The sequence below is a fragment of the Lissotriton helveticus genome, chromosome 4_1 (assembly GCF_964261635.1).
Source record: "Lissotriton helveticus chromosome 4_1, aLisHel1.1, whole genome shotgun sequence".
NCBI lineage: Eukaryota > Metazoa > Chordata > Amphibia > Caudata > Salamandridae > Lissotriton > Lissotriton helveticus.
In genome coordinates this window covers 22,174,716-22,318,894 of record NC_136063.1, presented here as the reverse complement: position 1 = coordinate 22,318,894, position 144,179 = coordinate 22,174,716, and positions in this window count along the sequence as shown.

The window sequence follows — 144,179 nt, the reverse complement described above, 5'->3', positions numbered from 1 at the left end:
GTGGGCTGCAGAGATAGAGAAGGGCCCCAGCTACTGGAGTCACAGGTGAGAGTAGCCCTTACCCTGTGCACGGACCCGGTCTCAGGTGGCTTGATTTTGGTGGAATAGCCATGGCTCTGCAGGGAACCCGAGCTGCGTAGGTCATAAAGGAACTGGAAGGGGTATAGAAGAGCCAACCTCGAGCCATGTGTTTGGATGAACAGTCAGGATTGTGGGGGTTGTGAAGCTGATAGCTGTCCCTGAAATGAAAGGTCAGCCACATCAGCTGTTTGTAAACATTACAGCCTCACTTCCTTCACTTTAAGGGTCAGCTACCAGGTCGTCGCTAAGTGGAGCCCAGGTACCCGTGGAAGCAGCCCAGCTAGGATTGGGTGCGGTTTGTGGTTCCTGGTAGCTTGAAGCTCATTGGGCATCAATATCAATGCAATGAGGTCAGGCCGGCTGTGCAGGACATTGCCACAACCTGAAAAAAGCAATGAATAAATGATGGAAAGAATGTCAATGAATTCTGTTGGACTTGGCCCTTCTGGCAGGTTCAACCCTGAACTTTTTGATTTTTATATGTGACCTGGGGATGGTGATTCTTGGTTTCTGCGCACTTTCACTGTGTCCCAGTGGAAAGTGTGTGCGCACTCTGAGTGTGTGTGGTGATATAGACCCGCCCTCCCAGAGGAATGCATGAGGAATGTATGTGTCCCTGGTTGTTCCTGATGCGTGGGGTGTGCAGGCTCGAGTCTGGAATGTACGGACTCGTGTGATTGAATGCTGTGCAATGATGCGTGCAACATGTTTGTGTCTAATATGGAAGTGCAACTTCTAGAAGTGTGCCTGTCTGTGCAGTAAATGTGGTTGCTTGTGATTGGCTGGAGCTGGCTGGTGTGCCAGGCTCCATGAGTCATGATGAGTGTTGAGATTAGCATGTGTGATGTGAGGGAGTGGTGCACCTGGGACCTAAATAGGGCTGGGCTTTCCCCACACAATGCTGGCTGCCCCCCCTGTGGTGCGTCTAATGTCCCTAGCCTGGCCAGTGAAAGGAAAGGGTGGTTGAGTACATCACAGTGCTCCAAAACTAGCTGCGACTGTTTTTCCCCCACCCTGCACAAAAGGAATTCACTGTATAAAAAGGGGCTGTGTCCCCTTACAAAATGTTCTTGTTTCTGACTGGAATCTACCAGGGGCATACTGCTGCTTGGGGCCAGGGGAAGGCTTGTCTCTCTGGGCCCTGCCCAGCGCCTGGATTGCTGAAGGACTTCTTTTGGACCTGGGGGGACTGGAGGACTTTTTCTTTGGTAGGAGCTGCCTGCTCCCCTTTCCCCACCCCAGGATTCCTTCTTAACCCAGGAGGACCTGGTTGCTGGGGCCCTGGTTGCTTGTAGAGAAGTGTGGCTCAATGGTTAGAGCGGCAGACCCTGATGCAGTAGTCTGGCTGCGACCAGGGTTCAATTCCCGCCTCGGCGGGTCTCGGGCTCAATTTCCTCGGACCTGATAATTTTCGCCTCAGTGCCTATTCTAATTCTGAGTCACACTCTGCACCTCTGGGCAATAGCTTGCTTAATCTCTACAACGGCCCCAACAATGCTGAGGATGCCTGACTTCACCTTGGGGTTGCCCAGGAGTGGGCTCCTCACAGTGAAAGGCCAGGAAGGATTCCTCTGCGGTATTCGTACAAGCGCCGAGATGCCTACGGGTAGTCATGAGCTTTACAAGTGCGTAATCATTTCATTTCATTTCATCAGGGGGAATCCCTGAGGGCCCTGGTGCTGTCTGAGCCCCCACGCCTTGAGGGTGCTTTATTTCTCATTACTGGGCAGAGCGCTGTAGTTTTCCCGAGGAGGGAAGCGCTCCTGCCCTTTCTTTGCCCCCGAGCGCGCACGTGCCACCCTGCGTCTTTATTCGCATATATTTATTTATATACGGGTGCCCACCCCATTTATCTGCCCCCTTAGCAAGTGCCCACCTCGCTTTTACATTTATAGTATGCCTCGAGGGTGCCAACCCCTCGTTATGCCCCCGGGAAAGATGCCGCCACCGCGGCGAAACAGGAAGTCAGGCAGCCGGTGCCTGAAGCGGGGCGGGACTTCTGCTTGCCGACAGGAAGTCCCGCTCACCGCCCTGGAGTGCGTATTTTTGTTTTTCACTTCCCCCAGCCTGCGGGAAGCCATATCTGCTTTGCTCGTCTCCAGTGCCAAGAGGGAGACCAGAGACGCTGCCCGCCGCCCGCAGAAAGGAGCCGAGGTATTGCGGGGCTCCCGTGTCCTGGAGGGAGCCCCGGCCGAAGAGCTCCACGGTGGCAGCTGACTAAGGAGAGCCCCGGGTCCCAGGAGGGGGCCCGGGTAAAGGAGAGCAGGCGGCCGTGGCCGCCCATGGCAGAGCGGGGCTCCCCGGAGTCGAGGAAACGTCCTGCATCTGCCCCGTGACCCGCGAGAGAGCCGGTAAGTTAGACGGCTGTGGGGGGGGGGACTCCTTGCGTGTGTTCTTGCCCGTGGGCTCCAGCAGTCTGCGCAGTCTTTGTTCCTAAGGGCTAGTGAAGCAAAGCTACGCGAAGATGTTATTGCACTACGCGAGCTACGCGTAGCTTCGCGATCATGTGTATTTACTTGTCCCGCCCGTTCGAGATGGGTTTTTCCTCTTCGGGAGCGCGTTGTGTGTGTTCGGGCGCAGTTTGCATGCTCGGGGGACAGTATATCGTGAACTTACCCGTGCGGTCACCTATGGGCGCTGCCATCTTGTATTCCAAAATTGTCCCGCTCGCTTGCGATGCCTTCTTTCCTATTCCGGGTCGCATATAGCGTGTTCGCGATGCGCATGTCACGTTTTGGAACGCAATTTAATTGTTTGTGACGATTAGGGCATGATCGCTGGGAAATATCGCGTGAACTTACCCACGCGATTGCGATTGGCACAGCCATCTTGTTTTTCACTCTATGCTATGGTTCTGGGTCTAGTTTTCTATCCACCCTCAATCTTTGTAATCCTTAGTTTTATACACTGTTTTTCTGACTTTTTTTATTTATCACCTATCTCTTTCTGTCCCTAAGTTTAGATTTTGCATTTTATTTCTACTTTTAATGTGTTTTTTTACTTTTCTACTTTTTATATTACTTCTTTCTGTATGCTCCTACTTCTTCCCCTTAAGTTTATTTTTTCCCTCTAACTTTTCTTTTCCCCATCCTACACACCCCAGAACCATGGCCAAGGGTAGCAGCACCACCGGCTCCAAGGGCGAGGTGCCTGCATCCAAGAGCCACCTGCCTTGCAGCAGAATGCACCCTGCAGGAGTGCAGGCCCGGCAGCTTTTTGGCAAGGCGGAGACGCCCTTGTTTTTTTTTATCTAGTGCCACCTCCCCTTGACCTTGACCTTGGCTGCAGGCGGCAGGCCAGGCTACAGGTACCCTATCCTGGAGTGTCACCGTTGGTGGGAGAAGGAGAGCCGGGCAGTGTTTCACTGCTCAGGGGTTCGGCGCACCCATAACCAGCTGGCCCACTGGTGGTCAGACATCCTGGACTGGGAGCAGGACCTGTTGAACCTGCTAGGTGTCAAAAACTTTGGGTTTGGTGAGTAGCTAATATATAGTAGTATAAGTATTGTGTATACTTTTGTGACACAGGTGCTCGACGCTACTCTTACTTGTTTGCAACTTTGCACTAGCTTAGGCTGATTAATGTAAGTGTTTACTTTAGAGAACTGAAGTTAGGTAATACAATTGCTAGAGTGACTCTAATCCTTTCATTGTCCTCCTGTGAAAATAGTGGTGGATGGATACTAGGTTTACTTAGTATTAGTTCATAATTGTTTTACGGTCTGCGTGACACCTCCTCTGTCACTGAATGCTGCTTACCCAGTCCTCCGTAGAACCTTTTGTAGTTTGTTTAGTGAGTGATAGATAGATTTAGCAGTGTCAGTCAGTAGCAGAACAACATCAGATGCAACCAACCAACAATTTGGTGTATGCACAAATTTATGCATGTGTTCTCCATCTCATCTATGCATTTTTTAAGGCAAAAAAAAATGGAAATGCCCGTCTGGAATAGGTGGTCTAGGTCAGGTGGTACTTAGGCTTTGTTAGTATTCTGGAATCAGAATTATTATGGAACATTGGATTAATGTTCATAAATAAGTAGGTCCTAGAATCCTGCAAGCCAGTAGTCGATCTGATTAGATAGGTCAATTTTATTGCAATTGTTGTTTCCTAAAATGTTTTTTGAGCGTTTTTAAATGATTTATTAGTTTCACAGCACTCATTAATGTTTGTCTCTTTCTTTATTATATCTTACATGATCAGCACCACCTAGGGGCAAGAAGACAGAGTCAGAGTCAGCGGGACAACCACCAGATGACCGCTCCTCTACCGAGGGGCCTGCTGCTGACCCCAGTAAGTCCACCAGTGGTTAATATTAACAATTATATTTCCCTAACTTTTACTGCACCTTAATTTTTCCAAACTATTAATTATGGTTCCACTTCCTAATTCGATTTTTTACAAAAGCTTCTTTGACCTTGACTATCTGTTTCCAAATGTTAGTTATCCCTGCCTCTAAGTTCCTTCTAACTGCCTCTGCTATGACTCTCTGTACTACTACTATTAGTCTGTCTAAAGCTAAGCTTGCCCAGTTGGCCACTATTTTTTTAAGGTTTTCTTTTGAATAAACTCAGATTGACCAATAGCGCTAGCCACTGGGTCCTGTCCTTTGGGTTGTTCTCTTTAATCTTGAGGCTTTGACAATTCCCACCAACAAAATGCCCAACCAGATATTTGACTAGTAGTTTTGTTAGGATAGTACATACTACTACTGTTGTGGGGATTCTACACAGCCACATACAGAACTATGCACAAGAAAATAGGATGTTGGTGATGGGAGGTTGGACCTTACTTACACCTCAGTCAGAACCCACAATCCCATGACCGACTAGCGATAGTGTATCACTAGGTCACGAACCCCCACACGAAGATACCCTAAGATTACACAACCCAGAACATAACACCCTTTCGCTCACTCACTACACGCAAGTACACCCCACCACACCAAATAGCACAGAGTCTATGTGTAAGTTCAAAAGGTTTATTTATTTTCAAATAACAAGCTCTGTACGTTCTATGAAATTACTACAGCTAGTTCCAACAGCAAAATGCATGAGATTAAAACAGTAATCATTTGTTACAACTGCATGATAGAAGACAAAAGATCTGTGTGAATTCTGGGAGACTCCTCACTGTAGAACGTAGAAATATTGGTTACATGCATCATAAGCTCTGCAAATCTCTGGTTTGTAGAAGGGCATCTTCTGCCTATTGTGAGAAAAATGGTGCAAGTTAGACAGTATAATGCAATTATGCAAGCATTTCACAGTCATGCCAAAAAGTGTAACATGTTATGGCTAAGCAATACAGACTAACCGAACTCCATAAAAAAAGAGTGGCTTGTGTTTTGACCTCTTCACTTGTATGCAACACTCATGTGGCCTCATGAATATAAAATGGTTACATGGCTCAGGCTAACTTCCCAACTAGAGATGACCCTAGGGAGCATAACACTACTAATGTCTGTCTACTGACTATACTCTAGTACTTGATTTGGACTAGTGAGGATGTATGTTGTACATGTTGTACTATTAACTGTTTTTCCTATCTTCCAAGTGAAAACAAATAAAATAGGGGGAAGTGTACAGGCATCAAAAAATCGGTTATTTTTTTTTCTAGGCTCACTACCATTACCAACCACCAGGGCCGGCAGGGCCAGCAGCGATGGCGATGCGGACATTCCGGAGGGGCAGCAGATGATGCAGCACCTACAGGAGCTACAGGGGGTAGCCAGCAGCAGTGGCGGGCGGTGGTAATTGGGATGGGCCCACTGACGCAGAGGTGCTGCCCCCAGCTTGCCCCTGGACACCGCTGCTGCAGGCGTAATTTTTGGTTTCCCAAAAAAGGTGTTGGGGGAACACCAGACTTACATGTCACTTCCTTCTTCTGTTCCTTCTTCTCAGCAACTTTCTCTGGTACCTGCTTTCTTTGGGCCCATCTTCTTCAGATTTCAGCAGCACTCAGTTGCACAAGTTGCAGAGGTTTCTGTTCAGGTCACACCACATGTCAAGTACAGCAGCAGAACGGCTGTCTGGCTGTACAACGGGCGATGATGACAGACACCTCATCCTCAGTCTTTTGTGCACCTAAAAGCAAAAAAGCCAGAAGAACATCAGTTGAACGTTGCACTTTAATTTTAATTATTACTAGTGTACTGTGTACACTCAGGAAGAGTAAGAATAGCAAAAAACAAAATTATAAATGTAGTGGATCCTGTTTGGCCTGTGTGTCGCATCATCCTCCCTATGGGTGGGGGTGTCAATATAGTCTGCCACACTGACCCCTATGGGTGGGTGAGGCATTATTGATAGGTAACATGACATAAATGGGTGGGGTGGCATCAGTGATAGAACACATTACATGTATGGGTGGGTTGGCATCAGTAATAGAGCACATGACACATATGGGTGGGGTGGCATCAGTGATAGGTAACATGCCCCTATGGGTGGGGTGGCAGTGGGGTTGGGTAACATGCCACGGCATCAGGGATAGGTAACATGCCCCTATGGGTGGGGTGGCAGTGGGGGTGGGTATCATGCCCCTATGAGTGGGGTGGCTTCAGTGATAGGTAACATGCCCCTATGGGTAGTGTGGCATCTGTGATAGGTAACATGCCCCTATGGGAGGGGTGGCACCAGTGATAGAGCACATGACACACATGGGTGGGGTGGCATCAGTGATAGGGTTTGCGTCCATGGCATTATCATGGCAGAATACCTTAGGGGCAATTGTGCTCCTAGTGAGCTAATCGTAAATAATGCCCCTCGCCTCTTCCTTGATAACAAGGATTTTTGTAGGGACTGGTATCTCATCGCGTGGAAGTGTACGCGAGATTGGTTAGTGTTGATCATCAAAACTGCCAAAAAAACAGCTGATGAAATATTGATCGAAATTCAAACTCTAGAGGGCAAGATTAGGACAACTCTGTCTGGCAAGATGTTTAGTAAAGGACAGGAAGAAGGAAATAAAGCTAGTAAAGAACTTAGGGACTCTATCCTGTTCAATAAACTTGAAAAATTCAAGAAAGATTTGGCCAAGTTCTCTGCTGAGACAATATATCCGTACACGAGTGACAACTACGTACCTGCGCCTTTTAACAACAACGGCCGGACAGGGGGATTGACATATGGTACGTCAAATTCTGATGAGACATCTACTGACTCTGACTCCTCGAATCAAGGCAGTAACAAGGGTGGCGCTAGAGGGGGAGGTAACAATAGGAGAAACTGGAGGGGTCACAATCCCTACTATAGCCAACCTCCTATCCCTCCGTGGTGGCAACCATCACCCTGGGGTCCACCTACTTTTCCTCCGTCAGGTCCTTTTGGACCACAACAACCATACCCTGACTTTAACCAACAGCCTTTTTTAGGACAGGGTTTTGGACGTCCGAGAGGCCGACGGAGAACCCAACAACAAGGCCAAGTCCGTTGGAATCTTGCGCCAGCAACAATGGACTTGAGAAACGGCAAGAAGATCCCTCAGGAACAGGCAGGAACGTCAGCCTCGTGATAAATCTGAGTAAACACGTTCTCACGCATACTGAAGAACTGGTCCTTAATAAAGGACTTGGTTTTGTGAAAACCAACAAGGGTGATCCGTTTCTGATACAAACAGAAATGGGAAAATTATTCAGTAAAATCAGGCTCCATTACCTGTTTGCTAACAGATCGGCTGGTGTACAGAGGGAAGATATAGAGAATACTGGTCTTAAGAGACCTTCTACCTTTAATCCTAGCACTACTGGGTTACCAGCCAAAGTACTGACCTTCGAGGAGGCAGTAGATTATGATCTGAGACAGCTGTACCGTCAACCTAATAACTACTTTGTTAACCTGTCCAAAGAAGAACAGGAGGCAGTGACGACTCTGGCTAATCTGGAGTCGGTGATAATCAAACCAGCTGACAAAGGCGGGGCGACTGTATTAATGGATGTGGAATCATATCGTGAGGAATGTATGCGCCAACTAAATGATACAAGGGCCTACCGTAAACTGGACAGTGATCCTACAGATAGGCTGACCACGGTTATTGGCCATATTGTTGTGGAAGCCTTAGCTGAAGGGTGGATCACCCAAAAGGAATCCCAATACCTATGTACTGCCAATCCTAAAATGCCGTACTTTTATATACTACCAAAAGTACACAAGACACAACGCCCCCCACCTGGTAGACCTATTATATCGGGTATTGGTTCACTGCTGGAACCTTTATCTACTTTTGTAGATTTTTTCCTGCAGCCCATAGTGCGGGAGACGCCTACTTTCCTTAAGGACACTAAGGATGTCCTAAGGATCCTTCCAGATATTGAATTCAACGAAGACCTTGACCTCTTGGTGTCATTTGATGTGGGGAGTCTTTACACATCAATCCCACAAACCGAGACCTTAGAGGCTATTGAAGTTCTTTTGACCAATAGAGATCTTAATTCCATCACTCCGGTCAGATTTATTATGACTCTGGCCACGGTTGCCATGACTGAGAATTTCTTCCAACACGAGGAATCGATCTATTTACAAGTTAGCGGGACGAGCATGGGAAGTGTTTTTGCCCCGAGTCTCGCTAACTTGTATGTTCATACATTCGAACAAACACACGTACTCGCAGACACCAACCCCCATCTCCAGTGTCTGCGAGTATGGAAAAGATATATAGACGACATCCTGGTCGTGTGGCGTGGCACGGTGGATGAACTTCATCAGTTTCACACATGGTTGAACGAAAGGAATCATTTTCTTAAATTCACCATTGATTTTGACAAACACCAATTATCATTTCTAGATTTATTGATCTCTGCATCGGGAGGGGGCCTACAATCTGAGTTATACCGGAAAACAATGGCAAGGAATTCCTTGTTAAATTATGAGAGTTTCCACCCCATAGCACTGAGGGATAATTTGCCCTTCGGGCAATTCCTCCGTATTCAGAGGAATTGTTCCACCAAATCTGCTTTCCAAGAACATTCCCAAGCCCTTGAAAGGAATTTACTAGACAAAAAATACCCCAAACGTCTAATCAAACATGCAAAGAAAAGGGCTGCTAACAATAACAGGGAATGTCTTTTAGAAGTGACCCCACCCAAAATCCAACAGGAGAGAATCACTTGTGTAAATACATACAGCACACTTTCCAACAAGATTCAAAAAATTGTCAAAAAACATTGGAAGATTCTCAATACAGGTACAGACTCAATACCCTCTCCTCTGTTTGCCTTCAAGAGAGGCCAAAACTTGAGGGATCAGCTGGTCCACACCAGACCCAAAACGGAGATCCCCCGGGCGGTTGGTACTCTATGAGACTTGCCCGCAGTTACTGGACACCATCCCTGTGGTAACTGCGCGGCTTGCCCCCAAACAACCAAAATACTCACCATAGATTTAGGCACTGACAGATCATGGCAACTCAGACGGTTTACGAACTGCAACAGTTCCAACTTGATTTATTTGATTACATGCCCTTGTAAATTGAACTACGTGGGGATGACCACCAGAAAAATTAAATTGAGAATTTCTGAGCACAAAAGTTCGATTCGCTGTTGCAAACAAGCAAAGAAACTGACGAATCACTTTTTGCAAGTAGGTCACCAACCCTCTGATATATTTTGGACGGTACTGGATCAACCATGGATCCCTCCTTCCATAACTGACACTTCTAAATTCCTGTTCAAATGTGAACAAAAATGGGTCTATAGACTTCAGAGCGATAAATGTGGGTTGAACGAAGACATCCCATGGATGTCGCTCTGATGCCTGGTATGATTGTCAATACTGTCTTTAAAATATAATCCTTCTGGATCATCACACTTTAAATAGCGTGTTTGCAATAAGTGGCTTTGCCGTTATGATTGTGATTGCCAATACTGTTCTCACAATATAATTGGCCAATTCATTTTGAGGATTACATAAAGTTACATACATGATACATAGTGTGTCTGTAATAATTTGAATTGCCGATATCGTGGGCTACTGACAATAAGGTTGAGCATTTAGAATATTAGATAATCCATCCCCATGCTGTAGGTCTTACAAATCCTGCTGTACGTTCATGTATCTGAGCGGGGATTCGAACCGTTTTTCCCGATGCGTTGGCTACGAGAACTACACTTCCCGACAGCCACAGTGCGTCTAGACGCGATTACACGCCGGGCACGTTGACCGCGCTCAACGCCCAACGCGGAAGCAGGATATGCATTTATCTCCCTCTGGTGCACCGAGTCGGTTCCTCCCCACGATAAAGCTTTGAGGGACGACCGGTGTACCGACGGAGAGGTAGGCTTGACTTGGAATACAGACCGTGTGTTTCGGGTTGTTTGTGGTTTTGGTTTTCGAGTTACGCGACAAAGTGAAAACAATACATCCCCATAAGTGGTGAATGTAACGAAGCAGCGTTCTTAGAATCAACAGGAGAATGCAGCGCGGCTATGGGCGTATGATAAGACTAGTTAGATGAGGAATGATTTCAGGTGTACATATACACTATCTCTTTTGTCGTTTTCTTTGCAGTGCGGTGCACCCACTACCTGAGCTCGTGCCAGGTGAGGTGGGGTTTTTCCTTCCCAGCGAGTGGGTGAGTGAATTTAAAGCTTGCAAATTTACAAATTTGTGATTTGTGACAAACAGTGGTCAATATTTCTTTATGACCTGTGGAATAAATGATGTAATAACATTATAATGAAGGCACAAATGTGCATGTTATTGATTATATTTTGCTTTTTCTTCATGTACCCTTATATATATTTTCTTCTTGTGTTCAGGACGGGAAGACGATTACACACACACCATTCAGGTGATATGGTTTATTTTTAACCGAGCAGTAGCACTAATGGTCCTGAGGAAGCAGCAGGAGACCTTTAGGCTCCAGTTGACTGCAGAAACATGTCGACCTTACATCTCTTTTTAGTGGTCATTTGTTATACTACTAATTTGCACTGTTTGTATTGATTTAGGAGTGTGAGGGTGCATATAAAAGTTTTTTCCCTGATCACGACCTAATTTTACAGCCTTTTCTCTTTTCTTTTTTCACTCCACACATTTTTCAAGCACTGCTACTCAGTTCCCCACTAGGCACGCCATTTTTCACATCTGTAAAATTGTTTTGGGATACTCCGGGCCTGGTATATTATCTGCCGAGTCAGGTGTGGTTTCCCTTTACTGTGATACGTACAAGAGATCCCAGATGATGAAGGGCGGTCTCGATGGTGGACTGATGGGAACTCGTTTTAATTGATAAACTTTTCCCTTTCTTCTTCTTTGTGTATTTGGGTACATGATTAGTTTGGCTTTATATTTGTGGACTCACTGCTAATTGAGGTTGGTGTCATTTCTAATCAGGGGGTTTAGCAGTCAGGGTCTTGAAAACATACCCCTGGGACCTCCTTTTTGTGTTTTGTTATCAGTGATAGGTAACATGTCCGTATAGGTGGGGTGGCATCAGTGATAGGTAACATGCCCCTATGGGTTGGGTGGCATCAGTGATAAGTAACATGTCCCTATGTGTGGGGTGGCATCAGTGATGGAGCACAAGACACATATGGGTGGGGTGGCATCAGTGATAGGTAACATGCCTCTATGGGTGGGGTGACATCAGTGATACCTAACATGCCCCTATGGGTGGGGTGGTATCAGGGATAGGTAAAATTCCTCTATGGGTGGGGTAGCAGTGGGGGCGGGTAACATGCCCCTATGGGTGGGGTGGCATCAGTGATAGAGCACATGACACCTATGGGTGGGGTGGCATCAGTGATAGGTAACATGCCCCTATAGGTGGGGTGGCATCAGTGATAGGTAACATGCCTCTATGGGTGGGGTGGCATCAGTGATAGGTAACATGCCTCTATGGGTGGGGTGACATCAGTGATACCTAACATGCCCCTATGGGTGGGGTGGTATCAGGGATAGGTAACATACCCCTATGGGTGGGGTGTCAGTGGGGGTTGGTAACATGCCCCTATGGGTGGGGTGGTATTAGTGATAGGTAACATGCCCCTATGGGTGGGGTGGCATCAGTGATAGGTAACATGCCCCTATCAGTGGGGTGGCATCAGTGATAGGTAACATGCCCCTATGGGTGGGGTATATATATATATATAAAAGAAGGAGTTTGGCCCGAAGGGACGAGAAACAGGCAGGGCCCTATAAATGCAAACAAACAAAAAGTTGGCCTAATCTCTACTTTTTCTAAGCGTGTAGAATTTACGCTCATTAGCCAAACACATTTCTTTATGTTGTACCTCTATTTTATTTATACCTTTTTCATTAATCTTATTTTTCTTTTTTCATTAGGCTGTTTTGTATGTAAAGGAAAAAATAGTGCAAAATGTACATATATTCCAAAAATTATTTCAATAAATATACATTCAAATATGTAAAACTAACTGTACATATTACATCACAGTATACACAATTATATACAACAAACACAATAAAACCATTTATTACCTTGGGGTGGGGTGGCATCAGTGATAGGTAACATGCCCCTATGGGTGGGGTGGCAATGGGGGTGGGTAACATGCCCCTATGGGTGGGGTGGCAGTGGGGGTGGGTAACATGCCCCTATGGGTGGGGTGGCATCAGTGATAGGTAACATGCCCCTATGGGTGGAGTGGCATCAGTGATAGGTAACATGCCCCTATGGGTGGGGCGGCAGTGGGGGTGGGTAACATGCCCCTATGGGTGTGGTGGCAGTGGGGGTGGGTACCATGCCCCTATGGGTGAGGTGGCAGTGGGGGTAGGTAACATGCCCCTATGGGTGGGGTAGCAGATGGGGTCAGTAACATACCCCTATTAGTGGCGTGGCAGTAGTGGTAGCCATGGGTTCCCTGAGGAGGCGTGGTACTGGTAGACAGGGTGTGGACCCTCTGGTTTTGTATGTAGGGTGGGTGTCTGACTTACCGTCTGTGCCGCCTGCGCCTGTTCCTGATCCGGTCATATATGTACAGGACTGGTACGACCTGCGCAATTGGATTCATATTCTGTCTCGATCCGTTGCTAGGTGCTCTGTTCCGAATAAGTGGAAGGGGTTAATGGCGTGAATCGGAGTTGATATGCAGCTCTTCCGGGTGCTGCGACGTCCTGTACGTGGCGAGCCGTCCAGAACGTAGGAATAGGAACTGCGCATCGTACTTGAACGGACGGAAGTAGCAGTGTTTATGTTGCTGTGCGGCGCGGATTGGGTGTTTCTGGGTCAGTCTCGGACGGAAATTGATAATGGAGTCGGAGCGTGCGGATCGGTCGGGAACTTGGCACTTTTCCGCATCGTACTTCCTTGCCCTAACTGTCCCGCTCCTGGTACAGTTCGGCCGTAAGGTAAGGCTACTAAAACATCTCGGAGGGCTGACCGACCGAGATTGGAATCGGCCTCCAAATGTATACCTCAGAACACTAAACCAAGAGGCAAAAACCAACAATGCTGTTGAAAGTTGGCTAAATGCCTTCCAAGCAACAATAGGACGAGGTCCACCTACACTACACAAACTACTACACTCCCTCGAAAAAGAACAGAGCTACCAGCAGCTCAGAATGGAGCAATCTGTAACACAAATCAGGCCTAAACTATCCAAACAAAGTAAACACATGTTTGAATACTTACAACATCAATTAAGACTATAACCAACAATAAGAGGCCTAGCATAATTAAAAATAATTCCCAAAAGCCTGTAAATTATCAATCTAGTTTAAAATATATAATACTTTTCTGTGAACATAATTAAAATCCATACAAATTTTTTTATATTTTCAAAAAAATTATTAATTTGTTTAATATGTTTGTATTAGAAGAATAAATATATATATAGACATTTTAATTGGATATATGAAAATGTTAACAACAATAGCACTAACTCTCTTAGCATTTCTCTCCCACAATAAATACTTAAATTACCTTACCATTTCGGTAGCTGTAGAGAGAAAATCCCAAATCTTGTAAAATATTTCAGGTATCTCATAATCCAAATAGGACGAAAAAGTACCCCAATAAAATGAAAAAAAATACAACTGTTCCTAAAGTAATCCTCCATTCGTAAATCCACCAACCATAAACCATGAAAAACCCGAAAAAAGTGTTTTGAAAAAAGAAATGCTCCATGAAAACCCAAAAATTAAGGAATTGTTAAATAATTACTAGTTACTTAACTAAATCTCCATTTCCCTAATTAAAAAAACACAATCTTCTTGTACCCACCACTTCTATCAACCAAAACCTGTAAAAAACACAAACATACCCACCCTCACAAGTATACACATAATACACAATATAAAACTATTACAAACATTATACATACCATTTTCTTCAAACATATTTTAACATATTTTACGTTTTCTAAACCAGGCCTCAAAAAATAACGATTTATAAATCGCTAAAACCTAACTTACACACAAAAAAAAACACAAATCCAAAAACCTAACACACACTAACTACAACCTAACTACCTTCAAATTTAATTATAAATATAGTTAAAATAAAGAGAAGTAATTTTATCTTCCTCGACACAACGCAGCTCCCAACCAAGTGCTTGTCCCTTTCGATATACCCAAAATAAACGCTAGTGGATACAAAATACAAGCCCCAAATAAATGTGGCAGCTTTTAACATATAAAATAAATGCCTTTTGCTAAATAAAATTGTATTACATTATATATAAATTACTAAAATGGTTAATTAAAATACTGCAATTTATAACTTATATGTTTAAATGTACTTTGTTCCAACATTGCACAGTTATGATAATACATATTATTAAACATATAATATGTGTTATTATATTTTTTTATATTTATAAATTATATACAACATTTATTAAAAAACAGAATATTTTTATTCAATTTTTAAAACAATTCAACAGTACAAAAAATTATAAAAATTAAACCATGTAATAATGAATAATGTTAATATTTTACATATTAATGATATTAATTAAAATGTATTAATATTTGTTTCAAAAAGGTTACAAAGTGCAAAATGAAAAATGTATGAAAAAAAGTGAAAACTGTAAAATTATTAAAAAGTAATGTAACTAAATAACACATTTTTAGAATACAAAATTGAAATGAACAGCTCTTGTTAATAATTATATTATTTTCTCTAAAGCTTCTGTACACATGTAAAATGACATTATTTGATGTTACAAAGTTTACATATCTGTATTTCAAAAATGTACCAATGTTAAAAGTTTTAAAAATATACATATGATTTTGTATTGAAATGTTTTGATGTTATATTATATATAATTAATAAAAGAAATATTTTTGTTGATCACAAAATCATTTACAATAAATAAACATCAATAAAAAATAAAATGTCTATTTTTTGTGTATCATTTTATTAATCTTGTATTTAATGTTAAAAATAATATTTTAATTAACTATACGTTATTCAATATTTTTTATTAACTACATATATAAAGTTTTTTTCATTTCATAGTTAAAACACATTAGTATTACAAACTATATTAATTACATACTATTCCCACTCCACTTAGCATTTAATCTGGGTAGGTGCTGGACAAGAAAACTTAATGAATGTACTATTCCCACTCCAGTTAGAATTACCTCAGGGTAAGTGCTGGAAACTAAACTTAATTAATTTACTATTCCCACTCCAGTTAGCATTAATTCAGGATAGGTGGTGGACACTAAACTTAAATAATTTACTGTTCCCACTCTACTTAGCATTTAATTAGGGTAGGTGTTGGACACTAAACTTAAATAATGTACTCTTCCCACTCCAGTTACCATTAATTCAGGGTAGGTACTGGACACTAAACTTAATTAGTTTACTATTCCCACTCCAGTTAGAATTAAGTCATATGAAGGATTGGATCAGGCAATTCTTGGAAACTAACCATAATTCGACTTCACCATCATTTGTTTGGGATGCTCTAAAAGCAGGGTTTAGGGGTGAGACGTTAAGCTATGGGCTACATAAACAGAGACAACTTAGAGATGAGGTTTGAGATTTCAATGGGAGGCTTAGGTTGGCAGAGGTAGAATTGATGCAAAAGATTGCAATGGGAGGGGATACTGTCCAGTCACAAGAAGAGGAAGCTCGATGTAAAGCCAGAAGGTCTAAAGAGGTGGTACAAAGAATTCTAAGGATGAAGAATATACAAGGTAATATAGTGGAAACCACACAGGAAATACTCGAAACATTTCATTTTTTTCACAAAGCGTTATATACAGAGGATAATCAGGGAGAAGAGTATATGGATACATTTTTCATATACATTGAGTGTGTTAAATTGGGACAAATGGAGGCACAGACTTTAGATGTACCTATTACAATGGAAGAATTATAAGTGGTAATAAATAATCTTAATATTGGCAAAGCACCAGGTCCAGACAAGTTACCTCTTGAAGTATATAAAACATTCTTTCAGGAATTAAAAGTTGAATTACTGAAAACCCTGCAACAAGCACAGATGGGGGTAGTTCCCCCATCACGGGAAGAAGCAAACATCATTGTTTTTAGAAAGAAGGATAAACCACCAGAGCTCCCAGGGTCATAGTGGCCAATCTCTTTACTAAATGCAGATGGGAAGATATATGCAAAAATTCTGCCTACTCACATGGCTAATGTTATCACCCCACTGGTATCTCTAAGACAACATGGGTTTATACACATCAGGGGGATGGTAATTCAAATCAATAGGGTAATAGGATTGCTAATGTACAGGGCACCACCTTAGGGTTAGTTTTATTAGACGCTGAGAAAGCTTTCGACTGTGTGTCGTGGAGCTTTCTCTGGGGGACAGTGCAATCTATGGGGGTTGACCCTGGCTTTCTTCAAGCAATTCAAGCTGTATATAAGACCCCTAAAGCTTGAATCTGCATCAGCCAGTTAGAGTCGGCACCAGTGTACATAACAAGAGGCACGAGGCAGGGCTGCCTGTGCTCTCCATTGTTATTTACTTTATATATAAATCCATTCTTAACCATGTTATAAGGCAACCCAAGAATCAAAGGGGTTGAATGTTGATCGGAACAACTGTGAGTGTTAGCATATTCAGACGATGTGGCGGTGGTAACATCAGACCCGGCTTCAGCAGTCCCGTAGATAGAGCTAATAGCTCTGGGTATAAGCTTAATGCATCCAAAACACAAATATTATGTACTAACCAGATCGGTGTCCAAGACCCCAGAGTGAGTGATGAAGTTAGTTATTTGGGGATTAAAATCAGGATTTGCTTGGATGAATTGGTTAAAATTAATTGGAATGCTATCCATATGAGTGTTAAGAAGCAACTTGATAAAATGGAATGTTTACACCTCACCATGGTTGAGAGATGTAATGTCTTAAAAATGGTAAGTTTTATATTTCTTTAGGTCCGTTCCATTATCTAAGGGACAGCTAGAGCAATTACAATCATGTTGTATGAGATTTTGATGGGCCCAAGGGAAATCGCGAAGGGCAATGAATCTTATGTCCTTAACTAAAGAGAAAGGGGAATGGGCGGTTTCTGACTTTACATTTTACTACCATACATGTATCTTGCAAAACATTAGGATATGCTCACCGGTGAAGACATTACTAACACCGCAGAGGACCCCTCCATATATCAGATGGTACTAGGGGCAGAAGTAAGTAGTTGTCTGTTTAAAAAATTGGACTATAACTATTTTAAGAGGACGCGCTTTAAGGTAGCAATTGTTTCCTACAAGGTTTGTAGAGCGGTGCGGAAAAAGCTACAAATTGAGGGGGTTTGTTTCTATACTCCAATAAACACACCCATCTTACTTCCTGCTGTCTTCATGGACAGAGTAGCTCAGTTAATGAAGGACAAGGGAATTACATCTATAGGTAAATTATATAAGGATGGAGATCTGCTCTCCTTTCCGCCTAAGGGAATTCTTTAAATTTCTACAGATGAGGGACTTCCTGTTGAAAAAACAAAGGGCAATAGAGCCATGCTTATTAGTTGTGGCTGTCAGACGGAAACAACGCGTGGGGGTAATTTATAGGTGTCTATTGGATACGCAGAGAGACGACTTGGAAACCCAAAACATAAGATGGAGAAACAGACTGGGAGAGCAGGAAATACATATAGAACAAATCAATTGTTATGGCAGGGAGAACTTTAATATCAGCCAATTTAAGAACACAGCATTTTAAAACTATCTTTGATTTATACCATACCCCTGTGAAGATGATGAAATAGGGGGACCCAATGATGTTTTAGATGTGGGGCAGATGGGGCTGATATTATGCATATTTTTTACATGTAGGAAATTGACTCAACTCCATGACCATATTGAGAAGTTTCTCTCGGAAATTACGGGAGCTAAAATTAATATTTCACCGTCTGTTATGTTAATAAGTGTTAGATTTGGAGGTCTCTAGTTGGCACAGGTAGGTACTTGTGACAAATAGGGACCCTTGCCTCTAGTCAGGGTAAAGGGTATACAATCCTAAAATAACCCCTGCTCACCCCTTTGGTAGCTTGGCACAAGCAGACAGGCTTATGTCAGAGGCAGTGTGTAAAGCATTTGTGATGCCATACAATAACCCAGTGACAACACTACAGATGGACACCACACAGTTATATATTAAAAATAAGTATTCTTTATATAGACTTAGCACAAGACCACAAACGTCAAAAATCCACAATACTATACTTAAGATGGTAGTTTTACCTTAGTTCAGTTCAGTTCTTAAGATGCAACACTTTAAGTCAATGTACCTTATGATGCGGGACGCTTCCACAACAAGCAATGTTGCGGTAAAGGAAATGCGGCAAAGTTCCAGTGCAAAGATAGCAGCAGCGATGGTGACACACTTCCTCTTTGTTGCGAGACACTTTTCTCGATGCGGTGCAATACGACAGCTACAGCGCCGACATTCAAAATGCGACGGCAGCAGCAGGGACGGCGACGCGCTTCTTCCTCGTGAGTCACACTTCAGCTTCTTGCGACATGCAGTCCCCCAAAACAGCAGCAGGCACTTCCAAAGAACTCTGGGGAGCTGGGGGTTGAAGGCTGTTGTCCCTGAGACTTCTGCAGGAGGCAAGCTCTGTTCCAAGCCCTTGGAGATCCTTCACAAGTTGAAAACAAAGCACACAAAGTTCTTTCGCCTTTCTTTGGCAGTCAAGCAACCTCTGCAGGCCGATCCCCCAAGCAGCACTTCAGCTTAGGGGTAGTCTCTCCTCAGTTTCTTCAGATTCCTCTCCTTAACAAATGTTTCTTCTTGTAGTCCAAAAGTGATCTAATTTTAATTATTTATTTAAAGAGTTTTATATAGCGCTGGCTAGACCCGGAGGTATCAGAGCGCTTTACATGAGAATCAACAATGTAACATAAAAAGTTTAACAATTACACAATAAATTCCAAAAAATAGGCAATACAATTAGGAGAGGAGAGAAAGGAGAGAGAAAAGTAGGGGAGGTGAGAAAGGGAGGAAAAGGGAAGAGACAATACAGAGAGACGGATAGAAGTCTGCCTAAAGACCGACTGGGTAGGTGAAGACCAATGAGGGAATCCACGGCCCATCTCACCTATAGCTAAACCAGGTAGCTCCATCGAGCATCAGACAAAAAAAGTTCAGTCTCAGTACATTGAGAGAGGGGAGAAGGCGAGACATAAATAGAGGGAGGATGCGGGAGGAGACAACAGGAGGGACGGTAGGAAGTGAAACAATGTGGTTTAACAGTATAACAGAAAAAGATCAACAATTACACAATACATTAAACAATCAGCAACACAGTAGGAGAGGAGAGAAAGGAGAGAGAAAAGAAGTGGGGGGTAGGTGAGGTGAGAATGTGAGGGTAAGGGAAGAGACAACCGTAGAGACGAGAGGAAGTCTGTCTAAAGACCGACTGGGTAGGTGACGACCAAGGAGGGAATCCACGGTCCATCTCCCCTATAGCTAAACCAGGTAGCTCCATCGGGCATCAGACAAAGAAGTTCGGTCTCAGGTGTCTGGGGAAGAGGTTCGCAGAAAAACAGGATGGGAGGGAGATTCGGCAAAAAGACGAAGGAAAGTCTGCCCAAAGACCGGCTGGGTAGGTGACGGTCGAGGGGGAAGTCCCAAAACCCATCTCCTCTATAGCTATCAGGTAGCTCCACCGGGCTTTGGCCAAATAGCTAGGTTTCTTGGGATCAGGCTCCATATATATATACCCCAAAATCCTTTGTACTCTGAGGGCAGAGGGGCCTTTGCCCAGTCCAAACCAGTTTGGGAGCACTCTGTTTACATGACTCCTTCTTTCCTTTCACAGTGCAGAGCAGAAACATCCCACAGGAGGTGGAGCCAGCATTGTGGAGGGAAAGCACAGCCTTGGAGCACTTTGTTAACATAATTCCTTCTCTTCTTTCACTGTGCAGGGCAGAGGCATCAGATGTACCACAAGGGGTGGAGCCCACACTGTGGGGGGCAGCACTGTCCTATTCAGGTCCCAGGTGCAATTCCTCCCTCCCATCTAGATACAGATCTCTCTTTTTACCACTGGCTGGACCGACCTTGTCTCCTGGAATCCCCCAGCCCTGTCACTCAAACTCCTGATAAGGAATACACAACCTAGGAGAGGCAGTCCTGGATAGTTAGACAAGAAAATACCTACTTTCTAAAAGTGGTATTTTCTAACACAGAATGTTAAAACCAACTTCACTAAAAGATATATTTTATCATTTTAGGCATACTAAACTCGAATTTCTACCATGTTCCCTGAGTCAGTTAGGATTATAAGATGTAATAGGATGTAATAATTTAACTGACCATTCTTGCCTATGGAGAACAGGTAGCATTGCAATAGTCAAAAATGAAAATGCCTGTAATTCACTATTAGGACATGCCACACACACCAGGGTATGTCCTACCTTATACGTAAATATACCCTGCCCTTGGACCTACCATAGGGGTGTCTGATATGAAGAAAAGGGATGGTTTAGGAACTGGCAAGTGGGTGCACTTGCCCAGTCAGCATGACAGTACCAGACTGCACACAGGCTCTGCAATGGCAGACCTTAGACACATTTTACAGACTGCGTCTATGGGTGGCACAACCAGTGCTGCAAGCCCACTAGCAGCATTTGGATTTACAAGCTCTGTGCACACTCAGTGCACTTTACTAGGGTCTCGCCAGTAAACCAAGAAGCCAATCATGGAATCATCAATCTGTACATCAATCATAGGGAGAGCATATGCACTTTAGCACTGGTCAGCAGTAATAAAGTGCCCAGAGTCATAAAACCAAAAAAAAAAGGTCAGACAAAATACAGGAGGAAGGAAAAAAGTTCTGGAATGACCCTGCAAAAAGGGCCAAGTCCAACAATGGGTATAGGGGAGGGGGTTTGAGGGACGGACAATCAGTTTTTGATTTCAGATACCTAATTTTCAAAGCAGTGGTGGTATCCCGTCTTTGCATAGCCTCCTTATGGCTTCAAAAAGAGGTCCTGACCTTTGAAATCTGGAAAGCTAGATTCTTTGTAATTTTCAATCTTGAGCATAGTTTATATGCTTTGAAGGGGGTATAGAAACATAAACTTGGATTGTCAATCCGGTGTCCAATTATTAAGCACATGAAGGAATAATTTTAAATTAATGTTGTTCTGATTTTTTTAATTTTTTACATTTGTTTTATTCAATTTCGTGTATGCCCCTTGTACATGTAAGGAATTTTTTGTAAGGAAATGTATGTTAACCTTTGTAGGAATAATTGGATCTTCACTTACCTCATCTGAAATCTATATTATATGTATGCTTTTGAAATTTGAGATTGCAAAAAAAAAAAGTCAGGATAGGTACTGGAAACTATACTTAATTAATTTACTATTTCCACTTCAGTTAGCATTAATTCAGGATAGGTGTTGGACACTAAAGTTAAATGATTTACTATTCCCACTCCAGTGAGTATTGATTCAGTGAGGGTGCTGGACACTAAACTTAAATAATTTATTATTCCCACTCCAGTTAGTATTAGATCAGGGTAGGTGCTGTACACTGAACTTAATTAATTTACTATTCCCACCCCAGTTAGCATTAATTCAGGGTAAGTGCTGGACACTAAACTTAATTAATTTACTATTCTTACTCCAGTTTCCATTAATTCTTGGTAGGTGCTGGACACTAAACTTAATTAATTTACTATTCCCACTCCAATTAGTATTAATTTAGGGTAGGTGCTGGACACTAAACATAATTATTTCACTATACCCACTCTAATTACTATGAAGTCAAATAAGTTGCCAGACACAAAACATATAACATTTTCTTTTCCGAATACAAAAAATATATATCTCTAACAATGCTCTACATTAAAATTTAAATATTTAATAATTCCTATAATAATTTAGTACACTATGGGGTTGATTCCGATCTCGCTGGGACAGCCCTCCCAGAACTGTCCTGAGCGTTACCTTCCGACCAACTCATACTGGAAGTTGGTCTATCCGGATGAGGAAGTACGATGCGCAAATGTGTCCAAATCCTGAGCGACACATATGCTCCAAAGCCAGCAACATTTTCCATACGAGTCGGATTCATAAACGCTGAAATGGAGTCATCCAGAAGCTTTTTCACATCACTTTCTGGCTGGTCAGGTCTCCACTTACAGCATGTCATAGCATCCGGAACAGCAGTCTTGCTCTGCTCACAACACGATCCACGGCTATGAGACGAACCAAAGCTCCACACCCACAACATGATCCTATGAGCAACGCCTACGAGACAAACCAACCATGTATCCGAACGCAAATGTCATCCCTGTAATGTATGTCTATGACCAAATCAACAACAGGAATTAACGCCTACTCTACAGATGGTAAGTTTGACACCCATAGGGGGTGGATAGCTATTACTACCAGCAGATCCAACCTATAGGGGGGTCGATGGCTATCACTGCCAGCATTGTCCAGCCCATAGGGGGGGTGGATGGCTATCACTGCCAGCATTGTCCAGCCCATAGGGGGGTGGATGGCTATCACTGCCAGCATTGTCCAGCCCAAAGGGTGTTGATGGTTGGCTATCACTGCCAGCAGTCTCAACCTATAGAGGGGTGGATGGTTATCACTGCCAGCATTACTGAACCCATAGGGGGAGGATGGCCATAATTGCCAGCAGTCCCAGCCTATAGAGTTGTGGAGGGCTATCACTGTCAGCATTGTCCATCCAATAAGGGTGGTGGATAGCCGAATACTCACTCACCACTATCATGGAAAGAGTGTCAATTGTGTGTAAAATGCCAGCCACAGTGACACTGAAAGGGAAAACGTAATTCAACTCACATCACAGTTGTGACCCGAAGGTAATTGCATGATTCAAACCCCCAGCATTGTCATGAACGTGGTAATAGGAAACAACCCCCTCTCACTGCACTGAAAAAAAAGTGAGTCTGGGGTTCATCCCCCATGACAGGACTAATATTGAAATGGGGTTACCCCCTCACTGCACTGACCAAAATTTGAGGCTAATGTTTGAACCCCCCTATGTCCGGAGTAATGTAGAAATGGGGTTAACCACCCTCATTGCACTGACCAAAATGTCAGTGTGGAGTTCATCCCCCCTCCCCACGTCAGGATTAATGTGGAGATGGGGTTAACCCGCCTTACTGCAGTGAGCAAAAGATGACTGTGGTGTTCCAAATACCAGGATGTGCAAACAATTGGGTATGAATCCTGGCTCCAAAAACACAATCAATGTAGTGAGTAAGTAGTGGTTGTGTGGCACACGACCATAGATATGTTGAGGAAAACTTTGTTGTGCCTACAAAAACACACTCAGCTATGTGCAGACAAGCATCACCCATGATGGCTGACAATGCCTCAAATATATAATAGGACAATGTAATAAGTGACCATCCTGATGCCTAAAAACATATGTTCACTAACAGACACACATACAAAGGAATCACACAGAGACAGCAGCAATTAGGTGAAAACATACCATACTTTGGCATCCACGGTAAACAGTAATCATGAGGAATGAGCAGACAGACGATGTAGGAGTCCCAGAGCCAGTAGATATAAAAACTCTAACCAACATCCATTCAATGCCCCACAAAACACATGTCAATACATCTGTGCAGATGCACTAACACAACCATCCAGACACACACTGCCAAACATACACAACATGCGTGTGTGCGTCTAAGTGTCCCCCTGTGCTACAACAACACACATGATGGGGGGCTGAACAACAATGAGACATGTGCATTTTCTGTACATTATTGAAGTATCACATAAATTGGGTACCCTTTTGTGGGCAACATGGAATTGTCAGATACTCATGTTCACAACAGGCACATGTGCAACAAACTAGAAGGGACATCCAACAGCACACCAAGAACCAGAGCCATCCCAGCAGTACACTCAAGGACACTACATTGTGGTGACAGTAGCCTCTATGATGACCTGTATGTGAGGCTCAATTTTGGATGTTGCCCATACTGTGGAGTATATTCACCTGTGCCCACTGTGTCATGTGCATCAACAGCTCAACTACCATCACACATACACAACCACAACTCACTGGGCATGGCCTGTAATATGTGGCTACAATGTAGGGAGTGGCCTAGCCATCACTCACTCACACTTGGCCTGTATCAATACCACAGACCATGAGCGACACCTATGTGCATCAGCTTACCCCACATTGACTGTCATCATAGCACATGCTCCCGCAAGAATCTCAGTTGTGGTGGTAGGATCTAATGTGTACAAACATATTACACATGACCACTCACCAAGTCTTCTCAATGTTGGTTAAACTGCATAGTATGAGGTACATGTGTATGACATGAAATTTATCTGACAAATTGTGACTGCTGTCACTGTCCCAGACTAAAGAAAACCCTAGGAGAGCCAGTCACACACACATACAAGTAACAACCTCACAGAAACATACAACATCATGAAAACAAGCTTATGTTGGAAACACAAATATGATTTGGGGAATCGTTCCGATGTCACATGTGCCTGTGGCCACAGTGCAGGCTCCTACATCAACCAGATCCAGGGATGACACCCTAATGACAAGTAAATTCACATGTATCCACATCCCAGAAACACAAAGGCAAAGATGTAGAAAAACACTGGACAACACAGCAAGCATCACAATCAGGGACATCTGCAGGGAACACAGGCTGAGTAGACAATGGGAAAGGAACACACATTTTCAGACACACAGAACACACACCATGTGCTCAGGCAATGTCAAGGAATAACAAACTGCAATGAGGTGACTACACCCATGTGTAAGGACAGCTGTTTCTTTCTTTCAAAAACTTTTATTCGATTAACATTTAGTGAATCATAAAAAGTACATCATAAAATTCCAATGAATTGTTTAAAACACGGTATTATAATACAAATAAAAACTAAGTGTGGTTTAAAAACGTTTGATAAAAAAACGATTTACAAATTGATTCAAATAAACATAGATTCAAGGAGACTATAACCCAGTTTTGCAGCGTATTTTCAAACATGATTTTAAGAAAAGGGCTACACATTTGGCTACATGTTGTGAGTCTAGCAGCTGAAGTGCCAGATAAGCTGGCCGACAGGTTCTCAACCCCATTAATCGAAGAAGTGGGATAATCCAGCGCTTGGGAGGTTGCTCATAATAGCGACAGAACAAAGTTAGGTGGATGGTCGATTGAGATATCACACGGACATTTTGTCAGGTCATGAGACCAATTTAGCTCTTTGGGGAAGGTAACAAGGCGGGAAAAGGAATTAAAACGAAACCTAGTTAGAACAAATTTTTCGTGGTTAGAAAGGAAGAATGTTAAATAAGGCTGGATACCAGGGGAGGTTTGGACCATTAAGATCTGCACATTTGTTGGCTTAGATACTTCATGAGAGAGGCGTAAATCTCTCAGATGGTTTAAACAGAGATTTTTCAAAGCGCTTCTGCTAATATCATATGTTGAAGAGGGCTCAGTGAAGTAAGAAGTGCAGTTCAAATCCTTTAAAAAGTTGGAAACGTACAATAACCAAGGTATTTTTTTCCAGCACGCCAAGGATAAGCAATCAGATATTAAAGAACGGGTTAAATGGCATTGGGGTTTGTTCCAAATACGGTGCCCTAAAAGAATCGTCTGACATCTGATGTTGTCAGTTAGATAATCGATACCTAGCTCGATGTGGCAACCGTATATTGGAGCACTTTGGGGAAGTGCCAGTATGTATTTTAAAAACCCATTTTGGACCTTTTGTAAATCGTCTGCGGGAGCGTAGCCCCAGACGCCAGCGCCATAGGTTGCTACGCTATGACATTTTGCGTGATATATTTTGAGCAACTCATTTGGGTCTGGTTTACCCAGTTTTCTTGAAAAGGAAACAAGAGCTGAAGTTTCTCTCTGGTAGAGCAATTTTTTGCTTGCCACTGCTTGTTTCCACGATAACTGGTCGTCCATTAGAATGCCTAAATAAGGATATTCCCTGGCACGTTCCAGTCTAACTTGTTCTATGAAAACGGGTTTGGGGTTCTTTGCCTTAGGACCAATGTGCATGACAAAGGTTTTACTTTTGTTAACTTTTAACCCCAAAGAGAGCATGAACTGACAATATTTGTCTAATTGTTTTTGCAGCTGGATTAGTGTCCTTGCTAAAATGACGGAGTCATCCGCATAAAGTAAAGCGGGAATGGGGCGATGGTTGATGGATGGAAGGTCCTGGCTCCTTACTAACATGGCCGATTCCAGCCCGTTGGTATAAATGTTAAACAGGAAAGGTGCCAGGACACAGCCCTGTCTGACTCCCTTGTTTACTGAGAATGAGGGCGATAGTTCACCGCCAATCCCATATCTCACACACGTTGTAGCGTCGGAGTAAAGCTCACGAAGGAATATAATGAGAGGAGGATCTACCCCTAGTTCGCTAAGAATGGACCACAGCCTGGAGTGTATCACGCAGTCGAACGCTGCGCTAAGGTCGACGTACACTGAGTATAAATTGCCTCCTTTAGCCCCGACATACTTGCCTATCAAGAGGGTTAAGTTTAATGCCTGTTCAACAGTGCCAAGTCCCTCCTGGAATCCATACTGGAGGTCGGTCAAGACGTTGTTCTCCGACGCCCAGTCTTGGAGACGTTCCAGGATCAGTCGTCCTGCAAACAGCTGTTTCAAACGTTCACCTTGCAGGGCTGTGTTATGTCCAAACAAAATATGGATATTGAAGGAACAATTACAACACACTGAAAGCTTTGGTCAAGTCAGCCTGTGTACCGGAGTGTCCCTTTAGTCATCTGCACATACTCAAACACATGTATAGCAAGTTTAACTGATGACACAGGTGACTTGTTCATCATCCATGCTTTTAAATGCATGTCCAGTGGAGCCGGGCCCAGTTAGAAAGAAGTAAAATATGCACAAATTTCAGCACAACATATATGCAAAGGATGTTTCAGTCCCTGTGCAAACCTATTGGGATAATGACCCTTGACCCTGATTTCAGGCAATTCACTCCCCCATGTGCACAGCACCACCTATGTGCCCGTGTCCCCTGTTCTTTGCCACCATGGTAGGATCGAGGCCCCTGTGCCTCAGCTGTATTTCTGCTATCACTGTTGTCTTTCCTTGGTAAATTGCTGTTGTTGCCTCTTTTTGTGCCCCTGGTTTGTATTGTGATTCCTGTTCACTGTAGTGTTACCTAATATTTGGTGTTATTTTTCCTTGCTTCTGTGCCTTGGTCTCACCCGTTTTTTCCCCCGCTGCTGCATTACTGCGGACCCGCCTCCTGCTCGTCCCATTCGTTGGCCCACTCCCATCTCCCAGCTGCTCCTCCCTCCCACGTCCCCTTATAATGGGGTCTGCACCTGGACTGCACCCAGCGTCAGACCCCCTGGCCCCTGCTAACACCACAACACCCAACACCGCTACGATGCCAGCACCCTCCACACACTCAAAACAGAACAATCACACACCTGCTTCCTGGCCGCCCGAAGCGCACCCAAGGACCATTCTCCTGCTGGAGCTGCAGCTTCCTCAGCCCTGAAACCACCAAATCGTTCACTGAGAAAGGACGCAACCATCTCAGATGCATCTTACTCAACACATGCTCTGCATGCAAGCACTCCATCAAACTCTGGGACCTACTCGACTTCACCTCTCCAGGTGTCGCCTTCCTGATGGAGACCGGGATGAACCCCTTCTAGGCACCCAACATCCCAATAGCCATCTCTGATGCCTTCAAGATCACCTGCAGGGACCGCACTAACGGAACAGGAGGAGGAATCACCATCGTCCACAGGAACACCCTCAGAGTCTCGACCAGCACAGACAACACCCTCAGCACTGCCAAACACCTGCACTTCCAGATCCACAAACCACCCTCAGAGGAAGCCTCGTCTACAGACGATCCAGACCCCTGTCAGAGGTCAACGACTCCATCGCCGACTTTGTCAGCATGCGCGCCTTTGCCTCCACAGATACACATTAAACCCTCTCCTCCTGCCACTAAGTCACCTTCATCAAACATAAGTCTGAAGCACTCCCTCTTTTGACTGGTGTAAGTTTTTGGTTCTATTTATCCGGTTTAGCGTGCATGCACTCGAGTGTGCTCTGCTCCTTTTGCACACTTATACTATCCATGCTGAGACAATATGAATGGGTGAGCACAGCTTAAAGGGAGGAGTTAGCTCGACACGTGGATAATGCATTTAGGTTTCGTAGGTGGGTGGGTCACGCAGCTTTAAAAAGGGCAGTTGGAAGGTGGACGGGTAATAAGAAGGTTAATACGGCACGAGTCATGGAGCAGGTCGACATCAGGCACGAGTGTAAATAGAACACGCAAAAGAGCTTGTCGGGTAGGAATGTGAGCGGGAGAGAGTTAAAGTTTGTGTGTCTTTATGTAGCATCGGGATTACAGCCAAGCACGGGTTTTAATCAGGGGGAAGTTTGAGAAAGGGTTTTTTGACTATTTAGGTTGCAGTTCAAGATTATTTCAGAGGATGCACTTTAAAGGGTAGTTTTGTTATGTCCATAAGGTTTTAGAAAACAAACACGGAATATGGTGCGAGTTAGAAAGTATTAGTGGAGTGAATAACTGTTTAGCGACTATGGTGTGGGGAGGAGATTCAAACTACAATGTCAATACATGTTGTAAGTGTAACAATAACAGTAATGGAAACATGTGAATTTTTTACCGTAGATACCCCTGATGAAGCGTAAAGCGAAATGCATTGGGTTGATGTAATGCTTACATAATTGGAGGATTCGAAACTCATCACGTGCTCATGTTTAAGCCTGGATTGGCAATCATGATGTATTCAAAATGCAGAAGTATTTATGAATTTCGTATCCCTGGCGTGACAATGAACTTTGGATAAAATTTGGAAATAAAATGGATTACAAATGTGAAAACTATGGTGAAAGTGAATCATTTGGAACACTAAGTGTATACAGCTGTGCAACTCGTTCATGCCCAGCACGGAGCGGGCTATTGTCTCAGCATGGACTAAGTCACCTTCAGCCACACCACCGAACTCCACTGGACCGATAACCGCTGCATCCACTTCACCTTCCAGAAACCCACCATGCACCACCGCACTCAACAGATCCCCTGAAGCAAAGTCACCAAAGACCAGTTGAACACCACCCTCGCCCGAAGCCCACCTATCGACCCCACCGACACCGCCGCCCACAACCTCAGGCGGTGGATCAATGACTGCGCCAACACTCTCGCCCCAATCAAGAAACCCTCCAACAGATGCACCAACAAGAAAGCCAGCTGGTTCACCGGGGACCTCCAGGCCTCCAAGCAAACCTTTCAAAAATGAGAGGAGAAATGGCACCGTGACTAGACACCGGACAGCTATGCAGCCCAAAAGAACGCCAGCCGCAGACACCATCACCTCATAAAATTGGCCTAAAGGGCCTCCTTCAAGGACCACCTAGACAACAATGCACACAACAGAAAAGAGCTCTTCACCTTTGTGAAGGACCTCTCCAACCCCAGTTCCAACACCAACGACATCCCACCATCGCAAGACCTGTGCGACTCCCTTGCCACCTTCTTCCATCGCAAGATCCAAGACATGCACGACAGCTCAACAACTGGACTGCCCTGATAGCCACTGAGACCTCTGGCCCCATGGCCACCACCCACATCGATCCCCTGCTCACCTGGACTAACATAAATGAAAACAACACCATCCAAATCATGAACACCATCCACCCTGGCTCTCCGTCAGACCCATGCCCACACCACATCTTCAACAAAGCCAGTGCCACCATCACACCCCATCTCCGCAGGGCCATCAACATCTCCTTCAAGAACGCGACCTTCCCGGAGAGCTGGAAGCACACCGAGATCAACATCTTACTCAAAAAACCCAAAAAGACCTCAAGAACATCTGTCCCATCTCCCTACTTCCGTTCCCGGCGAAGGTCATCGAGAAGACCGTCAACAGACAACTGACCCGCTATCTCGAGAAGAACAGCATCCTAGACCTGTCCCAGTCCGGGTTCTGCAGCAACCACAGTACTGAAACTGCCTTCATCGATGCCACCGATGACATCAGGCCACTGGTGGGCAACAGCGAGACCGTTGCCCACATCCTCCTGGACCTTTCATCCACCTTCGACACCGTATGCCACCGCACCCTACGCACCCGTCTCCACAATGCAGGGATGCAAGACAAGGCTCTTGAATGGACCACCTCCTTCCTCTCTGGCAGAACGCAGAGCATCCACCTCTCCCTTTCCGATCTGAAGCCACCAAGATCATCTGCATCGCACCCCAAGGATCATCCCTCAGCCCGACATTGTTCAGACTGCCCTCCCAATTTGAGTAATAACATAATGTATCGAGGGCAATTTATAGATGATGTGTTGCTCATCTGGAATGGTGAAAACACATCTCTAATGGATTTTATCTGTTATCTTAACAACAATGATTACAACCTAACTCTTACACACAACTTTGACAAACCTAGCATCGACTTTTTGGATGTTACCTTGTTTGTCCAGAATGGGGTTCTTGAAACGAAATTATTTAGCAAATACACAGCTTGCAATGCAGTCCTGCATGCTACCAGTGTACATCCTGAGACACAGATCCAGGCCATTCCCTTTGGAGAAATGACCCGAATCAGAAGAAACTGTAGCACTAAACAAGATTTCTCCTCTGAGTTAATCAACCTCACTGATCGGTTTAAGAAAAGAGGCTATAAAGCTGAAACATTGATGAAAGCTACAACAAGACGGACTGATCTCCTCAAGATAAATGAGGGAAAGAAAAGGAGACCTACTAACAAACGTATAACTGTAATCACACCATATCACTCACACAGCAATGAGGTCTACCGTACTTTACAGAAACATTGGCACCTACTCAAATTGGATCGGGATCTGGATCCATACATTAAAAACAAACCACAACTTACTTCCAGGAGAGGGCGTACATTAAGGAACATGCTAAGCTCCACGCCTAATGCCCCTATGGTGGAATCAATAAAGACTTGGTAGCCTGCAAAGCCAAAATGATTTTTCAAATGCACCATGTGCAGTGTTTGTCAATTTACCCTCAACAAAACGACCGGTTTCTGCTACAACACAAAACAGGTACACCATGTACAACAGTTCATAAACTGCAATACCAAGTATGTAGTTTATTGCATAGTGTGCCAATGCAACAGCATCCACACAGGCAGCACAATAAGACCTCCCAAAAAGCGCATCCAAGAGCATGTGAGAGCTATAAGTAATAACAATCCCAACTACCCATTAGCTGTTCACTACAATGCTGAACATAAGCTGTCTGAAATACTCTGCATCAAATTTCATGGTATTGCTGTACTAGGAGACGATCCTCGAGGGGTGACAAGACATGTGCACTAAGGAAACTTGAAGCACAGTGGCTTATTAGATTACGATTGGTTGACCAAGGACTAAATACAGATAGAGAAATGCGTGTTTTTCTACTTGAGCAACACTCTAGGGTCTCATGTTGACCATCATTCTTACCTATTTCTGTATATTATGCTGATGCCATAGGTATTGCTCCTTCAACACAAAGATTATTGGATAAAACAACACATCCTTTATTTTTATTATGACCCAGTGTATATTGGAAAGGCCATCTTCATTTAGGGACATCAGGACAATACCTTGTTCTTTTGCAATTTGATGAAATGCATGCATCTAGAAGTCATTGGAATATTACAAACCTATGTGATATGTTTTGCTTATGTGAATTTGCATATATCCCAGGGACTTTTTCACCATATACAAATGGGTAATTATATGATTGTGCTGACTTTTGTAGTTTTAACATTTTTGGATAACACACGATGTATAGTAAGATTGGATGCCAGCTATGTTTCAACATGATAATTATTTGTTGGGATATGGAGCTCTAGTTACATGCTCCCTTAGTTGCTATGTTTTAGGCGATTGAATCAATTGTAACAGACTTGTGTTGATATATAGACAATATTATTTGTCTGTGCTATGTAAACTACACAACAATTAGATTACAATCTACATCATAATTCTCTTGTTGTAGCGATGTGTGTACTGTTTGTATATAATATCAACATTTGACAACATTTTTTTTTGCAGTTCTATCCTGTCTCCCTAATCTTGCTCATACCGATCTACTAACTTTAAAGGTAACAGCTAATAAAATTCCTCTATCTCTAACCTAATCCCATTATCATCTATCATTGTTTTGTAACTGGAGGATAACTGGCAATGGTTGTATGACATGTTCTGTGAACCTCTTACATTTGATATGCACTGTAGGCAACTTTTATTGTCCTATTTAATATTTCAGTGTTACTACTATATCTCTCTAGTACCTTTTATTTGTAACGTGGGAATTTTCTTGTAATCACAAGTATTGAGAGCTGCACAACATAAGCTGTCTATACCTTCGAAATGTCAGCATCTGAATAGGGCGGGTCCACTATAATATGGACCGCCATTGATTTCTGTAAATGTTTAAATTTTTCTTAACTCCATGTGACTCTGCATGGTACGACATTGCTTTACCAAGCATGGTTTTATGTATGTTTTACGATAGGTTTTACCTGTCTCAGTATTTATACTTGAAGAGTCTAGATCATCTTAATATGGCGGACCTATTACATTGTGGGCCGTCATCTATGTCAATCAATCAATCAATCAATCAATCATTGTATTTCTAAAGAACGCTACATACCCGGGAGGGTCTCAAGGCACTGGGGGGAGAGGGGGCCGCTACTGGTCGAAGAGCCAGGTCTTGAGGAGTCTTCTGAAGGCCAGCAGGTCCTGAGTATGTCATAGGCTGGTGTGGAGGGCGTTCCAGGTCTTGGCGGTGAGGTAGGAGAATGATATGCCACTGGCAGTGGTCTTCTGGATACGGGGGACTGTGGCGAGAGCGAGGTTGGCTGAGCGGAGGCTTCGGGGGGTGTGGGAGCTGAGCCGGTTGTTGAGGTATGTTGGTCCGGTGTTGTGTAGTGCTTTGTGCGCGTTGATGAGGAGCTTGAAGGTGATCCTCTTGTTGACAGGGAGCCAGTGCAGGCTTCGCAGGTGGGTTGTGATGTTGCTGCGTCAGGGGACGTAGAGGATCAGTCGTGCCGAGGTGTTTTGGATTCGTTGTAGTCGTCTCAGGAGCTTGGTTGTTGTTCCCGAGTAGAGGGCGTTCCCGTAGTCGAGTCTGCTGGTGACGAGGGCCTGGGTGACGGTTTTTATCGTGTCGGGAGGGATCCATTTGAAGATTCTGCGGAGCATTCGGAGGGTGTTGAAGCAGGATGCGGAGACGGTGTTGACTTGCCTGGTCATGGAGAGGGTGGAGTCGAGGATGACCCCCAGGTTGCGAGCGTGTTCTGTGGGTTCCGAGGCTGTGCCTAGCGATGTGGGCCACCATGTTTCGTCCCAGGCTGATGGGGTGGGTCCGAGGATGAGGACCTCCGTCTTGTCTGAATTCAGCTTCAGTCTGCTGTCCTTCATCGAGTCGGCTATGCCTTCATTCCTCTGTGGAGGTTGGCTTTGGCGGTGTGGGGGTCTTTGGTGAGGGATATGATCAGCTGGGTGTCGTCTGCGTAGGAGATGATGTTGAGGTTGTGTTGTTGTGCGACGTGGGCAAGCGGTGCCATGTAGATGTTGAACAGCGTTGGGCTGAGTGAGGATCCCTGTGGTCGCCGCAGATGATCTCTGTGGTTTCGGAGCGGAAGGGTGGGAGGCGGACGCTCTGGGTTCTGCCGGAGAGGAAGGAAGTGGTCCAGGCCAGGGCCTTCTCTTGGATTCCGGCGTCTTGGAGGCGTGCTGATAGGGTGCGGTGGCAGACTGTGTCAAAGGCTGCTGATAGGTCCAGGAGGATGAGGACGGCTGTTTCTCCTTTGTCCATCAGGATCCTGATGTCATCAGTGGTGGCGATGAGGGCGCTCTCGGTGCTGTGGTTGCTGCAGAAACCGGATTGGGAAGGGTCCAGGATGTTGCTGTCTTCGAGGTAACGGGTTAGCTGTTTGTTGGCGATCTTCTCTGTCACATTTGCCGGTAACGGGAGCAGGGAGATGGGCCGGAAGTTCTTGAGGTCCTTGGGGTCCGCCTTGGGCTTCTTCAGAAGGGCGTTGATCTCGGTGTGCTTCCAGCTTTCCGGGAAGGTTGCTGTCTCGAAGGAACTGTTGCTTGCTTTCCGGAGGTGGGGCGCGATGGTTGTGCTGGCTTTGTTGAATTCGTGGTGAGAGCAGGGGCCGGATGGGGATCCGGAGTGGATGGAGTTCATGGTTTTGATGATGTCTTCATCGCTGATGTTGGACCAGGCGGGCAGGCGACTGGTGTGGGTGGTGGTCGCAGGGGTGGTGGACTCGGTGGTGGGTACGGGGTTGTCGGAGTTGAAGCTGTCATGGATGTCAGTGATCTTGCGGTGAAAGAAGGTGGCCAGGGAGTCGCACAGGTCCTGTGATGGTGGGATGTCGTTGGTGTTGGAGCTGGGGTTGGAAAGTTCTTTCACGATGCTGAAGAGCTCTTTGGTGTTGTGTGTGTTGTTGTCTAGGCGGTCCTTGAAGGCGGTCCTTTTGGCGATCCTGATGAGTTGGTGGTGTCTGAGGGTGGCGCTGTTGTGGACTGTGTGGCTGTCTGGTATTCGGTCGTGGAGTCATTTCTTTTCCAGCTTCCGAGTGGTGCTCTTGGAGATCCGGATGTGTTCGGTGAACCAGGCGGCTTTCTTGTTGGTGTGGTTGGTTGTGGAGGTCTTGAGAGGGGCGAGGGTGTTGGTGCAGTCGTTGATCCACTGTTTGAGGTTGGTCGCGGTGGTGTCGGGGTCGGTGGGGTCAGCTGGTGGTTTCAGGGTGAGGGTGGTAGTCAGTTGGTCCTTGGTGGCCTTGCCCCAGCAGCGGCATGTCAGCTGTTGGGTGCGGTGGTGTGTGGTGTGTTTCCTGAAGGTGAAGTGGACGCATCTGTGGTCGGTCCAGGGGGGTTCGGTGGTGTGGTTGAAGGAGACGTGTGGGTTTGTGGAGAAGATGGGGTCTAGCGTGTGTCCAACGACGTGGGTGTTTGTCGTCACAAGCTGTTTGAGTCTGAGGTTGTCGAGGTTGTCGATCAGGGCGGTGGAGTTTGTGTTGTTGTTGTTCTCGAGGTGGAAGTTCAGGTCCCCGAGGAGGATGTAGTCTGTGGACTCAAGGGCGTGGGTGCTGACGAGATCGGCGATGGTGTCGCTGAACTGTGGTCGTGGTCCTGGTGGTATGTAGATGAGTGTTAATCTGAGGGTGGTGTAGGGGTTGGTGTGGATCTGGAAGTGCATGTGCTCGGCGGTCGTGAGGGTGTCGTCGGTGTTGGTCAAGACACTGAGGGTTTCCTTGTGGATGATGGCGATTCCCCCTCCAACTCCGTTGGTGCGGTCTCTGCTGGAGATCTTGTAGCCCTGTGGGATGGCTATGGCGATGTCTGGTGCTGAGGTGGCGTGCAGCCAGGTCTCCATTAGGAAGGCGACGTCGGGGGCAGTGGAGTCAAGGAGGTCCCAGAGTTCGATGGCGTGCTTGCGAGTGGATCGGGTGTTGTGGAGGATGCAGGGGAGGTGGTTGGGTTCTCTGGTTGGTGGTTTGGTTGGCTGGATGCGGGTGAATCTGCAGTTCCGGCAGGTGAAGGGCCCTTGGGTGCGCTTTGGGGTGGCCCGATAGCAGGGGTGGGCATGTCCGGTGTTGAGTGCGTGGAGGATGCTGGAGTCGTAGTGCAGTCTGGCGTTGCGGGGGGTACGGGGTCCAGGGGTTCTGGGGCTGGGCGCGGTCCAGGCGCAGACAGTCGCAGCCGGGCTTGCCTTTGGCACGCCTTTGCTGCGCGTGTCTGCTGGGCGACCGCTGCGCGGCCTCCATATGTGGGGAAGAGGGAGGGCGGAGCAGCTGGGAGGCGGGAGTTGGGCGGCGAATGGGAGCAGCGGGGGGCGGGGCCGCAGGGACAACAGCGACGGGGAGGGTGGCGAGGGATGCCGGGGGGAGGGAGGGAGGCCCAGGGGCACTCCCGGGGCACGGAAGGCAAAGAGACACAATCAAGGCACAGAGTGAAAATCGCAAAACGGTCACAATCAAAGCACAGAATGCAATACGGCAAGGACACAATTACAGATAAGAGCGATGGACACAAACCAAGGCGGAAACCAGGAGGCACACGCTGCACTAGGCAGCGGCAGGGGCAGGTGACAAGGGGGCACAGGAGCAGCATCACAGGAGGACCGTGCGGCGGCTGGAGGGCGACCTGCCTGAGAACAGGGTCAAAGGTCGTTCCCTTCACCGCTGCGCGGCCTCCATATGTGGGGAAGAGGGAGGGCGGAGCAGCTGGGAGGCGGGAGCGGGGCGGCGAATGGGAGCAGCGGGGGGCGGGGCCACAGGCCGCGGCGGGGAGGGTGGGAAGGGATGCCAGGAGGGGGCGGGGGGAGGCCCGGGGGCACTGCGGGGCACCGGGGGCACGGAAGGCGAGGGGACACAATCAAGGCACAGAGTGAAAAAAGTCAAAAAGGACACAATCAAAGCAAGAAGTACAATACGGCAAGGACACACTTACAGATAAGAGCGATGGACACAAATCAAGTAGGAAACCAGGAGGCACACGCCGCACTAGGCAGCGTCAGGGGCCTTGTTATCTGATCAGTGTTTTTGTTACCCCACGTGATGTTGTACGTTTTGATAGTATCCTACTTAAGATGGCCGCATGCCTTGAACATTTCTTTGGTCGCCTTATCAGGCACGGAGGACGCTGTCGCTCAGGGTAAGTGATCCAAGCGACGTCTGGGGGTTATGGGCCAGATTTATCAAAGGGTTTTGCCCATTCTGTGTCAATGGGGAAATGTGTTGATACATATGGCCACATATTTCTTACATCATTAAGCTTAACGCGTATAAGTAGCTAAGGTGGATTTTAATACCTTTTTGTATATTAATTCCTTCTAGATCACGGATGTCGTTGTTCTTTCTCTTACTACACTTACACCTCTACAATTAGAATGTGAGTGCTCCACTACACCACAAACGGTGTTAACATATTGCTTAGTTAACAACGGCTGTTTGTAGCTGGATTTTACTTATTATATTTTGTGTTTTTCTTTTTCTCACATTGAATATTCAGGCCGCGCCCCTCATTTTATTTCCTTTTCTTGTCATTTGGGATCAGGACCCTGATTAGTTCAATCACTCTTTGTACTAGCTAAGGTGAGAGCTATGTAATCCATGTGGTTGTTATACCACACCGCTGAAGTCTAACGCAGGGATAAAGTGGATGCATGTTTTACATTTTCTCAATAGATTTTGGACATTATTTATGGATGTAGGAGGTGACACTTCAATGTCATACTATAAACAGTATAGTGGAATCCTATTTCCGACCTGTACCCCATACCGGGTGAGTGCCCAACATCGACATATCTCTTTTTTTATGGGAATTTGCTCAATTTACTGTTTTTTGTTACCACACTCCATTACATTTGTGTGGTTCTATCCTTTACGCATAATTGAGCGTGGTGTGACATGTTGTCTTCTTCCTTAACTATTATTCTAATAATTTGTGAATAACCGGATTTCTCCAAATACTCATTTTTTAGAGACACTCTCTGAGGGCGCAAGTCGGTCTCTTTAAGCGAGCCAATCCACATACAAAACTTAAGAACCTTCTCCCTGCGCCTTATCTTATGCTGGGTGAGCGCCTGCCATGGTAATACTCCTTGTGTGCATGTCAGTTAGGCTTCATTCTCAATCCTGGCCTTTGTGATTATTGATTGAATTGGTTTAAGCTAGATTATCATTTTTTCTCTTTGTCTCAGGAAATGCTATTTTAGACTGCTATGGTTTATACATCATTAATGTGAATCTTTTTCGCTATATACTATGATCACTAGTTCAATGCCATGTTATGTTGACATAGGACTCTTTATTGATAGGTCTTCTATTTATTTGGCGGGCTCTTTATTCCAGAATCCTTCAATACATCTTACTAGTGCCCATATACATGGGGTGCATCCTTACTTCTCCGGCCTCACCCTAGTACCGGTTTTGAGATTCTAAGTCTAGATGACTAATGCTCATTTATTACGTGATCATGATTTACTAAATGTTTTCATTTATTTGTCAATGTATAGGACCTGTCTGGCGTAGATATTTCCTATTTGTTACCACATCCACTTCCTGCAGCGACCTACATATTCTTTGTGGTTATCAATTCCACAACTTCAGGCGGCGTGATTCATTGAAGATATTCTTGGTAGGTCTTTTACTCGACGATTCTGCTCTTAACTGCATGCAATGGGTTCACTGACATGATACATCATTCATGTCTTACTTTCCGTCCTTATCATGCCTTGTTCTTTCTGGTGTTGGTATTTTCCTTTGGATATGCTTGACTTTTTAGCACTTGACCTGAGCTATTTATTAACTCACGAATGCAGTTTAAGCTTTTACAGCTACCTGATGATTAATTTAACTAGAAGAATTTTGATTCCTTTATTCTCTCTGACTAATTTTGCTTTCAGAATGGGCCTTTCCCTCACATTCAGTTTTCTTCTGCACATTTTTGGTGATTATCTTCTTCCTGAGTTCTTGGTGTTATAATATGCTTACACATGATTTGCTGTCCTGTAAGGGTTATCACCTTTTTAGATTTGAGTCTTATTATTTATGTCTACAGCCTTGAGGACGTCTGGGTACGAACTTTGTACAGACGAAACACGTGTTGGCTGCTTTTGACACTTGAATTCGAATACATGAATGAAAGAAAACCACATGCATAAAGACTTCAATTTGGTCATCTTGTCCTGAAATAATGTATTGATGTGTTACGTGTATATTACAATTATATTGTTGAAACAATCTTACAACCAACAAGTCATTCTAAATATTGTAATTTGGATAGTGCAGTACAGACTCTTTCTATGTTCTATGCATAATAACTGAGTTCTTGGAGAAATCAATATCCAGGCAAGGGGAAGTCCCTTCTGCCTAAGAGTCTGGTTTTCCAAGAAATTGTTGTGACATTGATGAACGGATGGAAGTAGCCATGCCTGTATTTGGGTAGCATGGGCTATGCCTAAATAAGGGCTGGATTTCTAAGCCTATATAAGGGCAAGGTGAATTGTTCCTGCATAAGGGCATGAATCGGGAACATTCATTCGGAATCTAAAACGCCATACTACAGCTTGCCTACACTGACATGAGTAGGGGACATTTCCCCTTGGAGGAGCATCTATAGTGGCAGGCCAGGCACCGCAGGGACAGGATCAGGGGATACCAGAAAAGGGCGGGGGAGGGCTGGTGGATACAGGGGTCTCTGAAGCAATTGCAGTGGATGTGTCTGATTGAGTGTGTGGGGTCTCCACTGTGGTGACCATGTCCAATGGAGTGGGCGGGGGCACCACTGAGTGGCCAGGATAGTTTGATGGGACACGGTCTCCACTGTAGTTGCTGGAACTGGCTGAGGGTGTGGTGTTGTGGGAATGTAAGTGCTTGTGGTAGGAGGGAAGGCCTACATATCCTGGGGATGATGTAATGGTGTGTTCGTGCACCTGTACCAGGGTGTGGTGTGGGGACTTTGAGAGGGGTGTCCCGGGGACTGGAGGATGGAGACTGTGTGGTGGAAGTATTTGACTGTGTTGGAGTTCTGGTTTGTCTGGTCCTGAGGGATGTACGGGTGGGGCCCACTGTGTTCCTGCTCTTGGGAGAGGGTGTGCATGTGGTGGAGGATCTCCCCTCTATGTGTGGTGACTTCCTCTTCCCCTTCTGAGTTGTTTTGGATGTATCTGTGGGGAAGAGGTCAAGGTCACAGAGGAAGTACTCCTTGGCAGTGAGGAGAGTCAAGGGAAGGGGTTTTGGAGGGAGAGGTATCGGAGGACTGCAAAGTGATAGCGGATGTGCATGTGTGCTTTCTCACCCTATCCCCTGTGGGTGTGCTTTCAGTCCCCTGAGTGCATGTTCAAGTTTGTTTGGGCTTTGACTGACATTGCTGTGTGCTGCGTGGGTCTTTTGGGGTGCGTGCATGTGCCTGTCTGAAAGTGCTTTGGACAGGTTGGGTAGTAGGGATTGCGGATGGGGCAGAGGTAGGAGGGATGTGGGACTGTTGGAGGAGGGACTGCTGCCGTCAGTGAGTAGGCGATGGACTGGTTAGCCCGCTGTAGGGCAGACATGTGTGATGATATGCCCCCCATGTATGACACCAATTGGGTCAAAAGACCAGTGTGCACATGGAGGACATAGCGGACACTCAGTATCAATGTCTGACCTGCATGGATCTGCTTCAGCAAGTCTGCAGACACTCAGGGCAGCCTGGGAGACAGAGGCAGGGAGTGCGGTGCCTGGGCCAAAGGAGACATGCTCCCTAACACGAGAGGATACACGGACATCAGGGGTGGGAGCAGCTGGGGTGTGGAGATGGTGGTGGTGGTGGTGGAGGGGACAGACTCACTATCTGTGGTCTGTGGACTGTGGTCTTGTCACACCCGCCTCCACAAGGGAGTCCTCACTGTTGCTGGAGCGTTCTTCTGCTGAGGTACTTGTTACTGACTGGCCCTCAGTGTGGCTCCCCTCATCCTCCGTGCCACTGGGTTCCTCTGACTCCTCCACAGTGTAACCAGTCTGGCTCTGCACCTTCTCTCGGTCCGTGGAGCTGTCCCCTCCAGTATCTGCCAATGATGTTATAGACAAGGAGGAGAAACAGATTGACATCAGTCACCTGTATTTACTGGACATGTGAATATAATTGAAACACCTCACTGAGCATGCCCTGGCATCATTTAAAAGTCACAGCCAAATTGACAACACATATGTGAACCTGGAAATTGCCAGTCTGCCAGTAAACCATGCTTCTTGTACACATGCTGGCAGTGGAACCATCAGTCCATAGTTTGTATGATGTCAGTCATCACATGGACAGCCATTCCCTGTATGCCCAGTTGTCTGATCTGCAATGACCGTTACTGTAATGTGTTATTACACACATGTCTCATCTCAGGCCAGTGACTATGCAATTGGGACCGCAATTGTGATGATCAAACCCATTGTTGATATGATTAACATACTGCCATTACTGGACACCATGATGGCCTCATGTCTTGAAACCTAATGCTGCAACGGTGTGGCTGCAGGACAACAGACAAGTAACAATACTGCATGTTCCATATGTTAGCCTGTCTGGACAATCATTCAGCACTGACTCCTTTCTCTGGGGCAGTGCATACTGACTCCACAGTCAGCTCAGTGTCACAGTCATGTTTGCACTATGAATACAACTTCTGTAGTGGTCAAGTATACATATACACCACATGCTGCACACATTTGAACAAATCTGATAACCCCACGAAATCAAAATGACACTTTACAGTTTGTGAGTCAACAACTCTGTATACATGGACACATTAGGGGCTCAGAAGAACATAGTAAGGCTGCTTAGACATATCTGTTGAATCCACCATTATGCACAGTCATGTGTCTACCCACATACATTTTGCTCTGTGTGCAGATCCACTAGCCACATGTTAGAAGTCTATCCATGGCAAACATATTTGCAGACTTCCAGAATACAAAAAGCTATGCCAGTCTACTATGACAGAGTCAGACACATGAAAAATATGTTCACAATGGGCAAACTGTGGGCACACACCCAAGATTAGGAGTCCAGAGATTAGGATGACAACGAAAGAGTGACTATGCAACCATTGTAAAAAGGAAGTGCAAGGGAAACACAAAAATGTTTTTAAAAGAACCCTCACTCACCAAACTGGTTGATGACATCCTTCATCATCGAGTCCCCACCAGAGAGGCCGAGTGCCTCCCTGGTGTGCTTCAATGCCAGAAGTTACAGCGGAGCAGGTTTTGTTGGTGGTGGTTCAGGTTAAAAAGTAGCAAAATTAAACCTCTTGAATGATTTATTCCAGGTAAACTGGTTTCTATTAAAAACTAGTGACGGACATATGCTAGATGATAAGTGTAGCTAGGAAGATCCGATTTTCGGATAAAGTTGTATTTGGTCGACATGTTTCTGCTTATTGGTGAAAATTGTGCAAAGCATTCATCAGGACATTGTGACAATCCACAGCGGTATAAGGGTACCCTGACCTGTGGAGTCCTACAGTGGTAAAACTCACGCTTCTACTGATTTGGTATTCTGGAATTTCCCAGACCAATTGGAGCCTGAAAAAGACATCAAAACACATATATGGAATTTGAATATAGCGTTTGCGTCAACTTAATTTATGGCTTCCAAGTCAAACAATTTGTGATCCCAAGCTGAGATGTAGAGACATACTCAGGCCGAATTCTTGACCGAACTCCCTTGTGTTCTGAAAACTTTATACATCCACTCCATGCACATTTCAGACGTGGAGGGGTTTAGTCAACATGCAAGACAAATCGTGCAGCAGTTGAGTGCCCGTGATTTCATAGGCAGAATGTGAACAAAACTCTGTTCATTTAATTTAGTCAATTTGAATGTTAGTGCTGGCTCATAAAGTGCAAATTCAATATTTACAATTAAAGGTGAAAAAGTAGCATGTGCTCCTACATTCAACATGCCCCAGCAATGGTGTAAATGCTAGCAGGCATGGAAACCCGGGTGCACATCAACAGGAATAAAACATATATAAATAATATATAAAGTAAAGTAGCGACATGAAGAAGATGGCTTACTTAAAAAACTAGTGTGATTCACAACATGGGTCCAAGGAGGGGAAAACTGTTGGTACGATCTCTGTAAAAACTGAGAAAGTGTTGATTTGTAAACCGAAGTTAACAGGGTACAAGGAAGGGGCACCCAAGTTGTATTACAATTACTTCCCTTTGCGCAGATTCCCTCCGAAAGCCTATCTGTGCAAGCCTTGGCCCGAATGTTAGCGTGTCTGTAGAGAGCAAGAAGGAAGTATCCTTTCTTGGTCACGTGGAACGTGTCAACGTGGAGGTAGCACCTGACGTGGCCAGAAGTGATGGTACACTAGACCGCTAACGTCTACTGAGCTAGTCTCATCAAAAATAACTTTATCGAGTGAACACAGAGGGAAATTACCTGCACAACGCCTCACAAAAATACACAAACAGTGGTCACGTTTATCTATTAAGTTTTAATGGGGCGGTCGTGTTGGCATTGTCATCAGTTGACTCATAATGTCACAAAAGCGTGCGTGTTAATAGGGAGGTATGTCTGTGTAGAACATAGTACAATGAATAGGGGAAAAACTATGCCCATATAGGTAATGTCAACAGTGTCAGTTGAGACCTAATATTCAAATTAATGTATGTGCCCTTTAGTAGGTGTGTCTTAGTAAGCCAATGTTCCTGAAACAGAGAAACTCTGAACATGATCCTTATAGGAACAGGGGTCTCCAGTTCCCCGGGGGGTAGCTTGGCGCGAGCAGGCATGCACCCGAAAGCTTAGGTGTAAAGTGACCATACAGCACACACATCTACTGAGGAGAAATGCACACAATGACTGACACCACACCAGTAAGTTTGGGTAAAATCAATAAGCTTTATCTAAGATCAAGATCACACCAGGTAACTCATTTAGAGCAAATCAATAATCACAGTAGCAATAACTCGTCAAAGCATTTCTTCAGGGGAGCAAAGGAAGCAGTGCAATAGTCAATATAGCATTTCACACTAACCATTTCATTAAAGGAATAACATTTCATTACTCAGCAATCACCATCTTATACATGGAATTATATAAGAGTAACCATCTCATTAGGTCAGAGTAAAGCATTTCATTAGGCAAGAATGAACATCCCTGTATGTAAACATCTCATTAGGCCCGAATAACCATTGCATTAGGCAAAAGCACTTCATTAATCAGGGATAACATCTCATTGGATCAGACTGCTGGCTGGCCAGATGGCTTCGGGCCTGGCGGGGCCTAGTGCGGCCTCTCCGTAGTTCGAGACGGCCTCCCCAAGGCTCCGGGGGCCGCCGTGAGGACTCCACAATGTCTGGCCGGGCTGTGGCGGTGATTCGGGCCCAAAATGTCACGGCGGCAGCCCTCTCCAGGCACCAGGGGCACTTCAAGGGCACCGCAGTGAGCCCGGGGCTATGGCGGGGCCGTCGACCTCAGGGGGGCCCACGTGGCAGCAGTAAGTGCCCGCCCGTGCTTCGGAAGCCACCGTGAGGGGGGGAAGAAGAGCGTGATCGCTTCTAGCGCCTGGGGCTCGCAGCAGGCTTAAGAAGTGTAGCGCTTGGCAGAGTTAGCGCTTGGGGCAGTCTCAACAATAGCGCTTTGTGGGCATAGCGCTTCAGGGCAGCAATAGTCTCCAGAACCTCAGCGCTTCTCAAGGGGCACAGAAGGAGAGCGCTGGGTAGGCAGGGAATGCAGTTCAGCCGTCTAGGTAATCTTCACAGAGGAGATGAGGAAGGACAGTGCGTGGGCCACAGGTGCAGGCAAAGGGGGCAGAGATGGCACGGCCCAGTACCTGGTTGATCCCCAGTAGTCCTGATTAGCGCAGGTGGGTTTCTTCTTGGCGCTTGGTGGTTCTTGCGCCCTTGGTAGGCAGTTACTTGAAGAGGGGGGTGTTGAGTTGGTGGCCAAAGGCAGATGGATCCTTGTAGTTCACAGCAAGTGGTCCCTGGGTTCCCCTCCCGCCGGGCCAGATCAGTGGGCTAGTTCAGTGTTCCTCACACAGCTTGGTGGGCAGCGCCTTAACCCTGTCACCCCTAGTGGTATAGGTTCCTGACTAGGCCCTTCCACCTAAGTCTCCTGTGTAGGTTCCCCCAGGTCAGTGATGCCCCAACTGACTAAAAAGTTTCCCTCCCTTCTTTATATATGCCCAGGTCAGGTGACCACACTCTAAGGTGGCAAAAGCAGACCCCTCCCCTATTCTGGAAGGTTCCAGGAGCTTACCTACTCTAGCTATGGGCAGGCAAGGCAGGCTGGTGTTGCAACAATGTTTAAGGGTTCCAGCCAGCTCCTGGCAACTAGGTTGCTACTAAAAAGACCACGCTGCAGTAGCAGGGGCCTATGGCAGCCATGTTGGGAGAAGGGAGCACCTGCACCTTAGCATTGATTAGCAATGGGAAGGCGCTCGGAGACCTAATGCCAACAAAAAAAAGGTGGGAAAAATGAAGCAAGGGAAAAAAAAACAGGGAAAGACCACCCTAGGGCTGACAGGTCTAACAATCCTTCACAGCCCCCTACTCGCAGTTTAAACCCCATAGTTCCTGAGTGTTGGAAGGGAGGCTAATTGGGATGTAATGACTGCATAGTGTTTGTACAGATAAGCATCAAACACAGGGAGGTCAATCATCTGGTATGTGGGGGTGAGAGAGTAGAGATACCGACCCCTTTTAGGTATGATTGGGAGAGGAGAAGACCACATCGGAACCACAGAGACTGACTGCCTAATAAATGTCATCATTATTTGATTTTCATTTGAGGATAGTGCCCCTAGGGATGTTGTTATTCATTCCTGTGTGATAAATCGACAGACGGTAAATCCATCGTTGCTCCTTTTCAAACAGAGCTTGTTGTGTGTGAGGGCCTGACTACAACTGTTCGATAATTGTCCATGACAAATCATTGGTACTGTGATTAAGAGCTAGGAAATGTTCAGTTAGCTTGGTGCTTGTCATGCGACACCGGATGTTGCTACGGTGTTCGCACACACGTTGTTTGATTTTCATAGTAGTCATGCCCACATATCTGAGTCCGCAAGGGCAGGTATTTAGGTAAACCACATTAGTGGAATTGCAGTTTGTATGGGCATTGTTTTCCAAACTCCAAAGTGAGTTGTTTGGTGGGTGAGGTCAGGTGGCATACGCTGCATGATCCGCACAGGAAATGTCCAGTCACTAGTGGTAAGCCCCACACATTCAGGATTGTGCAGTCAAGGTCATTGTCCTGTGTCCTGGGGCGAGTATGTACTACAGAGTCCTTGAGGCTTCTAGCCCTTTTATAGGAGAAAAGGGGCTTATCCAATTGATGATTAATGCTCTCCAGAATTTTCCAGTGTTTTTTGATGGACTTACTGACTGCGTTGGAGGCAGTGTTGAATGTAGTCACGCAGGTTAATGGGATGCTAGCAGAGCTCCTTGTCACATTTTCTTCTAGGAGAGCTTCCTTGTTCTGATTTCGGGCCCTCTTACGACTCTTTTTCAGGATCCTATCCGGATACCCCCATTATTTCAGCTTCTCAGTCAGTTCTTGTGCTTGGACCTTGAAGACTGAGATTTTGCTGCAGTTGCGCCAGAGTCTCAAAAACTGCCCAGATGACTGTAGAAGGCATACCTTTCCATGGTCTATGTGATACATAGGATTACCAGGAGCACTATGCATGTGACTATGCATTTGTTACACTCATATCCATCATTTGTCTGAGGCCTCAACATCGCTCATGCCTGCTGCATGGGTGTGTAGTCAATACCTCACACTCCTATGCTGACCCACAACATCAATTTGTGCATATATGTAGACCCCAAACAAAGCGCAGATCATTTATCAGGCAATGTGCTGTCACATGTCACAAAATAGCCTCACTCATGATGCTCAATTCAATGCACATGCTGCGATGTGGCTTTCAGCATTCCCTTGAACAACAGCAAATACACACAACCCAAGTGACTCAGGTCAAAGAGGGGAAGGGACACACCTGGGCATCAGCAGAGAATGGGGCGTCACGAAATTTAGCCCCATGGTTCTTGTCTCAGCAGCCAGACAAATAGTGGGAGTGCAACAAGGCTGAGAGAGTGCAAACTGCAGGTTATACACAATATACCAATAAGGCATGTACGAACCCCCTCCTTGCTGCTGTCTGGCCTTCACCTGCCCATCCATGTTTGGGACGACCACTGCCCAAATACGGAGCATATGGGGGTCAGGGTCCGACATCCGCCACTTCTGTGAGAAGGCAACAGCTTCAGCTGAACTCTTGCATTCTTCCGGGTCAAGCCACAAAGGGCCTGCCATATTTTCTGGCAGTGGCGGATGCTGCATTTGTAGATCCCCACCGATCTTACTGCCCGGACGATGGTCAGCCAAATCTCATGTTTCTGATGGGCAGTAACCTGTAAGAATGACAAAGTGAGACAAGTAAAAGTTTTCGTTGTGATAATTTGCGGGGTGTTTGTCTTTGTGGAATGATAATTGCGGAGGGTCACATATTCTTACACGGTAATGAACGTTTTCTCTGCATCTTTTTTTCCGCGGACTTTCAGTCCGCATACCATTACTCCGTGAGGTCATTGACCCCGCATACCAACACTCCGCATTTTCTTACAATGCGTGTGCATTTACCACACATGCCTTTACAACTAATTATGTTGTAAAGGCATGTATGGTAAATGCACAAGCGTTGTGAAAAACATCCAGACTTCATGAAGATGAAACCAGGAGTAGTGTGGAACCACGACAAGAGAGAAGTAAGGGGGTTTGGTTTCTTTTTTTATTGGTGGGGGTTGTGCTAGGGTAGTGATTGTGTAGTGTAGTGTAGTGTTTGTGTAGTGTAGTGTAGTGTTGTGGTGGTTGTGTAGTGTAGGGTCGTGCGTGGGGTAGTGTTATAGGGTTTAGGGTAGTGTTGTAGTGTTTGTGTAGTGTAGGGTCATGCAGGGGGTAGTGTTTTAGGGTTTAGGGTAGTGTTGTAGTGTTTGTGTAGTGTAGGGTCATGCTGGGGGAAGAGTTATAGGGTTTAGGGAAGTGTTGTAGTGTTTGTGTAGTGCAGGGTCATGCAGGGGGTAGTGTTTTAGGGTTTAGGGTAGTGTTGTAGTGTTTGTGTAGTGTAGGGTCATGCAGGGGTAGTGTTTTAGGGTTTAGGGTAGTGTTGTAGTGTTTGTGTATTGTGTATTGTAGGGTCATGCAGGGGTAGTGTTTTAGGGTTTAGGGTAGTGTTGTAGTGTTTGTGTAGTGTAGGGTCATACAGGGGGTAGTGTTTTAGGGTTTAGGGTAGTGTTGTAGTGTTTGTGTAGTGTAGGGTCATGCTGGGGGAAGTGTTTTAGGGTTTAGGGTAGTGTTGTAGTGTTTGTGTAGTGTAGGGTCATGCTGGGGTAGTGTTTTAGGGTTTAGGGTAGTGTTGTAGTGTTTGTGTAGTGTAGGGTCATGCTGGGGGTAGTGTTTTAGGGTTTAGGGTAGTGTTGTAGTGTTTTTGTAGAGTAGGGTCATGCTGGGGGTAGTGTTTTAGGGTTTAGGGTAGTGTTGTAGTGTTTGTGTAGTGTAGGGTCATGCTGGGGGTAGTGTTTTAGGGTTTAGGGTAGTGTTGTAGTGTTTGTGTAGTGTAGGGTCATGCTGGGGGTAGTGTTTTAGCGTTTAGGGTAGTGTTGTCGTGTTTGTGTAGTGTAGGGTAGTGTTTTAGGGTTTAGGGTAGTGTTTCTATAGTGTAGGGTAGTGATGTGGTGTTTGTGTAGTGTAAGTCGTGTAGGGGTAGTGTATTAAGGTAGTGTTGTAGTGTTTGTGTAGGGTACTCACACTTACCTTTAAAACTTTTACAATGAGTATACCTTTAACATGCATGCCTTTGCGTTGTAATGGCATGCGTGGTAAAGGTGTAGTCGTTGTAAAAGTTTTCGTTGTGATAATTTGCGGGGTTTTTGTCTTTGCTGAATGATAATTGCGGAGTGATGGTATGCGGGGTATTTGTTTGCGGAAATATGTCACATATTCTTACTACACATGTACCATGTATCTCAATCACACAGTTGGACATACATGTAGAAATTAGCCCGTTTTATATGATATACATGTAATGTAACTATGGTCATGGGCAGTTGTCCTGTGTGCAAGCCTGCATACACAACATTGAACAGTGCCTGGAAAATCCAACCATGCAAAAATACACATTGTCATCACTGTACCAGTACAGTAGATGCATCTTCACACTCTGACACTTAAACTTACTCTGTTGGCATTCTTGTCCATTGTGATCACAATGCTAGTAGTGCCAATAAAACAACATGTAAAATTGAAAGGGCAGTGGACTCTACACTCGCCTGCTCTCCTGGTTTCACATACAGCTTGCAGTACTGTGGAAGGAGGCTGTCTAGCAGGGCCTGGTTCTCCTCCTCTGTGAAAGATGGTGCTCTGTCCACAGTACCTGCCATTGCAGAACACAGAGTAAGGAGAGAGAGAAGCAGTGGTTTTGTGAGATCCAATCCTGTAGCATGTAATGCAGGCAAGTGAAGTCGCTGGGGAACATACATCCTTATATCTGTGCTGCTTAGGCAGAATCAGTTTGATGCGGCCAAAGAGATAGGTCAGAGTTGTTCGCATCATCCAAAATTGACCAATCCATGACTTTGAATGCATCGGACACGCCTTCCACGTCCTTCAAACATTCCTCATCGAGACACCATTGACTTTGAAAAATTGTTGCAGTGAGCTATTGAAATCTTTCTGCACACAGGTGCGTATGTCTTGGTTCGAAAGTGTCCGATGCGTCTTTTGCATATTCACTCCGGTCCGTCACCATTACATTCAATGGCCAATGTGTGCATACGTCTTTGTTCGAAAGTGTCCGATGTGTCTTTTGCATTTTCACCCGCCTCAGCCACCACTGCATTCAATGGCCAATGCGTGCATACGTCTTGGTTTGAAAGTGTCAGACGCGTCTTTTGCATTTTCACCTGCATCAGGCACCATTACATTCGATGGCCAATGTGTGCGTACATCTTGGTTTGAAAGTGTCTGACTCTTCTTTTGCATTTTCACCCACGTCAGTCACCATTACATTCAATGGCCAAAGGATGCTGAACAAGATACTTTGGCAGGGACATAGGTGCTCTAAAACACACTGATAGCCGGTTACACAGTACACGTAATCACATTACAGGCTTCATCACATGTGTGGGTACATGTCTACACATGTCATATTTGAGGGGCTTATTGTGGCACACACTACCAGGGTGTGCCCTGTTACATGGTGAGAAAAAGTATTCTGTGTGATTCACCTCACTACTGTGAGTGAGAACTTTGCTGATCAACAGCCGCGGCCTGGGCACAGTTACAAGGGCACATTGTCTAATGACATGATACATACACCCTAAATTGCACATGAAATGTATTGTGTGTTACAAGGTATTCCTGGGCCTCCACTGTGGGGTACATCCTGACTATTTGCGTATGGTGCTACGTGCATGAATCTGTAGTTTTTGGATGTGAATCCTTTCCAACATCAATCTGATTAAGGCATGGGAGTTGCTGTTCCATGTATGCCCTGCAAACAAGCAAGTTAGCACATCATGTGTGCTTAATGTTTGTGTTGGTACGTGTACTTCAGACGTTACATAATGACTGTGTCCATGTGGCAATGCATGATCCCTATATGTGTAACTTACAAACATCTGTCATTTTGACAACACATATATCCTCAATAGTCACTGAGGTGTGTGTATTGTGTGTCACATTTGTTCAGATGTACTGTGACAGAGCCCATTGATTGTCACCAACACAGCATAGCACTTCTTGTCTTACCATGTGGAGATGAAATGTTAGGTGAGGGGCACATAACTGGCCTATGTGTCTATGCTGAATTGCACACATCTGACTCAATGTTGTCTTGATATGATGGAGCATATGCTATTTAGCATGGTCATTGCCACATATGTAGGGGAACTGACAATCTTTTTTTGATTACCTATATACTGCAGGAGAGCAAATGTCGACAGACCCTTCCCAGACCTCACAAAAATGACTGAATGTTACCACTTCACAAGACCACTGATTGAGGATTTGGCAAAGCAGTTGGCCCCACATTGACAACCTGGGTGGGTGTATCCTACTGCGCTGACCCCCAAGGTGAAGGTAATGACAGCCCTACATTTCTTTCCCAAGGTAACCTTCCAAAACACTGTGGCTGGTGCTGCTCTGATGTCATAGACCATGTTCAGCCATGTGCTACGCAATGTTTTGAAGGCAATGTTGTCTCATTTGCACAGATACATCACATTTCCAACTCCAAAACAAATGCTTGGCATAACGGGTGACTGCTATACTCTGGGAAGGATGCCAAATGTTATAGGCTCAATTGATGGTACACATGTTGCCTTGGTACCACCACAAGCACATGAGCAGACACAGTAAACATTTCCACTCCATTACTGCCCTAGTGGTATGTCTTCCAGACATTACAGTATCACATGTCTGTGCCTGTTTCCCTGGTTCCACACATGACGCCTACATCATGAGGAATAGCAGGATCCCACAGATGATGTCACACCTGCAGAACCATCGTGCCTGGCTTGTTGGTTTGTAATCTCTGTTTAAGTTGTGTGTTTTTAGTATCTTGGAATTTAACGCTATTTCCTGACCCATGAAATCTTTGTATGTTTGTCTGTAGGTTATTCCAGATAGCCCTACATGCCGTGGTTGCTGACATCTCTTAGGAACCCAGTCACACAAGTGAAACTGTGTTTCAATGAAGCACATGGGGGCACCAGGCGAGTGATAGAACAGACATTTGGACTCCTGAAAAGCAGATTACGCTGCCTGGACCGTACAGGAGGGGCCCTCAAATATGTACCTCGAAAGGTGTGCAATATATTTATTGTGTGTTGCTTGCTACACAACATGGCAGTGAGGAAGGAGTTGCCTCTCATCAAAGATGATGAAGACCACCAACCACCAGCAGTGGAGGATCTAGTCCTGGGTCATGTAGCGAGTGACGATGAGGATGAGGAGGATATCCGGACTCAGCCCATCAACAACTTAAGTGTGAGTATACAGTGATTAGTTGTCTACATTTTTGTTTTGCCTGATATGATTTTTTTTGTAGTGTAATATGGGTGCATACGTGTGGCTGCATGCTACTTGACATGGTAGTTGCATTATTGTGTCCTTTGAGTTAGTATATTCTCCCAAACAGTGTTGACATGATTGAAATAGTGTATGGATGTGTAAAGTGTATTGTAAATGTATGAAGTCATTTATACATTTCAATACTAATGTATGCCTGTCCTTCACAGGGTCCTTTGGCTGTTGTCTGGTGACATGTGACCTCCAAAACACACAATCCAGTTACAGAGTGCAACCTTTCATGGAAGCCGGATGCATCATCCCACACATCCCAGTACTGGCATTTCTGATCTTCTTGGTTACTTTGTGCTCACTGTCATGTAAGAATGCCTTGCATCTGTTGTTTAGTTCACATGTTTTGTATGTGTAATGAAGTTGTGCACCACCTTGTGACGTGATTCCACTGTATCCACACAGTTGACATTTTTTAGCATACTCTACCTGTTGCCTGATTACCACTGCCTCTGCATGAGTGTTGTGTAGGTGCATTTTTATGTATCTCTCATTTGTGTCACATCAACATGACTCACATGACTGTGTTTAAATTAAAGTAGTAGTTTCCATGCATAGTCTTTTTGTAGCTTGTCGTCATCTCTGTGACAAATCCACAATTAAACAACTTTATTGGAATTGGGTAACAAACAGAAGGAATTCCTCCACCTCGATATGCAAGTCGACTAGAAACTTCATGGAGTCCAAAGATACCCCCTATAGAGAACTGTATCTGGACACCATCTCAGCCCCTTGGGAAAGGTCCTTGTATTTTAAATTTAGAACTGGTCTTCTCCCTGTAATGGAATTTACTTGTCATTGGAAAATCCCATACCAGACTGCTCCGTGGTGTCCCTTCTGCCCACAGCGCAGAGAATCTGTCCCCCACTTTTTATTTGAGTGTCCTGCATACATAGTTCCACGGTCAAAATGGCTTAAGCCTATGTGTCGTACTCTGGGCACTAGGCATTGCAACGTGGCCTTAAGGATTCTCTATTCGGACACCCGTACTTTTTACGCATGTGCCACCTCGAAGTACCTTGGGTGGGCATGGCGAATCCGGTCAAAAAGACTTAGGCAAATTGTTTAATTACACTTTTTACCATGGTCTGTTTTAAACTAAATGCTTATTTTAAAACCTACAGAACCATTTTCTGATAGCAGAAAGTTACGGTTTATTTTAAATGTACTGAAAAGTATTTTTTCTTACTGTATGTATGCTTTTTAAGATATTGTTATATGTCGAAATAAAGCCTTTTTTGACTTTGACTTTGAGTTTAATTTACAACAGAGTCAAGTCTTGTGTGATTGTGATTTTATTTACAAACGTGTGTGAGAATAGTATATGTATATGTAATAGTTAGTGCTGTACAGTGCAATAGGAATCCAAAATTCACAGAAGAGTTGGTAGTGATGGTAGATTAAATTTACCTGAGTGAAGTCCACGGTCATTTGATTCATTGTTCCAACGTAGCCCTTCCATCACATGTGGGAGGCTTCAGTGACAGGTAACAAGGAGAACGGTTTTCACACAATAGAGGATGTCAGGAGCAGGTGTTCACTCCCTGGGATATGTGCATGCCCAGATGGGTCACACTTGTCCTTCTTTGGACGATCTCTTCTCTTCTTTTTAGGGGGACCCTCAGGTGCAGGCTGGGGCGGTTCAGTGGATGCTCTGCCAGAGTCCTCATCCCTCCCTGTGGCAGTTTTAGATGGTGTGGCAACAGATGTAGATGTAGTGTGCACACGGAGGTGTGGACATGTTGGTTGCAATCTGGCGGAGGCATGTGACTCTGTCCCTATGTACCCGCCGTGAGCTCATCAAATTTGTCCATTTTGGACTCCATGCGGGACGTGTGTCTCCACCCGGGACAAATGGGAGTCCAATTGGGCATGATCGTCTGACTCCTGTTGTTTAATGGCCCTGAGGATCCCCACTATCTGGCCAAAGTCTGTGGTGCATTCCTGATAGGCTTGTATGATGCGTCCCAACTGTGTATCAGCTTGCGGTGCAGCACCATGTTCAGGTCATGGTCTCAACCTGCCCCCACTCCCATAACACCTTCCCACATGACCAGACGTTGCAGGCACAGACAACACTGGCCTTCCTTCACTGTTGGCACTGGTGATATTGTCTGCCACATCCAGGGTGCCCTGCATTGCTGTTCCTTCTGTGTTAAGTTGACTTGGTCTGTCCGTGTTGATAGGGGTCATCTGGGTGTTTGCAGATGTAGCAGGAGTGGTGGCAGGGTGTGCTGTTGTTACAACTTTTGGTGCTGCATGCTGATCCACACCGGAGGGGCCAAGTTGCTTTTCGTCGTCCGAAGGCATCTGCACCGGGAAGCTCAGGGTAAACCAGAGTGTGAGACTGGGATTCTTCTTCTTCTGTAACTGCAGTTTTCCCAGCTGGTGGTAAGAGACACACAATGTATGTTGTGGTTCATCAACGTATCACACTCGTTAAAGTTGCTACTGTGATTCATGATGAGTGTATGCGCATTGTCCTCAGTTGTCACAGGCAGATGCCAATGTTGGTTTAGAACATTGTCATGAAATCCTGATGGGTTTTTATGTGCACGTAGAGCTGTGTGCATGGGCAGCTCATTCATTGATTAATTGACATACATGTCCATTGCGACACAAGTGCACCTCTTTGCCTGACATATGTGTGCTGTTTGGTGTTGGTGGGAGGGGTGTGCGTGGCAGGGCCTGCTGGTAGATGTAGTCTGAGGTAGCACTCCTCCTCTACCCTGGACAGAATAAGACACGATGGACCATGCTTCCATGGGAGTTAGTCAAAGTTCAATTCAAGGTGTCAGCCAGTGGTGCCTGATGTGTATTTGAGCACTACTCCCAGCGGGGCCTTGTGCTCCCCACACCAGAGGCCAGTGTCAGGCATCCTGGCAGTACTTTTCCACTCCCTGTGAGGTGAGCATGGTGCATGGGGATTTTCCTGGGCCATGTGGCAGGAGGACTGTTGGCCACAACTTCAACTCCCATCATGCTTTTGGCTATAACCACCTTCTTAGCAAACCCAACCTTTCTTCCTGTGACTCTGCTGCCCTGTGAATGAGTGATGCAGTGCTGGCAAGATTGCTGACAATGGTCTCCTGCTGTTTGTTGGAGCCGAGTCCCAACAGGGCCTTGTACTCCCCACAGCAGGGGCCAGTGTCAGGCATATTAGCTGTACTTTTCCTCTCCCTGTGAGGTGAGCATTGTACATGGTGGTATTCCTGGGCCATGTGGGATGAGGACTTTTGGCTGTGACCTCAACACCCATCATGCTTTTGGCTACACCCACCGTCCCAACAAACCCAACCTTCCTCCCTGGGACTCTGCTTCCCTGGGAGTGAGTGTAAATGTGCTAGCAAGATGGCTGACAGTGTTTGTTGGTGTTAAGAGCCAAATCCTTGCTGTATTTGTTAGTACGTTTGTACATGTATTGACATAGTTACATGTTACTGAGACATTGCAGCATGTTTTGGATGATCTAGTTTGCTAACAGGAAATGGTTTCACTGACACCCTGACATTAATGTCTGTGGGTGTGGATTGCTATTGCCTTTAGATTAGTTGTTTGTGTACTCACCTGGCTCTGGTATTCCGGATAATCCATGGATGGCTACCGGTGGAAGGATGGCCCGCACCTTCTCCTCCCAGGAAGTAAAGTGCACAGGTTTGGCAGGAGGGCTGGCTCAGGACATGATCCTTGCTGATGAGCTTCTTGACCCTCCTGCGTATGTCGTACCACATGTTCCTGATGTCGTCCATTGTGCGCAGGCAAGCTGCTTGTACGTTAACCTTGTTCACAATCCTCTCCCACATCTTTGTTTTCGGGGACAGAGGGGTCTGTTGGACCAATGTGCCCAATAACGGTGGCTCTACTCTGAGAATTACATCGACCATCAATTCCAACTCACTATTTGTGAACTTTGGATTCTTCTTTGGGGCATGGTGATGGGTGGTGCTGAAAATTAATCTGTGTGTGATGGTGGTAGTGAGGGCAAGTGAGTGTGAGTTCAGCTGGGTATTTGTGAGTGTGGTTTTAGAAAGGTGCTAATCCTGTAAAGGTTGTGTGTTGTGTGAGTTGTGAGTGTGTCTGTCAGTACAGTGTGTTATGTTCCCTGCTGGCAGCTCTGTGGAAGTTGCAAAGGATCATGGTATGGATTTGGGCCCAATATATAGGTGGGGTTGGTGGTGTGTCTTAGTTTGACTTTTTTTCTTTTATCAATGCTTGTTTGGCCATTTTCTGTCAATTGTTGTTGATTTATTTTGAGCATGACGGAGATGTTCAGTTGACTGGAACGGACGCTTACAGTGTCAATTATTATTAATATTATTATTATTAATTTAATTTTGTAAGGCGCACAGCTACCTGGAGATTTCCCGGCACCATCAAATCTATGGAAGATGAGAGAGGAAAAACATTATTGTTTAAATAATCATGTTTTGAGACTTTTTCAAAAGTTCTTATGGTTGGTTTCATGCCAAAGTGGTGTGGGGAGTGGATTCTGTAGTAAGGGGCCCAGATAGGAAAAAGATCAGCCACCCATACAGGACCGTCTGATCCTAGGGACTGAAAAATTGGCCCGAGTGGAGGATTAATGTTAACGTGTTGGAAGGTAGGGATGGACTAGGGCATTCAGGTACTGTGGTGCTGTGCCCACTTTAATTTTATGCATATAACACAGGGGCTTGAATGTAATGCAGTTCTCCATCCTCATCCAGTGAAGGTCGAGGAGAGAGCCAGATATAGAGGCTTTTCTAGGTACCTGGCAAAGCACTCTTTCTGGCGAGTTCTGTACTACCTGAAACTTTCAGACCACCTCCTTATTGGCTCCCAAATACAGGACGTTGCCATGTCCAGCCCCAACGTGATCAGGGCCTGGACCACAGTTCTTTGTGTGGGACTAGGCAATATTCAGAGTATTTTTTTGAGCCATTTTAAGACGGTGAAGCAGGTTGAGGTGACCCTGACTGCTTGCTGCCTCATTAATAGCTGGTTGTCAATGATTATGCCTAGGTTGCGGACCATTTGTAGCGGCTGGGGGAGATCACCCATTTGAGAGGGGCAATGTCGTGGGCCCCAAAGATCTTTGTTTTTACCAAGGATTGGGACTTCTGTTTTTCCACCATTTAGCTTTAACATGTTGGCTTGCTTCTAACCAGATATATTTTGCAGTTGTACCTGAAGAGAGGATACCTTAGATGCCTCATTGATGGAGAGAGAGAAGATTCAATGGGTATCATCAGCCTACGAATATATGCATATCCCAGCCTCTTCCGCTATTGTGGCCAGGTTCTGACAGAGCTATTAAATGATAATGGACTGAAGATAGAACCCTGCGGTACTCCATAAGGGGAAGCGTGGGACTTAAATCTTGTTGACGATGAGAAGATCTGAAAGGTCTGGTCGGTAAGAAAGTCGGCTAGCAATTTGAGTGCTTTCCCAATAATGCCCACAGATTTGATTAGCTTTGATTAGGGTGGTATGCGACACAGTGTCAAAAGCGGCAGTCAGATCAAGCAGTACCACAGTCCATGGCAATATGGTACCCCCCAGTGCAGTCACCCACCCTCCACCAACACAGGGGCCCTCAACCGGTCCCAAAGTCATTCTCGCATGCCTTTCCATGGCGGACCGCCATTATAATGGCCCCCCTAAGTATCCAGTCCCCAACACAAAATTAATATTCCCCCCCCCACGGTACATATCATGAGGCCCTCCTGATATATTGAATTGTGGTAATATCCTGAAACTGGTGACCTCAATTCCAGAGCCATAGGAATACTTTGGATGATCTAGTCTCAGTTGAATTCAGACAAGATCCCAACAATCCCACTAAAGTGGCTACTTTGACATCTTGATACTGTAATGAGACCGTTCTTAAAAGTTGAAAAAGCAATTCACAGTTTGAGAAATGGGGCATCGATTTATGCAATGAAAATCTATATCCATCGCTCCTAATCCCGAGGTCATCAATCAGCAGTTCTGCTCCAACAGAAAACACCACAACCATAAGATCAGGAGGTCATTCAAGTATAATAAAGGGAGAAATAGGGCCACTATTTAATCCTAATCTGTCAACTGGGATTAAATAACTAGTCATAACTTGGGTTCCTGAATTTGCGAGTAGTTAAAGATAATATCACCGTTTTGTGAAGACTGGAGTTGGCTTCTGAAAATACCTACAAAAGGAAATACTGGTTTGCATGAATGTTGCCCCAAAAATTCACTCAATAAAAAAAAAGTTTTTAACATTTGCCTGTGAAGCTCCAATGGCCTTAAAACGCTAATAGAGGGCCAAGATACAGTGACTTGTTAAAAAAACGTTGATGTTTTTATGTTTCGGGAAACATTGAATACAAATAGGGAACCCCTTGTTGGCTACTACGAGTAATTGATCCTTGCATCCACAACGCCCGTCGTTGGTTGCACAAGTGGCATCTTATCTACTTATGTGTCATTGACCCTGGATGTCAAACACTATGAAATTGATTTTGAATTAGCGTGGCTTTTGTGCATTATAATAAACTTCAATCAACCAATAATAATTATCAACATATACATAATCCCAAACAACTCTGTCAACACAAGACATCCCAATTTAAGGTTCTATGGGAAGTAGTTAAAGTTTTGCTCCATGAATATCCAGCCACTGTGCTACTAATCTCATTAGACCTTAATATGCACTTACTTGCTAAAAACCACGCTAACAACCTAAGCAGAGCGCTGACACAGATGTGCTTTTCCCATGACGCTCAGAATTCCCACAAGATTGTACCTATATTTAAAAAATCAGCCCAACCTTCCATTATTGACTATCCAATCATTTTATTGGAATTGCCTTATTTGTCGCCCACCTGCAAGATCTTTGGCAACCGGGTCAGCGGCTTTTAACCTGAAAAAGGGTACAGTGGACCTCGAACAAACAGAAGGGAATATGTGAATTTTTAGAACCTGCAAATACAAATACAAATACTAATGCGCTAAATGAAAAAAGTCCAGGTAAGTTCATGGTGGAGATTAGCGCGCATCGTGACCTAATATGGTCGCATAGTATCAAACCTCCGCATAGCTCCAGACCCGTAACACACGTTATAGCGGTTTTCCTGCCTCTCTCTCTTTCATCCTGCCAGAATATTAAATTGGAAGCAATGCGCTTTCAGAAGATGCTATTTGCAGCCTCCGCTGACTTCAAGAAATGAGACATTTATCCAGGTGATTCTAATTGCTGACCGTCAGCCGCCATTTTGTCTTTTTTCTTCCGGTTTTCTCCTCACAAATCTCCTCATGACGCCTTTTGTCTCAGCTTTTTGGGTACCTCCAGAATGTTTTGAACACCTTTTTCTCTGTGACTCCTGTTTTGCCTGGGGTTATATTAACTTTTGAGATTTTTTTTCCTTTTTGAGTATTTCCACCAATATTTTTCAGTGTGCAGTTCTTCCTCCTACGCACTTTCTACATCATCCCATGGGAAGGAGCAGATGTCTCTTACAGCATTCCAAGCTTACAGCAAATACTCCTGCCACCTTTGAAACCAGTGCCTCTACATTTAATAGATTGTCTTGTCTTTCCCAATCACCACCTCACGGGGACTGCCTTAATTTTGCAGGAAGTAATAATAATAATAATAATACGGCATTTTGTAGAGCGCGAACAGCTACCTCACCAGGAGGTGTCCCGGCACTAAAAGAACAGGTATGACCATGAGGGCTGGAGTATTAGCACCTAGCGCGGTTGGGTAAAAAGCCAGGTCTTCATCATCTGCTTAAAGCAAAGCTCGTAGGGGGCCTGCTGAAGCGCTGGGGGCAGGATGTTCCAGAGTGCCGCCACATTGGCCGAAAAAGTTCGTCCTCCCAACCGAGCCCTCTTTGCTCGTGGAACTTCAAGCTGAACACGGCCATTGGAGCAAAGAGAGCGGGACTGGGTATATCTCGGCAGTCGAGTTTTCAGATAATTTGGGCAGGTGCCATACAAGGCTCTATAGGCCAATGTAAGTGCCTTAAATTTAATTCTACTGGCTACTGGTAGCCAGTGAAGTGAGAGAAGGTGCGGAGAGACCGAATGCTTGAAAGGGATTCGCATTAGCAGCCTCGCAGCCGCATTTTGGACCAGTTGCAGCCGCTGAATTAGGTACTTAGGTAAGCCCAGATAGAGGGCGTTAGCGTAATCCAGCCTGGATGTCACTGTGGCATGGATTACTGTTTTTCGGCTGCCCTCTGGTAGGAGTTGCAGAATCTTGCGAAGATTCCTCAGCTTACTCAGACAGCAACCAGCTACTTGCTGGATGTGCGAGGCAAAGGACAGACTGTCATCCCACCGCACCCCCACATTTTTTGCCGTTTGGCTAGGCGAAGGGGCCTGTCCCATCTCTGCCGACCACCAAAGTTCTGAGGGTGGCGGGGGGCCTTTGCCAAAAAAGATCACTTCCGTCTTGTTTGCGTTAAGTTTTAATTTGTTTGTGTTCATCCAGCATGCCACATCTTGGCGGCAGCCCTTAAAGCTCGAGAAGGACGCCTCCGACACCTCCGAATACGGAAACACCAATTGGGTGTCATCGGCATATGAGATTGCCTTGACCCCCCAATTGGCGATCAACGTAAAAAGTGGAGCCAGGTATCTATTAAATAATAGTGGGCTGAGTGACGACCCCTGAGGGACGCCACAGTTGAGGTCCTTGGGTGTGGAAGAAAGGGTCCCCAGCGCAACCTTCTGTGTTCTCTGAGTCAGATACGACTGTATCCACCCCAGTGCCTGGTCCTGGATGCCTATCTCAGTCAGTCGCATCAGTAGCCTGGCTGGTTGACCGTATCAAAAGCGGCCGACAGATCCAGGAGCACCAGCATCGCTGAGTCTCCTGAATCGATCGTCCACCTCACTGACTCTGCAACCTCAATTAGTGCAGTCTCCGTGCTAAAGCCGGGCCTAAAGCCTGATTGCGTCTCATGCAATATCCTGTTTTCTTCAGTGAATTTACTTAACTGGCGCTGGATTACTTTCTCCAGCATTTTACCCGGCGCTGCCAGGAGAGAAATCGGGCGAAGATTACTAAGATCCCTGGGATCCCCATTTGGTTTTTTCTTTAGCGGCAGGAGAGTGGTATCTTTCCATAACTTTGGAAACACCCCGAGGAGATGGACATTTTCCAAATCTGCTGTATTGTGGGAGCCACAAAATTAGCTATAGTGTTCCAGAGTTTAGGTGGACAGGGGTCGTCAGGCGACCCTGACTTACATCCGCTTAGTTCCTGCATAACCACACTCAAAGCTATCGGCTGGAATTGTGCCAAAGTATCACCAGCCACCACTTTAACCGCCCGGTCCGATTTCACTGTTTTCTTCTCCGGTCCGAAGGACTCATAGACTTGCATAATTTTATAGTCAAAGAAATCTGAAATACTATCGCACGAGTGGTCGACGGGGGAACTTCCCTCTCAATACACCTGGGTTTAAAGAAGGACTGTACCACCTTAAAGATTTCTTTGCTCGAGTGTTCTGCCTGCTGAATAGATTCTGCATAGAACAGTTTTTTTGCCTTTCTAACGGCCTTCTGCAGTTTTTTTTATGCTTCCCTATATCTGGCTTTTTCTAGGGGCCCGTAGTTAACCCTCCAAAGCCTCTCCAGCCTTTTACACGCTGCCTTTTCTACTCTGAGGTCCTGTGAGAACCAGGGAGCAGAAGGGGAATCCCGCTTGGATATTGCGTGTGTTGCTGGTGCAATGGATGACACCATATTCCCGATCCAGTCATTAAACAGCTGTGCATCTGTGTTGACATTCGAAGTAAGAATAGGTATATTCTGAGCCAGAACTGGGCCCATGGTAGCAGGGATTAGCTTCTTCCATTGTCTCTTCACAAAAGAGCACTTACTTGACGTAGGTCTGTCAGCCGCTAAATTTAGTTTAAATGGGATAAGTGAATGGTCTGACCAGACTAGCGGTAATGGCGCCTCAGCCACCACATTGTTAATATTAGAGAAAATTAAATCAAGCGTATGGCCCGCTCTGTGCGTGGGGCCATCGTTGATAAGTCTCAGATTGGCTGCATTTAATGTGGACCTCAGTATCTCTGCAGGGACGCAGTCCTCCTTATCCATGTGGATGTTAAAATCCCTGACAACGAGGAATTGAGGATGAAGGAGGGAGCTCTGAACGATAATATCCAACAGAGTTGTCAGGTTGGAATTCTCCCCAACAGGAGGGCGGTATATAACTAATCCCGCTAGGGATAGCTGAGGTCCCACCTGGAAGCAAAAGTGTAGCCCCTCCAGTCCCTGAATCAGGGTAGGGGCGGAGGATTGTGTGTAAGCTGCTCTTTGAAAATAACCGCTACACCACCACCTCTTTTAACGCCTGTCCGGTTAGAAACACATATTTTATACCCTGAGGGTACTGCCAGCGCGATGGCGGTCATATTGTCCTCATTGAGCCAAGTTTCTATTTGAAACAGAACATCCCACTCATGACCTTCCAGTACCACTACCATGACGTCTAAAGGGCTGTTACCCTCCACTACAGGCCATAGACTTAAGCAGGATCCTCTGTCTCCCCTAAGCCTTCTTCTCCAGTCTCCTTGGACATGGTTTAGGAGGAATTATGCGCCCATCATCCATTCATTAAGGAAACCAATTCTCACTTGCAAACGTTGGACGATAAACGGTCTTGCATGGACTCTCGTATTACTGTGGTGGTACATCATCTTAATGATATAAATGTCTTATCTGACAAATTGACTTCATTCACAGTTGAAAAGGGCGTCTGAGGATTTGAAAAACAGAAATCATTGCAATAATCTGCACATTTATGGACTTCCTGAGGGACTTGAAGGTTATGACCCAGTCACATACGTTCCATCTTTTTTGCCTCTGTTACTGGACCTCCCTTCTACCACCAAATTGAAAATTCAACGCGCTCATAGACTGGGTCCCCGTCTTTCTTCATCATCTGTGCCTTCTAAGCCTTGTGGAATAATTATTTTATCTCTGTAATTCACTGACCTTTTGCTGGTACTGAATGCTGCTAGATCTAAAAAGAATCTCTCCTAGCATGGTAACAAAGTATTTATTTCTCAGGATGTCTCTTCATTGACTGTCAAGCATCGTAAGGAGTTTCTAGACCTTCGCCCTCCTCTCCACTCCTTAGATGCAAGATATGGTTTATTCCATCCGTGTCTCTTCAAAGTCACCTTTCTCAACAACACTTTTTAGGAGCCAGCTGACCTTCGCAGATGTATCCAATCTCACTCCCCTACGTCAATGAAGACAGTTCCCTCTTCTTCTGGATCTTGAGTCTCGTATTTTTCTTTTATTGCATTATCTCATTGAAGTTGTTGTTTTACTTCCTACTTTTTAGAATGCATTGCTTTTCCTAGATCCGATTTAATTAACCCTTGTTTCCTTTACAGCAGAGGTCTTCAAACTTTTGTAGGTTGAGCCCCCCGAGCTCACTTTTTTTAGCTGTTGGGCCCCCCCAATACCTGACAGAAATTTCTTGAATCTGGTACACTACATAATTGACCGCCGCGCACATATCAGGGGTCATATCCAGCATATGCTGTCCAACATAATAAGAGTGTTTAGTTAAGTGCAGGTTTGTGAGTGGGTGTGCTGAAATGACAGATTATTACATAGCTCAAACCACCATTGTCCTAGATAAAATGTGCGCAAATTGTTTTTACTAGGATGCTTTGTTTTACACATGACATTGATTGATAACACCACCAATATAAATGTGACAGGTGTGCCTGTTTTTCACCACAGATGGTCAATCTGTGGATGGATTTTTGAAAATGAGAAGCGAGTTGTCTGAATGCAAGGTGTATTCCCAGACACTTGAAGTAACTCAGAATGTTATTGAGGGCAGCGTAGGGTTTCAAATGTGTTAAACTATTGCTAATATGGCAGTAACCAGGAATCAGGGTGAAGGAAATAAATAATGTGGTGATCCTGCAACAAACTCCCAGTCTTGTGATTCGGGTTGCCAGCTCATTATTTTGATGTCCCAGGTGGTACAAAAATAAGCAGTCACCTAAAGCTGTTTTGTTAGCACTTGTCCATGCATACTTTGAACAGCAAATATAAATTGAAATAACTTTTACTTGTGTTCTAGGGCTACCTGAATAATCTATGGCTGATAATAAAAGGGAACATGCTTCTTTATTTATAGAGAAGCAATTTGCAGTCTGGTTAAAAAAACACATGCCTGGCTGGCACTTTGCGCGCCTGCCTGTGTAGTTTTAAATGAAGCTATGTCTCCTTTCTGGGAAGCGCTAAAGTTTACAGGTACATTGCTGTCATCCTTGTCTTCTTCATGTATTTACTTCATTCTCTTGTTCTTATTAGGCGCTCTGTTGTATATATGATCCCTGTGTTTGATTAATTCTATGTTATTTGTTTACTTTCACAGGTTTCATGTATTTTCCTGGTTCTATTTCCGTTCCATGTTTCCGCTCCTATTGATATTCATTTTATGGATGTCCTGGTGTGGTGTATTGTCCCTTGCTGGGTGTACTGTTTTCGGTGTCCCTTGCTGCTTCTCATCCTTTCCTTTTTCCCCTTAAGATATGTATTACAGTCTTCATTTTGACATGTACTGTCTTCTTTTGCTCATGTTCTTTCTTTCCTTCTTCTCTTCTCTTCCCTCCTTTTCTACTTTATTCCTCCTTCTTCCTTATTGCTCTAATACATGTCTGTTTCCTTCTGATTTTTCTATGTCCTTCCTTCTCTATTCATTTATTGTTTACTTCATTCCTTCACTCTTGTTCATTATGTATTTTTGATGACTTTAAATTCAGAGTTATTTTGTGGAATGTGAAATAATTCATTAACCCTATCAAAAGACAGATAATACTTTCTCATCTTGCTTCTTATAACCCTGATCTGGTCCTTTTACAAGAGAACCACCTTACAGAAGATGAGGCATTGAAATTAAAGCGAGGTTGGGTGGGCTCAGTGCTTTTCTCTCCTACTTCCAATAAGAAAAACTGTGTCATAATTTTGTGCCACAAAAAACTAAATTGTAAAATTTTGTCACAAGAAGTTGATACTGAAGGGAGATGATTGTTAGCTAAGTTAATAAATAATAATATTTCTTTAACGGTTTTTAATATTTATGGGCCTACCCATCCATATTGTTGGCCCCTAATTTCACAGAAATGTATTCAATTCAGAGATGACTACTTCATACTTGGAGGTGACTGCAATCAAGTTGTTGACCCCTTCATTGACCGCCAATCACAGGTCCGCTTTACTCCCCACAAATCGCACAAACTTTTTCTCAACACTATATCCCAATCTCATCTTTTTGATTCTTGGAGATCTTCTCACCCTAATACTCTTAATTTCTCTTTCTTTTCACCCCCTCACCACTCCCTATCTTGTTTAGATTATATCTTTCTCTCTCAATCTTTATCTCAAAATTTGTTATCCTCTTCTATTGAATCTATTGTTATCTCTGATCATGCTCCAATTATAACTGATCTTGACTTACTACCACCACGTACCAGGTCCTCCTCTTGGCGTTTCAATAATTCTCTTCTTCTTGATCCTTGTTACTCTTCCTTTTTTGTACTTTTGCCAATAAAATATTTTGATCTAAACAACGTTACCTCTTCTTCCCTCCATATTTTATGGGACTCCTTTAAAGCTACAGCGAGAGTCTTTATTATAGACTTTGTTTTACAAAAAAAGAAATGTTTCCTTCAACAACATAAAGCTACCCTAGAACAATTTAAATCTTTAGAACATAAGTTTTATAAGTCATCGGCCGACTCCGTACTTCCAGATTGTATATGTGCCAAATTAACATTAAAAAAACTTCCTCTGACAATGCATCTTCTATTCTTCTTTGTAGCATTGGTAGCTATTATGGAGGTTGAAATAAGTTGAGAAACTTCTAGCAAACTATTTTAAAACCTGCAAAGATCATACTCTGATTGATTCCATATATTCTTCAGATGGTTCTCTTCTACACAAGGATCAGGATATTCTCGATACATTTAAAATTTTCTATATGGATCTTTATACCCCAGAATCCCCTCCCTCTAACTCTGTTGTCCAATCCTATCTTGATAATCTTCCATCACCATCTACTTCCCACCTCAATCTAGCAGATCTCGAAGCAGAATAATCTTTTAATGAATTATCCCCTGCGCTAAAGTTTTTTAAAAAAGGGTAAACTCCTTGGCCAGATGGCTTTTCTGTTGAATTTTATTTGCATTTTTCTAAATTATTGTTCTCTAAACTTTTAAATCTTTTTCACTCTTTTTATCTTGCCGAGAAAACAGAGGGCAACTTTCAAGAGGCCACCATTTTCCTATTCACAAGGATGGGTAAGATCCCATGTTTTGTAAAAATTATTGACCAATTTCCCTGGTCAATGTAGATTATAAGCTTTTTGTCAAAATACTTGCACTACATTTAGATCCGCTTATGCCACACTTGGTCAGTAAGGAGCTGTGTGGATATGTGAAGGGTAGGCAGACTTCGGATAACTCTTGCCTCTTTTTTAATGTTTTAAATAAGATTCCTTGCCTGTCCACATCTTTAGCAGCCATTTCTGTCAACGCTGAAAAAACATTCAATAGGGTGGATTGGTCCTTTTTATTTGCATCTCTCAAATGCCATGGCTTTGTTCCTAAATTGATCTCACTTATTTAATTATTATTTTCTGCCCCCCAGAGCGTCGGTACTAATTACCGGTTCCGTTTCATCCTATTTTTTCCTTCAACGAGGAGTCCTTCAAGGCTGTCCTCTCTCCCCCCTTCTCTTTGTTCTTACTCTTGAACCCTTCTTATCTTCAATCCATAACAACTCTATTTCCAGTTTTCTTATGGTTATCAACATCTAAAACATTCCGCTTACGCAGATGATATTCTGCTGTTTATCTCTGACACTAAAACTTCTATCCCTTCTCTATTATGTGACTTCACGTCTTCTCCCCTTGTTTCTGGATATAAAATCAATTCAGATAAAACAGAAATACTCCATCTCACCAATTTTTGTATTCCACATTCCTTTTCCTCCACTGGCTTTGCTTGGAGTGGATCCAAAATCATATACATAGGTATTTGGTTCTCTGACTCTATCACCTCTACCAATAAATTAATTATGTCTGATTTCCTGACTCGGTTTAACAAATTACTTTCCTTTTGGAATCCTCTTTTTCTTTCGTGGTGGGGCCGTTTAGACTCAGTCAAGATGGTGATTACCCCTATTTTGATGTATGCTCTTTCTATGTTCCCTGTACATATTCCTGCTTGTCATTTTAAGCAAATTGATTCTCCTCTCTCTAAATTTCTTTGGAAAAGCAAAAGTGCCAGAATTTTTGTATCCTCTCTTCACAAGTCAAAATTTCCATTTCTATCACAAGTCGTTTTATCTTCACCAAGCCTCAAAGTGGCTCCTTTCTGAATCTTCCCCTTTCACTCCCCTTTGGTTTTCCATTGAGCGTGCCTTATTATATCCCTTTTCTTTTAGAGAAGTTCTTACTTTCTCTGCAAACACCTCTTATACTTCTCTCCCCTTGTTCAAGCACACTCGTTCTTTATTAAATCTCTCATTTCTCCAAAGTCTGTGTACAGAGAATCTTTTTTAGACTCGCCCATTTGGCATAATTCCCTTATTACTCTCAATAATAAGAACCATATTCCGGAAGGCCTGGAGACTGAAGGGTATAATTTGGGTAATCATATTTTTGATGGCGTATCTCCTTCTTCCTTTCCCCAATTTCAATCCACTTTTCACTGTCCTCGCTCCTTCCTACAGAAATTCTTCACTCTCATGATGGTCATCCTTGATACTTTTTACTCTCTTTCACCTTCCCCTTCCCCTCTCACTCAAGATTGTGAATCCCTCAGCTTCTCTTATTTATAAATACTTGTCAGCTCCCAATCTAGAATGTCCCAAGACTAAATTGGAACTCTCGTGGGAATCTGACCTGGGATTTGTGTGGACTATTCACTTTTGGGATAAACTTTGGTCCCGTTCTCTCAAAATCTCTTGTTCGGCCTCTCTCACTCGATCAATGTTCTTTTCATATCACAGACTTTATTCTACCCCTATTTCCTTGGCCCATTCTTCTCTTTCTACTGATGCTATTTGCAGGTCTTGTGGCTCTTCTAGTGCTGATCTCATGCATGTTCTTTTCTTTTGTTCAGCAGTTTCTGCATTTTGGGAGAAAATGTGGTCCTTTATTTCTTTTATGAGTTTTCGTTTTTAAAGATGTGACAGCAGATCGATTAAATCTGCACTCATTCATGATCTTACATGTAAACCACCACACAAGTGCACTTTACAATGTACCTTAATATTATTTATCAATACCAAGTATTTTAGGTGCATTTTCTTCTTCTTCTCATAGATATACGGCATGTTCCTGCCCATTTGTTTTGACATAGGGCAGTCGGGCAAGATTCCTTGCGGCGCTGCCCCATGCCAAAACCTCATAAATTATGCTACTCGGATTAATCTGCTCATCCCAAATGAAACCAATGGCCTTCTTCTCCTTCTGAAGATGTGACAGCAACCTAGATGACTTACTAATGAGTTCCTTAACATCAAAAGGTCTTCAGTGCCCACATTAAATCAGTCTCAAACTAATATGCTTTGGAAAATACAGCAAACAGTGGTCATGGAAAGTCAGTTGAGAAAGTAAATCGCTCTGAGTACCCAGTCCTCTGAGTGACCGTCGAAGCCCCCACTGAAGCGGTCGCTCCCCACGCTCCCCGAGACGCCTTCCTGCAGCCTGGTATCGTTGCGCTCAGCACTTTGAATTCCCGAGCCTGTTTGCTTTGTGTGCATTTACTTATTCACTTATTGTAGCGCCTAGAAGCGTAGCGCCTGATTTTTGTGCAGAACAGCCGATTTCCCTAACTTTGCTGTATGACAGTATTAGCTTCGTGTGCATTTTGAATTAAAAAGCGCTTGCACTGCCTGCATTTGTGCCTGATTGTGATCTGATTATAGCGCTATCCCGTGCCCCTCTTTGGCTTCTATTTACAACAGCCATCTTGTTGTTGTGATCCCTGCCCAGTGGCTCCTCCCCGCTCCCGCCTCCCAGCTGACCCTCCCTCCCACGGACTCTAAAGGTCGACCCCTACTCAGCAAGCGCTGTGACCGTCGAAGCCCCCACTGAAGCGGTCGCTCCCCACGCTCCCCGAGACGCCTTCCTGCAGCCTGGTATCGTTGCGCTCAGCACTTTGAATTCCCGAGCCTGTTTGCTTTGTGTGCATTTACTTATTCACTTATTGTAGCGCCTAGCAGCGTAGCGCCTGATTTTCATGCAGAACAGCCGATTTGCCTAACTTTGCTGTATGACAGTATTAGCTTCGTGTGCATTTTGAATTAAAAAGCGCTCGCACTGCCTGCATTTGTGCCTGATTGTGACCTGATTATAGCGCTATCCCGTGCCCCTCTTTGGCTTCTATTTACAACAGCCATCTTGTTGTTGTGATCCCTGCCCAGTGGCTCCTCCCTGCTCCCGCCTCCCAGCTGACCCTCCCTCGCCCCGCCCCCTCCACTACCCATTTATGACAGCTGATTTTGCGCGCAGCGTTTACGCGCAGCGGTCGCGCCCCTTGCACGCCGAAGGTGCGCCAAAGGTAAGCCCGTCTACGCCCGTCCGCGCCTGGACCGCGCCCAGCGCCATTCCCCTTAGCCCCCGCCGATCCCAAACCTCTAGAATATCTTATGATGCCGCTACTCTCCTCGCCCTCAACCCCGGACGCACACCACTTTGCTGCGAAGCTACTCCAGGACGCACTCACGGCCCTTTCGCCTGCCTCTCCTGCAAATTCAACTGCTTCAGAACCCTCACCAATCCCTCGTCCTCCAAACACAATCCCGACTCTAACCGCCTAAAATGCATCCTGCTCAACACCCGCTCAGTCCACAGACACGCAACAGAACTCTGGGACCTATTGGACTCTGCGTCACCTGACATCGCCTTCCTTACTGAAACATGGATGAACACATCATCAGCTCCCGACATCGCCATAGCCATACCGGACGCCTATAAGGTTATCCGCAAAGACCGCACCAATCAAACAGGAGGAGGCAGCGCCATCGTCCACAGGAACACCATCAAAATCACAACCAGCTCCGACGACATTCTTGCGACCGCCGAACATCTCAACTTTCAGATCCACACCGACCCCAGAACCACACTTAGAGGCACCCTCATCTACAGGCCTCCAGGTACCCGCAGTCAATTCAGCAATGACATCACTGACTTCGTCAGCCCACATGCCCTCGCCTCCGAGAACTACATTCTTTTAGGAGACTTCAACTACCACCTTGAAAACAAACACGACAGCAACACCACCACCCTTCTGGACAACCTGGCCAACCTCAGACTCAAACAACTTGTTGACACCCCCACCCATGTAGCCGGACACACGCTCGACCCTATCTTCACCTCCTGTAAGCACATCTCCTTCGATCGCACCACAGCCCTCCACTGGACGGACCACAGCTGTGTTCACTTCACCTACAAAACCACCCTGACCCACAACCGCCCACAACCTATTCCTCGGAGAAACTGGAACAAAATCACCTCCGACCAACTCCTCACATCACTCAACCAAAACCCTCCAACCCTCTCATTGGACCCAAACCAAGCGGCCACCAATCTCAAGCAATTGATCACCCATAGTGCTGACGTATTAGCACCCCTGAAAAAACACCAGAGCAAATCAGCCAGCAAAAAGGCTCCCAGGTTCAATGATGACCTTAAAAAATCCAAGAAGCTATGCCGCACCCTGGAGAAAACATGGAGAAAAAACCCAACCATCGACAACATGTGCACCCTCAAGACAGCCACCCGTAAACACCACCAACTGATCCGATCCGCCAAGAAATCAGCACTCAAGGATCGTCTCGACAACAACACTCACAACATCAAGGAACTTTTCAACATCGTCAAAGAATTCACCAACCCCACCAAAGCATCCAACGACATTGGTAAACAACCTTTACAACGCAATTTTTACAACGCACTACCATTACAACGAAACTTTTACAACGCAAAAACTTTTACAACGCATAACATTACAACGCATGTTTTTACAACGCAAGTACTTTTACAACGCATGCCATTACAACGTAAGTATTGGTAAGTATATAATTATATTTAATATTTTTTTTTTTTACGTTTTCAGTTTTTGGGTAAAGGGGTATTTTTAGGGTTTAGGGTCAGTTTTCAGTTTATGGGTAAAGGGGTATTTTTAGGGTTCAGGGTCAGTTTTCAGTTTTTGGGTAAAGGGGTATTTTTAGGGTTTAGGGTCAGTTTTCAGTTTTTGGGTAAAGGGGTATTTTTAGGGTTCAGGGTCAGTTTTCAGTTTTTGGGTAAAGGGGTATTTTTAGGGTTTAGGGTCAGTTTTCAGTTTTTGGATAAAGGGGTATTTTTAGGGTTCAGGGTCAGTTTTCAGTTTTTGGGTAAAGGGGTATTTTTAGGGTTCAGGGTCAGTTTTCAGTTTTTGGGTACAGGGGTATTTTTAGGGTTCAGGGTCAGTTTTCAGTTTTTGGGTAAAGGGGTATTTTTAGGGTTCAGGGTCAGTTTTCAGTTTTTGGGTAAAGGGGTATTTTTAGGGTTCAGGGTCAGTTTTCAGTTTTTGGGTACAGGGGTATTTTTAGGGTTCAGGGACAGTTTTCAGTTTTTGGGTACAGGGGTATTTTTAGGGTTCAGGGTCAGTTTTCAGTTTTTGGGTACAGGGGTATTTTTAGGGTTCAGGGACAGTTTTGGGTTTATGGGGTACAGGGGTATTTTTAGGGTTCAGGGACAGTTTTGGGTTTTTGGGGTACAGGGGTATTTTTAGGTTTCTGGGTTAATTTGGGTTTTTGGGGTACAGGGGTACAGGGTAAAAAAAATTAAATTAAATAAATTAAATTAAATTAAATTTTATTAATTACAATTAATTTAAAAAATATATATTATATACTTACCAATACTTACGTTGTAATGGCATGCGTTGTAAAAGTACTTGCGTTGTAAAAACATGCGTTGTAATGGTATGCGTTGTAAAAGTTTTTGCGTTGTAAAAAATGCGTTGTAACGGTATGCGTTGTAAAAGTATGCATTGTAACGTCATACATCCAACGACATCACTCCCTCCCAAGACCTCTGCAATGCATTATCCTCCTTCTTCCACAACAAAATTGCTGACATCCACAATAGCTTCGTTAATACTCCCAGCGTACAACCCTCCCCACCCCCCTCAGATCCTACTCCGCCAACTAACAACCTTACCGCCTGGAACCCAATCACCACTGAAGACACCATCCGCCTAATGAACTCCATCCACTCTGGCTCGCCAACTGACCCCTGCCCCCACCACATCTTCAACAAAGCGGACTCCATCATCGCACCCCATCTCCGTGATGTCATCAACTGCTCGTTCAACTCTGCCACCTTTCCAGAAAGCTGGAAACACGCCGAACTCAGCGCCCTTCTGAAGAAACCCACAGCAGATCCCTCTGAACTTAAAAACTACAGACCTATATCCCTCCTCCCATTCCCGGCCAAAGTCATCGAGAAAGCCGTCAACAACCAGCTCGCCGCCTTCCTTGAATCCAACAACTCCCTCGATCCATCTCAATCCGGGTTTCGAGCCAAAGACAGCACCGAAACCGCACTCATTGCAGCGACTGACGACATCCGAACACTACTGGACAACGGTGAAACAGTGGCCCTCATTCTACTCGACCTCTCCGCCGCTTTCGACACAGTCTGCCACAGCACCCTTATACAACGCCTCAGCAACATCGGAATACAAGGAAAAGCCTTGGACTGGATCACCTCATTCCTCGCTGGTAGAACCCAGAGAGTCCGCCTTCCCCCTTCAAATCAGAAGCCACTGAAGTCATCTGCGGAGTACCACAAGGATCTTCACTCAGTCCCACCCTCTTCAACGTTTACATGAGTCCTCTCGCCTCCATCGCACGTCAACACAACCTCAACATTATCTCTTACGCCGATGACACCCAACTAATCCTTTCCCTTACCAAAGACCCTAACTCCGCCAAAACCAACCTTCACGAAGGCATGAAAGAAGTAGCCGAATGGATGAAACATAGCCGCCTAAAACTCAACTCAGACAAAACGGAGGTGCTCATCCTAGGATCTTCCCCCTCCGCCTGGGACGACTCCTGGTGGCCTTCCGTGCTGGGCACAGCACCCACACCCACTGACCATGCTCGTAACCTTGGCTTCATCCTAGACTCCTCTCTTTCGATGTCCAGACAAGTCAACGCAGTCTCATCCTCCTGCTTCAACGTACTTCGCATTCTCAAAAAGATCTTCCGTTGGATCCCCCTCGAGACAAGAAAGACTGTCACCCACGCACTGGTCACGAGTCGACTGGATTATGGTAACACACTATATGCCGGAATCACAGCAACATTACAGAAAAAACTCCAACGCATCCAAAACGCATCAGCGAGACTAATATTAGACATCCCTCACCAAGATCACATCACCGGACACCTAAGAGACCTCCACTGGCTTCCCGTCAACAAAAGAATATTCCGCCTTCTCACCCACGCACACAAGGCCCTCTACAATCTAGGACCCGAATGCCTCAACACTCGACTGTCCTTCTACAAACCCACCCGCCAACTCAGATCGTCCAATCAAGCCCTCGCCGCAGTCCCGCGCATCCGAAAATCCACCATGGGTGGCAGATCCTTCTCCTTCCTTGTCGCCAAGACTTGGAACTCACTCCCCACTCACCTCCGCCTTACTCAAAACCACATCTTCTTCAGAAAAGAACTTAAAACCTGGCTATTCGACAAATAATGAACCCTTACCCAAGCGCCTTGAGACCCTCTGGGTGAGCAGTGCGCTATACAAATACTTGAAATTGAACTTGAACTCCTACATATTGATAGGAAATTAACTTGGGCTCACCATTTTCACTTAAAGAAGCAAAAAGGAGGGCTAATTTCCAATTAAAAAAATTTTGAACCTAAAACGTATTTCCAAGCTTCATTATGCTTTATTAGTATTCAACAATAAATTAAAGCATGGCATGTTCACTATTTATATGCAAATCATGTGAACTTTATTAGATTCATGCTCTGCACCACCACACAGCAAACTATGTCTGGGATTACATTTGACATTGTTGTTGGTCCATCACACAGCAGCCAAGCTCAAATTAAATCTGTGAATGCAGAAAGGCAAAAATGAACACACTAATATGGCTAATTGTGGGAGAATTAAAAATAAGCCATTTTTTCAAATGTAATTAGAATGTCCAAAATGACAGAACATGCCCTTGACTATTTTTTCAGTTTATGCAGTAGTAGATTACAGAGCAGACGTGACAGTTGATTAAAATTAACTAAGGGCATCAAAAAATGAAATGTATTTATTGTTAAGGTTAAAATAATCTTCAGTTCATACCCCTAAGGCCCAGTGCTTAATTTGTAAAATATTAAGTGCAGGTGCTCAATTCTTTTTTTTTAGGATTCCACACCCACTCCAACTACTTACTCCTCTGACTGACCAGGTACACCACTTAAACACCCCTTTTATTACGCATAAGGAGGCACTAGGTAGCCCTATAGGACAGGATGCTGTGTAAGTAAAAGGTAGGACACATACTTTTAAGGTTTGCATGTCTTGTTAGGCCTATTCCTTTCATAAGTTAACATGGAGAATTCCTTAATACGCTTTTAAGCCATAATTCCTGATTAGAAAGGAGAGGATGGGTCATGTTTTATATATTTGTAATGGTAATGATGAATCCTCTTTACTGTTAAAGTTAGATTTACCACTACTATTCTAGAAATGGCATTTTTAGAAAGTAGGCGTTTGTCTGCCCTTACTGCTCTGTGTGCCTGCAGCCTCTTTCCAATACTCATTTGGGGTGGGTGACAGCTACATTGACCGCTGGCAGCTACACATTGTACAGCTCTCTAGACAGCCACAAACACAGGAAGGTTTGATGTGTAAGAGTATTCATATGCATTCATGGCTCTTTCTGGGCAGGAAGGGAGGGAGGGGCTGACTCTCACATCTTAATAGGTATTGGACTTACCTCACATACAGGGCATATTATCCCCACAGGAAGTCTGGAGCCAGGGCTGAAGAAGAAAGGATAATTATGTGCCTTGTAATTATGTGGTACTGAGTGGTATGTGGGGTGTATTTATGGTGCATTAAGTAGAACGTAATTATGTGACATGTAATTACGTGTTTCTGAGTGGTATTATGTGGAGTATTTGTTCTATTCAGTTGAGTTTAATTATGTGCTGTGTAATTTTGTGGCACTGAGTGGTATTATTTGGAGTGTATGTTGCATTGAGTGCAGTGTAATTATATAGCATACAATTATGTGGCACTGAGTGGTATTATGTGGAGTGTATTTATATTGCATTGAGTAGAGTGTAATTATGTGGCGTGTAATTATGTGACATTTAGTGGCATTTCATGGAGTATATTTATGTTGCATTGAGTAGAGTGTAATTATGTGTGTGTAACTATGTGGCACTGAGTAGCATTATGTGAAGTGTATGTATGCTGAATTGAATTGAAAACTTGCACTGATCCCCTGGCACTTACTTAAATCTTCGCCGAGCAGCAGATTGAACGCTGATACCGGCAAAACCCCCTGCTTGCCGCCATCACCTGTTACGAGGGAGCCACGAGTCACGCCCACCTCTGTTGGCCACGCCCCCCCTCACCAGCAATAAATAGCGCGCGCTGAATTCGAGCGCCGCATTGATCGACTGAGAACCTCCTGAGGCGGAAAGCCGGGAGTTGTGACAGCCTAATTTACAGCTTTTTAAACTTGTATTTACTGTGTTTTTAAAAAAAACTTTCACTGATCCCCTGGCACTTATTTAAATCTTCACCGAGCAGCAGATTGAACGCTGATACCGGCAAAACCCCCCTTCTTGCCGCCATCACCTGTTAAGAGGGAGCCACGAGTCATGCCCACCTCTGTTGGCCACGCCCCCCTCACAGGCATAAATAGCGTGCGCTGAATTCGAGCGCCGCATTGATCGACTGAGAACCTCCCCTCACCTCTGTTGGCCACGCCCCCCCTCCAACGCCCAGAGCATCCACTATAAATCATGTGTCTTTGCCGGAAGCACAGTGGGCGCGACGATGGCGCACCGAAGGCGCGCTTAAGGCAAGCTCGTCTGCGCTCGTCCGCGCTAGACAGAGCTCAGAGCCAGACACTATACATAACATCATCCACCCCACGCGCAGATATTCAAGGGATGCACTACTACACCTTAATAGAGAATTGAAGGACCCCTGTCTACACTCCGTACCAGGGGAACACCCCCTTAACCGCTGCTCCCACTGCCCGTATAAACTCACACCCACCATGCCTGAAAACCCACCCCCCACCCCAATGCGCATGGCTCTGATCAACTGTAGATCCCTTCCCAAGCACTCATTGGAAATCTACCAGTTGCTGGAAAACTATGAGCTTGAAGCTCTCTTTTTAACCGAAACCTGGCTAGGACAAGACTCTGATCCCGACATTGTAAACTCCCTACCCCGGGCTTTCTAATTCATCACATAGATCGCTCCAAAGGGAAGGGTGGGGGTGTCGCCATAATCTATAAAGACCATCTCTCCTGCCGACTGCAAGGCAGTCCTCTCCTAGATTGCGAAAATGCCCTGTTCTCAATCCAAGTCTCCCCATGTAGATCCATTTCGGGTCTTCTCATCTACCGCCCTCCAGGACCCATAGGCCAGTTTTGTGAATCTCTTATGGAACACACCTACACACTGGCCGCCACGCACTCCACCTGTATGATCCTAGGTGATCTGAATATCCACTTCGATAAAAAGGAAGCCAATCCAGCCGCTGACCTAATAGCAGATCTCGAAAATCTTCAATTAAAGCTACTAAGTAGACTACCCACCCACTCACTGGGCCATTTGCTGGACCCGATCTTCTCCAATATTAACGATCTTACTGCCCTGGATCCCATCTCGGTACCTTGGACGGACCATTTTTTAGTCCCACTAAATTGGCAGCGGACTCCTACTCCACGTCTCACAACCCTACCTAACAAGGCCACGCGCTCCTGGTCTAAACTAGATCCAGAAAAATGGAAACTCCAGTTAGAGCGATCCCCCCCTAAACTTGACGCCAACCCTATCCACGCTGACGCAGAGTTTTCTACTTGGATAGGAGAGACACTAGATAGAACGCTTCCAAAAAAACCTCCGGCAAGCCTCGGGGAAAAGCTACCTCCCCATGGTTCACCCAGGAAATGCGGCTTCTAAAGAAAGCATGCAAGAAATCAGAAAGAGACTGGAGAAAAAATTTCGACCCCACAAAAAAAAACTGAATATTAAAAAATGCTTCTTACCTATAAAAAAGCACTTAAAACCGCACAGGCAAATTATTTTGAGGAGAAAATCAGATCATCTACCAATTCGTCCCGGGAAACGTTTCAAATAGCTAAGAAACTTCTTAAAGTACCGGAGCCTCCCCCCCTAGTAGAGGCGTCATCCTCCCGTTGCAATGAACTTGCAGATTTTTTTAATCTGAAGATAAAATACATCAACTCCCTTCCACCACTAACTTCAGACGCCTCCCCTGTTGTCAACCAGCCCTGTCATACACATCCTGCCACAGCATGTCAACTGGCGCACTTCACCCCTCTGACAATAGACACTCTCCTTCCCATACTCAACTCTATCAAAAGTGGCTGCCCCACGGACCCCGCACCACTCAACATCCTTAAATTAGTGGCGCCCACCATCCTCCCACATCTGACAAAGCTGATTAACATCTCACTCGCCTACGGCAGCGTTCCCCCAAGCTAGAAAAAAGCAACGGTGAAAGCACTTATTAAAAAATCGCACCTGGACCCAATGGATCTAGGCAATTACAGGCCGATTTCCCTGCTTCCAGGCATTAGTAAAATAGCTGAGAAGTACGTCAACTACAGCCTATCCCACCACCTTGAAACCAATGGGCTTCTGGAGCCCTCCCAGACTGGATTTAGGCCCGGCCAGAGCACAGAAGAGGCAAGGAAAATCATAGACTCAGGAGGATCAGTGGCAGTGATCCTCCTGGACCTGAGCGCGGCCTTCGACACCGTCAACCACTCGACACTGGTCCACAGGCTCAGTGAGCTTTGAATCGCAGGAATGGCACTGGCTTGGCTTAAATCCTTTCTTGATAATAGATCCTTCCAGGTAGCAGATGGCAATTTCACGTCCAGGTCCGTTGCCATCAGTTGTGGGGTCCCCCAGGGTTCGTCCTTGAGCCCGACCCTTTTTAATGTTTACATGTCCCCCCTTGAAAAAATCATCACCCCTTTTGGGATCAAGCTCCTAACATACGCTGACGATACCCAATTGGTAGTATCCTTAAATCAGCAAGACCACTCCCTCCCTAACCTTCAAACCTGTCTGTGTGAAATAACAAAATGGATGAACCTTTCCCACCTTAAACTGAACAACGACAAGACAGAGATAATGATCTTGGGCAATAAATCACTCTACCATCCCAAATCCCTATGGCCATCCTGCATGGGTACTCCACCCGTTCCAAAACCGGAAATCAAGAGCCTTGGCATATGGCTAGATGAAGGTCTTAATTTCTCTGCCCAAGCAAGGAAAACGGCTGGTGTGTGTCACAGTCTCCTACGGTCAGCTAGGAAAATTCTGCCCCTACTCCCAGCTCAATCCCAAAAGCTCCTAATCCATGGTCTTGTATTGTCACGCCTGGACTACGGCAATGCCCTTTACCTGGGGGCTCCCAAAAAAGTTCTGTCAAAGCTCCAGACAGTACAAAATACCGCCGCCCGCCTCCTTACAGGAACCCATCGCCGCTGTTCAGCCAAACCTGCTTTGAACGCCTTGCACTGGTTGCCCGTTCAGGAAAGAATAAAATTCAAAGCACTCTGCACTACTTATAAAATCCTGCATGGTAAGGCCCTACCAATCCTACAAAACCTCATCACTCCTCACACCAACAAAAGAACGCTCCGATCCTCAAACTGCAACTTAGCTTTTGTTCCTAGAATTAAGAAAGCCCGTTCTGGCGGTCGATTGTTCGCATATAATGCTTCCAAACTATGGAACACTCTACCCCCAGACATCAGAGCCCAACCCAACCTCCTCTCATTCCGCAGAGCACTTAAAACTTGGCTGTTCCCTTAAGACTCCACTTACATCTGGTTCTTGTCTTTCAACGCTGGGACGCTCACGGGCAGCCATGCGCTCTACAAATCGGTAAAATAAAATAAAAGTAGTTGTAAGGTGTGATTATGTGGTACTGAGTGGTAATATGTGGAATGTATTTATATTGCATTGAGTAGAGTGTAATTATGTGGCATGTTATTACGTGGTACTAAGTGCTATTATGTGGAGTGTATTTATGTTGTATTGAGTAGAGTGTAATAATGTGGCATGTGATTATGTGGCACTGAGTGGTATTATGTGGAGTGTATGTTGCATTCTGTAGAGTGTAATTATGTGGTGTGTAATTATGTGGCACTGAGTAGTATTATTTGGAGTGTATGTTGCATTGAGTGCAGTGTAATTATGTAGAATATAATTATGTGGCACTGAGTGGTATTATGTGGAGTGTATTTATGTGGCATTGAGTAAAGTGTAATTATGTGGCATGCAATTATGTGACACTGAGTGGTATGTTGTGGGGTATATTTATGTTGCATTGAATAGAGTGTAAATATGTGGCATGTAATTATCTGGCACAGTGGTATTATGTGGAGTGTATTTATGTTGCATTAAAGTGAGTGTAATTATGTGGCATGTTATTATGTGGCACTGAGTGGTATTATGTGGAGTGTATTTATGTTGCGTTGAGTAGAGTGTAATTATGTGGCATGTTATTATGTGGTACTGAGTGGTTTGTGGAGTGTATTTATGCTGCTTTGAGTAGAGTGTAATTATGTGGCATGTTATTATGTGGTACTGAGTGGTTTGTGGAGTGTATTTATGTTGCATTGAGTAGAGAGTAATTATATGGCGTGTAATTATGTAGTACTGAGTGGTATGTGGAGTGTTTTTATGTTGCATTGAGTACAGTGTAATTATATGGCGTATCTTTAGAGGGTGTCCAGGCACTAGAAGATAGAAAATGGAACGATGGGAAAGCTGACAACAACACTTATTGATCAAGCATTACTTGTTTGTATATCGGTGTGATGTTAACTAAATGTCAATGACCTAACAATGTATTGCAGCTACATAACCTACTGTTGTCGTCATAATTTGTGACTGTAATAAAAAAAATTGTTTACAATCAAATGTTGCCTGTGTTCATATGACATAATCAAAAAGAAAAGCCATACTACATTATTGTCTGGTAATACTGTTCCAGAGTGGAAATGCATAGGACTAATTCTTAACTTACAACTAAGAAGACTGACAGAGGGCATCAGTGTTACACCTGAGTGAGAATAAAAAGGAATGACCTACAATATGGATAATAAGCGCTTATCATAAACGCACATGTGAAATCCAACTAAAAGAACAGGTCCACATGGGGCATCAGTTGAACCACAGCAAGATCTGCATATTAAGCATGTAATCTTTACGTTCTGTTAAGAGTCAATATTTATCACAGCAGTGTTGATGTGCTCTCAACTCAGGTCGAGGCTGACACCGTGGACAATGAAGGACCTTAACGGACTCTCAGAGGGGCGAGCGAGGATCAGGACTGGAAGGCCTCTCCTGTTTCTCGTTTACAACCACAATGTACTCAGATCAACGTCAGCTATTGTGAACAAGGTCCATGAGGAACGGGCTGGGTGGCAAGGAGAGTGGGGGGTGAGAAAATGAAGTTGAACTGGCACTCAGAAAAGAAGGGGCGAACGGAGGAAGATTAAGAGAGAGAAAAAGAATGGTAAAATAAGACAGGGAAATGGAGTGGAAAAGGCCAAGGGTATGACGAGAATGGGACGACCTAACAGTAGTGTAGAGAGGAGACGTGAGGGAAAAGAGAGGGCAATTGATGGTGGATGAAGAGAGGCATGAATGAGCTCAGGATAAATACAGAACAAAAGGAGACAGGGGAGCGAGAGTTGAATGGAGAGCACAACATGTGATATAGTGGAATGAGGGGGAAAGTCAAGAAATTAGTAGTAGACAAGCGGTAGAAAGGGCAAAAGAAGATAAAAGAAAAAAGTATTAGTGGAGGATGAATGGAGCAAAAAGAAGGAAGTGAACAACATTTGCAAAAGATCGGGGAAGGAAAATAGGCAAAAGGAGGATTACAGAGGACAGGAAACATGTGACAAAGGGGGTGTAATGAGAGTGCTGAGAAGGGGACAACGGTCGGGAAATAGAGGAGAGAGGCGTGAAACTTTAATTTGCCAGTGCAAGTAAAGTTACTTCAGAGAGTGAAGATAAGCGAGAGAAGGGGTGAGTGAGGCGTGGGTCCTGTTTCTGAGGTATTTACATAAAGTTGGCATGAGGCCCTCCTGGTGAATCTGGGGAGGGAGGTGTCAGTAAGTGCTGCATATAGCTGCCCTGTTCTATGCAGAGTTTCTCTGAGTACAATGGCCGGTTAGTGGTCGGCACAGCAGCAGAAACCACTTAAGCTCACTGCTTGGCTTCTGCCCCTTCGGCATTCTCTTAGCCCAGGCAGCTTTCTCAACAAGAATTTAGCTTTAGGCTGTGGAGGTTTGCTGAGCTAGTGTAGGCTATAACGGTTTGTTCAAGCTAGACGCGTCTCTGCTCTCCCTGTGAATGTAAATCTCAGTGCACTGCACCAAAAACAAGCCCTAGTATATTAATGCACTGCGAAGTGTCCACTCTATAAAGGAGCTTAAGCCATTAATGTACGAGTTAGAAAGAGGTACGAAAAACGGGGCAATTTATGCATCTCCAGTCCGAAACTTTGACTTCTCAGGAACTGTTAGAACGTGTAGTTGTAACACATTCAGCGTCCTCTCATTTTAGTGGAACTGTTAGATTGAGGCGCCCGCACTATGGATTAATGGGATAACGTGTGAGGAGCTTTACAGTCAGGCTCTAAGATAAAAACAGACTTGATTTATAGTGGGGTCGAAAGGGTAACCTACTGCTTCTGTCCGTTGTTGGCAGTGAGAATCTCCAATCTGAACACTGGCCGCCTCGCTCTCCCTGCACCCGCTCACACACTAGGAAGGGGCAGGGCATGTTGGACCCGGCCTCATGGCGTGGTCCTACCCCTCCCGCATGGCGGGCCCAGGACGACATCAGCCCTCCTCCGGACCTCGGGCGGCCCCTTCGGCCCGACCCTGCACGCCCCAAAACCACAGATCCGGCTACCATCCCGGATCCCCATCACCGGCCTGGCTCCAGCGTAGGCCCATCACGACCTAAGCACGAGGCCGTGCCCGACTCCATCTTGGGTCCCCCACGTCACGACCACGTGGCCTCAGCCCAGGCCCAGGCCCCAGCGAAGCCCCGACATCGAGGCACCAAGATCAACCAAGGTGGTCGAGTGGCCACTCGACAGATCCCGGAAGGAGAGGAGTTTCGATGGCCCTCCAGCCGTCCCCGGACCCCTGGTATCGATCGCCCTCCGGCCTCCCTGGGCGCTGGCTCCACCCCCCTGCTGGGTGTCTGGACACCATCATCCCGGCCCCTCTGACCCCCAGGCGAGAGGGTCCGGACATCAAAGGACCTCCGTCCTATATCTGGGCCAGCCCCGGAGTAGGACGCCAGATGTATCCTGGACTGGAAGCCCTGCTGACGCTGTCACGGCCGACACCAGACGAAATCATCCTTCCTGTAACCCGACGTCCTTCTGAGAGCCTGCTGGCGCTGCCGCGGCCTACCTTGCTGAACCATCTGAGAGCCTGCTGGCGCTGCCGCGGCCTACCTTGCTGAACCCTCTGAGAGCCTGCTGGCGCTGCCGCGGCCTACCTTGCTGAAACCATCTGAGAGCCTGCTGGCGCTGCCGCGGCCTACCTTGCTGAACCATCTGAGAGCCTGCTGGCGCTGCCGCGGCCTATCTTGCTGAACCATCTAAGAGCCTGCTGGCGCTGCCGCGGCCTACCTCGCTGAACCACCTTGTAAGCCTGCTGGCGCTGCCGTGGCTCGAACCTCTCGGAACCCCCCAGCTCGAGGATTGAGAGCTGTGCGCAGGGTATCCCTTCCTCCGCCCGGAAGCTAGACTGTCCCGCTACCTTACCCCCCTTTTCGAGACTTTACGGATCCCTCGATCCGCCTGTATATACTGCCAAGAACCCGCAACCTTTATTACTTATAAAAGCTTGAGAACTTGACCTCCTGTGTGGTGTCCGTTTGTAGTGTTGTGATTACTCTGCTGTACGATCCTAGGAGAGGGCCCTCATTCAGGAGGCCTCTCGGTAACGCTCGGCTACTTCTCGACGGAGAGGTGGACCTAGGGGTGGTCAGTCAGACATCTTCTGCCTCCCCCGGGGTCGCCTTTCTAACAGGGCAGAGCTGGGTTGCGTGCATGTGTGAACCGAGAAGAGCATCTGTAACCAAGGACAGCCAAAACGCGCTTGGAGGGGCTAGAGACAAAGATAACTACAGTGATGCGAAGTTCCAGAGACTCGCAAGAGAATCTGCAAAAATACAGTCTCCATTTTAGAGTGAGAGCTTCGACACCAGACAAAGGAGGTCCCTTTGAGTAAAGCCACCGGGTGAGGTATAGGATGCCTGTAAACTCAATAAAGCGCGGCCACGCGGCTGAGAAACTGAAAGTGATGAAAAACAAGCTTTGAAATGAGACCGGAAACAGATGGCACACTGGTAGCCGCTGCACGTAACCACAAGGTCTAGGCCATAGGCGTCAACATTCTAAGAAAAGGTGGGACAAAAAGCTGCCTTTGGCAAATTGCCTGCAAAAGACACACGCAAAGGCCAATGAAATGTCACTATTTCAAGCACGAGCTTCCTCTAAGTCCAGACTGATTTCAAGAGGCCGATTCCTATTTCTAGCCTCGACCTAAAACAAGCATTTACAATGCAATGGTTTTGCCTTTGGAAAAGTTAGACCTATTAGCATTGTAAATGACAAAATGTGTATTTATATGTTGATTTTGAAAACAGATAAATAAACGGCACTGTCATTTACATTGCCATTAGCTTAATCTCTGCAGTCACTCTGCAGTCCCTAGCACTCCATAGCACTCCCTAGTCACTCTGCACTCCCTAGCACTCCCTAGTCACTCTGCACTCCCTAGTCACTCTGCACTCCCTAGCACTCTGCACTCCCTAGTCACTCTTCACTCCCTAGCACTCTGCAGTCACTAGCACTCCATAGCACTCCCTAGTCACTCTGCACTCTCTGGCACTCCCTAGCACTCTGCACTCCCTAGCACTCTGCACTCCCTAGCACTCTGCACTCCCTAGCAGTCCCTAGCACTCTGCACTCCCTAGCACTCTGCACTCCCTAGCACTCCCTAGCACTCTGCACTCCCTAGCACTCCCTAGCACTCTGCACTCCCTAGCACTCTGCCCTCCCTAGTACTCCCTAGCACTCTGCACTCCATAGCACTCCCTAGCACTCTGCATTCCCTAGCTTGGTCAGGCCGCGACAGCGTCAGCAGGGCTTCGAAGGTGGTTCAGCTTGGTCAGGCCGCGACAGCGTCAGCAGGGCCTCGAAGGTGGTTCAGCTTGGTCAGGCCGCGACAGCGTCAGCAGGGCCTCGAAGGTGGTTCAGCTTGGTCAGGCCGCGACAGCGTCAGCAGGGCCTCGAAGATGGTTCAGCTTGGTCAGGCCGCGACAGCGTCAGCAGGGCCTCGAAGATAGTTCCAGGTGCAAGAGTTCGGATCAGGATCAGCCGCGACGAGGTCAGCAGGGCTTCGTCTCCAAGATACAACTCCCGCCCTAATCCAGGGCTGGCCCAGATATAGGACTGGAGGGCTTTGATGTCCGGACCCTCGCGCCTGGGGGTCAGAGGGGCCGGGATGAAGGGGTCCAGACACCTAGCAGGGGGGCGGAGCCAGCACCCAGGGAGCCGGGAGAGCGATCGATAACAGGCATCCGGGGGCGGTGGGAGGCCCATCGAGACTCTCCTCCTCCAGGATCTAGTCGAGTGGCCACTTTACCACCTAGGAGGATCCTGGTGCCTCAATGTCTGGGCTTCGTTGGGGCCGGGCCCGGGATGGCTGTGGCCACGTGTTCGGGGCGTGAGGGTCCCAAGATGGAGTCGGCCCGGAAAGGGTGGCCTGGTCAGGGTGCCAGGCTGGCAGCGTTGGCGAGCAGGTTCGGCCGGGGTACCCGGGAGGGGGAGAGCTGTAGGTGGACGGGGAGGCTGCTCGCGCCGAGGGTTCGTGCATGTGCGTGTCATGGGGGTCGATAGTAGGTAAATGGAGGGCCGATGTCGTCCGGGGCCCTCCAGGCGGACGGGGTCGGACCACGCCACGAGGCCGTGTCCAACAACTCCCTAGCACTCCCTAGCACTCCCTAGCACTCTGCACTCCCTAGCTCTCTGCACTCCCTAGCACTCTGCACTCCCTAGCACTCTGTGTTAGAAAGGCGACCCCGGGGGAGGCAGAAGAGGTCTGACTGACCACCCCTAGGTCCACCTCTCCTTCGAGAAGTAGCCGAGCGTTACGGAGGGGCCTCCTGAATGAGGGCCCTCTCCGAGGATCGTACAGCCGAGTAATCACAACACTACAAACGGACACCACGCAAGAGATCGAGTTCTTAAGCTTTTATAAGTAAGAAAGGTTGCTGGTTCTTGGCAGTATATACAGATGGATCGAAGGATCCGTAAAGTCTCGGAAAGGGGGGTAGGTAGCGGGACAGTCTAGCTCTGGGCGGAGGAAGGGATACCCTACGCACAGCTCTCAATCCTCGAGCTGGGGGGTTCCGAGGGGTTCGAGCCGCGGCAGCGCCAGCAGGCTTTCCGACGGTTCAGCAAGGTAGGCCGCGGCAGCGCCAGAAGGCTCTTTGATGTCCGGTCCCTCGCGCCTGGGGGTCAGAAAGGCCGGGATGATGGTGACCAGACACCCCGCAGGGGGGTGGAGCCAGCGCCCAGGGAGGCCGGAGGGCGATCGAAACCAGGCGTCCGGGGACGGCTGGAGGGCCATCGAAACCCCCTTTTCTCCGGGATCTGTCGAGTGGCCACTCGACCACCTGTGTGGATCTTGGTGCCTCGATGTCTGGGCTTCGCTGGGGCCTGGGCCGGAGCAGAGGCCACGTGGTCGTGACGTGGTGGGCCCAAGATGGAGTCGGGCGCGGCCTCATGCTTAGGTCGTGAGGGGCCCACGATGGAGCCAGGTCGGTAGTGGGGGTCCGGGATGGTGGCCGGACCAGCAATGTTGGGGCGTGCAGTGTCGGGCAAAAGGGCTGCCCGATGCTGGGTGGAGGGCCGATGTCGTCCTGGGCTCGCCATGCGGAAGGAGTAGGACCACGCCATGAGGCCGGGTCCAACACTCTGCACTCCCTAGCACTCCATAGCACTCTGCACTCCCTAGCACTCTGCACTCCCTAGCACTCTGCACCCCCTAGCACTCTGTACTCCCTAGCATTCTGCACTCCCTAGCACTCTGCACGTCCTAGCACTCTGCACTCCCTAGCACTCTGCACTCCCTAGCACTCCCTAGCACTCTGCACTCCCTAGCACTCTGCACTCCCTAGCACTCCCTAGCACTCTGCACTCCCTAGCACTCTGCACTCCCTAGCACTCCCTAGTACTCTGCACTCCCTAGCACTCTGCACTCCCTAGCACTCTGCACTCCCTAGCACTCCCTAGCACTCTGCACTCCCTAGCACTCTGCACCCCCTAGCACTCCCTAGCACTCTGCACTCCCTAGCACTCTGCACTCCCTAGCACTCTGCACTCCCTAGCACTCCCTAGCACTCTGCACTACCTAGCACTCTGCACTCCCCAGCACTCTGCACTCCCTAGCACTCCGTAGCACTCTGCACTCCCTAGCACTCCCCAGCACTCTGCACTCCCTAGCACTCTGCACTCCCTAGCATTATGCACTCCCTAGCACTCCCTAGCACTCTGCACTCCCTAGCACTCTGCACTCCCTAGCACTCTGCACTCCCTAGCACTCTGCCCTCCCTAGCACTCTGCACTCCCTAGCACTCCCTAGCACTCTGCACTCCCTAGCACTGCGCCCTCCCTAGCACTCTGCCCTCCCTAGCACTCTGCACTCCCTAGCACTCTGCACTCCCTAGCACTCTGCACTCCCTAGCAATCTGCACTCCCTAGCACTATGCCCTCCCTAGCACTCTGCACTCCCTAGCACTCGGCACTCCCTAGCACTCTGCACTCCCTAGCACTCCCTAGCACTCTGCACTCCCTAGCACTCTGCACTCCCTAGCACTCTGCACTCTCTAGCACTCCCTAGCACCCTGCACTCCCTAGCACTCTGCACTCCCTAGCACTCTGCACTCCCTAGCACTCTGCACTCTCTAGCACTCCCTAGCACTCTGCACTCCCTAGCACTCTGCACTCCCTAGCACTCCCTAGCACGCTGCACTCCCTAGCACTCTACACTCCCTAGCACTCCCTAGCACTCTACACTCCCTAGCACTCCCTAGCACTCTGCACTCCCTAGCACTCTGCACTCCCTAGCACTCCCAAGCACTCTGCACTCCCTAGCTCTCTGCACTCCCTAGCACTATGCACTCCCTAGCACTCTGCACTCCCTAGGACTCTGCACTCCCTAGCACTCCATAGCACTCTGCACTCCCTAGCACTCTGCACTCCCTAGCACTCTGCACCCCTTAGCACTCTGCACTCCCTAGCATTCTGCACTCCCTATCACTCCCTAGCACTCGGCACTCCCTAGCACTCTGCACTCCCTAGCACTCCATAGCACTCTGCACTCCCTAGCACTCTGCACTCCCTAGCACTCCCTACTACTCTGCACTCCCTAGCACTCTGCACTCCCTAGCACTCTGCACTCCCTAGCACTCCCTAGCACTCTGCACTCCCTAGCACTCTGCACCCCCTAGCACTCCCTAGCACTCTGCACTCCCTAGCACTCTGCACTCCCTAGCACTCCCTAGCACTCTGCACTCCCTAGCACTCCCTAGCACTCTGCACTCCCTAGCACTCTGCACCCCCTAGCACTCCCTAGCACTCTGCACTCCCTAGCACTCTGCACTCCCTAGCACTCCCTAGCACTCTGGACTACATAGCACTCTGCAATCCCCAGCACTCTGCACTCCCTATCACTCCCTAGCACTCCCTAGCACTCTGCACTCCCTAGCACTCCCCAGCACTCTGCACTCCCTAGCACTACCTAGCACTCTGCAATCCCCAGCACTCTGCACTCCCTAGCACTCCCTAGCACTCTGCACTCCCTAGCACTCCCCAGCACTCTGCACTCCCTAGCACTCCCTAGCACTCTGCACTCCCTAGCACTCCCTAGCACTCTGCACTCCCTAGCACTCTACACCCCCTAGCACTCCCTAGCACTCTGCACTCCCTAGCACTCTGCACTCCCTAGCACTCCCTAGCACTCTGGACTACCTAGCACTCTGCAATCCCCAGCACTATGCACTCCCTAGCACTTCCTAGCACTCTGCACTCCCTAGCACTCTGCACTCCCTAGCACTCCCTAGCACTCTGCACTCCCTAGCACTCTGCACTCCCTAGTACTCCATAGCACTCTGCACTCCCTAGCACTCTGCACTCCCCAGCACTCCCTAGTACTCTGCACTCCCTAGCACTCTGCACTCCCTAGCACTCTGCACTCCCTAGCACTCCCTAGCACTCTGCACTCCCTAGCACTCTGACCCCCTAGCACTCCCTAGCACTCTGCACTCCCTAGCACTCTGCACTCCCTAGTACTCCCTAGCACTCTGCACTCCCTAGCACTCCCTAGCACTCTGCACTCCCTAGCACTCTGCACCCCTTAGCACTCTGCACTCCCTAGCACTCTGCACTCCCTAGTACTCCATAGCACTCTGCACTCCCTAGCACTCTGCACTCCCCAGCACTCCCTAGTACTCTGCACTCCCTAGCACTCTGCACTCCCTAGCACTCTGCACTCCCTAGCACTCCCTAGCACTCTGCACTCCCTAGCACTCTGACCCCCTAGCACTCCCTAGCACTCTGCACTCCCTAGCACTCTGCACTCCCTAGCACTCCCTAGCACTCTGGACTACCTAGCACTCTGCAATCCCCAGCACTCTGCACTCCCTAGCACTCCCTAGCACTCTGCACTCCCTAGCACTCCCCAGCACTCTGCACTCCCTAGCACTCCCTAGCATTCTGCACTCCCTAGCACTCGGCACTCTGCACTCCCTAGCACTCCCTAGCACTCTGCACTCCCTAGCACTCTGCACTCCCTAGCACTCTGCACTCCCTAGCACTCCCTAGCACTCTGCACTCCCTAGCACTCTGCACTCCCTAGCACTCTGCCCTCCCTAGCACTCTGCACTCCCTAGCACTCTGCACTCCCTAGCACTCTGCACTCCCTAGCACTGTGCACTCCCTAGCACTCCCTAGCACTCTGCACTCCCTAGCACTCTGCACACCCTAGCACTCTGCACTCACTAGCACTCCCTGGCACTCTGCACTCCCTAGCACTCTGCACCCCCTAGCACTCTGCACTCCCTAGCACTCTGCACTGCCTAGCACTCTGCACTCCCCAGCACTCCCTAGCACTCTGCACTCCCTAGCACTCCCTAGCACTCTGCACTTTCTAGCACTCCCTAGCACTCTGCACTCCCTAGCACTCTGCACTCCCTAGCACTCCATAGCACTCTGCACTCCCTAGCACTCTGCACTCCATAGAACTCCCTAGCACTCTGCACTCCCTAGCACTCTGCACTCCCTAGCACTCTGCACTCCCTAGCATTCCCTAGCACTCTGCACTCCCTAGCACTCCCTAGCACTCTGCACTCCCTAACACTCTGCACAACCTAGCACTCCCTAGCACTCTGCACTCCCTAGCACTCTGCACTCCCTAGCACTCTGCACTCCCTAGCATTCCCTAGCACTCTGCACTCCCTAGCACTCCCTAGCACTCTGCACTCCCTAGCATTCTGCACTCCCTAGCACTCCCTAGCACTCTGCACTCCCTAGCACTCTGCACTCCATAGCACTCTGCACTCCCTAGCACTCCCTGGCACTCTGCACTCCCTAGCACTGTGCCCTCCCTAGCACTCTGCCCTCCCTAGCACTCTGCACTCCCTAGCACTCTGCACTCCCTAGCACTCCCTAGCACTCTGCACTCCCTAGCAATCTGCACTCCCTAGCACTATGCCCTCCCTAGCATTCTGCACTCCCTAGCACTCTGCACTCCCTAGCACTCTGCACTCCCTAGCACTCCCTAGCACTCTGCACTCCCTAGCACTCTGCACTCCCTAGCACTCTGCACTCCCTAGCACTCTGCACTCTCTAGCACTCCCTAGCACCCTGCACCGCCTAGCACTCTGCACTCCCTAGCACTCTGCACTCCCTAGCACTCTGCACTCTCTAGCACTCCCTAGCACTCTGCACTCCCTAGCACTCTGCACTCCCTAGCACTCCCTAGCACGCTGCACTCCCTAGCACTCTACACTCCCTAGCACTCCCTAGCACTCTACACTCCCTAGCACTCCCTAGCACTCTGCACTCCCTAGCACTCTGCACTCCCTAGCACTCCCAAGCACTCCGCACTCCCTAGCTCTCTGCACTCCCTAGCACTCTGCACTCCCTAGCACTCTGCACTCCCTAGCACTCCATAGCACTCTGCACTCCCTAGCACTCTGCACTCCCTAGCACTCTGCACCCCCTAGCACTCTGCACTCCCTAGCATTCTGCACTCCCTAGCACTCCCTAGCACTCTGCACTCCCTAGCACTCTGAACTCCCTAGCACTCCATAGCACTCTGCACTCCCTAGCACTCTGCACTACCTAGCACTCCCTAGTACTCTGCACTCCCTAGCACTCTGCACTCCCTAGCACTCTGCACTCCCTAGCACTCCCTAGCACTCTGCACTCCCTAGCACTCTGCACCCCCTAGCACTCCCTAGCACTCTGCACTCCCTAGCACTCTGCACTCCCTAGCACTCCCTAGCACTCTGCACTCCCTAGCACTCCCTAGCACTCTGCACTCCCTAGCACTCTGCACCCCCTAGCACTCCCTAGCACTCTGCACTCCCTAGCACTCTGCACTCCCTAGCACTCCCTAGCACTCTGGACTACCTAGCACTCTGCAATCCCCAGCACTCAGCACTCCCTAGCACTCTGCACTCCCTAGCACTCCCCAGCACTCTGCACTCCCTAGCACTCCCTAGCACTCTGCACTCCCTAGCACTCCCCAGCACTCTGCACTCCCTAGCACTCCCTAGCACTCTGCACTCCCCAGCACTCCCTAGCACTCTGCACTCCCTAGCACTCTGCACCCCCTAGCACTCCCTAGCACTCTGCACTCCCTAGCACTCTGCACTCCCTAGCACTCCCTAGCACTCTGGACTACCTAGCACTCTGCAATCCCCAGCACTCTGCACTCCCTAGCACTTCCTAGCACTCTGCACTCCCTAGCACTCTGCACTCCCTAGTACTCCATAGCACTCTGCACTCCCTAGCACTCTGCACTCCCTAGCACTCCCTAGTACTCTGCACTCCCTAGCACTCTGCACTCCCTAGCACTCTGCACTCCCTAGCACTCCCTAGCACTCTGCACTCCCTAGCACTCTGCACCCCCTAGCACTCCCTAGCACTCTGCACTCCCTAGCACTCTGCACTCCCTAGCACTCCCTAGCACTCTGCACTCCCTAGCACTCCCTAGCACTCTGCACTCCCTAGCACTCTGCACCCCCTAGCACTCCCTAGCACTCTGCACTCCCTAGCACTCTGCACTCCCTAGCACTCCCTAGCACTCTGGACTACCTAGCACTCTGCAATCCCCAGCACTCTGCACTCCCTAGCACTCCCTAGCACTCCCCAGCACTCTGCACTCCCTAGCACTCCCTAGCATTCTGCACTCCCTAGCACTCGGCACTCTGCACTCCCTAGCACTCCCTAGCACTCTGCACTCCCTAGCACTCTGCACTCCCTAGCACTCTGCACTCCCTAGCACTCTGCACTCCCTAGCAATCTGCACTCCCTAGCACTCTGCCCTCTTTAGCACTCTGCCCTCCCTAGCACTCTGCACTCCCTAGCACTGTGCACTCCCTAGCACTCCCTAGCACTCTGCACTCCCTAGCACTCTGCACTCACTAGCACTCCCTAGCACTCTGCACTCCCTAGCTCTCTGCACACCCTAGCACTCTGCACTCACTAGCACTCCCTGGCACTCTGCACTCCCTAGCACTCTGCACCCCCTAGCACTCTGCACTCCCTAGCACTCTGCACTCCCTAGCACTCTGCACTCCACAGCACTCCCTAGCACTCTGCACTCCCTAGCACTCCCTAGCACTCTGCACTTTCTAGCACTCCCTAGCACTCCCTAGCACTCTGCACTCCCTAGCACTCTGCACTCCCTAGCACTCTGCACAACCTAGCACTCCCTAGCACTCTGCACTCCCTAGCACGCCCTAGCACTCTGCACTCCCTAACACTCTGCAGTCACTCTGCACTCCCTAGCACTCTGCACTCCCTAGCACTCTGCACTCCCTAGCACTCTGCACTCCCGAGCACTCCCTAGCACTCTGCACTCCCTAGCACTCGGCACTCCCTAGCACTCCCTAGCACTCTGCACTCCCTAGCACTCTGCACTCCCTAGCAGTCCCTAGCACTCCCTAGCACTCTGCACTCCCTAGCACTCTGCACTCCCTAGCAATCTGCACTCCCTAGCACTCCGCACTCCCTAGCACTCCCTAGCACTCTGCTCTCCCTAGCACTCTGCACTCCCTAGCACTCTGCACTCACTAGCACTCCCTGGCACTCTGCACTCCCTAGCACTCTGCACCCCCTAGCACTCTGCACTCCCTAGCACTCTGCACTCCCTAGCACTCTGCACTCCCTAGCACTCCCTAGCACTCCCTAGCACTCTGCACTCCCTAGCACTCCCTAGCACTATGCACTTTATAGCACTCCCTAGCACTCTGCACTCCCTAGCACTCCCTAGCACTCCCCAGCACTCTGCACTCCCTAGCACTCCCTAGCACTATGCACTTTATAGCACTCCCTAGCACTCTGCACTCCCTAGCACTCTGCACTCCATAGCACTCCCTAGCACACTGCACTCCCTAGCACTCCCTAGCACTCTGCATTCCCTAGCACTCTGCACTCCCTAGCACTCCCTAGCACTCTGCACTCCCTAACACTCCCTAGCACTCTGCACTCCCTAGCACTCTGCACTCCCTAGCACTCCCTAGCACTCTGCACTCCCTAGCACTCCCTAGCACTCTGCACTCCCTAGCACTCTGCACTCACTAACACTCTGCAGTCACTCTGCACTCCCTAGCACTCTGCACTCCCTAGCACTCCCTAGCACTCTGCACTCCCTAGCACTCCCTAGCACTCTGCACTCCCTACCACTCTGCACTCCCAAGCACTCCCTAGCACTCTGCACTTCCTAGCACTCTGCACTCCCTAGCACTCCGCAATCCCTAGCACTCTGCACTCCCTAGCACTCCCTAGCACTCCCTAGCACTCTGCACTCCCTAGCACTCTGCACTCCCTAGCACTCCCTAGCACTTTGCATTCCCTAGCACTCTGCACTCCCTAGCACTCCCTAGCACTCTGCACTCCCTAGCACTCTGCACTCGCTAGCACTCCCTAGCACTCTGCACTCCCTAGCACTCTGCACTCCCTAGCACTCCCTAGCACTCTGCACTCCCTAGCACTCTACACCCCCTAGCACTCCCTAGCACTCTGCACTCCCTAGCACTCTGCACTCCCTAGCACTCCCTAGCACTCTGGACTACCTAGCACTCTGCAATCCCCAGCACTATGCACTCCCTAGCACTTCCTAGCACTCTGCACTCCCTAGCACTCTGCACTCCCTAGCACTCCCTAGCACTCTGCACTCCCTAGCACTCTGCACTCCCTAGTACTCCATAGCACTCTGCACTCCCTAGCACTCTGCACTCCCCAGCACTCCCTAGTACTCTGCACTCCCTAGCACTCTGCACTCCCTAGCACTCTGCACTCCCTAGCACTCCCTAGCACTCTGCACTCCCTAGCACTCTGACCCCCTAGCACTCCCTAGCACTCTGCACTCCCTAGCACTCTGCACTCCCTAGTACTCCCTAGCACTCTGCACTCCCTAGCACTCCCTAGCACTCTGCACTCCCTAGCACTCTGCACCCCCTAGCACTCCCTAGCACTCTGCACTCCCTAGCACTCTGCACTCCCTAGCACTCCCTAGCACTCTGGACTACCTAGCACTCTGCAATCCCCAGCACTCTGCACTCCCTAGCACTCCCTAGCACTCTGCACTCCCTAGCACTCTGCACCCCCTAGCACTCCCTAGCACTCTGCACTCCCTAGCACTCTGCACTCCCTAGCACTCCCTAGCACTCTGGACTACCTAGCACTCTGCAATCCCCAGCACTCTGCACTCCCTAGCACTCCCTAGCACTCCCCAGCACTCTGCACTCCCTAGCACTCCCTAGCATTCTGCACTCCCTAGCACTCGGCACTCTGCACTCCCTAGCACTCCCTAGCACTCTGCACTCCCTAGCACTCTGCACTCCCTAGCACTCTGCACTCCCTAGCACTCCCTAGCACTCTGCACTCCCTAGCACTCTGCACTCCCTAGCACTCTGCCCTCCCTAGCACTCTGCACTCCCTAGCACTCTGCACTCCCTAGCAATCTGCACTCCCTAGCACTCTGCCCTCTTTAGCACTCTGCCCTCCCTAGCACTCTGCACTCCCTAGCACTGTGCACTCCCTAGCACTCCCTAGCACTCTGCACTCCCTAGCACTCTGCACTCACTAGAACTCCCTAGCACTCTGCACTCCCTAGCTCTCTGCACACCCTAGCACTCTGCACTCACTAGCACTCCCTGGCACTCTGCACTCCCTAGCACTCTGCACCCCCTAGCACTCTGCACTCCCTAGCACTCTGCACTCCCTAGCACTCTGCACTCCACAGCACTCCCTAGCACTCTGCACTCCCTAGCACTCCCTAGCACTCTGCACTTTCTAGCACTCCCTAGCACTCCCTAGCACTCTGCACTCCCTAGCACTCTGCACTCCCTAGCACTCTGCACAACCTAGCACTCCCTAGCACTCTGCACTCCCTAGCACGCCCTAGCACTCTGCACTCCCTAACACTCTGCAGTCACTCTGCACTCCCTAGCACTCTGCACTCCCTAGCACTCTGCACTCCCTAGCACTCTGCACTCCCGAGCACTCCCTAGCACTCTGCACTCCCTAGCACTCGGCACTCCCTAGCACTCCCTAGCACTCTGCACTCCCTAGCACTCTGCACTCCCTAGCAGTCCCTAGCACTCCCTAGCACTCTGCACTCCCTAGCACTCTGCACTCCCTAGCACTCTGCACTCCCTAGCAATCTGCACTCCCTAGCACTCCGCACTCCCTAGCACTCCCTAGCACTCTGCTCTCCCTAGCACTCTGCACTCCCTAGCACTCTGCACTCACTAGCACTCCCTGGCACTCTGCACTCCCTAGCACTCTGCACCCCCTAGCACTCTGCACTCCCTAGCACTCTGCACTCCCTAGCACTCTGCACTCCCTAGCACTCCCTAGCACTCCCTAGCACTCTGCACTCCCTAGCACTCCCTAGCACTATGCACTTTATAGCACTCCCTAGCACTCTGCACTCCCTAGCACTCTGCACTCCATAGCACTCCCTAGCACTCTGCACTCCCTAGCACTCCCTAGCACTCTGCATTCCCTAGCACTCTGCACTCCCTAGCACTCCCTAGCACTCTGCACTCCCTAACACTCCCTAGCACTCTGCACTCCCTAGCACTCTGCACTCCCTAGCACTCCCTAGCACTCTGCACTCCCTAGCACTCCCTAGCACTCTGCACTCCCTAGCACTCTGCACTCACTAACACTCTGCAGTCACTCTGCACTCCCTAGCACTCTGCACTCCCTAGCACTCCCTAGCACTCTGCACTCCCTAGCACTCCCTAGCACTCTGCACTCCCTACCACTCTGCACTCCCAAGCACTCCCTAGCACTCTGCACTTCCTAGCACTCTGCACTCCCTAGCACTCCGCAATCCCTAGCACTCTGCACTCCCTAGCACTCCCTAGCACTCCCTAGCACTCTGCACTCCCTAGCACTCTGCACTCCCTAGCACTCCCTAGCACTTTGCACTCCCTAGCACTCTGCACTCCCTAGCACTCCCTAGCACTCTGCACTCCCTAGCACTCTGCACTCGCTAGCACTCCCTAGCACTCTGCACTCCCTAGCACTCTGCACTCCCTAGCACTCCCTAGCACTCTGCACTCCCTAGCACTCTACACCCCCTAGCACTCCCTAGCACTCTGCACTCCCTAGCACTCTGCACTCCCTAGCACTCCCTAGCACTCTGGACTACCTAGCACTCTGCAATCCCCAGCACTATGCACTCCCTAGCACTTCCTAGCACTCTGCACTCCCTAGCACTCTGCACTCCCTAGCACTCCCTAGCACTCTGCACTCCCTAGCACTCTGCACTCCCTAGTACTCCATAGCACTCTGCACTCCCTAGCACTCTGCACTCCCCAGCACTCCCTAGTACTCTGCACTCCCTAGCACTCTGCACTCCCTAGCACTCTGCACTCCCTAGCACTCCCTAGCACTCTGCACTCCCTAGCACTCTGACCCCCTAGCACTCCCTAGCACTCTGCACTCCCTAGCACTCTGCACTCCCTAGTACTCCCTAGCACTCTGCACTCCCTAGCACTCCCTAGCACTCTGCACTCCCTAGCACTCTGCACCCCCTAGCACTCCCTAGCACTCTGCACTCCCTAGCACTCTGCACTCCCTAGCACTCCCTAGCACTCTGGACTACCTAGCACTCTGCAATCCCCAGCACTCTGCACTCCCTAGCACTCCCTAGCACTCTGCACTCCCTAGCACTCCCCAGCACTCTGCACTCCCTAGCACTCCCTAGCATTCTGCACTCCCTAGCACTCGGCACTCTGCACTCCCTAGCACTCCCTAGCACTCTGCACTCCCTAGCACTCTGCACTCCCTAGCACTCTGCACTCCCTAGCACTCCCTAGCACTCTGCACTCCCTAGCACTCTGCACTCCCTAGCACTCTGCCCTCCCTAGCACTCTGCACTCCCTAGCACTCTGCACTCCCTAGCACTCTGCACTCCCTAGCACTCTGCACTCCCTAGCACTCCCTAGCACTCTGCACTCCCTAGCACTCTGCACTCACTAGCACTCCCTAGCACTCTGCACTCCCTAGCACTCTGCACACCCTAGCACTCTGCACTCACTAGCACTCCCTGGCACTCTGCACTCCCTAGCACTCTGCACCCCCTAGCACTCTGCACTCCCTAGCACTCTGCACTGCCTAGCACTCTGCACTCCCCAGCACTCCCTAGCACTCTGCACTCCCTAGCACTCCCTAGCACTCTGCACTTTCTAGCACTCCCTAGCACTCTGCACTCCCTAGCACTCTGCACTCCCTAGCACTCCCTAGCACTCTGCACTCCCTAGCACTCTGCACTCCATAGAACTCCCTAGCACTCTGCACTCCCTAGCACTCTGCACTCCCTAGCACTCTGCACTCCCTAGCATTCCCTAGCACTCTGCACTCCCTAGCACTCCCTAGCACTCTGCACTCCCTAGCACTCTGCACAACCTAGCACTCCCTAGCACTCTGCACTCCCTAGCACTCTGCACTCCCTAGCACTCTGCACTCCCTAGCATTCCCTAGCACTCTGCACTCCCTAGCACTCCCTAGCACTCTGCACTCCCTAGCATTCTGCACTCCCTAGCACTCCCTAGCACTCTGCACTCCCTAGCACTCTGCACTCCATAGCACTCTGCACTCCCTAGCACTCCCTGGCACTCTGCACTCCCTAGCACTCTGCCCTCCCTAGCACTCTGCCCTCCCTAGCACTCTGCACTCCCTAGCACTCTGCACTCCCTAGCACTCCCTAGCACTCTGCACTCCCTAGCAATCTGCACTCCCTAGCACTATGCCCTCCCTAGCACTCTGCACTCCCTAGCACTCTGCACTCCCTAGCACTCTGCACTCCCTAGCACTCCCTAGCACTCTGCACTCCCTAGCACTCTGCACTCCCTAGCACTCTGCACTCCCTAGCACTCTGCACTCTCTAGCACTCCCTAGCACCCTGCACCCCCTAGCACTCTGCACTCCCTAGCACTCTGCACTCCCTAGCACTCTGCACTCTCTAGCACTCCCTAGCACTCTGCACTCCCTAGCACTCTGCACTTCCTAGCACTCCCTAGCACGCTGCACTCCCTAGCACTCTACACTCCCTAGCACTCCCTAGCACTCTACACTCCCTAGCACTCCCTAGCACTCTGCACTCCCTAGCACTCTGCACTCCCTAGCACTCCCAAGCACTCCGCACTCCCTAGCTCTCTGCACTCCCTAGCACTCTGCACTCCCTAGCACTCTGCACTCCCTAGCACTCCATAGCACTCTGCACTCCCTAGCACTCTGCACTCCCTAGCACTCCCTAGCACTCTGCACTCCCTAGCACTCTGCACTCCCTAGCACTCCATAGCACTCTGCACTCCCTAGCACTCTGCACTCCCTAGCACTCCCTAGTACTCTGCACTCCCTAGCACTCTGCACTCCCTAGCACTCTGCACTCCCTAGCACTCCCTAGCACTCTGCACTCCCTAGCACTCTGCACCCCCTAGCACTCCCTAGCACTCTGCACTCCCTAGCACTCTGCACTCCCTAGCACTCCCTAGCACTCTGCACTCCCTAGCACTCCCTAGCACTCTGCACTCCCTAGCACTCTGCACCCCCTAGCACTCCCTAGCACTCTGCACTCCCTAGCACTCTGCACTCCCTAGCACTCCCTAGCACTCTGGACTACCTAGCACTCTGCAATCCCCAGCACTCTGCACTCCCTAGCACTCCCTAGCACTCTGCACTCCCTAGCACTCCCCAGCACTCTGCACTCCCTAGCACTACCTAGCACTCTGCAATTCCCAGCACTCTGCACTCCCTAGCACTCCCTAGCACTCTGCACTCCCTAGCACTCCCCAGCACTCTGCACTCCCTAGCACTCCCTAGCACTCTGCACTCCCCAGCACTCCCTAGCACTCTGCACTCCCTAGCACTCTGCACCCCCTAGCACTCCCTAGCACTCTGCACTCCCTAGCACTCTGCACTCCCTAGCACTCCCTAGCACTCTGGACTACCTAGCACTCTGCAATCCCCAGCACTCTGCACTCCCTAGCACTTCCTAGCACTCTGCACTCCCTAGCACTCTGCACTCCCTAGTACTCCATAGCACTCTGCACTCCCTAGCACTCTGCACTCCCTAGCACTCCCTAGTACTCTGCACTCCCTAGCACTCTGCACTCCCTAGCACTCTGCACTCCCTAGCACTCCCTAGCACTCTGCACTCCCTAGCACTCTGCACCCCCTAGCACTCCCTAGCACTCTGCACTCCCTAGCACTCTGCACTCCCTAGCACTCCCTAGCACTCTGCACTCCCTAGCACTCCCTAGCACTCTGCACTCCCTAGCACTCTGCACCCCCTAGCACTCCCTAGCACTCTGCACTCCCTAGCACTCTACACTCCCTAGCACTCCCTAGCACTCTGGACTACCTAGCACTCTGCAATCCCCAGCACTCTGCACTCCCTAGCACTCCCTAGCACTCCCCAGCACTCTGCACTCCCTAGCACTCCCTAGCATTCTGCACTCCCTAGCACTCTGCACTCCCTAGCACTCCCTAGCACTCTGCACTCCCTAGCACTCTGCACTCCCTAGCACTCTGCACTCCCTAGCACTCCCTAGCACTCTGCACTCCCTAGCTCTCTGCACTCCCTAGCACTCTGCCCTCCCTAGCACTCTGCACTCCCTAGCACTCTGCACTCCCTAGCAATCTGCACTCCCTAGCACTCTGCCCTCTTTAGCACTCTGCCCTCCCTAGCACTCTGCACTCCCTAGCACTGTGCACTCCCTAGCACTCCCTAGCACTCTGCACTCCCTAGCACTCTGCACTCACTAGCACTCCCTAGCACTCTGCACTCCCTAGCTCTCTGCACACCCTAGCACTCTGCACTCACTAGCACTCCCTGGCACTCTGCACTCCCTAGCACTCTGCACCCCCTAGCACTCTGCACTCCCTAGCACTCTGCACTCCCTAGCACTCTGCACTCCCCAGCACTCCCTAGCACTCTGCACTCCCTAGCACTCCCTAGCACTCTGCACTTTCTAGCACTCCCTAGCACTCCCTAGCACTCTGCACTCCCTAGCACTCTGCACTCCCTAGCACTCTGCACAACCTAGCACTCCCTAGCACTCTGCACTCCCTAGCACGCCCTAGCACTCTGCACTCCCTAACACTCTGCAGTCACTCTGCACTCCCTAGCACTCTGCACTCCCTAGCACTCTGCACTCACTAGCACTCCCTGGCACTCTGCACTCCCTAGCACTCTGCACCCCCTAGCACTCTGCACTCCCTAGCACTCTGCACTCCCTAGCACTCTGCACTCCCTAGCACTCCCTAGCACTCCCTAGCACTCTGCACTCCCTAGCACTCCCTAGCACTATGCACTTTATAGCACTCCCTAGCACTCTGCACTCCCTAGCACTCTGCACTCCATAGCACTCCCTAGCACTCTGCACTCCCTAGCACTCCCTAGCACTCTGCATTCCCTAGCACTCTGCACTCCCTAGCACTCCCTAGCACTCTGCACTCCCTAACACTCCCTAGCACTCTGCACTCCCTAGCACTCTGCACTCCCTAGCACTCCCTAGCACTCTGCACTCCCTAGCACTCCCTAGCACTCTGCACTCCCTAGCACTCTGCACTCACTAACACTCTGCAGTCACTCTGCACTCCCTAGCACTCTGCACTCCCTAGCACTCCCTAGCACTCCCTAGCACTCTGCACTCCCTAGCACTCTGCACTCCCTAGCACTCCCTAGCACTCTGCACTCCCTACCACTCTGCACTCCCAAGCACTCCCTAGCACTCTGCACTTCCTAGCACTCTGCACTCCCTAGCACTCCACAATCCCTAGCACTCTGCACTCCCTAGCACTCCCTAGCACTCCCTAGCACTCTGCACTCCCTAGCACTCTGCACTCCCTAGCACTCCCTAGCACTTTGCACTCCCTAGCACTCTGCACTCCCTAGCACTCCCTAGCACTCTGCACTCCCTAGCACTCTGCACTCGCTAGCACTCCCTAGCACTCTGCACTCCCTAGCACTCTGCACTCCCTAGCACTCCCTAGCACTCTTCACTCCCTAGCACTCTGCACTTCCTAGCACTCCCTAGCACTCTGCACTCCCCAGCACTCCCTAGCACTCTGCACTCCCTAGTACTCTGTACTCCCTAGCACTCTGCACTCCCTAGCACTCCCTAGCACTCTGCACTCCCTAGCACTCCCTAGCACTCTGCACTCCCTAGCACTCTGCACTCCCTAGCACACCCTAGCACCCTGCACTCCCTAGCACTCTGCACTCCCTAGCACTCTGCACTCCCTAGCACTCCCTAACACTCTGCACTCCCTAGAACTCTGCACTCCCTAGCACTCTGCACTCCCTAGCACTCTACACTCCCTAGCACTCCCTAGCACTCTGCACTCCCTAGCACTCTGCACTCCCTAGCACTCTGCACTCCCTAGCACTCCCTAGCACTCTGCACTCCCTAGCACTCCCTAGCACTCTGCACTCCCTAGCTCTCTGCACTCCCTAGCACTATGCACTCCCTAGCACTCTGCACTTCCTAGCACTCTGCACTCCCTAGCACTCCAAAGCACTCTGCACTCCCTAGCACTCTGCACTCCCTAGCACTATGCACCCCCTAGCACTCTGCACTCCCTAGCACTCTGCACTCCCTAGCACTCCCTAGCACTCTGCACTTCCTAGCACTCTGCACTCCCTAGCACTCTGCACTCCTTAGCACTCTGCACTCCCTAGCACTCTGCACTCCCTAGCAATCCCTAGCACTCTGCACTCCCTAGCACTCTGCACTCCCTAGCACTCCCTAGTACTCTGCACTCCCTAGCACTCTGCACTCCCTAGCACTCTGCACTCCTTAGCACTCCCTAGCACTCTGCACTCCCTAGCACTCTGCACTCCCTAGCACTCTGCACTCCCTAGCACTCTGCACTCCCTAGCACTCCCTAGCACTCTGCACTCCCTAGCACTCCCTAGCACTCTGCACTCCCTAGCACTCTGCACTCCCTAGCACTCTGCACTCCCTAGCACTCCCTAGTACTCCCTAGCACTCCCTGGCACTCTGCACTCTCTAGCACTTTGCACTCCCTAGCACTCTGCACTCCCTAGCACTCTGCACTTCCTAGCACTCCCTAGCACTCTGCACTCCCTAGCACTCTGCACTCCCTAGCACTACCTAGCACTCTGCACTCCCTAGCACTCTGCACTCCCTAGCACTCCCTAGCACTCCCTAGCACTCCCTAGCACTCTGCACTCCCTAGCACTCCCTGGCACTCTGCACTCCCTAGCACTCTGCACTCCCTAGCACTCTGCAGTCACTCTGCACACTGCACTCCCTAGCACTCTGCACTCCCTAGCACTCTGCACTCCCCAGCACTCTGCACTTCCTAGCTCTCTGCACTTCCTAGCACTCCCTAGCACCCTGCACTCCCTAGCACTCTGCACTCCCTAGCACTCTGCACTCCCTAGCACTCTGCACTCCCTAGCACTCTGCACTCCCTAGCACTCTTCACTCCCTCGAACTCTGCACTCCCTAGCACTCCCTAGCACTCTTCACTCCCCAGCACTCCCTAGCACTCTGCACTCCCTAGCACTCCCTAGCACTCTGCACTCCCTAGCACTCTGCACTCCCTAGCAAGCTGCACTCCCTAGCACTCCCTAGCACCCTGCACTCCCTAGCACTCCCTAGCACTCTGCACTCCCTAGAACTCTGCACTCCCTAGCACTCTGCACTCCCTAGCACTCTACACTCCCTAGCACTCCCTAGCACTCTACACTCCCTAGCACTCCCTAGCACTCTGCACTCCCTAGCACTCTGCACTCCCTAGCACTCTGCACTCCCTAGCACTCTGCACTCCCTAGCACTCCCTAGCACTCTACACTCCCTAGCACTCCCTAGCACTCTGCACTCCCTAGCTCTCTGCACTCCCTAGCACTCCAAAGCACTCTGCACTCCCTAGCACTCTGCACTCCCTAGCACTATGCACTCCCTAGCACTCTGCACTCCCTAGCACTCTGCACTCCCTAGCACTCCAAAGCACCCTGCACTCCCTAGCACTCTGCACTCCCTAGCACTCCCTAGCACTCTGCACTCCCTAACACTCCCTAGCACTCTGCACTCCCTAGCACTCTGCACTCCCTAGCACTCCCTAGCACTCTGCACTCCCTAGCACTCCTTAGCACTCTGCACTCCCTAGCACTCTGCACTCCCTAGCACTCTGCACTCACTAACACTCTGCAGTCACTCTGCACTCCCTAGCACTCTGCACTCCCTAGCACTCCCTAGCACTCCCTAGCACTCAGCACTCCCTAGCACTCTGCACTCCCTAGCACTCCCTAGCACTCTGCACTCCCTACCACTCTGCACTCCCAAGCACTCCCTAGCACTCTGCACTTCCTAGCACTCTGCACTCCCTAGCACTCCACAATCCCTAGCACTCTGCACTCCCTAGCACTCCCTAGCACTCCCTAGCACTCTGCACTCCCTAGCACTCTGCACTCCCTAGCACTCCCTAGCACTTTGCACTCCCTAGCACTCTGCACTCCCTAGCACTCCCTAGCACTCTGCACTCCCTAGCACTCTGCACTCGCTAGCACTCCCTAGCACTCTGCACTCCCTAGCACTCTGCACTCCCTAGCACTCCCTAGCACTCTTCACTCCCTAGCACTCTGCACTTCCTAGCACTCCCTAGCACTCTGCACTCCCCAGCACTCCCTAGCACTCTGCACTCCCTAGTACTCTGTACTCCCTAGCACTCTGCACTCCCTAGCACTCTCTAGCACTCTGCACTCCCTAGCACTCCCTAGCACTCTGCACTCCCTAGCACTCTGCACTCCCTAGCACACCCTAGCACCCTGCACTCCCTAGCACTCTGCACTCCCTAGCACTCTGCACTCCCTAGCACTCCCTAGCACTCTGCACTCCCTAGAACTCTGCACTCCCTAGCACTCTGCACTCCCTAGCACTCTACACTCCCTAGCACTCCCTAGCACTCTACACTCCCTAGCACTCCCTAGCACTCTGCACTCCCTAGCACTCTGCACTCCCTAGCACTCTGCACTCCCTAGCACTCCCTAGCACTCTGCACTCCCTAGCACTCCCTAGCACTCTGCACTCCCTAGCTCTCTGCACTCCCTAGCACTATGCACTCCCTAGCACTCTGCACTCCCTAGCACTCTGCACTCCCTAGCACTCCAAAGCACTCTGCACTCCCTAGCACTCTGCACTCCCTAGCACTATGCACCCCCTAGCACTCTGCACTCCCTAGCACTCTGCACTCCCTAGCACTCCCTAGCACTCTGCACTTCCTAGCACTCTGCACTCCCTAGCACTCTGCACTCCTTAGCACTCTGCACTCCCTAGCACTCCCTAGCACTCTGCACTCCCTAGCACTCTGCACTCCCTAGCAATCCCTAGCACTCTGCACTCCCTAGCACTCTGCACTCCCTAGCACTCCCTAGTACTCTGCACTCCCTAGCACTCTGCACTCCCTAGCACTCTGCACTCCTTAGCACTCCCTAGCACTCTGCACTCCCTAGCACTCTGCACTCCCTAGCACTCCCTAGCACTCTGCACTCCCTAGCACTCTGCACTCCCTAGCACTCTGCACTCCCTAGCACTCCCTAGTACTCCCTAGCACTCCCTGGCACTCTGCACTCTCTAGCACTTTGCACTCCCTAGCACTCTGCACTCCCTAGCACTCCCTAGCACTCCCTAGCACTCCCTAGCACTCTGCACTCCCTAGCACTCTACACTTCCTAGCACTCCCTGGCACTCTGCACTCCCTAGCACTCTGCACTCCCTAGCACTCCCTAGCACTCTGCACTCCCTAGCACTCTGCACTCCCTAGCACTCCCTAGCACTCCCTAGCACTCCCTAGCACTCTGCACTCCCTAGCACTCTGCACTCCCTAGCACTCTGCACTCCCCAGCACTCTGCACTTCCTAGCTCTCTGCACTTCCTAGCACTCCCTAGCACTCTGCACTCCCTAGCACTCTGCACTCCCTAGCACTCTGCACTCCCTAGCACTCTGCACTCCCTAGCACTCTGCACTCCCTAGCACTCTTCACTCCCTAGAACTCTGCACTCCCTAGCACTCCCTAGCACTCTTCACTCCCCAGCACTCCCTAGCACTCTGCACTCCCTAGCACTCCCTAGCACTCTGCACTCCCTAGCACTCCCTAGCACTCTGCACTCCCTAGCAAGCTGCACTCCCTAGCACTCCCTAGCACCCTGCACTCCCTAGCACTCCCTAGCACTCTGCACTCCCTAGAACTCTGCACTCCCTAGCACTCTGCACTCCCTAGCACTCTACACTCCCTAGCACTCCCTAGCACTCTACACTCCCTAGCACTCCCTAGCACTCTACACTCCCTAGCACTCCCTAGCACTCTGCACTCCCTAGCACTCTGCACTCCCTAGCACTCTGCACTCCCTAGCACTCCCTAGCACTCTACACTCCCTAGCACTCCCTAGCACTCTGCACTCCCTAGCTCTCTGCACTCCCTAGCACTCCAAAGCACTCTGCACTCCCTAGCACTCTGCACTCCCTAGCACTATGCACTCCCTAGCACTCTGCACTCCCTAGCACTCTGCACTCCCTAGCACTCCAAAGCACCCTGCACTTCCTAGCACTCTGCACTTCCTAGCACTCTGCACTCCTTAGCACTCTGCACTCCCTAGCACTCCCTAGCACTCTGCACTCCCTATCACTCTGCACTCCCTAGCAATCCCTAGCACTCTGCACTCCCTAGCACTCCCTAGTACTCTGCACTCCCTAGCACTCTGCACTCCCTAGCACTCTGCACTCCTTAGCACTCCCTAGCACTCTGCACTCCCTAGCACTCTGCACTCCCTAGCACTCCCTAGCACTCTGCACTCCCTAGCACTCTGCACTCCCAAGCACTCCCTAGCACTCCCTAGCACTCCCTGGCACTCGCACTCCCTAGCACTCTGCACTCCCTAGCACTCTGCACTCCCTAGCACTCCCTAGCACTCCCTAGCACTCTGCACTCCCTAGCACTCTGCACTTCCTGGCACTCCCTAGCACTCTGCACTCCCTAGCACTCCCTGGCACTCTGCACTCCCTAGCACTCTGCAGTCACTCTGCACTCTGCAGTCACTCTGCACTCTGCACTCCCTAGCACTCTGCACTCCCTAGCACTCTGCACTCCCTTGCACTCCCTAGCACTCTGCACTCCCTAGCACTCTGCACTCCCTAGCACTCTGCACTCCCCAGCACTCTGCACTCCCTAGCGCTCTGCACTTCCTAGCACTCCCTAGCACTCTGCACTCCCTAGCACTTTGCACTCCCTAGCACTCTGCACTCCCTAGAACTTTGCACTCCCTAGCACTCCCTAGCACTCTGCACTCCATAGCACTCTGCACTCCCTAGCACTCTTCACTCCCTAGCACTCTGGACTCCCTAGCACTCTGCACTCCCTAGCACTCTGCACTCCCTAGCACTCTGCACTCCCTAGCACTCCCTAGCACTCTGCACTCCCTAGCACTCCCTAGCACTCTGCACTCCCTAGTACTCTGCACTCCCTAGCACTCCCTAACACCCTGCACTCCCTAGCACTCTGCACTCCCTAGCACTCTGCACTCCCTAGCACTCCCTAGCACTCTGCACTCCCTAGAACTCTGCACTCCCTAGCACTCTGCACTCCCTAGCACTCTACACTCCCTAGCACTCCCTAGCTTTCTACACTCCCTAGCACTCCCTAGCACTCTGCACTCCCTAGCACTCTGCACTCCCTAGCACTCTGCACTCCCTAGCACTCCCTAGCACTCTGCACTCCCTAGCACTCCCTAGCACTCTGCACTCCCTAGCTCTCTGCACTACCCAGCACTATGCACTCCCTAGCACTCTGCACTCCCTAGCACTCTGCACTCCCTAGCACTCCAAATCACTCTGCACTCCCTAGCACTCTGCACTCCCTAGCACTATGCACCCCCTAGCACTCTGCACTCCCTAGCACTCTGCACTCCCTTGCACTCCCTAGCACTCTGCACTTCCTAGCACTCTGCACTCCCTAGCACTCTGCACTCCTTAGCTCTCTGCACTTCCTAGCACTCCCTAGCACTCTGCACTCCCTAGCACTCTGCACTCCCTAGCAATCCCTAGCACTCTGCACTCCCTAGCACTCTGCACTCCCTAGCACTCCCTAGTACTCTGCACTCCCTAGCACTCTGCACTCCCTAGCACTCTGCACTCCTTAGCACTCCCTACCACTCTGCACTCCCTAGCACTCTGCACTCCCTAGCACTCCCTAGCACTCTGCACTCCCTAGCACTCTGCACTCCCTAGCACTCTGCACTCCCTAGCACTCCCTAGCACTCTGCACTCCCTAGCACTCTGCACTCCCCAGCACGCTGCACTCCCTAGCACTCTGCACTCCCTAGCACTCTGCACTCCCTAGCACTCCCTAGCATTGTGCACTCCCTAGCACTCTGCACTCCCTAGCACTCCCTAGCACTCTGCACTCCCTAGCACTCTGCACTCCCTAGCACTCCCTAGCACTCTGCACTCCCTAGCACTCTGCACTCCCTAGCACTCTGCACTCCCTAGCACTCCCTAGCACTCTGCACTCCCTAACACTCTGCACCCTGCACTCCCTAGCACTCCTTAACACTCTGCACTCCCTAGCACTCTGCACTCCCTAGCACTCTGCACTCCCTAGCACTCTGCACTCCGCAGCACTCTGCACTTCCTAGCTCTCTGCACTTCCTAGCACTCCCTAGCACTCTGCACTCCCTAGCACTCTGCACTCCCTAGCACTCTGCACTCCCTAGCACTCTGCACTCCCTAGCACTCTGCACTCCCTAGCACTCTTCACTCCCTAGCACTCCCTAGCACTCTTCACTCCCCAGCACTCCCTAGCACTCTGCACTCCCTAGCACTCCCTAGCACTCTGCACTCCCTAGCACTCCCTAGCACTCTGCACTCCCTAGCAAGCTGCACTCCCTAGCACTCCCTAGCACCCTGCACTCCCTAGCACTCTGCACTCCCTAGAACTCTGCACTCCCTAGCACTCTGCACTCCCTAGCACTCTACACTCCCTAGCACTCCCTAGCACTCTGCACTCCCTAGCACTCCCTAGCACCCTGCACTCCCTAGCACTCCCTAGCACTCTGCACTCCCTAGAACTCTGCACTCCCTAGCACTCTGCACTCCCTAGCACTCTACACTCCCTAGCACTCCCTAGCACTCAACACTCCCTAGCACTCCCTAGCACTCTGCACTCCCTATCACTCCCTAGCACTCTGCACTTCCTAGCACTCTGCACTCCCTAGCACTCTGCACTCCTTAGCACTCTGCACTCCTTAGCACTCTGCACTCCCTAGCACTCCCTAGCACTCTGCACTCCCTAGCACTCTGCACTCCCTAGCACTCCCTAGTACTCTGCACTCCCTAGCACTCTGCACTCCCTAGCACTCTGCACTCCTTAGCACTCCCTAGCACTCTGCACTCCCTAGCACTCTGCACTCCCTAGCACTCCCTAGCACTCTGCACTCCCTAGCACTCTGCACTCCCTAGCACTCCCTAGCACTCCCTAGCACTCCCTGGCACTCTGCACTCCCTAGCACTCTGCACTCCCTAGCACTCTGCACTCCCTAGCACTCCCTAGCACTCTGCACTCCCTAGTACTCTGCACTTCCTAGGACTCCCTAGCACTCTGCACTCCCTAGCACTCCCTAGCACTCTGCACTCCCTAGCACTCTGCACTCCCTAGCACTCCCTAGCACTCCCTAGCACCCTGCACTCCCTAGCACTCCCTGGCACTCTGCACTCCCTAGCACTCTGCACTCCCTAGCACTCTGCAGTCACTCTGCACTCTGCACTCCCTAGCACTCTGCACTCCCTAGCACTCTGCACTCCCTTGCACTCCCTAGCACTCTGCACTCCCTAGCACTCTGCACTCCCTAGCACTCTGCACTCCACAGCACTCTGCACTCCCTAGCGCTCTGCACTTTCTAGCACTCCCTAGCACTCTGCACTCCCTAGCACTCTGCACTCCCTAGCACTTTGCACTCCCTAGCACTCTGCACTCCCTAGAACTCTGCACTCCCTAGCACTCCCTAGCACTCTGCACTCCATAGCACTCTGCACTCCCTAGCACTCTTCACTCCCTAGCACTCTGGACTCCCTAGCACTCCCTAGCACTCTGCACTCCCTAGCACTCCCTAGCACTCTGCACTCCCTAGCACTCTGCACTCCCTAGCACTCTGCACTCCCTAGTACTCCCTAGCACTCTGCACTCCCTAGCACTCCCTAGCACTCTGCACTCCCTAGTACTCTGCACTCCCTAGCACTCCCTAACACCCTGCACTCCCTAGCACTCTGCACTCCCTAGCACTCTGCACTCCCTAGCACTCCCTAGCACTCTGCACTCCCTAGAACTCTGCACTCCCTAGCACTCTGCACTCCCTAGCACTCTACACTCCCTAGCACTCCCTAGCTTTCTACACTCCCTAGCACTCCCTAGCACTCTGCACTCCCTAGCACTCTGCACTCCCTAGCACTCTGCACTCCCTAGCACTCCCTAGCACTCTGCACTCCCTAGCACTCCCTAGCACTCTGCACTCCCTAGCTCTCTGCACTACCTAGCACTATGCACTCCATAGCACTCTGCACTCCCTAGCACTCTGCACTCCCAAGCACTCCGAATCACTCTGCACTCCCTAACACTCTGCACTCCCTAGCACTATGCACCCCCTAGCACTCTGCACTCCCTAGCACTCTGCACTCCCTTGCACTCCCTAGCACTCTGCACTTCCTAGCACTCTGCACTCCCTAGCACTCTGCACTCCTTAGCACTCTGCACTTCCTAGCACTCCCTAGCACTCTGCACTCCCTAGCACTCTGCACTCCCTAGCAATCCCTAGCACTCTTCACTCCCTAGCACTCTGGACTCCCAAGCACTCCCTAGCACTCTGCACTCCCTAGCACTCCCTAGCACTCTGCACTCCCTAGCACTCTGCACTCCCTAGCACTCTGCACTCCCTAGTACTCCCTAGCACTCTGCACTCCCTAGCACTCCCTAGCACTCTGCACTCCCTAGTACTCTGCACTCCCTAGCACTCCCTAACACCCTGCACTCCCTAGCACTCTGCACTCCCTAGCACTCTGCACTCCCTAGCACTCCCTAGCACTCTGCACTCCCTAGAACTCTGCACTCCCTAGCACTCTGCACTCCCTAGCACTCTACACTCCCTAGCACTCCCTAGCTTTCTACACTCCCTAGCACTCCCTAGCACTCTGCACTCCCTAGCACTCTGCACTCCCTAGCACTCTGCACTCCCTAGCACTCCCTAGCACTCTGCACTCCCTAGCACTCCCTAGCACTCTGCACTCCCTAGCTCTCTGCACTACCTAGCACTATGCACTCCATAGCACTCTGCACTCCCTAGCACTCTGCACTCCCAAGCACTCCAAATCACTCTGCACTCCCTAACACTCTGCACTCCCTAGCACTATGCACCCCCTAGCACTCTGCACTCCCTAGCACTCTGCACTCCCTTGCACTCCCTAGCACTCTGCACTTCCTAGCACTCTGCACTCCCTAGCACTCTGCACTCCTTAGCACTCTGCACTTCCTAGCACTCCCTAGCACTCTGCACTCCCTAGCACTCTGCACTCCCTAGCAATGCCTAGCACTCTGCACTCCCTAGCACTCTGCACTCCCTAGCACTCCCTAGTACTCTGCACTCCCTAGCACTCTGCACTCCCTAGCACTCTGCACTCCTTAGCACTCCCTACCACTCTGCACTCCCTAGCACTCTGCACTCCCTAGCACTCCCTAGCACTCTGCACTCCCTAGCACTCTGCACTCCCTAGCACTCCCTAGCACTCTGCACTCCCTAGCGCTCTGCACTCCCCAGCACTCTGCACTCCCTAGCACTCTGCACTCCCTAGCATTCTGCACTCCCTAGCACTCTGCACTCCCTAGCACTCCCTAGCACTCTGCACTCCCTAGCACTCTGCACTCCCTAGCACTCCCTAGCACTCTGCACTCCCTAGCACTCCCTAGCACTCTGCACTCCCTAGCACTCTGCACTGCCTAGCACTCCCTAGCACTCTGCACTCCCTAACACTCTGCACTCCCTAGCACTCTGCACTCCCTAGCACTCCTTAACACTCTGTACTCCCTAGCACTCTGCACTCCCTAGCACTCTGCACTCCCTAGCACTCTGCACTCACTAGCACTCCCTGGCACTCTGCACTCCCTAGCACTCTGCACTCACTAGCCCTCCCTGGCACTCTGCACTCCCTAGCACTCTGCACCCCCTATAACTCTGCACTCCCTAGCACTCTGCACTCCCTAGCATTCTGCACTTTTTAGTACTCCCTAGCACTCTGCACTCCCTAGCACTCTGCACTCCCTAGCACTCTGCACTCCCTAGCACTCCCTTGCACTCTGCACTCCCTAGCACTCTGCACTCCCTAGCACTCTGCACTCCCTAGCACTCCCTAGCACTCTGCACTCCCTAGCACTCCCTAGCAATCCCTAGCACTCCCTAGCACTCTGCACTCCCTAACATTCCCTAGCACTCTGCACTCCCTAGCACTCCCTAGCATTCTGCACTCCCTAGCACTCCCTAGCACTCTGCACTCACTAGCACTCTGCACTCCCTAGCACCCTGCACTCCCTAACACTCTGCAGTCACTCTGCACTCCCTAGCACTCTGCACTCCCTAGCACTCTGCACTCCCTAGCACTCTGCACTCCCTAGCACTCCCTAGCACTCTGCACTCCCTAGCACTCTGCACTCCCTAGCACTACCTAGCACTCCCTAGCACTCTGCACTCCCTAGCACTCTGCACTCCCAAACACTCCCTAGAACTCTGCACTCCCTAGCACTCTGCACTCCCTAGCACTCCGTAGCACTCCCTAGCACTCCCTAGCACTCTGCACTCCCTAGCACTCTGCACTCCCTAGCACTCCCTAGCACTCCCTAGCACTCTGCACTCCCTAGCACTCTGCACTCCCTAGCACTCTACACTCCCTAGCACTCTGCACTCCCTAGCACTCTGCACTCCCTAGCACTCTGCACTCCCTAGCACTCCCTGGCACTCTGCACTCCCTAGCACCCTGCACTCCCTAGCACTCTGCACTCCCTAGCACTCCCTATCACTCTGCACTCCCTAGCACTCTGCACTCCCTAGCACTCTGCACTCCCTAGCACTCCCTAGCATTCTGCACTCCCTAGCACTCTGCACTCCCTAGCACTCCCTAGCACTCTGCACTCCCTAGCACTCTGCACTCCCTAGCACTCCCTAGCACTCTGCACTCCCTAGCACTCCCTAGCACTCTGCACTCCCTAGCACTCTGCACTGCCTAGCACTCCCTAGCACTCTGCACTCCCTAACACTCTGCACTCCCTAGCACTCTGCACTCCCTAGCACTCCCTAGTACTCTGCACTCCCTAGCACTCTGCACTCCCTAGCACTCTGCACTCCTTAGCACTCCCTACCACTCTGCACTCCCTAGCACTCTGCACTCCCTAGCACTCCCTAGCACTCTGCACTCCCTAGCACTCTGCACTCCCTAGCACTCTGCACTCCCTAGCACTCCCTAGCACTCTGCACTCCCTAGCACTCTGCACTCCCCAGCACGCTGCACTCCCTAGCACTCTGCACTCCCTAGCACTCTGCACTCCCTAGCACTCCCTAGCATTGTGCACTCCCTAGCACTCTGCACTCCCTAGCACTCCCTAGCACTCTGCACTCCCTAGCACTCTGCACTCCCTAGCACTCCCTAGCACTCTGCACTCCCTAGCACTCTGCACTCCCTAGCACTCTGCACTGCCTAGCACTCCCTAGCACTCTGCACTCCCTAACACTCTGCACCCTGCACTCCCTAGCACTCCTTAACACTCTGCACTCCCTAGCACTCTGCACTCCCTAGCACTCTGCACTCCCTAGCACTCTGCACTCCGCAGCACTCTGCACTTCCTAGCTCTCTGCACTTCCTAGCACTCCCTAGCACTCTGCACTCCCTAGCACTCTGCACTCCCTAGCACTCTGCACTCCCTAGCACTCTGCACTCCCTAGCACTCTGCACTCCCTAGCACTCTTCACTCCCTAGCACTCCCTAGCACTCTTCACTCCCCAGCACTCCCTAGCACTCTGCACTCCCTAGCACTCCCTAGCACTCTGCACTCCCTAGCACTCCCTAGCACTCTGCACTCCCTAGCAAGCTGCACTCCCTAGCACTCCCTAGCACCCTGCACTCCCTAGCACTCTGCACTCCCTAGAACTCTGCACTCCCTAGCACTCTGCACTCCCTAGCACTCTACACTCCCTAGCACTCCCTAGCACTCTGCACTCCCTAGCACTCCCTAGCACCCTGCACTCCCTAGCACTCCCTAGCACTCTGCACTCCCTAGAACTCTGCACTCCCTAGCACTCTGCACTCCCTAGCACTCTACACTCCCTAGCACTCCCTAGCACTCAACACTCCCTAGCACTCCCTAGCACTCTGCACTCCCTATCACTCCCTAGCACTCTGCACTTCCTAGCACTCTGCACTCCCTAGCACTATGCACTCCTTAGCACTCTGCACTCCTTAGCACTCTGCACTCCCTAGCACTCCCTAGCACTCTGCACTCCCTAGCACTCTGCACTCCCTAGCACTCCCTAGTACTCTGCACTCCCTAGCACTCTGCACTCCCTAGCACTCTGCACTCCTTAGCACTCCCTAGCACTCTGCACTCCCTAGCACTCTGCACTCCCTAGCACTCCCTAGCACTCTGCACTCCCTAGCACTCTGCACTCCCTAGCACTCCCTAGCACTCCCTAGCACTCCCTGGCACTCTGCACTCCCTAGCACTCTGCACTCCCTAGCACTCTGCACTCCCTAGCACTCCCTAGCACTCTGCACTCCCTAGTACTCTGCACTTCCTAGGACTCCCTAGCACTCTGCACTCCCTAGCACTCCCTAGCACTCTGCACTCCCTAGCACTCTGCACTCCCTAGCACTCCCTAGCACTCCCTAGCACCCTGCACTCCCTAGCACTCCCTGGCACTCTGCACTCCCTAGCACTCTGCACTCCCTAGCACTCTGCAGTCACTCTGCACTCTGCACTCCCTAGCACTCTGCACTCCCTAGCACTCTGCACTCCCTTGCACTCCCTAGCACTCTGCACTCCCTAGCACTCTGCACTCCCTAGCACTCTGCACTCCACAGCACTCTGCACTCCCTAGCGCTCTGCACTTTCTAGCACTCCCTAGCACTCTGCACTCCCTAGCACTCTGCACTCCCTAGCACTTTGCACTCCCTAGCACTCTGCACTCCCTAGAACTCTGCACTCCCTAGCACTCCCTAGCACTCTGCACTCCATAGCACTCTGCACTCCCTAGCACTCTTCACTCCCTAGCACTCTGGACTCCCTAGCACTCCCTAGCACTCTGCACTCCCTAGCACTCCCTAGCACTCTGCACTCCCTAGCACTCTGCACTCCCTAGCACTCTGCACTCCCTAGCACTCTGCACTCCCTAGTACTCCCTAGCACTCTGCACTCCCTAGCACTCCCTAGCACTCTGCACTCCCTAGCACTCTGCACTCCCTAGCACTCTGCACTCCCTAGCACTCTGCACTCCCTAGTACTCCCTAGCACTCTGCACTCCCTAGCACTCCCTAGCACTCTGCACTCCCTAGTACTCTGCACTCCCTAGCACTCCCTAACACCCTGCACTCCCTAGCACTCTGCACTCCCTAGCACTCTGCACTCCCTAGCACTCCCTAGCACTCTGCACTCCCTAGAACTCTGCACTCCCTAGCACTCTGCACTCCCTAGCACTCTACACTCCCTAGCACTCCCTAGCTTTCTACACTCCCTAGCACTCCCTAGCACTCTGCACTCCCTAGCACTCTGCACTCCCTAGCACTCTGCACTCCCTAGCACTCCCTAGCACTCTGCACTCCCTAGCACTCCCTAGCACTCTGCACTCCCTAGCTCTCTGCACTACCTAGCACTATGCACTCCATAGCACTCTGCACTCCCTAGCACTCTGCACTCCCAAGCACTCCGAATCACTCTGCACTCCCTAACACTCTGCACTCCCTAGCACTATGCACCCCCTAGCACTCTGCACTCCCTAGCACTCTGCACTCCCTTGCACTCCCTAGCACTCTGCACTTCCTAGCACTCTGCACTCCCTAGCACTCTGCACTCCTTAGCACTCTGCACTTCCTAGCACTCCCTAGCACTCTGCACTCCCTAGCACTCTGCACTCCCTAGCAATCCCTAGCACTCTTCACTCCCTAGCACTCTGGACTCCCAAGCACTCCCTAGCACTCTGCACTCCCTAGCACTCCCTAGCACTCTGCACTCCCTAGCACTCTGCACTCCCTAGCACTCTGCACTCCCTAGTACTCCCTAGCACTCTGCACTCCCTAGCACTCCCTAGCACTCTGCACTCCCTAGTACTCTGCACTCCCTAGCACTCCCTAACACCCTGCACTCCCTAGCACTCTGCACTCCCTAGCACTCTGCACTCCCTAGCACTCCCTAGCACTCTGCACTCCCTAGAACTCTGCACTCCCTAGCACTCTGCACTCCCTAGCACTCTACACTCCCTAGCACTCCCTAGCTTTCTACACTCCCTAGCACTCCCTAGCACTCTGCACTCCCTAGCACTCTGCACTCCCTAGCACTCTGCACTCCCTAGCACTCCCTAGCACTCTGCACTCCCTAGCACTCCCTAGCACTCTGCACTCCCTAGCTCTCTGCACTACCTAGCACTATGCACTCCATAGCACTCTGCACTCCCTAGCACTCTGCACTCCCAAGCACTCCAAATCACTCTGCACTCCCTAACACTCTGCACTCCCTAGCACTATGCACCCCCTAGCACTCTGCACTCCCTAGCACTCTGCACTCCCTTGCACTCCCTAGCACTCTGCACTTCCTAGCACTCTGCACTCCCTAGCACTCTGCACTCCTTAGCACTCTGCACTTCCTAGCACTCCCTAGCACTCTGCACTCCCTAGCACTCTGCACTCCCTAGCAATGCCTAGCACTCTGCACTCCCTAGCACTCTGCACTCCCTAGCACTCCCTAGTACTCTGCACTCCCTAGCACTCTGCACTCCCTAGCACTCTGCACTCCTTAGCACTCCCTACCACTCTGCACTCCCTAGCACTCTGCACTCCCTAGCACTCCCTAGCACTCTGCACTCCCTAGCACTCTGCACTCCCTAGCACTCCCTAGCACTCTGCACTCCCTAGCGCTCTGCACTCCCCAGCACTCTGCACTCCCTAGCACTCTGCACTCCCTAGCATTCTGCACTCCCTAGCACTCTGCACTCCCTAGCACTCCCTAGCACTCTGCACTCCCTAGCACTCTGCACTCCCTAGCACTCCCTAGCACTCTGCACTCCCTAGCACTCCCTAGCACTCTGCACTCCCTAGCACTCTGCACTGCCTAGCACTCCCTAGCACTCTGCACTCCCTAACACTCTGCACTCCCTAGCACTCTGCACTCCCTAGCACTCCTTAACACTCTGTACTCCCTAGCACTCTGCACTCCCTAGCACTCTGCACTCCCTAGCACTCTGCACTCACTAGCACTCCCTGGCACTCTGCACTCCCTAGCACTCTGCACTCACTAGCCCTCCCTGGCACTCTGCACTCCCTAGCACTCTGCACCCCCTATAACTCTGCACTCCCTAGCACTCTGCACTCCCTAGCATTCTGCACTTTTTAGTACTCCCTAGCACTCTGCACTCCCTAGCACTCTGCACTCCCTAGCACTCTGCACTCCCTAGCACTCCCTTGCACTCTGCACTCCCTAGCACTCTGCACTCCCTAGCACTCTGCACTCCCTAGCACTCCCTAGCACTCTGCACTCCCTAGCACTCCCTAGCAATCCCTAGCACTCCCTAGCACTCTGCACTCCCTAACATTCCCTAGCACTCTGCACTCCCTAGCACTCCCTAGCATTCTGCACTCCCTAGCACTCCCTAGCACTCTGCACTCACTAGCACTCTGCACTCCCTAGCACCCTGCACTCCCTAACACTCTGCAGTCACTCTGCACTCCCTAGCACTCTGCACTCCCTAGCACTCTGCACTCCCTAGCACTCTGCACTCCCTAGCACTCCCTAGCACTCTGCACTCCCTAGCACTCTGCACTCCCTAGCACTACCTAGCACTCCCTAGCACTCTGCACTCCCTAGCACTCTGCACTCCCAAACACTCCCTAGAACTCTGCACTCCCTAGCACTCTGCACTCCCTAGCACTCCGTAGCACTCCCTAGCACTCCCTAGCACTCTGCACTCCCTAGCACTCTGCACTCCCTAGCACTCCCTAGCACTCCCTAGCACTCTGCACTCCCTAGCACTCTGCACTCCCTAGCACTCTACACTCCCTAGCACTCTGCACTCCCTAGCACTCTGCACTCCCTAGCACTCTGCACTCCCTAGCACTCCCTGGCACTCTGCACTCCCTAGCACCCTGCACTCCCTAGCACTCTGCACTCCCTAGCACTCCCTATCACTCTGCACTCCCTAGCACTCTGCACTCCCTAGCACTCTGCACTCCCTAGCACTCCCTAGCATTCTGCACTCCCTAGCACTCTGCACTCCCTAGCACTCCCTAGCACTCTGCACTCCCTAGCACTCTGCACTCCCTAGCACTCCCTAGCACTCTGCACTCCCTAGCACTCCCTAGCACTCTGCACTCCCTAGCACTCTGCACTGCCTAGCACTCCCTAGCACTCTGCACTCCCTAACACTCTGCACTCCCTAGCACTCTGCACTCCCTAGCACTCCTTAACACTCTGCACTCCCTAGCACTCTGCACTCCCTAGCACTCTGCACTCCCTAGCACTCTGCACTCCCCAGCACTCTGCACTTCCTAGCTCTCTGCACTTCCTAGCACTCCCTAGCACTCTGCACTCCCTAGCACTCTGCACTCCCTAGCACTCTGCAATCCCTAGCACTCTGCACTCCCTAGCACTCTTCACTCCCTAGCACTCTGCACTCCCTAGCACTCCCTAGCACTCTTCAATCCCCAGCACTCCCTAGCACTCTGCACTCCCTAGCACTCCCTAGCACTCTGCACTCCCTAGCACTCCCTAGTACTCTGCACTCCCTAGCACTCTGCACTCCTTAGCACTCTGCACTCCTTAGCACTCCCTACCACTCTGCACTCCCTAGCACTCTGCACTCCCTAGCACTCCCTAGCACTCTGCACTCCCTAGCACTCTGCACTCCCTAGCACTCCCTAGCACTCTGCACTCCCTAGCACTCTGCACTCCCCAGCACTCTGCACTCCCTAGCACTCTGCACTCCCTAGCACTCCCTAGCATTCTGCACTCCCTAGCACTCTGCACTCCCTAGCACTCCCTAGCACTCTGCACTCCCTAGCACTCTGCACTCCCTAGCACTCCCTAGCACTCTGCACTCCCTAGCACTCCCTAGCACTCTGCACTCCCTAGCACTCTGCACTGCCTAGCACTCCCTAGCACTCTGCACTCCCTAACACTCTGCACTCCCTAGCACTCTGCACTCCCTAGCACTCCTTAACACTCTGTACTCCCTAGCACTCTGCACTCCCTAGCACTCTGCACTCCCTAGCACTCTGCACTCACTAGCACTCCCTGGCACTCTGCACTCCCTAGCACTCTGCACTCACTAGCCCTCCCTGGCACTCTGCACTCCCTAGCACTCTGCACCCCCTATAACTCTGCACTCCCTAGCACTCTGCACTCCCTAGCATTCTGCACTTTTTAGTACTCCCTAGCACTCTGCACTCCCTAGCACTCTGCACTCCCTAGCACTCTGCTCTCCCTAGCACTCCCTAGCACTCTGCACTCCCTAGCACTCTGCACTCCCTAGCACTCCCTTGCACTCTGCACTCCCTAGCACTCTGCACTCCCTAGCACTCTGCACTCCCTAGCACTCCCTAGCTCTCTGCACTCCCTAGCACTCCCTAGCAATCCCTAGCACTCCCTAGCACTCTGCACTCCCTAACATTCCCTAGCACTCTGCACTCCCTAGCACTCCCTAGCATTCTGCACTCCCTAGCACTCCCTAGCACTCTGCACTCACTAGCACTCTGCACTCCCTAGCACCCTGCACTCCCTAACACTCTGCAGTCACTCTGCACTCCCTAGCACTCTGCACTCCCTAGCACTCTGCACTCCCTAGCACTCTGCACTCCCTAGCACTCCCTAGCACTCTGCACTCCCTAGCACTCTGCACTCCCTAGCACTACCTAGCACTCCCTAGCACTCTGCACTCCCTAGCACTCTGCACTCCCAAACACTCCCTAGAACTCTGCACTCCCTAGCACTCTGCACTCCCTAGCACTCCGTAGCACTCCCTAGCACTCCCTAGCACTCTGCACTCCCTAGCACTCTGCACTCCCTAGCACTCCCTAGCACTCCCTAGCACTCTGCACTCCCTAGCACTCTGCACTCCCTAGCACTCTACACTCCCTAGCACTCTGCACTCCCTAGCACTCTGCACTCCCTAGCACTCTGCACTCCCTAGCACTCCCTGGCACTCTGCACTCCCTAGCACCCTGCACTCCCTAGCACTCTGCACTCCCTAGCACTCCCTATCACTCTGCACTCCCTAGCACTCTGCACTCCCTAGCACTCCCTAGCATTCTGCACTCCCTAGCACTCTGCACTCCCTAGCACTCCCTAGCACTCTGCACTCCCTAGCACTCTGCACTCCCTAGCACTCCCTAGCACTCTGCACTCCCTAGCACTCCCTAGCTGTTGGACAGGCCGCATGGTCGGGCTGCCCCCCCTCCCCGCAATGGGACCTGGACCCTGGCTCCCCCTGCATCCCCAGCCAGAGTCCCCGACGACCACCCGAAGTACACTGCAATTCCTCCACCACAAGACACCAGCTCCGGACCCAGCTGGCCCGGGTCACCATCCACACCACGGCCTCGGCCCAGCCGCCATCTTGGGGCACTGCAGCACGAGGCCGCGTGGCCTCAACTCGACCCTCACCCTGGGCCCGGCCGGCCCCGACATCGAGGCACCAACCTCCCCCCAGGAGGCAGAGTGACCACTTGGCGAGTCAATGGGAGAAGGAATCGTCAACGGCTCTCCTCCGCCAGGTGTCGATCACCCCCGGCCGCCTGGGCGCTGGCTCCACCCCCCTGCTGGGTGTCTGGACTCCCTCATCCCGGACCTCCCGGCCCCCAGGCGCGAGGGTCCGGACATCAAAGGGGACCAGACCTATAACTGGGGCAGGGCCAGACCAGGAAGGGAGTTGTATCCTGGAGTCGAGAGACCCGAGAAGAACTCATCGTCTTGGCCTGCTGGCGCTGCCGCGGCCCTCTGCCTCGTGAACCCATCGTCTTGGCCTGCTGGCGCTGCCGCGGCCCTCTGCCTCGTGAACCCATCGTCTTGGCCTGCTGGCGCTGCCGCGGCCCTCTGCCTCGTGAACCCATCGTCTTGGCCTGCTGGCGCTGCCGCGGCCCTCTGCCTCGTGAAACCACCATCTTGGCCTGCTGGCGCTGCCGCGGCCCAACTCGTAGACTCTCCAGCTCGAGGATTGTGAGCTCGCCTCTTACCACCACCTGTACCGACCCGGTACCAAGACTGTCCCGCTACCCCCTTTCCCTACAGAGACTAGAAGTGAGAGGATCCCCCGGGTCCGAGATATCCTGTATCGCTGATATCCTTGCCTTACGAACCTTATATAAAGTATTGAACTCGACCTGGTGTAGTGCCTATTTGTGGGGAGGGAGGTAACGTGTCTGTACGATCGCCGGAGACGGTCCCCCTCGGGGATCTCTCCCTCAGTATCCGTCCGACCCTCAGGGTCCCCGTCTAACATTGGTGGCCAGCGGCGGGATCCGAACCTACGCATAATCGTACAGAAAGTCACTCGACCCACGGCACACGACCACCATGACAACAGAGAGCGGAACAACGGAGAAATTCCAGATGGAAAAATTGGAAGACTACAACCACCGAGAACTGAAGCAATATTGCATAGAACTTGGTCTCCCAACCACAGGTCTGAGCACGAAGGAAGACTTCAAACGAGCTGTTGGACAGGCCGCATGTTCGAGCTGTCCCCCCTCCCCGCAATGGGACCAGGACCCTGGCTCTCCCTGCATCCCCAGCCAGAGTCCACCAACGACCACCCGAAGTACCCTGCAATCCCTCCACTACAAGACACCAGCTCCGGACCCAGCTGGCCCGGGTCACCATCTACCCCACGACATCGACCCGGCCGCCATCTTGGGGCACTGCAGCACGAGGCCGCGTGGCCTCAACTCGACCCTAACCCCGGGCCCGGCCGGCCCCGACATCGAGGCCCCACCATCCTCCCAGGAGGCAGAGTGACCACTTGGCGAGTCAATGGGAGAAGGAATCGTCAACGGCTCTCCTCCGCCAGGTGTCGATCACCCCAGGCCGCCTGGGCGCTGGCTCCACCCCCCTGCTGGGTGTCTGGACTCCCTCATCCCGGACCTCCCGGCCCCCAGGCGCGAGGGTCCGGACATCAAAGGGGACCAGACCTATAACTGGGGCAGGACCAGACCAGGAAGGCAGTTGTATCCTGGAGTCGAGAGACCCGAGAAGAACTCATCCGTGACTTGGCCTGCTGGCGCTGCCGCGGCCCTCTGCCCCGTGAAACCATCGGCTTGGCCTGCTGGCGCTGCCGCGGCCCTCTGCCTCGTGAAACCATCGTCTTGGCCTGCTGGCGCTGCCGCGGCCCTCTGCCTCGTGAAACCATCGTCTTGGCCTGCTGGCGCTGCCGCGGCCCTCTGCCTTGTGAAACCATCGTCTTGGCCTGCTGGCGCTGCCGCGGCCCTCTGCCTCGTGAAACCATCGTCTTGGCCGGCTGGCGCTGCCGCGGCCCTCTGCTTTATGAGACTATCACCTTGGCCTGCTGGCGCTGCCGCGGCCCGATCCACAGACACTCCAGCTCGAGGATTGTGAGCTCGCCTTTTTACCCCTACCTGTACCGATCCGGTACCAAGACTGTCCCGCTACCCCCTTTCCCTACAGAGACTAGAAGTGAGAGGACCCCCGGGTCCGAGATATCCTGTATCGCTGATATCCTTGCCTTAAGAACCTTATATAAAGCCTTGAACTCGACTTGGTGTGGTGCCTGTTTGTGGGGAGGGAGGTAACTTGTCTGTACGATCGCCGGAGACGGTCCCCCCCCGGGGATCTCTCCCTCGGTATCCGGCCGACCCTCAGGGTCCCCGTCTAACATTGGTGGCCAGCGACGGGATCCGAACCTACGCATAATCGTACAGAAAGTCACTCGCCCCACCACACACAACAACCATGTCAATAGAGAGCGGAACAACGGAAAAATTTCAGATGGAAAAATTGGAAGACTACAACCACCGGGAACTGAAGCAATATTGCATAGAACTTGGACTTCCAACCACAGGTCTTAGCACAAAGGAAGACTTCAAACGAGCCCTAGAAGCTTGGGCAGAAACGGGTACGGCCGTACCCCGAACACAAACAACCGAAACGAGCCCCGCACCAACTAAAGAAAGAGCGGATCTCTCCCTGGAAGAGATCCGAGAAAGAGAAAAAACCAGACTCCACGAATTAGAACTTGCCCGACTTCGCTTGGATGGGGAACTCAAGCTGGCAGAACAAAAAATAACCCTGGAACACTTACGGCTCAGGGAAGAGCGGGAAGACAAGCAAAGACAGAGGGAGCTAGAGGAAAAGAGACTAGAGTACGAACATGAGCGCAATCTCAAAGCACTGGAGATCCAGAAACAGAATAAAGACCTCGGGCTCCCCGAACGACCGACCCCGTCTGCCTCGACCGAACCCAAGGTTCACATCCCCAAAGATGTCATCCGGGAATACCACAAGAACGATGATATCCAGCAGTGGTTTAAAGCCTATGAGGTGGCAATGACCTCCCACCGGATTCCCCGAAGCGATTGGGGAGCCGGATTATGGGGGAGGTTTGTCAACGAAGGGCGGGACGCCCTGCTGCAACTCCCGGACCAGCTGATGACCTCCTACGACCACATGAAGGCCGCCCTCCTCACTCGATACGGGCTCACACCTGAGATGTACCGCCAACGGTTCCGCGACTGCAAACGGATTCCGGGTACAACTTGGGTGGAGTACGTGAACTTTTTTAGCCGAGCCTTCGAGGGGTGGATCAAGGGCAACAAAGTAACCACCTACGAACAACTCTTTGACCTTATCGTATGGGAACACCTGTCGAACAACTGCTTCGTGGAGCTCCGGCAACACCTCCTGGACAGCAAGCTAACCGACCCTCGACAACTCGCCGCCGAAGCCGACCGGTGGGAAAGCACCCGAGTTGGCCGGAGCGCACCCAGCGAAGTATCCAGATCGTATCGCCCCCGAGGGGGAGGAGGAAGTCAGGGTCGGGGGAGAGACCCCGGCCCCTCGTCACCCCCCAGAAACCCCTCGACCCCGGTTGGCCGGGGAAGCCCTGCCGTCCGGGCCGGTTTCCGGGCCAACATTACGTGCCACAGGTGCCAGCGACCCGGCCACTACGCCAGTGATCCCAACTGCCCAAAGAATCCGAACACTACTCCCCGCCAAGTTGCAGCGGCGGCCCTAGGGGAAGAAATAATCCCGGAAGACCAAGAGGAGTACGAGACCGATCCCTCTGAATGGGCACCCGCCGCCATGGCACTGGTCTGCTTAGGGGAGAGAGACATGATTCCGCGGGCCCCCCTTCCCGCCAACACACAGAAGTACGGTCAATGGGTCAACATCAATGGCCGCCGGGCGGAAGCCCTCCGCGACACCGGGGCCAGTGTAACGGCGGTCCGACGCCACCTCGTCACTCCAGACCAAATCTTGCCGAACATTCTTTGCCCTGTTCGATCAGCCGACAACTCCGAAAGCCTATGCCACATGGCCTGCGTCCCCTTCGAGTGGGGAGGAGTAACAGGGATGTTAAAAGTAACTGTCCGCGATGATGCCCCCGTGGACTGCCTCCTAGGAAACGACCTTGAAAGCTCTCCCTGGGCAGCTGTCGAACGGAGGGAGCACCTGGGGATGCTTGGCCTCCCCGAATGGGTCTGCGTCACGACCCGGTCCATGACCGCCCGCGCGGTCCCCAGCCCAGAAGAGCCCGAGTGGCCAGAACCTCCTCCCGCGCTCATCCCAGAGGAGGCCGCCCCAGAAGCCATTCCCTTGACCCAAACCGAAGAAGGACCCGACCAGCTTCGGGACGTCCCTGACCTGGCACAATGGCGGCAGGAGAGAGGCCCCACGCAGGAACAATTCCGGGCCGAGCAAAAAACCTGTCCTTCTCTCGAAGGACTCCGGCAGCAAGCCCTGGCCCAGAGCACCGGGGATACCTCGGGGGCCCACTGGATCTACTGGGACCAAGACCTGCTCTACAGCGAGCAAAAAATTGCAGAACTAGGGGCCAGTCGGGTGCTGGTGGTGCCCCTTCGCTTCCGAGACTTCCTCCTGAACTTAGCCCACGATGTCCCCCTTGCCGGACACCTGGGGCAGGATAAAACCTACGACCGCCTGGTGACCCATTTTTTCTGGCCCCACATGCGGAAGGATGTCACCAACCACTGCAAGGCCTGCCCCACCTGCCAGGCCAGCGGAAAAAGTGGCCGAAAAATCAAAGCACCATTACAACCCTTTCCTGTCGTCACCACCCCGTTTGAACGAGTGGGAATAGACATTGTGGGGCCCCTCGACCCTCGAACAGCCCAAGGACACCGGTTCATCCTGGTCCTTGTAGACCACGCCACCCGCTATCCCGAGGCCATCCCTCTTCGGACTGTGACGGCCCCCGTGGTGGGCCGGGCCCTGATGGGGATCTTCTCCCGGGTGGGGTTCCCCCGGGAGGTCGTCAGTGACAGGGGCACGAACTTTATCTCCAGATATATGAAGTCCCTCTGGCAGCAATGCGGGGTCACCTACAAATTCACGACCCCCTATCACCCGCAAGGAAACGGACTGGTCGAGAGATTCAACCGCACCCTCAAGGGGATGATTATGGGTCTAGAAGAACCCCTTCGACGCCAGTGGGACGTACTGCTGCCATGCCTCCTGTTTGCCTATCGGGAGGTCCCGCAGAAGTCCCTCGGCTTCAGCCCCTTTGAACTACTGTACGGACACCCCGTCCGGGGCCCCCTCAGCCTAGTCAAGGAAGGTTGGGAGCAGCCTCCCCAGAAAACTCCCCCGGACATCTACCGGTATCTCCTGGCTCTCCGCAACCAGACCCGGCGGTTCCGAGACACCGCCAAAGCCAACCTCGAGGCCAGTCAGGAGGACATGAAGAGGTGGTACGATCAGCACACGTCCTCCATTGAGTTCGAACCGGGACAACAGGTCTGGGTGATGTCCCCGGTTGAGCCCTGTGCCCTCCAAGACAGATGGTCCGGGCCCTTCAAGGTAATCGAACGCAAGGGGCCCGTCACCTATTTAATCGACATGGAGACTGCCCGGAACCCCCTACGGGTCCTCCATGCCAACAGGCTCAAACCCCATTTTGTGCGATCCGAACTCAGCCTCCTAATGGCTACCGATACTGGGACAGAAGAAGACTCCGAACCCCTTCCGGACTTACTGAGGGCCCTCGAGCCGGATGGCTCAGTGGAAGGGGTCCAGCTCTCCGAGGCCCTGTCCCCGGAGCAACGCCAAGACTGCCAAACGCTCCTGAGGCAGTTCGCCTCCCTGTTCTCCCTCACCCCCGGAGTCACCCCCTGGTGCCTCCACGATGTGGACACCGGGGACAGCCCTCCTATTCGACACCGAGCATACCGCGTACCAGACCGGGTACGAGCCTGCATCCAGACCGAGGTGTCCAAGATGCTGACCCTAGGAGTGATCGAACCCTCAGACAGTCCCTGGGCGAGCCCAGTCGTCCTGGTTCCCAAGGCAGCTGCCCCGGGCGTTGCCCCTGAGCTCCGGTTCTGCGTGGACTATCGAGGGCTGAATGCAGTTACCCGGACCGACGCTCATCCCATCCCCCGGGCAGACGAGCTAATTGACCGGATGGGGGCCGCCCGCTACCTGAGCATCTTCGACCTAACAGCGGGCTACTGGCAGATCGGCCTCACCCCTAGGGCCCAAGAACGATCCGCCTTCTCTACCCCAGACGGGCACTACCACTTTAAAGTCATGCCCTTCGGCATGAAAAACGCCCCGGCAACGTTCCAACGGCTGGTAAACCAGGTACTGGCGGGCCTGGAAGACTTCAGCGCCGCCTACCTGGACGACATTGCTGTGTACAGCCACCAGTGGACCGACCACCTCCGCCACCTGCGGGAGGTTCTACACGCCCTCCAGCAAGCCGGGCTCACCATCAAGGCCAGCAAGTGCCAAGTTGGCCAAGGGTCCGTGACCTACCTGGGACACCAAGTGGGAAGCGGGCTGGTGGCCCCTCTCCAACTCAAGATTGCTGCCATCCAGGCCTGGCAACCCCCTACGAGCCAAACGGAGGTCCGGGCCTTCCTGGGGCTCGCCGGATACTACCGGCGGTTCGTGAAGGACTATGGCAGCATCGTGGGGCCCCTCACAGAGCTCACCTCCAAAAAGAGCCCCAAAACCGTCAACTGGACCCCGGACTGCCAATCAGCCTTCGAGAAGCTAAAGACCGCCATGTGCACGGCCCCCGTGCTCCAGGCTCCCGACTACAGCCGGGAATTCATTGTGCAGACGGACGCCTCCGATCATGGTGTGGGGGCCGTCCTCTCCCAACTCAACGCCGAAGGGGTCGACCATCCGGTGGTCTTCATCAGCAGACGCCTCTTGCCCCGAGAACAGCGCTGGAGCACCATTGAGAGGGAGGCCTTCGCCGTAGTCTGGGCACTCAAGAAGCTCCGGCCATACCTCTTCGGCACCCACTTCCGGGTGCAAACAGACCACCGACCCCTGCAATGGCTGATGCAAATGCGGGGGGAGAACCCGAAGCTGTTGCGCTGGTCCATCTCCCTGCAGGGGATGGACTTCACGGTGGAACATCGTCCAGGCCAGGACCACGCCAACGCCGACGGCCTGTCACGCTTTTTCCGCCTCAGCGAGGAGAGTCCCCAGGAAGATGGCTGACTCTCCCCGCCTTCAGCTGGGGGGGACGCATGTTGGACAGGCCGCATGTTCGAGCTGTCCCCCCTCCCCGCAATGGGACCAGGACCCTGGCTCTCCCTGCATCCCCAGCCAGAGTCCACCAACGACCACCCGAAGTACCCTGCAATCCCTCCACTACAAGACACCAGCTCCGGACCCAGCTGGCCCGGGTCACCATCTACCCCACGACATCGACCCGGCCGCCATCTTGGGGCACTGCAGCACGAGGCCGCGTGGCCTCAACTCGACCCTAACCCCGGGCCCGGCCGGCCCCGACATCGAGGCCCCACCATCCTCCCAGGAGGCAGAGTGACCACTTGGCGAGTCAATGGGAGAAGGAATCGTCAACGGCTCTCCTCCGCCAGGTGTCGATCACCCCAGGCCGCCTGGGCGCTGGCTCCACCCCCCTGCTGGGTGTCTGGACTCCCTCATCCCGGACCTCCCGGCCCCCAGGCGCGAGGGTCCGGATATCAAAGGGGACCAGACCTATAACTGGGGCAGGACCAGACCAGGAAGGCAGTTGTATCCTGGAGTCGAGAGACCCGAGAAGAACTCATCCGTGACTTGGCCTGCTGGCGCTGCCGCGGCCCTCTGCCCCGTGAAACCATCGGCTTGGCCTGCTGGCGCTGCCGCGGCCCTCTGCCTCGTGAAACCATCGTCTTGGCCTGCTGGCGCTGCCGCGGCCCTCTGCCTCGTGAAACCATCGTCTTGGCCTGCTGGCGCTGCCGCGGCCCTCTGCCTCGTGAAACCATCGTCTTGGCCTGCTGGCGCTGCCGCGGCCCTCTGCCTCGTGAAACCATCGTCTTGGCCGGCTGGCGCTGCCGCGGCCCTCTGCTTTATGAGACTATCACCTTGGCCTGCTGGCGCTGCCGCGGCCCGATCCACAGACACTCCAGCTCGAGGATTGTGAGCTCGCCTTTTTACCCCTACCTGTACCGATCCGGTACCAAGACTGTCCCGCTACCCCCTTTCCCTACAGAGACTAGAAGTGAGAGGACCCCCGGGTCCGAGATATCCTGTATCGCTGATATCCTTGCCTTAAGAACCTTATATAAAGCCTTGAACTCGACTTGGTGTGGTGCCTGTTTGTGGGGAGGGAGGTAACTTGTCTGTACGATCGCCGGAGACGGTCCCCCCCCGGGGATCTCTCCCTCGGTATCCGGCCGACCCTCAGGGTCCCCGTCTAACACGAGCCCTAGAAGCTTGGGCGGAAACGGGTACGGCCGTACCCCGAACACGAACAACCGAGACGAGCCCCGCACCAACTGAAGAAAGAAGAGCGGGTCTCTCCCTGGAAGAGATCCGAGAAAGAGAAAAAAGCAGACTCCACGAGTTAGAACTAGCCCGACTTCGCTTGGATGGGGAACTCAAGCTGGCGGAACAAAAAATAACTCTGGAACACTTACGGCTCCGAGAGGAGCGAGAAGAGAAGCAAAGACAGAGAGAGCTAGAGGAAAAGAAACTAGCGTACGAACATGAGCGCAATCTCAAAGAACTGGAGATCCAGAAACAGAATAAAGACCTCGGGCTCCCCGAACGACCGACCCTGCCTGCCTCTACCGAGCCCAAGGTTCACATCCCCAAAGATGTCATCCGGGAATACCACAAGAACGATGATATACAGCAGTGGTTTAAAGCCTATGAGGTGGCAATGACCTCCCACCGGATTCCCCGAAGCGACTGGGGAGCCGGATTATGGGGGAGGTTTGTCAACGAAGGGCGGGACGCCCTGCTGCAACTCCCGGACCATCTGATGACATCCTACGACCACATGAAGGCCGCCCTCCTCACTCGATACGGGCTCACCCCTGAGATGTACCGCCAACGGTTCCGCGACTGCAAACGGATTCCGGGTACAACCTGGGTGGAGTACGTGAACTTCTTTAGCCGAGCCTTCGAGGGGTGGATCAAGGGCAACAAAGTGACCACCTACGAACAACTCTTTGACCTTATCGTATGGGAGCACCTGTCGAACAACTGCTTCGTGGAGCTCCGGCAACACCTCTTGGACAGTAAGCTAACCGAACCTCGACAACTCGCCGCCGAAGCCGACCGGTGGGAAAGCACCCGAGTTGGCCGGAACGGACCCAGCGAATCATCCAGACCGTACCCAGGGCCCCATCGCCCCCGAGGAGGAGGAGGAGGCCAGAGTCGGGGGAGAGACCCCGGCCCCTCGTCACCCCCCAGGGGCCCCTCGACCCCGGTCGGCCGAGGAAGCCCTGCCATCCGGGCCGGTTTCCGGGCCAACGTTATGTGCCACAGATGCCAGCGACCCGGCCACTACGCCAGTGATCCCAACTGCCCAAAGAATCCGAACACTACCCCCCGCCAGGTCGCAGCGGCCGCCCTAGGGGAAGAACTAATCCCGGAAGACCAAGAAGAGTACGAGACCGACCCCTCTGACTGGGCTCCCGCCGCCATGGCACTGGTCTGCTTAGGGGAGAGAGAGATGATTCCGCGGGCCCCCCTTCCCGCCAACACGCAGAAGTACAGTCAATGGGTCAACATTAATGGCCGCCGGGCGGGAGCCCTCCGCGACACCGGAGCCAGTGTAACGGCGGTCCGACGCCATCTCGTCACTCCAGACCAAATCCTGCCGAACATTCTCTGCCCTGTCCGCTCAGCAGACAATTCCGAAAGCCTATGCCACATGGCCTGCGTCCCCTTCGAGTGGGGAGGAGTAACGGGGATGTTAAAGGTAACTGTCCGCGATGATGCCCCCGTGGATTGCCTCCTAGGAAACGACCTCGAAAGCTCTCCCTGGGCAGCTGTCGAACGGAGGGAACACCTGGGGATGCTCGGCCTCCCCGAATGGGTCTGCGTCACGACCCGGTCCATGACCGCCCGCGCGGTCCCCAGTCTAGAAGAGCCCGAGTGGCCGGAACCTCCTCCCGCGCTCATCCCAGAGGAGGCCGCCCCAGAAGCCAGTCCCTCGACCCAAACCGAAGAAGGATCCGACCAGCTTCGGGACGTCCCTGACCTGGCACAATGGCGGCAGGAGGGAGGCCCCACTCAGGAACAATTCCGGGCCGAACAGAAAGCATGTCCCTCTCTCGAAGGACTCCGGCAGCAAGCCCTGGCCCAGAGCACCGGGGATACCTCGGGGGCCCACTGGATCTACTGGGACCAAGACCTGCTCTACAGCGAGCAGAAAATTGCAGAACTAGGAGCCAGTCGGGTGCTGGTGGTGCCCCTTCGCTTCCGAGACTTCCTCCTGAACTTAGCCCACGATGTCCCCCTTGCCGGACACCTGGGACAGGATAAAACCTACGACCGCCTGGTGACCCATTTTTTCTGGCCCCAAATGCGAAAGTGTCACCAACCACTGCAAGGCCTGCCCCACCTGCCAGGCCAGCGGAAAAAGTGGCCGAAAAATCAAAGCACCTTTACAACCCTTTCCGGTCGTCACCACCCCGTTTGAACGAGTGGGAATAGACATTGTGGGGCCCCTCGACCCTCGAACAGCCCAAGGACACCGGTTCATCCTGGTCCTAGTAGACCACGCCACCCGCTATCCCGAGGCCATCCCTCTTCGTACTGTGACGGCCCCCGTGGTGGGCCGAGCTCTGATGGGGATCTTCTCCCGGGTGGGGTTCCCCCGGGAGGTCGTCAGTGACAGGGGCACGAACTTTATCTCCAAATATATGAAGTCTCTCTGGCAACAATGCGGGGTCACCTACAAATTCACGACCCCCTATCACCCGCAAGGAAACGGACTGGTCGAGAGGTTCAACCGCACCCTCAAAGGAATGATTATGGGCCTAGAAGAACCCCTTCGACGCCAGTGGGACGTGCTACTTCCATGCCTCCTGTTTGCCTATCGGGAGGTCCCGCAGAAATCCCTCGGCTTCAGCCCATTTGAACTCCTGTACGGGCACCCCGTCCGGGGCCCCCTCAGCCTAGTCAAGGAAGGTTGGGAGCAGCCCCCCCAGAAAACTCCCCCGGACATCTACAGGTACCTCCTGGCTCTCCGCAACCAGACCCGGCGGTTCCGAGACACCGCCAAAGCCAATCTCGAGGCCAGTCAGGAGGACATGAAGAGGTGGTACGATCAGCACGCGTCCTCCATTGAGTTCGAACCAGGACAACAGGTCTGGGTGATGTCCCCGGTTGAACCCTGTGCACTCCAAGACAGATGGTCCGGGCCCTTCAAGGTGATCCAACGCAAGGGGCCCGTCACCTATTTAATCGACATGGAGACTGCCCGGAACCCCCTACGAGTCCTCCATGCCAACAGGCTCAAACCCCATTTTGTGCGATCCGAACTCAGCCTCCTGATGGCTACCGATAATGGGACAGAAGAAGACTCCGAACCCCTTCCGGACTTACTGAGGGTCCTCGAACGGGATGGCTCAGTGGAAGGGGTCCAGCTCTCCGAGGCCCTGTCCCCGGAGCAACGCCAAGACTGCCAAACGCTCCTGAGGCGGTTCGCCTCCCTGTTCTCCCTCACCCCCGGAGTCACCCCCTGGTGCCTTCACGATGTGGACACCGGGGACAGCCCTCCTATTCGACACCGGGCGTACCGCGTACCCGACCGGGTGCGCACCTGCATCCAGACCGAGGTGTCCAAAATGCTGACCCTGGGAGTGATCGAACCCTCAGACAGCCCCTGGGCGAGCCCAGTCGTCCTGGTTCCCAAGGCGGCCGCCCCGGGCGTTGCCCCTGAGCTCCGGTTCTGCGTGGACTATCGGGGGCTGAATGCAGTTACCAGGACCGACGCTCATCCCATCCCCCGGGCAGATGAGCTAATTGACCGGATGGGGGCCGCCCGCTACCTGAGCATCTTCGACCTAACAGCGGGCTACTGGCAGATCGCCCTCACCCCTAGGGCCCAAGAACGTTCCGCCTTCTCTACCCCGGACGGGCACTACCACTTTAAAGTAATGCCCTTCGGCATGAAAAACGCCCCGGCAACGTTCCAACGGCTGGTAAACCAGGTACTGGCGGGCCTGGAAGACTTCAGCGCCGCCTACCTGGACGACATTGCTGTGTACAGCCACCAGTGGACCGACCACCTCCGCCACCTGCGGGAGGTTCTACACGCCCTCCAGCAAGCCGGGCTCACCATCAAGGCCAGCAAGTGCCAGGTTGGCCAAGGGTCCGTGACCTACCTGGGACACCAAGTGGGAAGCGGGCTGGTGGCCCCTCTCCAACTCAAGATTGCTGCCATCCAGGCCTGGCAACCCCCTACGACCCAGACGGAGGTCCGGGCCTTCCTGGGGCTCACCGGCTACTACCGGCGGTTCGTGAAGGACTATGGCAGCATCATGGGGCCCCTCACAGAGCTCACCTCCAAGAAGGGCCCCAAAACCGTCAACTGGACCCCGGACTGCCAATCGGCCTTCGAGAAACTAAAGGCCGCCATGTGCACGGCCCCCGTGCTCCAGGCTCCCGACTACAGCCGGGAATTCATTGTGCAGACGGACGCCTCCGATCATGGTGTGGGGGCCGTCCTCTCCCAACTCAACGCCGAAGGGGTCGACCAACCAGTGGCATTCATCAGCAGACGCCTGCTGCCCCGAGAACAGCGCTGGAGCACCATTGAGAGGGAGGCCTTCGCCGTAGTCTGGGCACTCAAGAAGCTCCGGCCCTACCTCTTCGGCACCCACTTCCGGGTGCAAACAGACCACCGACCCCTGCAATGGCTGATGCAAATGCGGGGGGAGAACCCGAAGCTGTTGCGCTGGTCCATCTCCCTGCAGGGGATGGACTTCACGGTAGAACATCGTCCAGGCCAGGACCACGCCAACGCCGACGGCCTGTCCCGCTTTTTCCGCCTCAGCGAGGAGAGTCCCCAGGAAGATGGCTGACTCTCCCCGCCTTCAGCTGGGGGGGACGCATGTTGGACAGGCCGCATGGTCGGGCTTCCCCCCCTCCCCGCAATGGGACCTGGACCCTGGCTCCCCCTGCATCCCCAGCCAGAGTCCCCGACGACCACCCGAAGTACACTGCAATTCCTCCACCACAAGACACCAGCTCCGGACCCAGCTGGCCCGGGTCACCATCCACACCACGGCCTCGGCCCAGCCGCCATCTTGGGGCACTGCAGCACGAGGCCGCGTGGCCTCAACTCGACCCTCACCCTGGGCCCGGCCGGCCCCGACATCGAGGCACCAACCTCCCCCCAGGAGGCAGAGTGACCACTTGGCGAGTCAATGGGAGAAGGAATCGTCAACGGCTCTCCTCCGCCAGGTGTCGATCACCCCCGGCCGCCTGGGCGCTGGCTCCACCCCCCTGCTGGGTGTCTGGACTCCCTCATCCCGGACCTCCCGGCCCCCAGGCGCGAGGGTCCGGACATCAAAGGGGACCAGACCTATAACTGGGGCAGGACCAGACCAGGAAGGGAGTTGTATCCTGGAGTCGAGAGACCCGAGAAGAACTCATCGTCTTGGCCTGCTGGCGCTGCCGCGGCCCTCTGCCTCGTGAACCCATCGTCTTGGCCTGCTGGCGCTGCCGCGGCCCTCTGCCTCGTGAACCCATCGTCTTGGCCTGCTGGCGCTGCCGCGGCCCTCTGCCTCGTGAACCCATCGTCTTGGCCTGCTGGCGCTGCCGCGGCCCTCTGCCTCGTGAAACCACCATCTTGGCCTGCTGGCGCTGCCGCGGCCCAACTCGTAGACTCTCCAGCTCGAGGATTGTGAGCTCGCCTCTTACCACCACCTGTACCGACCCGGTACCAAGACTGTCCCGCTACCCCCTTTCCCTACAGAGACTAGAAGTGAGAGGATCCCCCGGGTCCGAGATATCCTGTATCGCTGATATCCTTGCCTTACGAACCTTATATAAAGTATTGAACTCGACCTGGTGTAGTGCCTATTTGTGGGGAGGGAGGTAACGTGTCTGTACGATCGCCGGAGACGGTCCCCCTCGGGGATCTCTCCCTCAGTATCCGTCCGACCCTCAGGGTCCCCGTCTAACACTAGCACTCTGCACTCCCTAGCACTCTGCACTGCCTAGCACTCCCTAGCACTCTGCACTCCCTAACACTCTGCACTCCCTAGCACTCTGCACTCCCTAGCACTCCTTAACACTCTGCACTCCCTAGCACTCTGCACTCCCTAGCACTCTGCACTCCCTAGCACTCTGCACTCCCCAGCACTCTGCACTTCCTAGCTCTCTGCACTTCCTAGCACTCCCTAGCACTCTGCACTCCCTAGCACTCTGCACTCCCTAGCACTCTGCACTCCCTAGCACTCTGCAATCCCTAGCACTCTGCACTCCCTAGCACTCTTCACTCCCTAGCACTCTGCACTCCCTAGCACTCCCTAGCACTCTTCAATCCCCAGCACTCCCTAGCACTCTGCACTCCCTAGCACTCCCTAGCACTCTGCACTCCCTAGCACTCCCTAGCACTCTGCACTCCCTAGCAAGCTGCACTCCCTAGCACTCCCTAGCACCATGCACTCCCTAGCACTCTGCACTCCCTAGAACTCTGCACTCCCTAGCACTCTGCACTCCCTAGCACTCTACACTCCCTAGCACTCTGCACTCCCTAGCACTCCCTAGTACTCTGCACTCCCTAGCACTCTGCACTCCCTAGCACTCTGCACTCCTTAGCACTCCCTAGCACTCTGCACTCCCTAGCACTCTGCACTCCCTAGCACTCCCTAGCACTCTGCACTCCCTAGCACTCTGCACTCCCTAGCACTCCCTAGCACTCCCTGGCACTCCCTGGCACTCTGCACTCCCTAGCACTCTGCACTCCCTAGCACTCTGCACTCCCTAGCACTCCCTAGCACTCTGCACTCCTAGTACTCTGCACTTCCTAGCACTCCCTAGCACTCTGCACTCCCTAGCACTCTGCACTCCCTAGCACTCCCTAGCACTCTGCACTCCCTAGCACTCTGCACTCCCTAGCACTCCCTAGCACTCCCTAGCACCCTGCACTCCCTAGCACTCCCTGGCACTCTGCACTCCCTAGCACTCTGCACTCCCTAGCACTCTGCAGTCACTCTGCACTCTGCACTCCCTAGCACTCTGCACTCCCTAGCACTCTGCACTCCCTTGCACTCCCTAGCACTCTGCACTCCCTAGCACTCTGCACTCCCTAGCACTCTGCACTCCACAGCACTCTGCACTCCCTAGCGCTCTGCACTTTCTAGCACTCCCTAGCACTCTGCACTCCCTAGCACTCTGCACTCCCTAGCACTTTGCACTCCCTAGCACTCTGCACTCCCTAGAACTCTGCACTCCCTAGCACTCCCTAGCACTCTGCACTCCATAGCACTCTGCACTCCCTAGCACTCTTCACTCCCTAGCACTCTGCACTCCCTAGTACTCCCTAGCACTCTGCACTCCCTAGCACTCCCTAGCACTCTGCACTCCCTAGTACTCTGCACTCCCTAGCACTCCCTAACACCCTGCACTCCCTAGCACTCTGCACTCCCTAGCACTCTGCACTCCCTAGCACTCCCTAGCACTCTGCACTCCCTAGAACTCTGCACTCCCTAGCACTCTGCACTCCCTAGCACTCTACACTCCCTAGCACTCCCTAGCTTTCTACACTCCCTAGCACTCCCTAGCACTCTGCACTCCCTAGCACTCTGCACTCCCTAGCACTCTGCACTCCCTAGCACTCCATAGCACTCTGCACTCCCTAGCACTCCCTAGCACTCTGCACTCCCTAGCTCTCTGCACTACCTAGCACTATGCACTCCATAGCACTCTGCACTCCCTAGCACTCTGCACTCCCAAGCACTCCAAATCACTCTGCACTCCCTAACACTCTGCACTCCCTAGCACTATGCACCCCCTAGCACTCTGCACTCCCTAGCACTCTGCACTCCCTTGCACTCCCTAGCACTCTGCACTTCCTAGCACTCTGCACTCCCTAGCACTCTGCACTCCTTAGCACTCTGCACTTCCTAGCACTCCCTAGCACTCTGCACTCCCTAGCACTCTGCACTCCCTAGCAATCCCGGGCACTCTGCACTCCCTAGCACTCTGCACTCCCTAGCACTCCCTAGTACTCTGCACTCCCTAGCACTCTGCACTCCCTAGCACTCTGCACTCCTTAGCACTCCCTAGCACTCTGCACTCCCTAGCACTCTGCACTCCCTAGCACTCCCTAGCACTCTGCACTCCCTAGCACTCTGCACTCCCTAGCACTCCCTAGCACTCTGCACTCCCTAGCACTCCCTAGCACTCTGCACTCCCTAGCACTCTGCACTCCCTAGCACTCTGCACTCCCTAGCACTCTGCACTCCCTAGCACTCCCTAGTACTCCCTAGCACTCCCTGGCACTCTGCACTCTCTAGCACTTTGCACTCCCTAGCACTCTGCACTCCCTAGCACTCCCTAGCACTCCCTAGCACTCTGCACTCCCTAGCACTCTGCACTTCCTAGCACTCCCTAGCACTCTGCACTCCCTAGCACTCTGCACTCCCTAGCACTCCCTAGCACTCTGCACTCCCTAGCACTCTGCACTCCCTAGCACTCCCTAGCACTCCCTAGCACTCCCTAGCACTCTGCACTCCCTAGCACTCCCTGGCACTCTGCACTCCCTAGCACTCTGCACTCCCTAGCACTCTGCAGTCACTCTGCACTCTGCACTCCCTAGCACTCTGCACTCCCTAGCACTCTGCACTCCCCAGCACTCTGCACTTCCTAGCTCTCTGCACTTCCTAGCACTCCCTAGCACCCTGCACTCCCTAGCACTCTGCACTCCCTAGCACTCTGCACTCCCTAGCACTCTGCACTCCCTAGCACTCTGCACTCCCTAGCACTCTTCACTCCCTAGAACTCTGCACTCCCTAGCACTCCCTAGCACTCTTCACTCCCCAGCACTCCCTAGCACTCTGCACTCCCTAGCACTCCCTAGCACTCTGCACTCCCTAGCACTCCCTAGCACTCTGCACTCCCTAGCAAGCTGCACTCCCTAGCACTCCCTAGCACCCTGCACTCCCTAGCACTCCCTAGCACTCTGCACTCCCTAGAACTCTGCACTCCCTAGCACTCTGCACTCCCTAGCACTCTACACTCCCTAGCACTCCCTAGCACTCTACACTCCCTAGCACTCCCTAGCACTCTGCACTCCCTAGCACTCTGCACTCCCTAGCACTCTGCACTCCCTAGCACTCCCTAGCACTCTACACTCCCTAGCACTCCCTAGCACTCTGCACTCCCTAGCTCTCTGCACTCCCTAGCACTCCAAAGCACTCTGCACTCCCTAGCACTCTGCACTCCCTAGCACTATGCACTCCCTAGCACTCTGCACTCCCTAGCACTCTGCACTCCCTAGCACTCCAAAGCACCCTGCACTCCCTAGCACTCTGCACTCCCTAGCACTCCCTAGCACTCTGCACTCCCTAACACTCCCTAGCACTCTGCACTCCCTAGCACTCTGCACTCCCTAGCACTCCCTAGCACTCTGCACTCCCTAGCACTCCCTAGCACTCTGCACTCCCTAGCACTCTGCACTCCCTAGCACTCTGCACTCACTAACACTCTGCAGTCACTCTGCACTCCCTAGCACTCTGCACTCCCTAGCACTCCCTAGCACTCCCTAGCACTCCCTAGCACTCAGCACTCCCTAGCACTCTGCACTCCCTAGCACTCCCTAGCACTCTGCACTCCCTACCACTCTGCACTCCCAAGCACTCCCTAGCACTCTGCACTTCCTAGCACTCTGCACTCCCTAGCACCCCGCAATCCCTAGCACTCTGCACTCCCTAGCACTCCCTAGCACTCCCTAGCACTCTGCACTCCCTAGCACTCTGCACTCCCTAGCACTCCCTAGCACTTTGCACTCCCTAGCACTCTGCACTCCCTAGCACTCCCTAGCACTCTGCACTCCCTAGCACTCTGCACTCGCTAGCACTCCCTAGCACTCTGCACTCCCTAGCACTCTGCACTCCCTAGCACTCCCTAGCACTCTTCACTCCCTAGCACTCTGCACTTCCTAGCACTCCCTAGCACTCTGCACTCCCCAGCACTCCCTAGCACTCTGCACTCCCTAGTACTCTGTACTCCCTAGCACTCTGCACTCCCTAGCACTCTCTAGCACTCTGCACTCCCTAGCACTCCCTAGCACTCTGCACTCCCTAGCACTCTGCACTCCCTAGCACACCCTAGCACCCTGCACTCCCTAGCACTCTGCACTCCCTAGCACTCTGCACTCCCTAGCACTCCCTAGCACTCTGCACTCCCTAGAACTCTGCACTCCCTAGCACTCTGCACTCCCTAGCACTCTACACTCCCTAGCACTCCCTAGCACTCTACACTCCCTAGCACTCCCTAGCACTCTGCACTCCCTAGCACTCTGCACTCCCTAGCACTCTGCACTCCCTAGCACTCCCTAGCACTCTGCACTCCCTAGCACTCCCTAGCACTCTGCACTCCCTAGCTCTCTGCACTCCCTAGCACTATGCACTCCCTAGCACTCTGCACTCCCTAGCACTCTGCACTCCCTAGCACTCCAAAGCACTCTGCACTCCCTAGCACTCTGCACTCCCTAGCACTATGCACCCCCTAGCACTCTGCACTCCCTAGCACTCTGCACTCCCTAGCACTCTGCACTCCTTAGCACTCTGCACTCCCTAGCACTCCCTAGCACTCTGCACTCCCTAGCACTCTGCACTCCCTAGCAATCCCTAGCACTCTGCACTCCCTAGCACTCTGCACTCCCTAGCACTCCCTAGTACTCTGCACTCCCTAGCACTCTGCACTCCCTAGCACTCTGCACTCCTTAGCACTCCCTAGCACTCTGCACTCCCTAGCACTCTGCACTCCCTAGCACTCCCTAGCACTCTGCACTCCCTAGCACTCTGCACTCCCTAGCACTCTGCACTCCCTAGCACTCCCTAGTACTCCCTAGCACTCCCTGGCACTCTGCACTCTCTAGCACTTTGCACTCCCTAGCACTCTGCACTCCCTAGCACTCCCTAGCACTCCCTAGCACTCCCTAGCACTCTGCACTCCCTAGCACTCTACACTTCCTAGCACTCCCTGGCACTCTGCACTCCCTAGCACTCTGCACTCCCTAGCACTCCCTAGCACTCTGCACTCCCTAGCACTATGCACTCCCTAGCACTCCCTAGCACTCCCTAGCACTCCCTAGCACTCTGCACTCCCTAGCACTCCCTGGCACTCTGCACTCCCTAGCACTCTGCACTCCCTAGCACTCTGCAGTCACTCTGCACTCTGCACTCCCTAGCACTCTGCACTCCCTAGCACTCTGCACTCCCCAGCACTCTGCACTTCCTAGCTCTCTGCACTTCCTAGCACTCCCTAGCACTCTGCACTCCCTAGCACTCTGCACTCCCTAGCACTCTGCACTCCCTAGCACTCTGCACTCCCTAGCACTCTGCACTCCCTAGCACTCTGCACTCCCTAGCACTCTTCACTCCCTAGAACTCTGCACTCCCTAGCACTCCCTAGCACTCTTCACTCCCCAGCACTCCCTAGCACTCTGCACTCCCTAGCACTCCCTAGCACTCTGCACTCCCTAGCACTCCCTAGCACTCTGCACTCCCTAGCAAGCTGCACTCCCTAGCACTCCCTAGCACCCTGCACTCCCTAGCACTCCCTAGCACTCTGCACTCCCTAGAACTCTGCACTCCCTAGCACTCTGCACTCCCTAGCACTCTACACTCCCTAGCACTCCCTAGCACTCTACACTCCCTAGCACTCCCTAGCACTCTGCACTCCCTAGCACTCTGCACTCCCTAGCACTCTGCACTCCCTAGCACTCCCTAGCACTCTACACTCCCTAGCACTCCCTAGCACTCTGCACTCCCTAGCTCTCTGCACTCCCTAGCACTCCAAAGCACTCTGCACTCCCTAGCACTCTGCACTCCCTAGCACTATGCACTCCCTAGCACTCTGCACTCCCTAGCACTCTGCACTCCCTAGCACTCCAAAGCACCCTGCACTCCCTAGCACTCTGCACTCCCTAGCACTCCCTAGCACTCTGCACTCCCTAACACTCCCTAGCACTCTGCACTCCCTAGCACTCTGCACTCCCTAGCACTCCCTAGCACTCTGCACTCCCTAGCACTCCCTAGCACTCTGCACTCCCTAGCACTCTGCACTCCCTAGCACTCTGCACTCACTAACACTCTGCAGTCACTCTGCACTCCCTAGCACTCTGCACTCCCTAGCACTCCCTAGCACTCCCTAGCACTCCCTAGCACTCAGCACTCCCTAGCACTCTGCACTCCCTAGCACTCCCTAGCACTCTGCACTCCCTACCACTCTGCACTCCCAAGCACTCCCTAGCACTCTGCACTTCCTAGCACTCTGCACTCCCTAGCACCCCGCAATCCCTAGCACTCTGCACTCCCTAGCACTCCCTAGCACTCCCTAGCACTCTGCACTCCCTAGCACTCTGCACTCCCTAGCACTCCCTAGCACTTTGCACTCCCTAGCACTCTGCACTCCCTAGCACTCCCTAGCACTCTGCACTCCCTAGCACTCTGCACTCGCTAGCACTCCCTAGCACTCTGCACTCCCTAGCACTCTGCACTCCCTAGCACTCCCTAGCACTCTTCACTCCCTAGCACTCTGCACTTCCTAGCACTCCCTAGCACTCTGCACTCCCCAGCACTCCCTAGCACTCTGCACTCCCTAGTACTCTGTACTCCCTAGCACTCTGCACTCCCTAGCACTCTCTAGCACTCTGCACTCCCTAGCACTCCCTAGCACTCTGCACTCCCTAGCACTCTGCACTCCCTAGCACACCCTAGCACCCTGCACTCCCTAGCACTCTGCACTCCCTAGCACTCTGCACTCCCTAGCACTCCCTAGCACTCTGCACTCCCTAGAACTCTGCACTCCCTAGCACTCTGCACTCCCTAGCACTCTACACTCCCTAGCACTCCCTAGCACTCTACACTCCCTAGCACTCCCTAGCACTCTGCACTCCCTAGCACTCTGCACTCCCTAGCACTCTGCACTCCCTAGCACTCCCTAGCACTCTGCACTCCCTAGCACTCCCTAGCACTCTGCACTCCCTAGCTCTCTGCACTCCCTAGCACTATGCACTCCCTAGCACTCTGCACTCCCTAGCACTCTGCACTCCCTAGCACTCCAAAGCACTCTGCACTCCCTAGCACTCTGCACTCCCTAGCACTATGCACCCCCTAGCACTCTGCACTCCCTAGCACTCTGCACTCCCTAGCACTCTGCACTCCTTAGCACTCTGCACTCCCTAGCACTCCCTAGCACTCTGCACTCCCTAGCACTCTGCACTCCCTAGCAATCCCTAGCACTCTGCACTCCCTAGCACTCTGCACTCCCTAGCACTCCCTAGTACTCTGCACTCCCTAGCACTCTGCACTCCCTAGCACTCTGCACTCCTTAGCACTCCCTAGCACTCTGCACTCCCTAGCACTCTGCACTCCCTAGCACTCCCTAGCACTCTGCACTCCCTAGCACTCTGCACTCCCTAGCACTCTGCACTCCCTAGCACTCCCTAGTACTCCCTAGCACTCCCTGGCACTCTGCACTCTCTAGCACTTTGCACTCCCTAGCACTCTGCACTCCCTAGCACTCCCTAGCACTCCCTAGCACTCCCTAGCACTCTGCACTCCCTAGCACTCTACACTTCCTAGCACTCCCTGGCACTCTGCACTCCCTAGCACTCTGCACTCCCTAGCACTCCCTAGCACTCTGCACTCCCTAGCACTATGCACTCCCTAGCACTCCCTAGCACTCCCTAGCACTCCCTAGCACTCTGCACTCCCTAGCACTCCCTGGCACTCTGCACTCCCTAGCACTCTGCACTCCCTAGCACTCTGCAGTCACTCTGCACTCTGCACTCCCTAGCACTCTGCACTCCCTAGCACTCTGCACTCCCCAGCACTCTGCACTTCCTAGCTCTCTGCACTTCCTAGCACTCCCTAGCACTCTGCACTCCCTAGCACTCTGCACTCCCTAGCACTCTGCACTCCCTAGCACTCTGCACTCCCTAGCACTCTGCACTCCCTAGCACTCTTCACTCCCTAGAACTCTGCACTCCCTAGCACTCCCTAGCACTCTTCACTCCCCAGCACTCCCTAGCACTCTGCACTCCCTAGCACTCCCTAGCACTCTGCACTCCCTAGCACTCCCTAGCACTCTGCACTCCCTAGCAAGCTGCACTCCCTAGCACTCCCTAGCACCATGCACTCCCTAGCACTCCCTAGCACTCTGCACTCCCTAGAACTCTGCACTCCCTAGCACTCTGCACTCCCTAGCACTCTACACTCCCTAGCACTCCCTAGCACTCTACACTCCCTAGCACTCCCTAGCACTCTGCACTCCCTAGCACTCTGCACTCCCTAGCACTCTGCACTCCCTAGCACTCCCTAGCACTCTACACTCCCTAGCACTCCCTAGCACTCTGCACTCCCTAGCTCTCTGCACTCCCTAGCACTCCAAAGCACTCTGCACTCCCTAGCACTCTGCACTCCCTAGCACTATGCACTCCCTAGCACTCTGCACTCCCTAGCACTCTGCACTCCCTAGCACTCCAAAGCACCCTGCACTTCCTAGCACTCTGCACTTCCTAGCACTCTGCACTCCTTAGCACTCTGCACTCCCTAGCACTCCCTAGCACTCTGCACTCCCTAGCACTCTGCACTCCCTAGCAATCCCTAGCACTCTGCACTCCCTAGCACTCCCTAGTACTCTGCACTCCCTAGCACTCTGCACTCCCTAGCACTCTGCACTCCTTAGCACTCCCTAGCACTCTGCACTCCCTAGCACTCTGCACTCCCTAGCACTCCCTAGCACTCTGCACTCCCTAGCACTCTGCACTCCCTAGCACTCCCTAGCACTCCCTAGCACTCCCTGGCACTCTGCACTCCCTAGCACTCTGCACTCCCTAGCACTCTGCACTCCCTAGCACTCCCTAGCACTCCCTAGCACTCTGCACTCCCTAGCACTCTGCACTTCCTGGCACTCCCTAGCACTCTGCACTCCCTAGCACTCCCTGGCACTCCGCACTCCCTAGCACTCTGCAGTCACTCTGCACTCTGCAGTCACTCTGCACTCTGCACTCCCTAGCACTCTGCACTCCCTAGCACTCTGCACTCCCTTGCACTCCCTAGCACTCTGCACTCCCTAGCACTCTGCACTCCCTAGCACTCTGCACTCCCCAGCACTCTGCACTCCCTAGCGCTCTGCACTTCCTAGCACTCCCTAGCACTCTGCACTCCCTAGCACTTTGCACTCCCTAGCACTCTGCACTCCCTAGAACTTTGCACTCCCTAGCACTCCCTAGCACTCTGCACTCCATAGCACTCTGCACTCCCTAGCACTCTTCACTCCCTAGCACTCTGGACTCCCTAGCACTCCCTAGCACTCTGCACTCCCTAGCACTCTGCACTCCCTAGCACTCTGCACTCCCTAGCACTCTGCACTCCCTAGCACTCCCTAGCACTCTGCACTCCCTAGCACTCCCTAGCACTCTGCACTCCCTAGTACTCTGCACTCCCTAGCACTCCCTAACACCCTGCACTCCCTAGCACTCTGCACTCCCTAGCACTCTGCACTCCCTAGCACTCCCTAGCACTCTGCACTCCCTAGAACTCTGCACTCCCTAGCACTCTGCACTCCCTAGCACTCTACACTCCCTAGCACTCCCTAGCTTTCTACACTCCCTAGCACTCCCTAGCACTCTGCACTCCCTAGCACTCTGCACTCCCTAGCACTCTGCACTCCCTAGCACTCCCTAGCACTCTGCACTCCCTAGCACTCCCTAGCACTCTGCACTCCCTAGCTCTCTGCACTACCTAGCACTATGCACTCCCTAGCACTCTGCACTCCCTAGCACTCCAAATCACTCTGCACTCCCTAGCACTCTGCACTCCCTAGCACTATGCACCCCCTAGCACTCTGCACTCCCTAGCACTCTGCACTCCCTTGCACTCCCTAGCACTCTGCAC